This window comes from Cryptomeria japonica, chromosome 10 (assembly GCF_030272615.1).
Source record: "Cryptomeria japonica chromosome 10, Sugi_1.0, whole genome shotgun sequence".
Lineage (NCBI taxonomy): Eukaryota > Viridiplantae > Streptophyta > Pinopsida > Cupressales > Cupressaceae > Cryptomeria > Cryptomeria japonica.
Window position 1 is genome coordinate 111653711 of NC_081414.1, and position 144179 is coordinate 111797889.

A 144179-nucleotide genomic window follows, 5' to 3' on the forward strand; every position below is an offset into this window, starting at 1 on the left:
GAAAGAGAGTTTTGTACTCTTTAAGCAAGGATAAGATAGTTGAAAAGGGATATCTTGTAGTATGTGTAAAGGAGATCCTTAGAGGAGAAGAGATCTTTATACAAAAGACACCTATCCCTGAGAGGAATTGTCTTAGACAAATATAACATCTTCTAGAATAAGACAAAGAAGAGAATAAGAATGCAATACTTCCTTCTTTTGCGAGGTGAAAGTGATTCTTAATGAGGGATAACACTCTTTTTAACCCAATTGGGAGAGTGAATTCATTATGGATGTATTTTACCAAGTGCAAAAGAGGTTGTAGTCAAGGACTTACACCTCTTGTAAGAGAGAATCCTTGAACAAACAACAACAAATGCATACAAGGAATAACATCAAGTAATAAAGTTCACACCATCCACGAAATAGGAAAAAGTGGATCCTTAGATAAAATAAGGAAAGATCATTGCCTCCCAAGGATAAGGACAATGATAAGGACTTACACAATCTTCTAGGGAGAGATTTAGACATAAGAAAAATGTACTACATACTCACATGAGTTCATGCAAGCAAGACATTAGTGTATGCAAAATGCTCCTCACAAGAAGTGGGTAGGATAAGAAAGAGAATACACATCTTCTCCCATATCTAGGAAAAGAGGATTCTAAACAAAAGATGATCAATATTTCCACACTAGTACCCCAAAGGGAAATTTTAACCATAGAAAGAAGAGATGTATGAAATCACTCTTGTCCCCATAGGAACAAGAGATAACATAGAAAATTAGGCTATTATGTTGCTTCAAAAATATGATTGCACTTGAAATTGTACCATCATGAATGACAATGAGCCCCTAGTAAATGAGCTACCAATGTCACATAATGATGAGCAACATAATAGCCATTAATGTTATTTAAAGACATGATGGATTGAATGAGGTATTTGAATATGACATGCTAAATGCTCAACTATAAGTGAGATCAAAAACATGTATAAAATTGAAGAAGAAAAGTCACAAGAAATCTTAGAAGAGGGATGAGTGTAATTTATTAGAGCCTTATCCCTGGAGGAAAGGACTTTATGATGAATAGGAGATAAAGATTCATAAGTGGATTTAGAAATTTGAGGGGAGTCATAAAGAGATTTGTTCATTGCCAAGATTTCCTTATGAGGGGAATGAGAGTTGATAGAAGTAGGAGATGATTTAGTTGAAGTGAGATCATCATCACTACTAAATATAGCATTCACATTGAGAGATGGTCTTTTAGATGCTTTGGTGGGCTTAGAAAGATTATATCCAAGTCCAAATGAATATTCATGCATGTTATGTTCTAAAGGAACTTTAATTCCTTGTTCATTTGCGCCATAACCATTTCCACTATAGCCACTCTTAGTCAAAATATGAAAACCACGACCATAATGATTAGCCATTTCAGAAAGAAAAGGTAGTTTTTCATAAGACAAAGAATCAAATTCCTCAGAACTAGAGGTGTGAGGAGAAGAAGTTTGAGAAGTAGCCACAAAATTATTGCTCATAGGTTTAGGTAAGACTGATTGATCTCTAGTTTCTTCCTTCTTTTTAACTTTAAGCTCTCTAGGAGGAACCCTATACTCACATACAAAGGTGGGATTAAAATCAAGAGATCCCCAATCGTCTTCTGCGAGGACCTTCTCAGGATCAAAAGCCATTTCATGTGTAGATTCAAGTTGAGAAGAATCTTCTTCAGGAACTTCAGGCTCATCCATATAATTTTGATTATCAGAGGATGATGATTTGTCCATAGGTATCTTGTTTAAAGAGTCATCACTAGAAGAGGAAGGTTTAGAAGAACTCCCTTTGGAAGTAGATGTTTGCAAACAAGATTGAAAATTAGTATCACCTATCAAGGTATATGTCTTATTGTTATAAATAAATTTAACTTATCTATGCAATGTAGAGGGGACAGCTTGCATACTGTGAATCCAAGGTCTCCCTAATAACAAGTTGTATGTTAGATTTCCTGACATAACATGGATAGGAGTAGGCAAAGTAACAGGTCCCACTGTGATGGGTAAGGTGATAATACCTAATGAGGACTTAGCCACATTATCAAAGCCTCGAATGGGATGAGAGTCAGGCTCAATAAGGGATGTATCCACATTCATCTTATGCAATAGATTAATGCTACACACATTAAGGCCAGAGCCATTATCTACCAGTGTTCGTCTTATAGCAGTGTCATTTATGATAACCACAATAATCAAGGGATCATATTGATGTTGAATTTCACTAGTAGGCAATTCATCTTGAGTAAACACAATTTGAGCTTTAGGATTCATCACAGAGTTAACCAAAGACACTATATTACTAGATGTATTAGGTGGAGGAACATTCAAATCTTTCAAGGCATCTTGTAACATTCCATGATGAACGGAAGAAGTTTGGATCAAATCCCAAAGGGATATCTTAGCAGGGGTAGCTTTAAGTTGTTCTATGGGATCATAGTCCTTACCAAGAACTTGTGAAATGCGTGGAGCTTGAGGAAGAATAGGTTGGGAAGGAGGAAGAGAAACTGGAGTAATAGGAGGAGGATTAGGTTGCCTATTGTTTCTTGTGTTATAGGTATGAGCAATCGCATTATAACTCTCATTAGTCAGTTGCTTAGCATACTCATAAGGGCTCTTAGAAGAATAAACTCCTTGCATAGTAATAATAGGTTTCTTAGGAGTGCAAAAAGAATCATTAGCATAACCACCTTGAACCACTAAGATAGGCTTATTTAAAGGTTGAGAATTTTGAGAAGGACAAGCACCTTGGATAGTGAAGAGAGGTTTGTTAGGTGTTTCATTCACATGTATGAAATTGATTGAGGATGGTTTAGAGGAATGAAAAAAAGTGTTGGAAGAATTATTGATAGTCTTCTCTTGCACTAAAATCTCATCACGGATTAAATCAATTTTAGGAGAGAGACAAGGGGTAGCCATTGATGTTCTAGTAGGAAGAGTAATACTAGGAAAGGTCATATCATCCTCTATCATAAAAGGATCTACATGGGGAATAAACTCTCTAGGAGAAGGATCAACATTACTCTCTAAAGTCTCACTTTTGAGAGGGAGATCTTTGAAAGAGATGTTAACCATCCTGTTTTGAACTAGGGTTTCCTTATGAGTAGAACCAAGTTGAGGAGAGGGAGATGCTTTATTTTTAGAGGGAGAATAATTGAGATTCAAGGAAGGTGAGAAATTATCAAGGGAGAGAGAATAATCTACACCTTCTTCTAATGGTTCATCCCAAATAGTAAAGTGGTTGAAAGGAATGTTTTAAGTATTGTCAATTTCGAGAGAGGAGATAACATTGTTTATTAATTCCTCATCCTTAGGAGGGAGATCATCAATAGATGTGTTAAACTCATCCTCTTTCCTCAAAATATGTTCAATATGATCTTTAGGGGAGAGAGAATTAAGGAAATTTCTTATTATTTCATCTTCTTTCTCTAAGGGATGCTTATGGGTAAGACAAACTTTAGGAGAAGGGTAAGCATTTATCATTAATTCATCATTTCTAGTGGGAATTTTGTTGGAAAAGGAAATGCCATCACTAGGAAATGTAGGGATAATGTCATCTTCTTGCACAAAAGGATCCTCATGAAGGGAGTGTTTTTTAGGAGGAACATGAACATATTTCTCCAAAGATTCATGCTTAGGAAGGAGATCTTTGAAAGAAGTGTTCATAACCTCTTGTTGCACTAACATGCCCCCATTGGAAGGACCAACTTTAGGAGAAAATAAGTCAATGTCCATCAATACCTTTTCACTTAGAGAGGCATAATGTAGGAAAGGTGAAGTAAAATTAAGAAAGGTTTTTATGATATCATTCTCTTCCTCTAGGATAGCTAAATAGGAAGGACACATTTTAGGAGAATTGTCAAGATCACTCTTAAAGTCTTCATCCTTAGAGCATGGGAGAGTCTCAAAGGGATTGGTAGCAACTCTTTCAGGCACTAAAATTTTGTTACAGATGGGGGGAGGTTCTTTAGAAGAAGGAAAAATTGAAACAAGGGAAGCTAACCCATTATCACATCTATGAAATGAATGCATCATGACAACAATTTTCCTCTTTCAAATGATAACACATGCAAAATAGAAGGAAATGTTTAATTTTAACCAATGCAAGCACTTAGAATGTAGATTTAGAAAATGAAATTTATGATTCAAATGAGTTCCTAAGTCAGATTTGAAATTATTGATCCCAATTAAGCTATCCACAAGTTCAACTTTGAATTGAAAAATTAGGGTTTTAGCAAAAATTTCCTCTAAAATTTTTTTTTTTTTTTTTGAATCTTGAAAGAAATTAAAACTTGTAAATAGCATAAACACTCAAATTTGAAAACATAAATTAGAATTAGAGAAGATTGGAATTCACGTCGGGTTCACCAAAAATGTGTGGGGGAAAAAGTGATACTAAGCAAACATGCCCTAATCTCACTTTCAATCACACACTTGTGGAATACGAAAGAGACTAGAGATATCACACAATTGGCTACTTCTTTTTGTGGAAGAGAGAGCCATGGGATACCTATTAGGATTTCTATTCCCTTGTTGCAAATGAAAGATAAAATGATGCAAGTTCAATTCCTAACCCCAAAATGCAAGTATGAACTAATGACAAGATTGCAGAATTGAACTTAAACAATGGAAAGTTGTAAACACAAGGATAAGACAAGAATGTAAACGCATACCCAAAGTCAAAATCTGAGTGAAAATGTTTCAGACAGGGGCGCAGGCACCACTGTCCTGATTCTGCCCCTGAAACTGCTCTGGAAACTGCTATTTTGCACTCTGGAAAACTGTCAGAAATGCTGTCTGTCAGAAGGACCAGGGCACCCAGCGCCCTTGTCCTAGGGACTAGGGTGCCCAGCGCCCCTATCCTGGTAGGACTAGGGCACCCCACACCCCTGTCTTGATCTTTTGCTCTGAAATTTGGTGTGGAGTGTTGTCTCGGCCTGCTTTTCCCGGATTTGCAACTTGCGGCGTCGTCCGAATCCAGAAACCTGCACTTATATCTGAAAAGGGTATGGTGGGCGGCTATATAGGGTTTTGCCTTAGTCAAACCCCCGCTTCAGTGATTTCCACCTCCACGAATAGCCAAGTTGTATTGTAAAAGTAATGTGTGTGTAGACCTTGTGTGTGTGCAAGATCCTAAAATGCAAGTAAGCAAACTAGAGCAACCTAGAAAGTAAACCCTAATTGCTTGTAAATGATAATGTAAATGCTCCAAATCAAGATGTAAAGAGATCTAAAGCATGAATACAAATGATATAATGAGGCTTATGCAAAGACATGAAAACAACATGAAATCATACCCAACCCCAAGGGAGGGGTACAAGCCAATCTTCAGTCGATGATCCCTTATTGCTCTCCAATGCCTTCAAAGCCCTAAATAGATGAATGAAATTGATGGATGCTTGGTGGATGGATGATGAATGTTGTTGAAGTCTTCAAAGATCTGCTCTTTCGCTGCATATGAGGTCCTTGAAAGCCAAAATCCTGGATCCCTTCCAATGAAGAAAGAGAGCTCTTATATATGAAACCCTAGGTCTTAATTTCAACTTTTGGCCGACCTATAGATTGAGTCTCCTACCAATTTCTTGGGGTTAAGTTTTATTTTATGATTGGATCGTGCTCCTAAAATTTTGAGAAAAATGTCCGGGACCATGTGCACTCCGGGCGCCATGGTCCTCTCCGGGCGCCATGGTCCTGACAACTTTTCACCAAATTTTCAGGGCCGTCGGATATGATGATTTTAGAGAGAATCCCGAAGTTACAGGTGATTTCGAGATTTTTTGACCCCCGAAATCAAGCCCCCAAGTTCAAAATAGGACCTAATTAGGGTTTTTGATTAAATGATGTATTGGAAGAATAAAGTGAAAAGGGCACACTTTAATGAAAGGGCCCAACTTTATGATATGGGAGATGATGAAATAGAACCTTAGACCTAATTAATTTAATTAATTAAGTGCTAAAGGAGAAATGCAATGCAAAATGCAAAATGCGCCAAGGCAGGTGCTAAACTAGGTGCGAAATTGTACCACCCTAGCAAGTGTGTACAATTTACGACGCTACACATAGAAAATGGAAATTCTTGTTAGATTAGTTTAATTTATAGTTTGCATGCTCGAATTTTCTTGTGATGATTTTTTTAATGTTATTTTAGCAACTAATCTTGGTCTTTTAATGTTTGCAAGTTCGCTTGACAAAGAATTCAATCATTAAACATACACTTGCCAAAGATTATAAACTCGAACTATTGATATCTTTGTTTTACAAGTTGCCTCTAGAGATACAAACAAACATTCTATCTTCTTAATCTTTTTAGGAACACTTTAATTTATATAAGGGAAAGAACTTTGTTTTATGTGTTTTTGGGAGAAACCTAGAGTAGGAGAGTATGCTCTTGTCCATTTGTTCAATCAAAAATCTAGACCTTGAGGTTTTTTCTATTAGAGTTTGAGATCTGTTGATACCTTTAGAGGGTCTACCTCCCAAGAAGGCCCTAAGGCTTGGTGAGAGGGAATGACCCAAGTGAGTCTAGCCAAAGCCAGGAATCCAACTCACTATAATAAAATGCTTCTGGCATGAAAGTCCAAGGAGATGGAATAATCGGTGGCACTGCTTCATTTATGAGGAGTGTCTCATGTTGAGCATCTTGTAGGGCCTCATGGTCTAGATCATGCTTGTGTGACTACATGGTCTCAACATCCTATTGTATCTAAATCATGCTTGTGTGATAGTCAGATGATCCTTCCGAATGGAACCCTTACTAAAAACTATAAGATAGAGTCTACCCTATTCACCTCCAAAAGGGGGATAATCTTTGTGCAAGAGAGATAGTAACTCTCCCAAGACACTTGCCATATTGTGCCCCCATTAGCATTTGGAGTCAGCTAATATGACGTTGAGAATCCATTGCATGAGACCCAGTGGTCGTATTTTGATTAGCTATTGGGTGTGTACCTAAGTTAGCAAGCAAAGATTTTCTTCTCTAAGCCAACTTCTGTAGGGGTTAGCATGTTGTGATTAATTTATTATATATCTTGTGTGTTTTCATCCCTGAACTTGAAATTGAAATACTAAAATTAGAGAAAACAAATCAACAACTCAGTGATAAACTTTGTTTGTGTCCAAACTGGTCTCCGTCAGTCATTGAAACATCAGCCCTTATCAAAAACTGGTGGTTGTCAGTCATTGAAATTTTTTCTATCAAAATCTCATCTCTGTCCAATCCTCTATCATACGAATTCCTAATCTTGTCAGTCAAAACAATCAAAATTGCCCAGATCAATCTACAACAAGTGTAAAATTGGTCATCATCTTCCTGAGCATAAACAACCTTGATAGTGTACCCCTATCGTTGCGTTGCATGATTTTTCCAATCATCTCTCAGCCAGTTCAAACAACATCTTATCAAACCTAAGTTAACTTAGATAACGTCTTACACAGGATAGATCTGAAACCAGACTAGATCTTAATTACCTCTCAAATCACTATGTTAAACGAACAACTAGCTCCAATTTGATCGTGACTTCTGCAACACATCTAGCTCTTAGTCTCGTCGGTTGTAAATGCCTATTCAAATGAGAAGCTCTTCTAATTTTTTTTGACAAAAGTAAGAATCCCATGGCTACCTTAGCTCCAATTCCCATGGCTACATTGGCTCAAACGACTCAAGATATCAAGAAAGAAATATATGACATGAAAATCCAACAAAATAAATCAATGACTCCATTTGAGAAATAAATGCATGATATCAAGAGTGAGAAACTTCAAGGAATGTTAAAATGATTATATGATTTGACAATAAAAAGCCAACAAATAATTGACAATCAAAAGCCAAATCTCAAATAAGCTTACAAGACACCTTCACCAAGATATAAAGACATTTCCTCACAATATCCTCTAGATAGACAGTTTACACCTTTGGGGCAATCTATTGAGTCGACTTTGAAAGAACTTCTTGAGCATAATCTTATCATATTTCCTTAAATACCACACGGGGATGTGAATTTTTGAGTAAGTATTGTGCATATCATACACAAAATGAACATAAGACTTCGAAATGCATGGAATTAAAACATAAGATTCAAGATCTCATTGATAATGGTGTCATTAAAATTGAAGATCCTAATGACTCACCTAAAGAAAAAGAAGGAACTACTTCTAAGCATAATCAAAATCATGAACCTATGTCTAGCAACGCTCCATATGTGGTCTCCATCCCTTCCATGATGTCTTCATCTCCTTCAAACAATAAAACTTCTCATGTTTACTTTCAAGGGCTATCTCCTATGGAAATCCAAGTTAATGCCAATATTGATACAATTTCCTCTAAAGATTTAAAAATCCTAGATCATATGCCATCATGCACTCCAATTCCAAATGTACCCACTCCAGAGAGTCCCACTCAAAATACTTCCCCATCATGCCAAAATATGGAGACCTTCCAAGAATCCCCTATGCCTATGCAAAATCCTATCCCTTCCTTAGAAGTGGTTCCATGCTAGGAGGATAATTTGAAGAATGAAGAAACAAGTCCTATCATAAATCAAGATCAAGACACCAAAACTCCTCAATCCCATCTAATGATTGAAAAAGATTCTATTTCACTAGAATCCCATGATGATCCCATTGTACCTTTCCATTTCTTCCAAGATGATCCCCTTCCATCTAAAGAGAAAAGCATCCTTCCACATCTCATTCCTAGTCCACTTTCTAAGCAAGATCATGATGCCTCTTCCACCTTTTCAAATGGTCCTATTCAAAACCAAGAGTCAAACACCCTTGCTACTCTATCCAATGTTCCTCTTCCATGTCAAGATCAAATTTTTCCTTCATCTCCTTTTCATAATCCTCCATATTCACCTCAAGGATCCATCATGCCTACAAATCCCTCTCATGATCCTATCATTCCCTACATTCTACCTCCATCTCATAATGGACTCATGCCTTATTTCCAAATCAAAGTGTATCCTACAAGTCAAAATATTTATAAATGCAAAGGGGTAGATCTCCAAAAGAAAGAACCCCTCCATATTAAAGAAAATGCTAAAGGTCATGGCCTCAGGGATATTTCTCAAGATGTTGGTATCTCTCATAAATCCTGCATTTCTCCAGTTAAATCCAAATATATGCTTTCCCCGTCATCACTTCCATCCATTCTAGGTCCCTATATCCCTCCATCCCTTATGTGGGATCAATAATGGCACACATCTTCGAGTACCTTCCATCCATCTAAAATACCTCCATATCATTCCTATTCATTCATACATTCTTTTCCTTCTCCAAGCAATTTGGATGCCAAGCATAAAAGTCATAAGTCAAGTAATCCACCTATATTCAAGGATCAACATGTCCTATCTAATTGACATGTCAAAACAAAGAAAAATACAAAATGCTACAAAGACCAACAAAGAAATAAGCAAAGTCAAAAGTTATATGAGTTCCTAAGGAACTTGTACAAGCAATGCACTTTAAGGAACTACAAAAGCATGAAAAATAAAAAAACATGTGGATCCCTAAGCGCCTTCTTCAAGAACAATAGTCTAAATAAAAATAAAAATTGGCATCCAAAATTGTTGCTCCTCCATCCAAATCTTCGAAGTCTATTCCTCCATCACCTCCTTCATCCATTTTTGGTTTTTATGCTCCAAAATTTGTAACAGTTCCTCCATCCAAATCTCAAAATCTGAGATTCACTTCTCCTCCATATGTCCACCATCCCTCAAGGCATGTGCCAATGTTGATCTTTCCAGCATTTCCATCTATCCATACACAATTCTTCCAACATCCCATCCATTATCCAACACCTCTTTTTCACCCTTCCATCCCTCTTATCCAATCCTTTGCATAAATCCTTGCCCTAGATTCATTTCATTATCCTGCCAACATGTTTGACCATACCTTCATAGCCATGGTCTATTGCAACTCATATTCTAAGGGTACCATCCAAAGCAGAAAGACATTGGGGTCCTTCTTCCATCCCCTATCATGCCTCCATTATCTTCCAAAAAAAATTAAAAAAAAAAAATTAAAGAGAAATAAATTTGTCCTTGTGTGGAAACCACTTCATGTGGTGCCTTGGGCAAGTACCATGATGAAAACTTGGCAAACAAGTGTCATGCATAATCTATTATCCTTTTTCACTTTACCCTAGGGGCGAGTTTCATTCATGTACATCCATCTATTATCCTTCATGCTCCATTATCCCTCATTCACTCTATGTACATTCATATCCCTTTTCCACCTTTGATCATGAAAAGGTTAAGGATCCTTGCAGGCTTCATGTGTCCTATCTATTACACTTGATCTAGAACCTATAGCTCCTATCCATTGCTTTCTTGCATCATTCACTACCACCTTTGATGTTGATTATCCTATTTGTCCCCTATGTAGACCTATTCCTTGATCTTGATCAACACCATGGACAAAATGCAAATACATGTTTTCCATCCACAAACCTCTTGACATGGCCATGTCTTTGGACCATATGGCTTTGTTACACTATATCCTTGCTTCGCTGTGCTATATCCTTTCTTTACATTGCTAAAATCCTTGCTTTACATTGCTAGAATCCTTGCTTTACATTGCTATATCTAGACCTTGTGCTTGGATTAATGTTGTGAGATAGTCCTTGAAAGCATCCACCATCATTTACTTATCCATTCATGTTCTCAAAATCTCTTTTGCCTTGCTAGACACTAGGGACAAACATTAAAAAATCATAAAAATCATAAAATTTCCTGAACAAAATCCTAAAAATCATAAAAAGTCTTGAAGAAATCCTAAAAATCAGAAAAAGTCCTGAAGAAATCCTAAGAATTAGAAAAAGTCCTAAAAAAAGGAGATCTTTGCCAAGCAGTGAAAACCTAGTAGATAGGCACCTCTTGTACTCAAGCATTCCATCTATCAATGCAACGTTGGCATTTCCCGCTTTCATGCATAATCGCTTTTGCTTGTACATATATTTCAGTCACTTTTGTGACATCCTGGTTCGTTAGAACCCTCATGGCTTGAAGCTGATTAATGTCCTAGTCTTAGGTTAATCGGCATAGCACATTACATGTCCTAAGAAGTGTCAACCAAGTCATCTTTACATCAGTGAAACCCGGTTGTCCACTCCGAGTCAGTCACCTATCTCTTGACTACTGAAGAGTTTTATCATCGAGTACACAAGCAAAACAACATTACTAAAAACAATCACTAAACAGTTTGAACTATGCATGAAATTTTCTTTGAGTGCTATCTTTTATTAGTTTTCAATTATTATCCCTCTGAATAACTTGAGGAAGTCTATCTTGACTAAGAGGAGCAAGGATTGGGGGCATAATATTATCTTTGTTTTCTGCTTGTAGGAATGATTCTGATGATTTGGAAACATCTAAATTAGTTGGGTGTCTGTGATAAGAGCCTTCACATTAAGGTGAAATCGCCACACATACCTCGACTCCGCTTATTTGAATGCTATAGGGAGGTTCCCATCATTTCTTTGTCTATTTTGAGGGAATTTCTTTATCATGTAATCCAGGTTCCTACAAAATTTGTCCAAGGATATGAATGAAAAAGGGTCATTGCAAACAAGATAATTAATATTGCACATGAAAAGAAAGGAACTCTAATTTGCCTACTATGTTTGTTAACTCTCATTGATGAAACTTAAGCATTTCAAATCCAGTGACTAGGTTTAGGTTGCATCTCATTTTGCATTTCATGCTGCAACTTTATGCATTTAGAGTGATTTTGGTTATGGTAACAATGATCTTTTTATCTTCTGAATGAGAGTTTGAAGCATCATCATTTCTCAGCTAAGTGGTCTCTTTTTCATCATCGTTTCTCCGATCGAGTACTTGTGTATTGAGATGTTAGCTGCATACATGAGCATCTTATATACATCTATACATTTCATTATCAGATATTTGCATTCATAATATTGCATCAAGAAAAATAAAAAGAAACAAAAATAAACATCCATATTCCATTTGCATTCATTCATCTATACTAAAAAGATATGCATACATATAGAATAAAGCATATAGAACAACATCTCATAATCAATCAACACAAGTACAATGAAATCAAATCAAGAGCTCATAAATCAGTTGTCCTGAGTCTATTTTCGGGATCAAAATCAAAATCTGATGTCAATTCTCTCATCAAAATTTCATGATGTTGACCACTTGGTGCTTTCATCAACTGCTCATTCTCTTCTTCAATTTGCGCTCAATTTCTCATTAATAAATCCTAAATCTCAATTTAGTTCTCACATTAACTCTGATTTTAATCTTCAACATTAATATTTATGCTCAAATAACTTATCATCTCTACAAAAAAAAAAATTGCCTACAATCACTGTGCAACCCTCGCTATCTTTCAATTTCTCTCCCGAGGGGGCATACTCAAGACCTCAAAGTTGAGAATTTCTTTCAAAAATCTTCATTACAAGTCGAGCAACTAAGCTTCATCAAATCAATCGCTAGGGCATATCAGTTTTATTGCTTCATACCAAGCTGACATTGTCTTTGTCTGATTCAGTCTCTTAACGTTAATCAATTTCATTGATTTTCAAGCTAATTATTCATTTAAACTCAATCAAGGGTTCAAAGAGTATCTTCGATCACACAATCAATCTAAGCATGTGTTCAGTTTCATCACATTGAATCAAGCTAGACAATTTATCTTCACTCATCAGATCTTGATCAATCATGTTCAAGATCGATTTTATCTTCGCGCACTGAGTCTAGTTCAATCAAGTTCCAAATCGGTAAGATCTACTTCTTGATCAATCAAGTTCAAGTTCAGTATCTTCTCTCTCTATTGGTCCTAGTTCAATCAAGTTTGGGATCGTTATCACTTTAATCAACTCTGTCCACTTTCATCACTTCAAAACAAGCTAAACACCTCGCTCTTCATCTAGTTCGTGATCAATCAAGTTCAAAACTAGTATCTCCTAGACATCAACTATTCTTTGAACCAACGCACTACTTGCACATTAATTCAAATAGGGTCAAATGTAATACCCTAAAAATGGTCATCTAAACCATGAGCCCCTAATCTCGACAATGTCACCAAGGTCCTAACCAAAGTCAATGTAATAAATCTTGAGCACACAATTAATTCTTTAATCATCAAATGTCACATGGCAAAATTAATCAACCAATATTGATTAAATATTTATTTAATTAATTAAATCATTCCAAGTAAATCATTTTAAACAATTATCTTATTTATTTTAATTAAATATCTTTTGCATTATTAATTAAATAAATCAATTTGCCATTAAATCATCAGAAAAGAGGAATTAATTTGAAAAATAAATTAAAATTGCCATAAATCTTCAAAAAAGGAAACAAATCAAGAAAGAAGAACTAGAAAATATGAGCACAACTCTTCGAAAAAGGAAAAAAATAAAAAAGGAATTAATTGACCCAAAAAGAATTAAAAATTTGAGAAAAGAAATCAATTGGAGATAATCTTCAAAAATAAATTAAAAATTGATAAATAATCTCAAAGAAAGCAATTAAAACAATTAAATATTAAAACTGAATGAAATAGAGAATAAATCAGTTTTTTTAATTTTATCTTAATTTTAGTTCAATTTCCTTTAAAACTGAGAAAAGAATCCAATCACATCAATTCACCTGGATTGTGCTTCCTCTTGGAAAATCTTGACCACTCATCATCATTTGATCTCAGCCTTTGGTTTCTTTCTAAATTTTCTATAAATTTAGGCTTTCATCTCTCATTTAGAGATCCTGGAGAATATATTGTTATTATGTTGTTTTTGCTCTAGGTTCATTGAGAATTTGCATTGAGATATTGCATATTAGTTATTTCATATTGCTTAAATCATTTAGCTTAAATATTCATATATTGCTTAAATCATGTTATATTAATCTTTCATATCTAGCTTAAATCTTGCATCTATTTAGCTTATATTCATGCTCATATAGATTTAAAAATCTTTCATTTAGGTGTTATCTAGTCATTAGACAGCTTAGCAATCTAAGAGCAATCTAAACTCACATCTACTAGAAGGCAATGGGTCACTTTGTAATGGTTTATTGTTCATTGATTATTGATTTACTAACCATGCATCTAATGACTTAATTGAAGTGTTGTGTATTTCAGATATAGACACAAGTTCACGTTTCACACACACACTAACCGATAGAGACAAAATAACTAGTAAACTGTTACAGTCTTAACAATCAAGCATACCAGTAAGGAGTTATTGGTTAGGAAGGCATCCAAGAGTGACATTGTGAAGTGTGAGGCCAAGAGAGAGAGAGAGTAATCTGATAACCAACAGTGTGAGAACCAATGAAGAAGAGGAGATTGTTAACTAGCAGATATTCATTGATCAAGTGTTCCAGAACTCATTTGCAACTAGGTGCTTTCATTGAATTAAAAATTGTATTGCATTATATTTCACCGAGTTGGTGCTTGGTGTAGGGGTTGGTGCTCCTTGGGTTGGTGCCCTAAATCATTGTAATCCATTGTTTTATTGTGAGGCTGGATTGAAGCAGTAGACTCTAGCAGCATTTCTCACCGAGGTTTTTCCTATATTGGGTTTTCCTCATACATTTGGTGTTGTGGGTTATGCATTTGTGTGTTTGGTTCTTTTGATATCCACTCTTATCTTACTGGTTTGATTGTTTAGTGTTTAGGTTGTTAATCAGTGCTCAAGGCTTGGTTTAAAAAGAAAAGATTTTAGGAACCACTGATTCACCCCCCTCTTAGTGGTACATTGTATTCAACAATTGGTATTGGACCCTAGGTTCCCAGTTGATTAAATATTTATCTAGCTTTGATAGATTCTAGTCAAAAGAACACAATGGGAAGAAATGAGTTCACCTCCTCAAAAGCCCCCATGTTTTATGAATTTAACTATGCCTTATGGAGCAGAAGAATGGAGACCTATATCTCTTCTCTTGGTTTTAATATGTGGATGTCTGTCAAGAATGGGTATACTATCCTTATTGTTCCTTCCACTGATTTGGATGCTAAGAAGGAGTATGAGAATGATGAAAAGGCTAAACATGCTATCTTATGTGGGCTATCAGATAATGAGTTTGTCAAGGTCATGCACCCTGCATCCGCCAAGGAGACTTGGGATAAATTATAGAGATTGTTTAAAGGAGATGCCAAAGTCAAAGAGGCCAAGCTGCAATCACTAAGAGGTCATCTTGAAGGCATCAAGATGAAAGATGAAGAAAATATTGCAGACTACCTATTTAGAGTAGATGAAACTATGAACACCATCAGAGGACTTGGAGAAAAATGTTCTAATGAGATTATTGTCAAGAAGGTACTTTGATCTCTCACATCTAAGTATGATACTTAATTTTTTGCCATAGAGAAAGCCAAGGATCTAAAGACCTTCACAATGGATGAGCTATTTGGCTCTCTAACAACCTATAAAATGAGAACAACCGGTGAAGCATCTACAAGGAAAGAGGCAACATCCAAATCCACCAAAAAGGGCAAGGAAGAGGTTTCTCATAAATGATCTAGTGAAGACTCAAATGCAGAGGTAGCAAACTTTGTCAGAAAGCTCAAGAGAGGATCTGACAAGTATAAAGGAAAGTTACCACTCAAATGATTCAATTGTGGTAAAGTTGGACACTTTGCTACAAATATCCTTATAATGAAACCGATGGAGATGAGAAAAGAATTTTTGGTAGATCTATCAATAAAGACAAAGAAAGGAATGTCTACCAGAAAGGAAGAAGAAGCTACTAGAAGCATAATATCTTATGTACCATTGAGGATGATGCCACAAATGAAGAAAGTGAATCAGAAGATTACTGTCATGAGAATGAAAGAGATGTTAATCTCTTTATGGCTCTAGATGAACCGGTTAGTGAATATGAGGAAGAAGAAAACATTAAAGTTGAAGTGGATCTAGAAGGTGAGCTCATAAGTGCTTTTGAGGAGTTAAGTAAGAAAAGAAGAGAACTCAAGAAGGTCAAGCTTTCTGCAACAAAAGAATAAGGTCTCTTGAAGAAATCTCTAGATGAGTCAAATAAAGTTCTCTGACTTAAAACTCTAGCTGGAAGAAGCCAAGAGGATATGTGAAATTACATCTTCTAATTTGATGAAGAACGAAAAAGAGAATCAAGACCTCGAAGAAGAAATAGTGAAGCTTAGAAAGGAGCTTGAAAAGAGTAAGAATAAATTGAAAGTGAGAAGAAAATATGAGGGTAGCACAAAAGCCTTAGACAAAATATTGAGCAAACAAAAGCAATCTAAAGATACTGGTGGTTTAGGAATTGAAGAAGGACAAAGCTCAAACAACAAAGACACATCCGATAAGGAGATACAATTCACTTCTTCTAGTGAAGGCGAACAAAATAAAAAATTCATAGTAAGCAAGGATACCAGTAAGAAGACTTATGCAAAGGTTGTCAAAAATTGCCACACAAACTAGTATACACAATCAATGAACCGAAGGCCAAACTCAATGTACCAGAATGCAGATCTTAAGGGAACTGCAAGAGTTGATCCTAAAGGATTCACTAGAGTTAGTAGCATGAAAGGAAGACCCTTGGTGAGGCAGACGTTTACGGGACCAAGGCAACCTAACTGGTATGTTCCAAACTTTCATGGTTATTGTTACTAGTGTAACAAATTTGGACATAGGCTAGGTAATTGTAGATTAACAAATAAGCCCACTATGAATTATGAAAGTAGAAATCCATTTAATGCACTCTAGGATATGAATGTTGTTTGTTATCAGTGCAATGGACTTGGTCATAGGATTTTTAAATGTAGGAAGTGTAAACCAGTGTCCTACAATAGTTTTGAAGATTCATCTTTCAATGCAAATGTGAAATTCTATAACTATCAAGAGTTTTAACCTATAGAAAACCTTTGTATGAACAAGAAAATCAAGCAGAAGAGGATAGATCTTGATCAAGAACTAGTAGCCGAATCGGAGCACAAAATTATAGCTGATAAGAAGAAGGAAACTCAACTGGTTTGGGTTGAGAAAGAAATGGACAAAGAAAAATCAAAATTAATAGTACAGACTACCCTACATGCTGAAAGAAGAAATCTATGGGTTGTAGATAGTGGTTGTTCCAACCACATGACTGGTGATAAAAAGAAATTTATCAAACTTGAAGACTAGATTGGTGGCTCAATAAGGTTTGGAGATAACTCATCTATCAAGATAAAGAGAAAAGGTACTCCAAATATTGATGGGGAAATTGAAGTCACATGATGTGTATTATGTAGAAGGCTTGAAGCACAATTTGCTCAACGTGAGTTAGATAAGTGACAAAGGTTATAAATTCACTTTTGATTCTACTAGCTGCTATATAAAGAAGGAGAGTACCACTCAAGTTATAGCTGAAGGTAAGAGGACAGATGGTAATGTATACAATATTAAAGAATGTTTTAAATCCCAATGCATGTTGGGACAAGTGGATGGAAGTTGATTGTGGGATAGAAGATTGGGCCACATAAATTTTGATAATCTAGTTGCAGTATGGGAAGCAAACTAAAGTGAGCTTGAAGAAAAAAGAACACAACACCTCAAGACCACTTGAACTTGTACATACAGATCTGTGTGGTCTGACTATGTCACAAACCCTATTTATCCATAATTATTTAATTAGGAAAATAAGTTTACTTTTCACAAATGAAATGAAATTAAAATTGAAATGGAAAATTTAAGAGGAATTAGATTATAATGTGAAAGAAATTCAAATGCAAAGAAATGATTTATATTATTTTCTGTAAGTGCAATTGAATGATCGGTATTATTTTTATTATTGGGGATTGTCATTTATAATGAGCAATTGAGTGCAAGTGAATGCAAGAATAGGTGAACACTGATGAAGGTGAGAACAGGGTTCAGGTAGAGTTGTCTTAGCTCATGGACTTTGCTAGAATAGATGGAATATCTCACACACCACTTTAGTATATTCATATATATGTGCATTTGTTACATGATTTGAGTGGTGATTGAATTAAATCCAATTTGCATGAGTGATTATCAAATATTATGTCTTACCACCCAACCCTTTTTTTGTGAATTTGTATTTAATCTCTTTATTAATATAGATTAGAGGCTTATTCATCAAAAAAAAAAAATATTGATCATAGGTTTATACGTTCTTTATGTGCAGATATGTATAAATGTATGAAATATCGTACTTATGCATTTACTTTCATAATTTGATAATAGTGTAACATATATATGTATATGAGATATTAATTTAATCATATACATATATATCTATATAGTAATTATATATGTATATCCAATTATCGTGAAATTTAATTACTTGAATTATTTATATATTTATATATATACACTTATAAATATATAAACTTAATTATTTGTCATTATGTATATATATACATATACATATATTATGTATATGATATATATTACATATATTATTATGGCCGAATTTACCAAGTAACGGTTTTGTATTATTAAAGCATGTTAATTATAAGGTGGTGGATTTATTAATTTGCATGTATTTAATCAAAGCTCTTAGAATAGTGTGAGTGGGATTCAACCATCCCACATTGCCAAATTCATGCCATATTACAAGGGAGAAAATAGCCTACGAATCATGATATGCAAAGAGAGTCGAGGTAGTATTGGCTAAGTATATACTGAGATCGTCAAACTCTTAGAGTTTGAGGTAAACAAGGATTGTAGTTGCAAGCCTATGTGGTAGGACTTGATACCACATGCCATTCAATTGATTTGGAACTAATAGATCTATTTCTCAAGGTGGCATAAATAATAGTTAAGATAAGCTCAAAACTAGGATAGATTATAGCCTAAAATCAACATAAATAAGACTCTGGATTTTGTAAAAACACATAGAGCACCATAATTGCAAGACATAGTTAGCAAAACCATGCATGAATGATGTAAAGGAAGTCATTACTAGTAATTCTGACTTGGCATAGACTTGAATGCCGCAAAGAATTTAGAAAACTTTTGCAAGGGGGAGTCGATAAGAATATCGACCGTGTAACTTATACATACTAGGGTGGTAGACTTATTTTATAATAAATCCCATCGCATTGTGGGAGTCAGTGCTATAACTGAAAAACCCATGTAGCATATCAATTGGCAAAGGAGTGCAGGTCAATTGCAAACATCAACTACCCCACATAACCTTATTTATAGTAGAAGCAAGTCGATAAGTGTATTGACTCTGCAAAATACCAGCATTGTTTGTGATTACAGCGAACTTATTGAGTTTGAATAGGAGACAAATCTTGTGTTCATAGTGTTTGGATATATTACGACTCTGTCCTATAAATAACAACACCTACATGGTGCTTTCACATTACCATATAACGTGGAATGGTCAAAAAGTAACGTGGGTTACCAACCCACATAAACACACTGATATCAATATCTTTGAACAACATGTGCAGTAACAAGTTAATTTAATAAACTTTGCATGTTATGTGATAGTTGATACTAGTCAATTTGGCATAATTGGAAACTTAGAAAACTATTTGCAAGAAAAATGATAATATGTCCAACCCTCTGTTAGGTCTCGGAGACAACTTAGAGGGAGGGGAGGGTGAATCAGTTGTCTAATAAATTCAACTGAAATTAACTTAACCAAAACTTAATGCTTAATACTGGTAAGCCAAACTTTATGCCAGTACATAGTCTTAATAGTTAATTGCAGTACCGGTAAAGATTAATGCATGAAACAGAAAGACAATAACATCCACAACACATAACACAAGTATTTGTACGTGGAACCCTATAAGGGGAAAAACCATGGTGGGAAGCCTTACCCACAATCAAATGATACTACTATAGATTATATGTTTATACAATATGGATTCTACACATGCAGAAAGGCCAGCTGCCTAGAGCTCACTGCTCAATCACAAAATGAGAGTCACACTGACTACAATTGGATAGTTAAATCCAATGATAATGTACTGCATAAAATAGCATCTTCATATGCTAGATTCAGTACCGGTTTAGTTCTAATTGCCTTCACAAAATACTTCCTTCAACCTTCAAATGATGTCTAAATGTATAGCTCTGCTTATTTTCGCATATACCTTATTGCAATCCTTTTCACATTCACACACTTGTCTCACAAATGAGATCTTACATTTATACCATAACCTAAGACCAATTTGAATAGGTCAGCTCACTAAAAGATATTACAATAAAATCAATTACAAATAATTCAATATTCGATGCATGATGTTAGCTCAATGCATTTACAATAACAATAAGTCATCTCCATAATGTGTCATGCGGATCTGGAATAGATATGTCTATTGATGCTTATCTTGGACCTATTTTTTGGTAACAATAAATATGTAAACCTGAATAAATAGTTAACCAAATCACCAAAAGCAAGTGATCGAATAATGTCTTCGACACAACCAAGTAGTCTCCAAGTCATTCCAAGTGCCGGTGAACAATATAATCTATCGGTGAACCAAATACCGGTGACTGTGCATAGGTTTCTGACTTGTCGGTGAACATAACCAAAATCTCCAAGTACTGATAAGTGTTGAAAAGCGATGATAGGTGTTGAAATCAATGACAAAACCATATCAACATATCCAAAATTCCAACAATCTCCTCCTTTGGCATTGATGGCAACACATGATGGAATAAACCATCAAAGTGTCGAAACAGAAATGCCAAAAACCAAAAACCAACAATCTCCCAAAGAGATCATTAACCAAAAATAAAAAATACATAATATCTCTCCCCCTAGGAATAATCTCTCCCCAAAAGAAAAAGATAATGTGTTTTTCCATATCAATCTCTCCCCCTTTGACATTAAATGCCAAAGAAATACAAAACCAAATACAAAATACCGACTTATTATACCAACTACTCCCCCTAAGAAGTAGCTCTCCTCATCAATGCCGGAATAATATTTCTCTATTAATTCTGTTGGTTGATGACAAACATCAACTATCTAAGTCTCTATCAGTGGGGGTAGGACTCCAAGTTGCTCTCTGAGATACTCAAATGTTTCCTTAGGAAAAGGCTTTGTAAAAATATCTGCAATCTTCTCTTTAGTATTCATATAAACTAATTTCACTTCTTTTCCTTCAACATTCTCCTTTAGAAAATTGAATTTGACAGAAATGTGTTTAGTCTTAGAGTGAAATACTGGGTTCTTTGATATATCAATTGCTGCCATATTATCATAGTAGATAGTTATAGGTTCCTTGCATTTTACCTTTATGTCCTTCAACATTTGCTTGACCTATAATACCTATGTACAATTAGTTGCTCCTACAACATATTCTGATTCTATTATTGATAGACTTGTACAACTTTGTTTCATGCTCAACCATGAAATTAGTCTGCTGCCAAGCAAAAATGCTCCACCGGTGGTGCTTTTTCTATCATCCACATCTCCTACCCAATTAGCATTTGTGTATGCACATAAGTCAAAATTTTCATTTCTAGGATACCATAAACCAAGATTTGTAGTGCCTTGTAGGTACTAGAAAATCCTTTTCACTACGGATTCATGATTTTCTTTAGGATTACTCCGAAATCTTGAAACAATACATATTGCATTCATAATATCAGGTCTTGTTTGTGTCAAATATAGTAAATCTCCTATCATAGATTTGTATCTAGTCGGATTAACAGGTGTTGATTCATCTTTCAAAAATAGTTTATTAGTTGTAATCATAGGTGTGCTTACTGGTTTATAGTTTTCCATGCCAAATTTATTTAGTAATTCCTTCAAGTACATAGATTGACATAGGAATATACCTTTATCAGTCTACGAAATCTACAATCCTAAAAAGAATTCTATCTCTCCAATCATAGACATTTCAAATTCTTGTTACATTTTGTTAGTAAAATCTTTACACAAACCATCTTCTCCTCCAAAGATTATATCATCAACAAAAACTTCAATAACCAAGATATCATCATTAGTCACTTTGTAGTATAGATTGTTGTCAGCATTACCTTTAGTGTAACCAAGCTTCAAAAGATATTTGTCTAATCTAGCATACCAAGCTCTAGGAGCTTGTTTCAATCCATATAAAGCTTTCCTTAACCTACAAACCATGTCTTTGTTATTTGTCAAAGAAAATCCATCAGGTTGTTCAATATAAAATTCTTCTTGAAGAGCTCCATTCAGAAATGCACATTTAACATCCATTTGATATACTTTATTGTTCTTGTGTGCTGCAAAAGCCAATAAAAGTCTGACTGCCTCAATTCTAGCTACCGGTGCAAAGGTTTCATTGTAATCAATTCCTTCTTTCTGTGAATATCCCTTACACACTAATCTTGCTTTGTTTCTGATTACCATGCCTTCTTCATTAAGTTTATTTCTGAAAACCCATTTAGTTCCAATTACATTTTTGTCTTTAGGTCGGGGAACTAATGACCAAGTGTTATTCCTTTCAATTTGTTCCAATTCATCTTCCATAGCTTTAATCCAATATTTATCTTCACATGCCTCATTAATTGATGCAGGTTCAATTTGAGAAATAAGACATACCTCTTCATTTTCCAATCTTCCTCTAGTCATAACTCCTTGAAATTTGTTTCCAATTATTTCATCTTCAGAATGATTCAATCTTACATACCAAGGTGTTTTTACTTGTTGTTGTTCTTCAGTGATTGTTGAATCTCCAGATGATGCCGATGTCACTGGATCACCATTCTGTACCGGTGTATTTACAGTAGGTTCATTTGTGATTATCTCTATTGCCAGTTCAGAGTCTGTGTACCTTGAATTTCTTTTAAATTGTTCATCAATCTTCACATTTGCACTCTCAACAATTTTCTGTAACCTCTTGTTAAAACATCTATATGCCTTGCTCTTAGATGAATAACCAAGAAATATTCCTTCATCACTTCTAGGATCAAATTTGCCAATATACTCATCTCTTCTAATATAGCATTTACTTCCAAATATTCTGAAATATTTAAGAGTAGGAGTATTGCCAAACCATAGTTCATGTGGGGTCTTACCAGTTTCACCTCTAATGTAAACTGTTGTATTGACCGCTTCTCTCTAGTATATATGAGGTAGATTTTCTTCAAATATCATACTTCTGGTTGCATCCAAGATAGTTCTATTTTTCCTTTACACAACTCCATTTTGCTAGGGTGTCCGGGGTGCTGATAACTGTCTTTTGATCCCATTCACTTCATAGAATGTATTAAATTCCTTAGATGTGAATTCTCCTCCTTGATCTAATCTCAAACATTTGATTTTCTTGCTAGTTTCATTTTCTACCATCACCTTGAATAGTTTGAATTTCCCAAATGATTCATATTTTTCTCTAAGAAAAGTAACCCAGCACATTCTAGAAGAGTCATCAATAAAAACATAAAATACCTATCTCCTTGTATACTTCTAGTTCTTGTTGGACCACATAAATCAGTATGAATTAAATCAAGAACATTGTTAGACTTCTCTGGAATACTCTTGAAAGTTTCTCTATCTTGCTTTCCAAATTGACGTTCCTTACATACTGGATTGTGAGGTTTAACAGTCTTAGATAAATCACTTACCACCTTAGTAGTACTGATTTTCACAATGCAATCAAAATTTACATGACAAAGTCTATTATGCCATAACCAACTTTCATCAATATGTGCAATCAAACATGCTTTCTCATTGTTGTTCAAATGAAAGATATTACCTCTATTCTGATTACCAGTTGCAATTTCTAAACTAGTTTTGTTTAAGATTTTGCATTTACCATTCTTGAATTGTAATTGAAATCGTTTCTCAACTAATTGACCAACACTCAAAATATTATGCTTCAAACCTTCAACATAGTAAACATTTTCAATATTGTGCTTACCATAAAAAGATATAGTGCCTTTTCCTTTGATCAAACAAGCTTTATCATCTCCAAATCTTACTAGACCTCCATTGTAATCTTGAAAGATTAAGAATTTTCTCTTATTACCAATCATATGATGTGAACATCCTGAATCAATAATCCATTCATCCTTATCTTCAACTTTAGCTGCCAGGGCCTATTCTACTAGTTGAATAGTAGGTGTCTATTGATCTTCTGTTATAGCAACAAAAGCGCATCCATTATCTATCGGATCCTCATCAGAATCGCCACTAACTCCTTCATCAGTATAATAACAAGATTTGTCTCTATTCTTCTTAAACTTGTCTTTTTGATTGTTAGGGTTAGGCTTATATGTTCTTTTATCTTCTTCTCTTAATCTTGCATGTTTATCAGGGCATCTAGAAGCCATATGACCAATCTTATTACAGTTAAAACATTTAAAGGGTGCTTTACCTTCATACTTACTTCCAATTGGACCTTTAGGCATTTTCCTTGCAAATAGTGCTTCAAGTTCTTCATTTTCTCTCCTTCTTTCTTCAAGTTCTCTTGCATAGAAGGATTTCCAATTAGATTTATTAGATGATGATGATGATGTAGTTGATGATAATGCCTTGAAAGCTAGATCTATCTTGATAGTAGTAATAGGACCAAATTCCTCAAGCTCAAAAGCTGAAAGTTTTCCAACCAAAGTGTCTCTAGATACTGATGCATTAGGCATTGTTCTCAATTCATTTATAGGAGTATCTTTCATTTTATATGCTGGTGGCAAAGCTCTTAAAACTTTAGAAACAATATCATCTTCACTTAAGGTTCCTCCACAACATTGTATACCGAAAACAATTTTATTTACTCTTTCCATAAAAGCAGAAATTCTTTATTCTTCTTCCAATTTCAAACTTTCATACCTAACCCGAAAGCGTTCAAGTTTTGCAATTTTGACTATGGAATCTCCTTCATTCAATGTTTCCAATTTGTCCCAAATAAATTTAGCAGTAGATCTATCTGACAATCCCATCAAAAGTGCTTTTCTTGCTTTGCAATCATTTTCCTCATCTTTAGCCAAGTTAGGTGGAATAGGTTGACCTTGAGTAGGAGCAGTACAACCATTCTTTGTAACATCCCATATGTCCTTTCCAATGAAATTCAAATGTATCTCCATCCTGATCTTCCATATGCCATAGTTAGTTGCATCAAGTTTCAGACTGTCCTTCCTGAAATAGTTAAAAGACATTGGATCTCCTCAAGCTATTAAACTTTTGCAAAAAGAGGACTAGGCTCTGATAGCAATTGTTAGGTCCCGGAGACAACTAAGAGGGGGGGGGTGAATCAGTTGTCTAATAAATTCAACCAAAATTAACTTAACCAAAACTTAATGCTTAATACCTATAAACCAAACTTTATGTCGGTAGATAGTCTTAACAGTTAATTGCAGTACCGGTAAAGATTAATGCATGAAATAGAAAGGCAATAATATCCACAACACATAACACAAATATTTGTATGTGGAAACTTTGTCAGGGGAAAAACCATGGTGGGAAGCCTTACCCACAATCAAATGATACTACTATAGATAGTATGTGTATACAATATGGATTCTGCACATGCAGAAAGGCCAGCTACCTAGAGATCACTGCTCAATCACAAAATGAGAATCACATTGACTACAATTAGATAGTTAAATCCAATGATAATGTACTGCACAAAATAGCATCTTCATATGCTGGATTCAGTTTGGTTTAGTTTTGATTGCCTTCACAAAAGCCTTCCTTCAACCTTCAAATAATCTCTACATGTATAGCTCTACTTATTTTTCACATATACCTTATTGTAATCCTTTTCACTTTCACACACTTGTCTCACAAATGAGATCTTACATTTATACCATAAACTAAGACCAATTTGAATAGGTCGGCTCACTAAAAGATATTACAATAAAATCAATTACAAATAAATCAATATCTGATGCATGATGTCTGCTCAATGCATTTAAAATAATAATAAATCATCTCCATAATGTGTCATGTTGATCTGGAATAGATATGCCTACTGGTGCTTATCCTGGACCTATTTGTTGGTAACAGCAAATATGCAAACCCAAATAAATAATTAACCAAATCGCCAAAACCAAGTGATTGAATAATGTCTTTGACATAACCAAGTAGTCTCCAAGTCATTCCAAGTGCCGGTGAACAATATAATCTGTCGGTGAACCAAATACCAGTGACTGTGCATAAGTTTCTGACTTGCTGGTGAACATAACCAAAAACTCCAAGTGCTTATAAGTGTTGACAAGTGATGACAGGTGTTGACATCAATGACAAAATCATATCAACATATCCAAAATGCCAACACCCTCCAATATTAAAGAAATTAAATGACTTGAGCAATTTGGTGCCAACTGTTAGGATTCCCAAAGATACTGAGAGGGCGGGGGGGTGAATCAGTATCTAACTGGTTGTGAGATTTTCTGAACTTATTTAGTATTTTACATTCCAAAACAATGTACTAGTAAACAATAATTAATGCAATAAATATGAACAATAAAGACAACATAGAAAGTATTTCTTTTTTAATAGAAACAATAGAATGGAAGATGGTGGAGGAGGTTCGCATGTTCTAGGGCTTCACAACATGGTTCCAAGGAATGGAAGATGGTGGCAAGATGCTAGTGCATGATGGCAGGGTGTAGCACGGATCCAAAGCAAGGCTATAGGAAACGGTGGATGGTGGCAAGGTTCTAGTATCCCTCATCAAGCTTGCCAAGGACAGACAAAGGATGCCCCTCATTTCGACCAATACCCAAAATTTGACATCAATCCCTTCGCCAAAATATTCAGGGACAAACCTTTCATCAAACTAGTTTTAGACTTACCTTTAGGGAACTGATGGTTGAATTGTTTCACATGTCTACAAGACCAGTCAAATAGCTCTAACACTTTTTTCAATTGTCTTCTTGCTCAACCAACCCACTCATTTCATTTTCATCCCCACAAAGTAAAAGGAAATCTGCAGAATCATTTGAACTCCAACACCTACATCTAGGGAGCTTCTCACAACAAAGGGGTGTGTAAGGACTCCAGAGGACACCCAGGCCACTGCCTACCTTTTCAAAAATCATTCGGGTAGGAAAAAAAAATTCTTTTAACCATGGCCCATCATTTCAAAATTCATTTGGGCGGGAATTTTTTTTTTAAAATACTATAAAAAAGCTTCCACTTTCAAATGTGTTTTGATCAAAACACCAAAAGAAACAACCAATTTTTGACATCTGCAAAGCATCTCCATCCGTATCTCAATAGCTCAAGGTTTTTCTCATTGAGGGGGAAAGTGGAGCAGATCAACAAGGTGATCATGGAGACCCCCATCAAATCAGAACCAATGCACTTTGTGTGGAAAAGAAAATAGGCAAATTTTAAAGAGGTGGACTCCTCTCTTCCCATTCCAACTTGGGCTTCAGTTGAGAATGTTAGATCCTAGAGACAACTGAGAGGGGGGGGTGAATCAGTTGTCAAATAAATTTGAACCAAAAACTTATTAACCAACTTAATTCTTAGTACCGGTAAACCAGTTAAGTATGCCGATAGGCAGTGTTAACAGTAAATTGCTATACCGGTAAGGATTAATGCATGAAACATAAACATAAAGTCATCCACAACACATGACACCAATATTGTACGTGCAAAACCTATTAGGGAAAAAACCACGATGGGAAATCTTACTCACAATCAAATGATACTACTGCAGATAGTATGTGTACATAAATGGGGTCTGGACATGCAGAAAGGGCAATAGCCTAGAGCTCATTGCTCAATCACAAATGGGAGTCACACTGACTACAGTTGGCTAGTTAAATCCAATAAGAATGTACTACACAAAATAGCATCTTCTTATGTTGGATTCAGTACCGATGTAATGCTGATATGCTTCTACAAAAGCCTAACTTCACCTTCAAATGATGTCTTCATGTATGCCTCTACTTGATCTCGCATATACCTTCACTTAAATCTTTTTTGCATTCCACACTTGATCTTACAAATAAGATCTTACATTTGTACCATACCCTAAGACCAATTTTAGTAGGTCGGCTCTACAAGATATTACAATAAAAACATTTTACAAACAATATAATATCCGATGCAATAACTGATTGAACATGTCATCTTAATGCATTTACAACAATAATAAATCATCTCCATAGCATGCAATGCTGATCTGGAAAAGATAAACCTGCCGATGTAACCCTAGATAACTTGGACCTATTTGTCGGTAAAAGCAAATATGCAAATATGAATATACCAAGGATTATTTCTTCAAAATAAAGTGTCCACATGATGTCTTTGACATTGCCAAGTGTCTTCCATATCATTCCAGGTACCCGTGAACAATATATCTTGCTGATGAACCATATACTAGTAGCTATTGCATAATTTACTTGCTTGCCGGTGAATGTTGCTGGATCTCCAAAGTAGGTGTATTAGCAGGTGTTGACATCAATGACAAAACCATACCAAAATACCAACAATCTCCCCCTTTGGCATTGATGGCAACACAAGATGGAAAAACCATCAAAGTGCTAAAATAGAAATGCCAAATACAAAAACCAACAATCTCTATTTCTCCCCCTAGGAGTAACAATACCGATCTCTCAAATGTGTTTTTCAAAATCTCTCCCCTAAAATCTCTCCCAAAAAAGATAATGTGTTTTTCCATAGATATCTCTCCCCCTTTGACATCAAATGCTAAAGTCACAAAAGGTCAAGTTCATACAAAATACCAACCAATTCAATATACCAACTACTCCCCCTGAGAAGTAGCTTCCTCATCAAATACCGAAATAAAAGATTTGTCTTTTAATTCTATCGGGTGATGAAAATCATCAAATGTCTAGGTCTCTACTGGTGGAGGTATGACTCCAAGCTAATCTTTGAGATACTCAAAAGTCTCCTTAGGCAAAGGTTTTGTGAAAATATATGCAAGTTGTTCTTTAGTATTCACATAAACTAGTTTTATCTCCTTTTCTTCAACTTTTTCCCTTAGAAAATTCAGTTTAATAGAAACATGTTTTGTTTTAGAGTGTAATACCGGATTCTTAGATATATCAATTGTTGCAGTGTTATCACAGTATATAGTAATAGGTTCCTTGCATTTTACCTTTATGTCTTTCAATATTTTCTTAAGCCATAATACCTATGTACAGTTAGTTGCTGCTGCAACATATTCTAATTCTGTTGTTGATAAAGATGTACAACTCTGTTTCTTACTCAACCAAGAAACTAATCTCTTTCCAAGAAAGAATGCTCCTCCAGTGGTGCTCTTTCTATCATCTATATCTCCTACCCAATTTGCATCTGTGTATGCACATAGATCAAAATTTTCAGCTTTAAGATACCATAATCCAAGATTTGTTGTGCCTTATAAGTACCGGAAAATCCTTTTCACTGTTGATTCATGATTTTCCCTAGGATTACTTTGAAATCTAGAAACAATACATACTGCATTCATAATGTTGCAATTAACCATGCCTTTTCGCTGTTATTCAAATGAAAGATATTACCTCTAGTCTGATTACCGATTGCAATTTCCAAACCAGTTCTATTCATGATTTTGCATTTTCCATTTTTAAATTGTAACTAAAAACCCTTCTCAACTAATTGACCAACACTTAGAAGATTATGTTTTAATCCTTCAACATAGTAGACATTGTCAATATTATGTTTACCATCAAGAGATATTGAACCCTTACCTTTGATTGAACAGGATTTGTCATCTCCAAATCTTACTAAACCTCCATTGTATTCTTGAAAGTTCAAGAATTTACCTTTGTCTCCAGTCATGTGGTGTGAGCATCCTAAGTCAATAATCCATTCATCCTTTGTTTCAACTTTAGCTGTTAGGGCTTGTTCTACCGGTTGAGCAATAGGTGTCAGTTGATCTTGAAAATATTTGCAAGGTATTACTCCTTTTGAGGCTTGGGCTGGTAGAAAATTAATTGTCAGACATTTCAAAGTCTTTGGATGTCCAGCATGGGCTCACATACCTCCGCAGAAATGCAAGGCATTGGAACCTTACAGTCAGCCTTGCATATTTATTGGATATCCTAAGGGTGTTAAGGCATATAGATTGATGGATCCTAAGACACATGAGGTTTTCATTGAGAGGAGTGTTCACTTTGAGGAAAGCTCTCCTAGCTTACCCTCTCTACCTCATCCACCTTCCTCCATTATGGATAGTGATGCTAGTGATTCAAATGATGAGACTCCTTCAGCTCCGACTCACAGGGTTACACCTCTATAGGGTCCACTTGTTGTTGAGGAGCCTCATTCTCCACCTCCACCTAGACCTTGTTGGGCTCGACAGACACTTGAGTCAGTGGGTTCCTGAGTGGGATCAAGCTATGGAGGAAGAGTATAGTTCCTTGATGTGGAACAACACATGGGATTTAGTCCATCTCTCCAAGGGGAGAAAGATGGTTCTATGTAAGTGGATCTGTCAAACCAAGTTTGTAGTGGATGGTAGTGTGGATAAGTATAAGACTCAACTTGTTGCAAAAGGTTTCTCTCAGGTTGTAGGTGTTGACTATACTGAGACCTTTGCACCCGTAGCCAAGATGAACTCCATTCGCTTGACACTTTCTATTGTTGCAGCTCATGGTTGGGTTGTACATTAGATGGATGTGAAGAGTGCTTTTCTTCATGGTGATCTTGATGAGGAGATTTATATGGAGCAAGCACAGGGTTTCATCCAAGATACTTCCTTGGTTTGTAGACTAAGGAAATCTCTCTATGGCCTTAAGTAGGCCCTTAGGGCTTGGTACGTCAAGATGGATTCCTTTCTTCTCTCAGCAGGGTTCACTAGGTGTCATTCTGATCCGATTGTCTACATTTTGTGACAAGATGACTCTCACTTGATACTTGTGCTCTATGTTGATGATTTGATCATTATAGGGAGCACCACATCCATCATTAGCAAGGTCAAATCTGCTTTGCATGATAGATTTTCTATGACTGACTTGGGTCTTTTGCACTACTTTCTTGGGATAGAGATTTCACAATCACCCTCCGGGATTACACTATCACAACCCAAGTATGCTCTTGATCTACTTGTATGCTTTCATATGGTTGATTGTAAGCCTGCCCTAACTCCCTTTCTTTCAGGAGTCAAGCTTGAGCCTTAGTGTTCTTCTCCACTAGTTGATGCCACATTGTATCATCGGCTTGTGGGTAGTCTCATCTACTTGACTCATACATGCCATGATGTTTCATTTGTGGTTGGCATGGTTTCCTGCTTCATGCAGGAAGCACATGAGCTTCATTGGAAAGTTGCCAAATGTATCCTACATTACATGTAGGGTACACATCACTATGGGATTAACTATGCAGTAGGCACAGGACTTCGCTTGGTTGATTACATAGACTCTGATTGGGCTGGCAATCTTGATGATTGTAAGTCTACTTCAAGTTACAGTTTCCACCTTGGTTTAGGCCCCATTTGTTGGTAGAGCAAGAAGCAGCATGCTATTGCTCTCTCTTCGACTGAGGTTGAGTATCAAGGAGCTGTTAACGTAGTGACTGAGACCATTTGGCTTCACTAGATTCTCATAGAGTTTGGGTTCACCACTCCATGACCAACAATTCTACATTACAAGAATCAGAGTGCTATTGCAATCTCGAAGAACTCAGTCCAATACTCGTAGACCAAACACATCAAGATTCATATTCACTATATCCGAGAGTTGACTCAAGAGCAGGTCATTGATTTGCAGTATTGTCCTACAATAGAGCAGGTTGCTGACATATTCACCAAACCTTTCACCAAGAGTAAGTTCCAGCAGTTGCGAGCTCTCTTGGGGGTGTGGGATGTGTCATTAGGGGGGGTCAGCTGACTTCTCCTTCCTCTCTTATGGGGGGGACTTTTTCCTCTTTAAGGTTTTGCCCTTCTTCTTTGAGAGTCTTTTTGTACATTCATCTCTCTTTTAGGGAGGAGTTTTTTCCCACTGGGTTTTCTCCCTTTCTTCATTTGTGAGAGATTTCATTGCATAGTTTTCCTTGCATTTGCATATTGTACATGGGTACCTATCATGGCCTAGTAGTTGAGACCCATCTTGCATTGTTGACTTGAGTCTTCATTCTCCTAAGTTGCACTTAAGGGGGGGGTGTTGGTGTAAATAAATATTCATTATGGATGTTATTACATTTTACTTAAGTTAACTTAGGATAATGCATCTCTTCGTAGTTTGGATTTGAGACACTTAGGGAAGTGTGCACATAGGGATAGATCTTGTAGGAGAAAATTCCACCTTTTATGGTCTTATTTTGCTGTTACACACCACATTCAGTGGGTGATCCACCTCTATTGGAATATTATATTATCTCTCCTACCTACCCCTATTATTTTTTACCTACCCTTGTTTCTCATTGAGCCACATGTCATGATTGTGTGCTCGTACATCCATATGGCCTTGCCTATATAAGTAGGCTTATATTCATTGTATTGGGGAATCCAGTTGATCATTTGTATATTGATGAGAATATAATTTGTTCTTGTCATTCTATTGTCTCATTTTTATGCTTTTCATTGTGCCCTTGATCTTGGCAAAATCTCACAATAATAAACCATTACAAAGAGACCCATTTCCTTCTAGTAGATGCAAGTTTAGATTTCTCTCAGATTTCTAAGCTATCTAGTGACTAGACAACACTTAAATGAAGGATTTTTAAATCTATATGAGCATGAATATGAGCTAAATGGATGCAAGATTTAAGCTAGATATGCAAGATTAATCTAACGTGATTTAAGCAATCTATGAATATTTAAGCTAAATGATTTAAGCAATATGAAATAACTAATATGCAATATCTCAAAACAAATTCTCAATGAACCTAGAGCAAAAACAACATAATAACAATATATTCTCTAGTATCTTTGAATGAGAGACGAGAGCCTGAATTTATAGAAAATTCAGAAAGAAACCAAAGGCTGAGATCAAATGATGATGAGCAGTCAAGATTTTCCAAGAGGAAGCACAATCCAGGTGAATTGATGTGATTGGATGATTTTCTCAGTTTTAAAGGAAATTGAACTAAAATTAAGATAAAATCAGAAGAAAAAAATAGATTTATTCTCTATTTCATTTAATTTTAATATTTGATTGTTTTAATTGCTTTCTTTGAGATTATTTATCAATTTTTAATTTGTTTTTCAAGATTATCTCCAATTGATTTCTTTTCTCAAATTTTTAATACTTTTTTGGTCAATTTATTCCTTTTTTTATTTGTTTCCTTTTTTGAAGATTTGTGCTCATAATTTCCAATTCCTCTTTTTTGATGATTTAATGGAAAATTGATTTATTTAATTAAATATGCAAAAGATATTTAATTAAAATAAATAAGATAATTGTTTAAAATGATTTACTTGGAATGATTTAATCAATTAAAAAAATATTTAATTAATATTGGTTGATTAATTTTGCCATGTGATATTTAATGATTAAAGAATTAATTGTGTGCTCAAGATTTATTTAATTGCCATTGGTTATGACCTTGGCAACATTGTTGAGATTAGGGGCTCATGGTTTAGATGACCATTTTAGGGTATTACAGATAGACCCTCTCACCAGTGACTTTCTAACACACACTCTAACTCTTAGAGAAATAAATCTTATGCAGATAGTCTTTCTTCTTGCTAATGCTCTCTTTCCTCTCACACCTTGCATCTAGCATCAATCCATTTCAGTCTCAAGTTGACATTTATTTGTGAGGGTTCTCGCCAAAGGCTGCATTCAAATGGTATCATGTTAGGTTTTACCTTCACCAACTTGATCCGTATTAGATCTAATCTATTTTTCTTTTTTGGAATGATGATCTTCATCACACCAAACAACACCGCCACCTCCTCACTTTTCAATGTGCATTTTCTATTTTTGGATGTCTACGACATGATTTTTTGCATCTCTATTAATCACAATTAATGGGTTGGTAGTTTCCTTCATGAAATGGGTACAAAGATCAGATCATCCTGCAAGGTCAGTTCAATCACCTTGCCACCTTTTTTTCCTTGAACCACAACATTCTTCCATCCTACCATGATTTTTGGGTTCTTCATTAATGACAACCTTCTTGTTGACTATGACGTCGATGAATACTTCGATGGCCTCTACGTTTTCACTACCTAGTTTCCACTTATCATCCTTGTAGACATCCACCTTTGCTTGGTTTGCAATGTCATTTTGGCGTCATCTTTAATCTACTATGTCAATTTGACATCCTTCACCGACCAAGCCTAACTACTAGTTCAACCCACCTTACTAGTATAGCCTTACTTCACTGATGGCTGTTGAGCTCTTCTTTGTCGATGGATCAACTTGGCCATCCATCAAACATGTTGGTCCATCTACTAAGTCCATTTACTAGTAGAATTAAAGTTCTCTGTGTATATTGTTAGGTCCTGATGACAACTGAGAGGGGGGGGGTGAATCAGTTGTCAAATAAATTCAAACCAAAAACAACTTAACCAACTTAATGCTTAATATCGGTAAACTAGTTAAGTATGTCGATAGACAGTTTTAACAGTTAATTGCTATACTAGTAAAGATTAATGCATGAAACATAAACACAAAGTCATCCACAACACATGACACCAATATTTGTACATGGAAACCCTGTAAGGGGAAAAACCATGGTGGGAAACCTTACCCACAATCAGATGATACTACTGCAGATAGTAAGTGTACATAAATGGGGTTTGCACATGTAGAAAGGCCAACAACCTAGAGCTCACTGCTCAATCACAAAATGGGAGTCACACTGACTCTAGTTGGATGGTTAAATCCAATAAGAATGTACTGCACAAAATAGCATCTTCATATGTTGGATTTAGTACCGGTGTAATGCTAATATGCTTTCACAAAAACCTAGCTTCACCTTCAAATGATGTCTGCATGTATTGCACTCCTTAATCTCACATATACCTTCACACAATTCTTTTTCGCATTCCACACTTGATCTTACAAATAAGATCTTACCTTTATACCATAACCTAAGACCAATTTTAGTAGGTCAGCTCTACAAGATATTACAATAAAAACATTTTACAAATAATATAATATCCGATGCAATAACCGATTGAACATGTCATCTTAATGCATTTGCAACAATAATTAATCATTTCCATAGTGTGTCATGCTGATCTGGAAAAGATAAACCTACCGGTTTAACCCTAGGTAACCCTGGACCTATTTGCCGGTAAAAGCAAATATGCAAATATGAATATACCAATGATTAATTCATTAAGATAAGATGTCCACATGATGTCTTTGATATTATCAAGTGTCTTCCATATCATTTCAAGTGCCGGTGATGATTATATCCTTCCAGTGAACCATATACCAGTAACTGTGCAATAGTTACTTGCTTGCCGGTGAATGCTACTAGATCTCCAAAGTGCTAGTGTTTTAGTAGGTGTTGACATCAATGACAAAACCATACCAAAATACCAACATATACTGGTTCACATCCTTCAATTCTTCTTTGCTTGCTTTTTTTGCCTTGTCGGTGGTCCTGGTTCACTAGTAGATGATGCATTTCATGTGTCCCGATAACATACCTTTTTGGTTGCTTACACACATAATGTTTGACATCATCATGTCTTACTTCACCCACACCGATCACCACTACTAATTACTCACTAGTTACCATGCCATACTAGTTGACACCAATGACTACCTAATGCCAACAATGCCAACAATTATGAGGATTGGTTTTTCAGTGTTCAGTGTTGCAGTGTTCTAGTGTTTTCTCTATTGTTCTTTGGCATGATTATATCTTGAGTTGTAGATTTGGGAGAGTGTTTGGGATGTTCATGTGTATATTCAAGCCAGGTGGTTCATGATTTGGTGCTCCCCAAGTTATCTTTCTAGTCCCAATAGTTGTTGTTTGAGTGTTCCTAAGTATCAACATGTTGATTGATGAAGATTTAATTAAGTGGTGTTGGTGCAGCTATTGCGGCTGGTTATCATGTGCTTGTTGATGTTTACTAATCATGTACTATTTATTTTTCTTATCCGCAATAATATTTCACATTTTATTGAAGATTTTACTAGTTTGGTGATGGTATTCATGTTTTGCGACATTTTTGGTGGTGTAGCGTGTTGTGGTTGATCTTGGCGATATTTTTGGTGGTGTTGGATGTTTAAGGATTTGATTTGGGTCCATGCTATATCGGCAATGGCATTATACTAGTTTGTGTTGGCATTCTATACTCTTATGAGAATAGTTGGTGTTGTCATTGATGGCAACCATCTGGTAACCTTTTGGCACTCATTTGGTAGCACCAGCATAGACATCTACATACACCAATAGACACTTCACCGGTAGTAGCAACAATGCATATTGGCACCCCAACCGACAGAGAATAAAATTGTGTTTATTATTTTTTATTGTAATTATCTTTTGTAAAGCCGACATGGTATATTCTAAAAGAGTCATATATATGTATGAGATCTTATAGGTCATTTTGTGTAGAAGGTATATGAATGGAGAGAATATATAGATGATATTTTGTAAAAGGAAATATAGTTGATAGTGAAGGTTTTGGTTATATAATGAGCTTAAACCGGTACTGAGCCTGGCATAGTTGATGCTACTTTGAAGCAGTACATTGTATTGGATTTCATAATCCACTTTTGTAGTCAATGTGACTCTTATTGAGCAGTGAAGTCTACGTAGTTGGCCTTCCTGCAAGTGCAGGCCCCTCATTGTAAGTAATATTTATTCATTGACTAGAGTGAGTGAATATTGTGGGTCACAAATCCCATTGAGGTTTTTCCCACACCGGGTTTCCCCATTAAACATCTTGTTTTATGGTGTGTTTTCTATGTTGTCTTTATTATTCCTATTTACTACATTAATTCTTATTTACTGGTACACTATTTTGGGATGCAAAGTTCTTGATAAAATTAAATATTCTACTAACCGATAAGATATTGATTCACCCCCCCCCCTCTGAGTATCTTTGGGATTTTCATTAACCCTAACAATTGGTATTAGAGCCTGGTCCTCTATTTTCAAAAGCCTAACAGCTTGAGGAAGATTCTGACACTGGTACAGATGGAGAACTTAAGAAAACAATTGGAAGGAGCTCTTGTAGACTATGATGCAAAGAAGTTGATGAATATCAAACTTGAAGATGATCTAAGGACTGCACAGGAATTCATTCAAGGACTTTGGGAGAATCTTACTATAGCTCAAAATAAAAGAAAAGAACTTCATGAGAAGATGCAAAATGATAATAATGAAAAATAAACTCTTAATGAACTTGTGAACAAGTTGAGACAAGAAAACAGTAATATGAAAAATGAAATGCAAGATATGACTATGAGGTTTTGTAAAGACATTGAAGATAGAAAGAAGAATGAAGATGACTTGAATAGGAGACTTGATGATGCTGGAAATGAAAATAGAAGACTCAGTCATGAAAATGATATGTTGAAGATAGATCTGATTCACATGCAACATGATAAAACTGAACTTATGAGACAAAAGGGAATTCTGGAAAATGAGTTAGCTACTACAAATCAACACAAAGACAAATTCAAGAAAAGCTCAAAAGAATTTGATAACATGCTAAAAAGTCAGAAACCTAATGGAGATACTAATGGACTTGGATTTGAAGTTGGTGAAAGTTTTAGTATTGCAAACAATCATGATCACTGTAAACCAGTAAGACAACCTAGTGTTTATAAATTTAATGGGAAATGCTTTAACTATAACAATGTAGATTCAAAAATAGTCAAAACATCAATGCACCCACCAATTAATGTTCCAAATGCAACAAAATTGGTCATAATTCAGAAAACTGCAGAATGAATGTGAAATGTTATGTTTGTGGAAGATTTGGGCACTTATCTAATCAATGCCAAACACAAACCAGCATAGGATATGGAAAAGCTATTCAAAATAATAATGTAACTTGTTATGCTTGTAACAAAATTGGACATATTGCAAAATTTTGTAGAAGCAAGACTTCACCGACAAATAGTAAAGGAACCAGTTTGAAAGGCAAAGAAAAGGTAGATGAGGTAAAGCAAGAATTTTCAAAACAATGGATTAGGAAGACAGATCATAATATTGATGAGACTATTTATTCACCGGTAGAAAAAAGTACTACTCCACCAGCAGGAGATTCTTCATCCAACTGAGAAGCAACCCTTTGGGGGTAATGCAACAAATTGAATATCATGCAGATTACCCTCGATTGATGGTGAGAAGATAGATTTCTTCTTTACCCGCAGATGTGTTAAGTTTTCACTTAATCGACGGGCATTTAATGTGGTTGTGGAAAGAAATTTCATTATAAATCATTGGTTTTCCCTCATTTTTTATTCACCGAGCATTCGAATTAGCAGAGAACACGAAATCTGAGCAAAGGTATTCAAGGCGAAGGTGTCAAGCAATTTTTTTCAAGCATTCAGACATTATCAGGAAGCTAAAGGTATTTTTCAAATGGCTTCTTCTTCTGCTCCCAAATTTATTGCAAACCCTACTATTGTGGAAACGTAAAACATCCTAGGCATGTGTTCAAAATTATTCCCGAAGTAGATAAGGAAGATGATTCCATAGGAGCATTTTCAAAGATTCCTAAAGGTGTAGCTTATTCTAAAGACCCTAGGATTTATATTCATTGCAACATTGAAGAATTAGGTTATGAGGAATTGTTAAAAATGTTTAGAACCATAATTTGTGATGAAAATGGCACTATTAAACCCGAGAACAAGATTGTGGAGACTTTAGGTTTTATTGAGATATTGAATATCCCTAAATTTTTGGAAGAAGTAGTGAGAATTGTCCTAAGTAGGACACATGGAGAATTTCTATGGTTAGACTCTATCTGCAAATTCACCTGGCAAGCAATTAGGGCAGTAACAGGTTTACCCTCAATCGACAATAGACCAAACAAGACAAAGAAAGTCCCTAACAACAAAGTGATGACCCTAACCGGAGTAACATATGATAGTAGATCACTAAGAGTAAATGAAATCAAGGACATCAATGTGAGATTCATAAGTATGATTTTAGGTTACAAGACTACTCATGTAAATAGACTTAATTTAGTTTCTAGTCTTTGCATTAATAGTGCTTATGAAATGGTTAACAACAATACAAAAATAGATGTGTGTGAATGGATGAAGGATGAACTCATTGATAATTTGAAAAAGATTAAAGGTGATAAGAAAGGGACATTTCATTTTGGTAATCTCTTAGTATGCTTAATGTTGTGTTTCACAAAGGAGATCCCTAGTATAGGACATAAAGACTTTGGATATGACATACCCATAGGAAAACAATTACAAGAAGCTTTTACCAGCATGGGAATTGCAAAAGATAGGAATATAACTGAATATTTCATCTCTTTCCAAGCCAAAATGAAAACTAGAGAAAGACTACCGCAGAGTATAGTGGATAAATATGATAAAGAAATCTGTTTTGTAGTCAAGAAGGATGAGACATGGATAGAATCTATACTTCCTAGAACCGTATGGGTAACTGAAATGGGTTATGAGGTAGATCTCAACATTATGGAGACCTATGCAAAATCTTTGTTAGATGCACCTAGAGAACCAACAAAAGAAGTTTTTGGTAGTGCAAAAACAATTGAAAGTAATGTGAAAACAATGAAGAAAAGGAAGAAAAGAGAGAAATACATAAGAGATGCATCAAAGAAGGTAAAGGAAATCAAAGAAAATGTTATGAACATTACTGGTATATCGGCTAGTGAACTAGAAGGACTACAATTGGAAGCACACATTTCACCGGTTGGCACACCTTCCGACAGTGAGATACCAGCTGAATTTAAAAGAGTTGAAAGGAAGAGAAAACCTTCACCGATACCCTCTTCTCCACCCAAAAGGACAGGGACCTTAAGGAAGAAACAATAGGCAGTAAGTTAACCGGCTAAGAAACTGACTCCCAAGAAGAAACAGAGGTTCATGTCGTCCTTGTTTTCAATATCCCAAAGCACTCTGACCATCATATCCCATTCTTTGCATAATGAGGAGGCCTTTGCCATACTGTTCTGTAGGAAATGTAACTCGCGGTTTATCAGTGGTGATGGGATCTTTATAGATCCATTCCGCTAGGTCCTCATCTTGTGTCTCTTCCTCTTGACTCTTTCCAAGAATGAAAGGCGTCAAAGCACATGCAGGCATGTTTAGTGGTTGCTGGAGTAACTGCTGTGGTTTACCGTGCGTTCTAGGAGAAGTGGGCATTTGTCCCACACAAAAGAGCTGACTCAAGTTGTATTCTCCAGGACCTTCCTCTGCGACTTTCATCTTAAGCTTTTCTTGCTTGGGTATAGGGGTGTTTGAACTGGCAAGAGAGGCGGGACTTACATATGATGTGGAGGAAATGGCTTCTCTATTATTAGGAACGGTAATTTCCGGTTGATGGCTGATATTATGGCAAAATGCAAAGGGATTTGCATCGCCCAGGATTGTGATCTCTGCACCATTATGTGGGAACTTGATACATTGATGGTAGGTAGATGGAACGGCTTGCATGGCATGTATCCACGGTCTTCCTAATAATAGATTATATGGCAGAGGAAGGTCCAGAACCTGACAGATGATGTGCTTTACTACAGGGCCCACTCGGATTGGTAGTACCATAGCTCCTTTGGATGAATGCTCTGCATGATCATAGGCCTTGATGGTGATCTTCTTGCGAGGATCCACTGATTCTATTGCATATCCCAATGCTGTGACCAATTGTAGTGTGCAAATGTTTAGGCCTGCTCCATTATCGATCAAGACTCGCTTGATCCTGTCTTGGTTGACAAAGCCTTCAATGTGGAGTGAGGCGTTATGAGGTTGTTGGAAAGAAGAGTTGTCACTTTCGGAAAAAGTGAGACAAGGTGATGACTTTAGATTTCCAACCATGGCTTGAAATTGGTCCGTGTTCAGGTTTGCAGGGACTGACGCCTCTTGGAGTGCTTGATCCAAGATAGTTTTATGAGATGGTGACAGGCGCAATAGCTCTAAAATGGATATAAGCGCAGGGGTTTTGTCTAATTGTTCCACAAGATTGTACTGCTTTGGGATGGAGGTGGTGCCTTGTGGAGCTGCCTTTATGGTGACCTTGCCGTGACGCGTAACAACATTGCAATTTGAGGTGGGATTTTTGAAGGTGATAGTTGCAATTTGTTCACTGGCATCATATAGGTGATTTACAGTGTAGTTATACGCAGCTTGCGTATACTCAGTGGTATCAGGACCTCGTCTGGAAGTGGAAGGACCCCTTTGATCTTGCGATGGAAGTGGATTTTTGAACATCTGATGATCATTATTGGTTGTTTTTGGATCATGTCCTTCAATCTCAATTTCTCCTCGATCAATAAGATCTTGAATGAGATCTTTCAATCGGTGACAATTACTTGTCTTGTGTCCTCTTCCTTGATGGAACTCATAGTGTTCAGTATCTCTCCACCATGCTGGTTTGACTTGAGGCTCATAATTTGATAACTTAGGTAAAGTGATCAAATTCTGAGAAATGAGTTGTCGCATCACTGTTTCAATGGGTTCCCCTAAGGGAGTGTATGTGCATTTTTGTTTTTGTGGACGAGGTCTTGGTTCATCATGAGATGTGATGCGACCTTGATTAAGAGGAACATTTGTGTTATTTTGAGGTGGAGGATTTTGTCCTGCAAATCGAACCACAGGTTGTGCATTTTGGACAGTTCGAGCATCCACAACTCCATCGTTGACGATATTCTTATTCTTGTTCCAGAAGTTCGGTTTATCGCTATTGAAGCGCGGGCGAGGACCATCTTTGGGTTCATTAAAGATTTTGATGAGTCCTTTTTTGATGAGTGCCCTTTCACATTTTATACCTTTGGTGATCATATCGTTAAAAGAATTTGTGTCTTTGACATCCAAGTGAAATTCCATTTCTTCGTTTAAGTTGGAAATGAAAATTTCCACTAGTTCTCATTCAGGTAACTGAAGAGAACGTCTGCTAGACATTTGGCGCCATCGTTGCAGGAATACTGAGAATAATTCACCTGGTTTTTGTTTGGTGTTGCATAGATCAGCCATGGTGATGTCGCGTTCAATATTATAAGAGTAATGAGATAGGAACTTCTGAATGAGTTCCTCAAATGTTCTTATGCCACCTGGTAGTCGGGAAAACCATGATGTGGTTGTTCCTCCCAAGCTTTGGGGAAAAAGGTGCATTAAGTATGTGTCTTCATATGCGACTTCGAGACAAGCGGAATGAAATTCTCGGACATGATCGCGGGGATCTCCCTTTCCTCTATATTTTTTGAATTTTGGTGTTTCAAACCCGCCTGGAAAGGGTGGCATATAAAGATTCCTATCAAACGGATAGGGACAGATGTCATTAAGTGAGAATTGATTGGTCTTAACACCACTATGAAGTTGTTGGGCGAGATTCTCAACTTGTTGCCGCAACATCTCCATTTCATTAGGAGGAGGAGGTGGTGGGTTACCTCGAGGGATGTTATATCTGATGGGATCTCTACGCCTTTCCTCCTCATGGCGACTTTGTCTTTCTGATGCTTGTCTTAATTGGGCAAGATCAAAGTCTGAGGGGAGTTTGGCTCCTTCTTGAGCGAGTTTTAAGAAGTGAGCATCTGCGTTGCTCCTTAGTATTTCATCAAATAATCTGTTAAAGTGAGGGTTATGCTGAACCCTTTCGATTGTTGAAGGAGTGGGTGTACCTGGGTTTTCATCATTCCCATTTCCTCCAAGTGCTTCTTGAAATTCATTGAGGTTGTCCTCTTCTTCCTCAATTTCTATTTCTCGTTGCCTTGATCGTGATCGGGTTTGAGCCATTTTGTTTGCAAGTTTGTGTTCGAAGTTGATTGAAGATGATGATGAGTGGTGATGAAATGAAAGATTGATTGGTTGGTGATTTGTGTTGTATGGGGATCTCTAGCACTTTAAGGTAGATGTAACCGAAATTCCTTTCTTTGAATTGCTTGTTTGTTTGATAAGTTTGGATGTGATAAGGTGCAGAGAAATCTGAGATGTGTTACAGATTTAACTACCTAGCAATGAGAGGATTCACTCATGAACTAGTTTTAACCTGTGTAGATGTGTCTCTTAGGATGAGCTTATCCTAGATGTAGAAACAATCTAAAAAGTGATGTGATGTGTTTGATTTCAAGCAATATCTAAAAGAGAACTTGGGACAAGAACCTCTTAATGTTTTGAGAGTTGGGACAGATTGATGATGAAGTGATGATGTATGAGTGAGATGATGGATGAAAATGTTTTCAACTTCAATAAAAACTTTGTGTTACAAATGGGACAAACTCTATCTCTTCCCTTTCAGGCATTGGTGGCACTTCTCGAGCTGTGTTGTAGGTGATACAGATGTTTGGGAAGAAGTTGGGATTAATCTTTCCTCCTTGATTTTTGTGATAACTCAGAGCTCTATATTGCATAAAATCTCTATGATTCAATGATTCTGAATCAAACTCGTTTGTTTTACCTTGAAGGTATAGACGCATGCGATGTAGAAAGACTCTATGTGAGACAAAGATTTGTCTATTGAGATAGAAGAAGTTCCTCCTTTTGATCAAAGCCTTTGAGCTTAATGGTCTCCTTTTCAAGTTGATATTCTGATGACACTTCTTCTTTCGCAAGATGTGAAGAATGGTCATAAAATTTGTCTCTTTGTTGTTTGCACTTTGTTTTTGGTATTTTTGTTTGTTTTTGAGAAATGTTGGATGAATACTATGTTTTTGGGATTGATTTTCTGATTTTTCTTTGACAAGAAAACAAAGCAAGCACACAAACACAAGAATGTTGCCTCAAAGGCACAAATGAGTATGGGTCTAGATCAACCCAATCCTTGGACTTGTATATGACCCTTCCTTTAGATTTATTTTAAGGTGTATTTCCAAAGCCTGAAGTCGGCTCAATTTGCACTAGGTCTGTAAAACGAACACACTTCAAACACTCTTTATCCCTAAGGTCAAATGGCCAGTTGTGATAAATTTAGCCCACATCTTGATATTTCTTTGACTTTGGTACTACATACCTTATGAATCCCGCCTTGGCAGGTAAGGATGTGATATACTAAGTCTTGCACGAGCATAACAAATAGATGATCCCTATGATGGGGGAGTCACCACTTTTATCAAGCCACAAGTGACTTTTCAAAAAGCTATGTTTCTACTCAAGGAAATATGTATGGTGAGTATCTTGGGAGAAAAACCTTCTATGCTCTTGCACTAAATTATACCTCAAATATCCTCAATCAATAGAACGGGTGGGCTACTACTTAAAGGTGTTTAGTCATGTTCGATGTTTTTGGACATAAGTTCATTCTGCAGTGACTCACTTAAGAGCCTTGTAACTGGTGGTGGGGCCCATTTGTCCTTTCGGCCAGTTACATTGTAGGAACAACTATACCCAAGGCTACAGCTTTCGCTCTCACCTGATTTCTATAGCGGCTCGAAGGATTTACCGCTCAAGGTCGTTCCCAAGAGTATCGATCCCTTGGCAGGCCTCTCTTAAAAAGATAAAATTTGAGTGTTACTAACACTTTTCTCTTGCACCTAGGACCACGAGAGCCAAGGGAGAGGATAGTGTGTGTTAGAAGTAGGTCCACTCGACTGACTTTTGTGCACAAGCGTGCCAAACATGAAATTCACTTGTTCTTTTTTTAATCCGTCATGACAATATGATCTAACTATTTGGAGATGTTGCTCCAACAGTCATGGTGTTCTTTTTAACTTCAAAGCAATATGTTTTGTAATCTAGAAGTTGAAAGTCCTAGTCAACTTAATGAAAAACACGTTTGCATGAAGGAAAATTTGTTTGCAAAAAATCAAAAACAAGTGATTTGTTCTTTTTACTTGCCCAAAATTTGAAGTCTGGATTGTAAATTCTTTAGTTCGATGCAAGAAAATGGAATTGTTGATTTTAAGCACCAAATAAAATGAGGCCTAACTAGAAAACAATGAAAAACTCTTTTTTGTGTTTTTAAGTTCTTTTTAAGCACTAAATGAAATTTTTTGTGATTTTTGTTGTGTTGTTTAACCTGCACAAAGAAAAGAAATAAGTTAATAAAATCAATGCTCAAAGAGGGGGGCTTCCACAAGCCTAAATTCTGATTTTTGGGTTACAAGTCCATTTGGGCGACACTCTGTCGCAACAGCGCTATTCTGTGTTTTTGCAAAAGCGCTGATTCATACAATAGCGCTAGTCTGCGTGAGCAGAAGCGCTAATTTAAACAGTAGCGCTGAAAGAAAAGAAAATCCCGAGAAGACAAAAGCGCTAGAAGTGTGTCAATAGCGCTGAAACTGTGACAATAGCGCTGAAATGTTGTCAATAGCGCTGAAACATTTTCAATAGCGCTATTTTAGGGTTAATAGCGCTAAAAGAAATTTTGCAATAGCGCTAAAACGCGTTCAATAGCGCCGAAGCGCGACCTGTGTGGCAATTTCAACAAGCAAAATGTTAATTTCAAAAAAAATGATCAGAAGGTTGCGTGTTCGATTCACGTCGGGTTCACCAAATGATGCCCTCCTAAATGGCACAAGGTTAGTCTAAGATCGATCCACACAAAACACACAAGACGTTAGAGTTAATCAATCAAAAACTAAACACAAATGAAGGCATTCCAAGAGAGATACTAAAAACACATGCTAATGAATCTAACTAAAGAAGTAAGACAATGAGACACCTCCAACTGTCTCTTAGCATGAGATTAGCTCCTTCTCCCTTGTTCCTCTCCTCTCCAAGTTCCAAAATAGTGTAGCTCTCAGCAGCTTTTTGCACTATGGATGCTTATGGAGGATTGAGATTGTAGAATAGCTCCAAACATGAAATGAAAAGCTATTTTAATGCTAAAATGATATATTTTAACCAAAAGAAAAAATATTAGATTGTTTATGCTAAAATGCTCTCTAAAATGTCTATAGCTTAGATGCATACAAGTTTTCAGGATCTGGATTATGAAGGAATGGGCTCTATTTATAGGAAAAATGGAGCAATGGATGGCCAGGATTGAAAGGTTTAATCAAAGGTCAAGCTTGAAAGTTGGGGATCCATGTGCACAATTGGCACCAATAAAATAGTGACAAGTGTCAACACAGGATTGGGTTGAGAGAAGAGGTTGGAGGCATTAAAGGCCTGAGAAGACCTCATGGTTATCTAAAGGCTAAGGGTCAAGTCTAAGTTAGGTTTACCCACTGAATTAGGAGTTAATCCAAGGATAAACCTTTGTGCAAATGATTAAGAGATAATCATGGTCAAAGCATTAATGACCTGATGAGACCCTTGGGTTGGGTAGAGGTTGAGTCAAAACAAATGTTTTAACCATGGGGAAGGGTTTGAGTTAACCATTAATGGTTATTGGAGACTTTGGGGATTAAGTGGTTGAAAGTTGGAAGCCTTTAATGGTTTTCAAAGACTTTGGGGTTTTTGGTGGTTGAAGGTTGAAAACCTTCAATGGTTATCCAAGACTTCGGGCCATTTGAGAAGTGACTCCCTTTTGCTTAGGAATGTGACAATAATTAGGGGATGGATTAGGTTAATTAGGAAGGGGTTTAGAAAAATCTAGAAGGGGATTAGATTTTGCAAGTGGATTTGGTGGGTGAGGGAAAATAGGATTTTATTTAAAATAAAAATTCATTTATTTCAAAATGTGTGCAAGTTGCATTTGTAGGAAAATGCAAGTGGGGTGGGGATAATGATTTAAATAAATGTTTTATTTAATTTATTTAAAAGAGGAAAAGGGGGATTTAATTAAATAAATAGATTTTATTTATTTAATTGATTTGTATTTGGTTTAATGAATTAATTAAAATAAATTGAATAATTTATTTAATTAATAGAAGAATGTTTGGGGATAAATTAATTAAATATTAATTTAATTAATTGATGGCTAGTGGATTTTTAATCAAATAAATACGAAATATTCATTTAATTAAAATGGACAGATTTATGTGACTACATTTGCCCCTCTTTGAGACGGTGCAGTTTATCGCATCGTTTCAAAGAAAGAAAAATAGGTGTGAAGAAATGCCCCATAAAATGTAAATTTAATAGGTGGTATGCCCCCTCGAGAGATGGGCCGAAAATTTTTGAAAAACCGGGCGATCTCTCGAAAAAGAATGAAAATTGGCGAGGTGATAAAAAAGAAGAAGTTAGGTATACTGGGGAAAAATAGAAGAAAATGGGAGAAACATGGAGAAATAGGGGGCTCGGGAAGTTCACGGGGACCACGGCGATGAGCGGGGCGAAGTTATGGTGACGGCGGGGGGTATAAATAGGGTGAAAGGGGTGAAAACAGGATCATTTGTGACCGCGACTAGTTGAAAACTTGAGCTCTGACAGTGACATTTGGAGGAGCAAGGAGGAGCAACAATGCCGTTTCCGATCACCGAGCACCGATTTGAGCAAGTGCGACGATTCCAGCGCCCAGCCGACTATGGACCAGCGGTACGCAAATTCAAAAACTGTCTTTTCATGCATTTTTAATATGTTTTTAGCTGAGTCCAAGTCAAGTCGGAGCAAGAGCACTGGAACTAGGTTTTTAGCGCTTTTGCTCCATGAATTAGCGCTATTGTGCCGCAATAGTGCTTTTGTAAGCTAGTTTGAGTGCTTTTGTTATTAATTAGCACTTTTGTAGGCAAGTTTTAGTGCTTTTGACAAATTAGTGCTATCGTAGGGTTAATTGAGCGCTATTGGCTTGGAATAGCGCTATTGTATAGCAGTTTTAGCGCTTTTGGTTTTTAGCACTATTGTAGAGTTGTTTGAGCGCTATTGATTTTGTTGTAGCGCTATTGTGTAGAACTAGCGCTATTGTAGATAAAATAGCGCTTTTGCCTTAGGATAACGAGATGCCCCAGTTTTGGACAAAATAAAATCTCTTGATGCCTAACGATTGATGGATGGCGAGGTGAAGTGGGAGTTGTTTTGAACCATAGCAGCCCGATGAGACTTAGGTCATTTGTTAGGATAAATGCCTATTGAAGTCTAGGCGGCCATGATTGCTTACCTGTTGAGACCCGAAGATAATTGATCAAAGTATCTGATGATAGTCTAGGTTTAAACTTAAGAAAGTTTGATAACAAAACAACTGATGGTGGTTTGATGAATGTCTATGTGCAGGAGGATCTGCGCGTGTTGCAGTTACGCGAACGCCACCCCGCGACACAGGGATTGCGGGATTGATTGACGCAGATAGAGATTGATTGTATTGCGGCTACTAGCCTCTACGAGGTGATGCATATGCCCATGATTCGGATGAATCACGGCCTGATTACAACATTGGCAGAGCGATGGCACAGTGAGACGTGCATGTTCCATCTGGCCCAGGGCGAGATGACGGTGACTTTAGAGGACGTGTGGCGTATCCTTCGGATTCCGATTCGGGGGCAGCTGGTGACATATGATCGATCTTGGGGGATGGTGTCTTGCCAGAGAATATTTGATGAGGATGTATACATCGATGATGGCTTGATCGCATGGGAGGATATAGCGGCACTATATGAGCCCCTTCCAGCAGTATTGTCAGGGATCGTGGGAGGACTTCTGTGTCTAGACAGGCGGTCACATGGATTAACGGTCGGGTGGGGACAGGTTATATAGATGATGGTGACTGAGGGGACCCGATATGCCTAGGGGCCGTGCGTGTTAGCGCACGTGTATCAGGAGTTACACGAGGTAGTGTACAGAGGGCGGGGGTCTCTAGTAGTGGGCATGATGCTGCTGCATGTGTGGGCATGGGAGCACTTACCAGTGACTCGACCAGTGAGTCTGAGATTTCGAGCCGTGGACCAGCCCTATATGTTTATGTATAGTGGTGGCGGCGGGCATTAGATGATTTGGATGCAGTGATCTGGCGGCCATACTTGGAGTGTGAGCCATGGGAGGATGATGCGGAGGCACTACCGTATTGCTTCATGACCCGATTCCTCATTGGGAGGACCTCGTATCATGTAGAGAGACAGGTGCCGGGATGGGTGATGAGGCAGTTTGGATGGCAGCAGGGACTGCCTACCGGATCAGGGGAGTATGCACGAGTGATCCGAGAGCGGTATGCATGGGGTCCAATGCTACCGTATGATCAGGCACTAGCAGAGTTTCAGACACTGCAGGCGAGGCCATGGGACTTACGACCGAGGGTCGTTGATGCAGGGGTTACAGTAGAGTATACATAGTATCGGGTGGCACACTCGATCCTACGGATATCAGACCCAGCTGAGCCGATCCCAGCGTTTGAGGATGAGAGGGGACGGCAACGAGGACGGAGAGCAGGAGGTCGAGGAGGAGTAGGAGGAGGAGGAGAAGGAGGTGGTGGAGATGGAGGTGGCGGAGGAGATGGAGGTGGTGTAGGAGGTGCCGGAGGAGGAGGAGGAGGAGATGGAGGAGGAGGTGGAGGAGGTTTGGGGATGTCGAGGCAGCGGAGAGGGAGAGGTGGACTACCTCTTCAAATATCACAGGGACCTTTGATGCAGGGAGGAGTGCAGCTGAGTGGGAGGGGGATGGAGAGAGAGATCCCGATGGCTACAGGTGCAGGGGAGGGTGGTGCAGGGGAGGGACCTAGTGGAGGGGGTGATATAGGTGCGGCAGCCATGGACATGGGGGAGGGAGCTACTGGGGATCTGCGGGAGCACATGATAGGTTATTTGCAGACCCGGGTAGAGAGATTAGAGGCAGAGGTAGCAGCTAGAGATGTGCAGCTATTTGCACGTGAGTCAGAGCTGACAGTGGTGCTGCGGGAGAGAGATACTGCGGTGGAGAGATTGGCGGAGCTGTAGGAGAGAGTGCGGACTGGTGCACAGGGGCCTTCAGGAGAGGTTATGAGGGAGATACGGTGAGCACAGGCGGAGATAGAGTACTGGCGAGGGTTATATGAGCAGGTGGTACCGATTAGCCAGCGAGCTCTTAGTTATTCACAGATGCGGCAGGCCAGATCCGAGCGATCACAGAGGATGCAGAGCAGTGGGGGTGTGATGGGTCCTCTACGGCAGGAGAGATCAGGGGATGCAGGAGGGAGTGGGGGTTCGATGAGGCCTCCACGGAGAGATGGATCAGGTGGTGCAGGTATGAGTGGTGGAGTAGGTAGGGGTGGTGGTGGTACAGCATCTGGCCAGAGTGGCATTTGAGAGAGCATGTTTGCATACATGTATTGTATCATTGTCTATTTTTGGGATTGTATCTTGGATGGCTCTTTGGTAGCCGATTTTGTAGACTTCATTGTATTCTGATATATGAGATGATATATGTGAGGAGATCCCATATTTGTGATTATTATGCATGTGATTATGGATGGATGTTTATGCATGATTATGTTTGCTTGCGTAGATGGATATGTGTACATGTATGCATTTGATGAGATGTCTCTTTTATGCATGTTTTTATGATGATTTATGATGTTTGTATACTGACATATGACTGCAGGTTGAGATGTTTATGATGTATGTGAATTTTGATGTAATGTTTTATGTATGGAATGCCATGATGATATATACTTATGCTAGATTTTATGAACAGGATTTCTGATGTTTCCTATTGCAATGTAATGATGAGATGATTTATGTGATGATGTCAATGCAATGGTTTTGAATGAATGATATATATGTATAAATATGCATCTAGATGTGTTTTTAGATGAATGTAATATGGATAAACAAAATGCAAAGTACAAATGTTTATATGATGATGTCTAAATGAATGCAGATGGATAAACAAATGTAAAGTACAAGTGTTTATATGATAATGTGTTTAAAATGAATGCATACGTAAAATGGATATATGAAATGGTATGAACCAATGTTTTGTAAACAAATGGTCTTATGAATCTAAAATGCATTTAAAATATGTTTGTAAGTACAAATGATAATGGGATGATACTATAACTAATGAGTATAATAACTGCACCTTAATGTAATGATAATGAATGCAATGTGAATGAATCTTACAATGAGCATAAGAAGATACTTAGTAATGAATGAATGCATCTTTTAACTATAAAGAAATGTATGCAAAATGATAAATGGTGAAAAGATTAATAACATGATAATGGATAATTTACACTGGATGAAATGCTTAGTAAATGATTTAAAACAAACAAAGACAATTTGATCTCATGAATGAATCTAATTATTGATAATTGATGCCATGATGAAAATGATTTGAATGAAGACGAATGTCCATAATGATTTAAATTTTTAAATAATATGAATGGACGTAATGCAAGATGCACCTAAATGTGATGATGATATGATTATGAGGAATGCAAGGTTTTTAAGACTTTGCATGATGCATTGATGATGTATCAGAGTACTCGGTCGTGATTTGTATCCAAGATCAGTTTTTATTAGTCATTTTTGCATGTAAAAGCCTACATATGAATGAATGAGTGGATGGGTGATATGCAACGGAATGCAAGATATAAATAGATGAGGTGAAATGACGATCCATAGTGCTCTATTTTCATCATTGAGCTTTAAAATGTTGGAAGAGAATATAAGCATCTTGACACAATAATTCAAGATGACCTGAGTATTTCTTTCATGGATTTTAATATAGCAAGTTAATACAAACGACTTGATATAAGGGTCAAGTCGACCAGAGTATTGCTTGCGGAATAGACAAGGATTATCTCCTTTCGTGCATGACTTGGATCATCCTCCTTGATCTTAGGCTGATCAGATCCTGAGACAAGTGCATACCGTACTAAGAAATAAAACCTTTATCCAATTTGGAGGAAGAGGAACCAAAGAATGAGCGTTGTACCTACAACCAAACAGCATATATACATAAAGATTAAAGAATATGGATCCTTGGTAATGGTTCATGCCCATATGGTCGAGATATACGCTGTAGTCAGCAAGCCGTAATGATCTATGACTATATTTGGCATAAGATCACGTAGCTTAGTGAACTTCCCACGTAGACACCATTAGTACATGCCCCAGAACTTCATCGGAAATAATGCGCAAACGATACAAAATAATGCTGAAAGATCCCGATACAAATAAACAAATGAATTACTCACGAATCAACCAAGCATTTGATAGCCTAACATAATTTTCTTGTCAAAGAAAACGTCACTTTTGTCTTTGTTTTGGTAAGGAAGGATGCATCCTTGTTTTTAAAGACAGTTTCTGATTTGTTGGATGTGGATTGTGTGGTCGATTGATAAATGGTCATTGTGTGAGTACTGTGTTAATGTTGGTTTTGCATATGCTTGAATGAATATGTACAAGGTGTTGTCATGTTTTTGGGTGTTTTTCGATGGTTTTTCCGATGTTTTTGGATTTTGTGAAACATTTTTGAATGTTTTTGGATTTTGTATTGTTTTTGAATGTTTTTGATATTTTCTGGGACATTTTTTTTTTTTGAATGTTTTTGATATTTTTTATGATTGCCTGAATTAAGAGCGTAATGACACATAAGACAATGTAGAATCCACTTCCATCAATAGGTAAAAGGCATTGCCCCCAGTTTTAGACATGACTATGAAAAAGCGGGATGTAGGATGCATGTAGTACTATCATAATTGCAGAGAAATAACAAGCCATGGTTGGGATGGATGGATGTATGTGTGCATGAATGTGATCGCAATGAGCCTGAAAGATACTGGAGCCATAGCCTTTACGAGTGGCGCCTGTTTGCCAGGTTTTCACCATCGTACTTACCCAAGGTGCCACCGGAGTGGTTGTTCACCGTTTGGATGCATGATTTTTCTTTACTTTTTTTGAATGTTTTTGTATTTTCTTCAGGACATCTTCTGAATGTTTTTGGTATTTTTCTGATATGTAGGGGAGCCTGATGCTCTGTACACCTTAGGTGTAAAACCGTTTGAGGTGCATGCTATTGATTGGATCTGCGAGTGGTTCTCCATCTGATGTAGCCAATTGATATGCCCCAGACCCGAATACAGCAGTGACAACATATGGGCCCAGCCAGTTTGATTCAAACTTGCCTTGATGTTCTCTATTTGGTTGGTTGCGAGGATTTTCTTGAAGAACAAGATCACCTACCTCAAATGTACGAGATCTAACTCGGTGATTGTAACTTCTACTCATGCGCTGCTGATAGGCTTTGAGGTGATTGTATGCAGCTTGTCGCTTCTCATCTAGTAACTCCAAGTCCTGAAGACGGGATACTCTATATGCTTCATCATCGATGAGATTATGCAAGGAAACCCGTAATGATGGTATCTCGACCTCAATAGGCAAGATAGCTTCTGCACCATAGACCAATGAATAAGGAGTTGCACCTGTAGGGGTTCGAATGCTAGTTCGATATGCCCATAGTGCTGGATTCAATTAAACATGCCAATCATAGCCGGCATCATTGACTGTCTTCTTTAGGATCCTCAGTATGTTTTTATTGGATGCTTCAGCCTGACCATTGCCTTATGGGTAATAGGGAGTGGAAAAGCGGTGTTGGATATGAAATTTCTCACAAAGTTCGCGGACATCCTGATTTTTGAAAGGAAGACCGTTATCTGTGACGATGGACATGGGTACACCATACCGGCAGATGATGTAATTGAGGATGAATGAGGCGATCTGCTTGCCGGTGACTTGGGTAAGTGGAACAGCTTCGGTCCACTTGGTGAAATATTCGGTGGCGGTAATAATGAATTTATGGCCGTTGGATGAAGATGGATGAATCTTACCCACAAGGTCAAGGCCCCATTGACAGAAAGGCCATGGTGTCGTGATTGGTTGCAATTCCTGGGCTGGTGCATGTATTAGGTCACCGTGAACTTGACATTTCTTGCATTTCCTGACAAAGTAGTAGGAATCCTTTTCCATAGATGGCCAATAGTATCCAGCTCGCATGAGTTTCTTGGCTAGTGACGGACCACTTGAGTGAGTCCCGCAAATTCCTTCATGTACCTCTTCCAAAGCCTTTGTTATCTCATCTTGTTCCAGACATCGAAGGAGAGTACCATCAAGACTACGTCAGTATAGGGTCTCGGCAATAATGGTATATCGAGCAGTTTGGCGAATGAAGGTTTTACGTTGGTTATTTGATTGGTTGGGAGGAAGGGTATGATCGCGAAGATAGGTGTAGAACTCACCATACCATGGGGATTCGGAACCAACAAGGCAACATATCATTTCGGATTCGGGGATATCATAAGCGGGGATCCAAAGCTGTTCGACCAAGAACTCGTAGCGTGTTGAATTCTGTGGAAGATCTAGGAGAGATGCGATAGTAGCCATAGCGTCAGCAGCTCGATTCTGATCTCTTGGTATCTGCTCAAAAGTGATAGTAGTAAATGATGTCTTTAGAGTGTCCACCATTTGCTTGTATGGCATGAGTTTATCATCTTTGGTCTGATATTCATCAGTTGCTTGTCGAATGACCAGTTGTGAGTCGCCATAAACTTGTAGTTCTTGTAATTTCCATTGTATGGCGAGCCTCAGTCCTATGATCAAGGCCTCATACTCTGCTATGTTGTTTGTGCATGGAAATGTGAGCCTGTAAGACTTCGGGATGCTATCACCTTGAGGTGTGATAAACAAAATGCCTGCCCCCGAGCCATGCCTAGTGTATGAACCATAAAAATATAGTTTCCATGGTTGTACTTCTATGATCATGAATATCTCTTCATCTGGAAAATTGGAAATGAGAGGATGATCACCTATGAGAGGTGCATCAGCCAACTGATCTGCAATGACCTGCCCTTTTATAGCTTTACGGTCCACATACTCAATGTCAAATTCACTTAGAATCATCACCCATTTGGCCAAACGACCTGTCAATGCTGCTTTGCTAAGTAAATACTTGAGTGGATCAATCTTTGCGATGAGTTGTACCTTGTGTGTCAATAGATAGTGCCTCAGTTTAGTGGCTGCTAAGATTACTGCTAGGCAAGCTCGCTCAATAGGTGTGTAATTGAGTTCATAGCCAACTAGTGTACGAGAGATGTAGTATATAGCGCACTCTTTTCCTTCTGCATTATGTTGTGCCAGTAGTACACCCAATGCCGTACTTGTTGTCGAGATATAGAGTAACAATGGTCTACTTGGATCTGGTGGCATCAACAATGGTGGATTCATGAGATAGTCTTTAAGCGTCTGAAATGCTTGCTGGCATCTATCATCCCATTGGAAGCGTATGTTCTTGTGTAGCAGGTGTGTGAATGGGTGACACTTATCAGCCAATTGTGCAATGAATCTGTGGATGGATTGAAGTCGTCCTTGTAGTGTTCTTAGCTGACTGATATTCTTTAGAGGTGGCATGTCCATGATTGCCTTAACCTTTGCTGGATCGACCTCAATGCCTTTGCTTGAGACAATGTATCCTAGAAGCTTCCCGGAGGTCACTCCGAAGACACATTTCTTTGGGTTGAGTCGAACATGGTATTGTTCCAGTCTATCAAAGATTTTATCTAAGATGTGGAGATGTCCATCTCTAGTGAGTGATTTTGCTAGTAAGTCATCCACATAATCTTCCATCATAGTATGCATCATGTCATGGAAGATGGTGGTCATTGCTCGTTGATAGGTCGCTCCTGCATTCTTTAGACCGAAGGGCATTACATTCCAGCAATATGTGCCCCATGGACAGGTGAAGGCTGTCTTATGTTGATCTTCTGGTGCGATCTTTATTTGATTGTATCCTGAAAAGCCATCCATGAGTGAAAGCATGGCATGTCCTGCTGTCAGATCCACTATGATGTCGATATTTGGTAAGGGGAAGTCATCCTTAGGACAGGCCTTATTTAGATCTCTGAAGTCAGTACAAATGCGGATGCCCCCTTTTGGTTTGCCGACTGGCACAATGTTGGAGATCCATTCTGCATAATCAATTGGTCTAATGAAACCAACATCGAGGAGTTTCTTGAGTTCTATTTTGACTAGCACTGTAATCTGGGGATGCATCTTACGAAGCTTTTGCTTGACAGGTTTGGCTCCTTCTGCTACGGTGAGGTGATGCATGACTAAATCAGGATCAAGCCCAGGCATGTCTGCATATGACCATGCGAAGTTGATCTGACGCTGCTGGAAGAACTTGATAAACTTAGGTTGTTCCTCTGGAGTGAGAAGAGATGCCAGATGTATGATATGAGGATTTTCAGGAGTCCCCACATTGTATTCATTGGTTTCCTCGATAAGAATCGTGGATCGTTCCTGTTGTGTGCTTGCAGGGAGAATGTCAAACCCTTCATCCTCAAGTGCCTCAGAGAGGTTTTCACCGTTGGATACGCTCTTTCTTTTTACTGTTGTCGGATCAAATAGTGCCACAGTGTGGTTTTCACTAGAAGATCCATGTTTTATTGTTATATTTTTGCAACTGAAGGTTTTGGCATCCGCCCCGAAGTATGTTGCGCTATTAAGTTCAATGGTGAATCCAGCTTTGTGATCCCCGCTTGGTAGATTATCCCGTAATTCCAAAAAGTCAATGATAGCCTCATCGTTCTGGAAGAGGTCAAGACATGGGGGATTCGATTGGTTCCATTCGATGAGTTCAGGGTGGATAATGGGCATTACTTCATCGATTAGGTTAAGTTCATTAGAGGTATTAGTGAGGGTTAAGACAGTGTGGTGAAGGTCGTTGATGGTACTCTCCCTATTAGAATCAGGCGTAGGATGAGACATAGGGTCTGTGGAAGATGTTTCTAGCTCAGGTACCCAAGTGGTCTTTATCTGTGCTTCTTCATAAACAAGGATGTCTTTGCGGGGCGGAGGTGGTGATGTGTCTTCCTCATCTGAAGTGTTAAGTTGCACTGAATCGAATTCCCACTCATGTGAGTCGGTCTCTGAATCACTTTCCAGCATCCGATTGCTATACCATACTGGGATGTCTTTGGAGTTAAACACGGCAGGCGTGATTGGTTTATGTACCTTTGTGGTGATCGGTGCTGCAGGAACCGTGATGGGGTTTAAAGGATTTGTCACTGGAAGTATCGACAGTGTTGATTTAGTGACCTCTGTTGGAATGGCTGGTGCCACAGATGCTGCTGCGGGTTCCAATATAGTTGCTGCTATGAATGGTGTTGCTGATGGGATTACTGGTTCGTTTGGTGGGATGATTGGTATTGTAGATGGTTGTGGTGGGGTTGTGAGCCTCGATGGGGTAGTGGCAATATTGCTTGATGGTGCTTTGATTATGAAAGGTGTCCTCTTTGCAGTAGGTGGGCAAAACGGTTTGCTGGGTTTTCCTTTGAATCTGAGTTTAGGAAGGACTTCTTTTTCAAAGCCTAGGCCTGTAGTACTTTTGGGCTTGAATTCTGGTAGCAGAGGTTCATGTCGTCCTTGTTTGCAATATCCCAAAGCACTCTGACCATCATATCCCATTCTTTGCATAATGAGGAGGCCTTTGCCATACTGTTCTGTAGGAAATGTAACTCGTGGTTTATCAGTGGTTATGGGATCTTTATAGATCCATTCCGCTAGGTCCTCATCTTGTGTCTCTTCCTCTTGACTCTTTCCAAGAATGAAAGGCGTCAAAGCACATGCAGGCATGTTTAGTGGTTGCTGGAGTAACTGCTGTGGTTTACCGTGCGTTCTAGGAGAAGTGGGCATTTGTCCCACACAAAAGAGCTGACTCAAGTTGTATTCTCCAGGACCTTCCTCTGCGACTTTCATCTTAAGCTTTTCTTGCTTGGGTATAGGGGTGTTTGAACTGGCAAGAGAGGCGGGACTTACATATGATGTGGAGGAAATGGCTTCTCTATTATTAGGAACGGTAATTTCCGGTTGATGGCTGATATTATGGCAAAATGCAAAGGGATTTGCATCGCCCAGGATTGTGATCTCTGCACCATTATGTGGGAACTTGATACATTGATGGTAGGTAGATGGAACGGCTTGCATGGCATGTATCCACGGTCTTCCTAATAATAGATTATATGGCAGAGGAAGGTCCAGAACCTGACAGATGATGTGCTTTACTACAGGGCCCACTCGGATTGGTAGTACCATAGCTCCTTTGGATGAACGCTCTGCATGATCATAGGCCTTGATGGTGATCTTCTTGCGAGGATCCACTGATTCTATTGCATATCCCAATGCTGTGACCAATTGTAGTGTGCAAATGTTTAGGCCTGCTCCATTATCGATCAAGACTCGCTTGATCCTGTCTTGGTTGACAAAGCCTTCAATGTGGAGTGAGGCGTTATGAGGTTGTTGGAAAGAAGAGTTGTCACTTTCGGAAAAAGTGAGACAAGGTGATGACTTTAGATTTCCAACCATGGCTTGAAATTGGTCCGTGTTCAGGTTTGCAGGGACTGACGCCTCTTGGAGTGCTTGATCCAAGATAGTTTTATGAGATGGTGACAGGCGCAATAGCTCTAAAATGGATATAAGCGCAGGGGTTTTGTCTAATTGTTCCACAAGATTGTACTACTTTGGGATGGAGGTGGTGCCTTGTGGAGCTGCCTTTATGGTGACCTTGCCGTGACGCGTAACAACATTGCAATTTGAGGTGGGATTTTTGAAGGTGATAGTTGCAATTTGTTCACTGGCATCATATAGGTGATTTACAGTGTAGTTATACGCAGCTTGCGTATACTCAGTGGTATCAGGACCTCGTCTTGAAGTGGAAGGACCCCTTTGATCTTGCGATGGAAGTGGATTTTTGAACATCTGATGATCATTATTGGTTGTTTTTGGATCATGTCCTTCAATCTCAATTTCTCCTCGATCAATAAGATCTTGAATGAGATCTTTCAATCGGTGACAATTACTTGTCTTGTGTCCTCTTCCTTGATGGAACTCATAGTGTTCAGTATCTCTCCACCATGCTGGTTTGACTTGAGGCTCATAATTTGATAACTTAGGTAAAGTGATCAAATTCTGAGAAATGAGTTGTCGCATCACTGTTTCAATGGGTTCCCCTAAGGGAGTGTATGTGCATTTTTGTTTTTGTGGACGAGGTCTTGGTTCATCATGAGATGTGATGCGACCTTGATTAAGAGGAACATTTGTGTTATTTTGAGGTGGAGGATTTTGTCCTACAAATCGAACCACAGGTTGTGCATTTTGGACAGTTTGAGCATCCACAACTCCATCGTTGACGATATTCTTATTCTTGTTCCAGAAGTTCAGTTTATCGCTATTGAAGCGCAGGCGAGGACCATCTTTGGGTTCATTAAAGATTTTGATGAGTGCCCTTTCACATTTTATACCTTTGGTGATCATATCGTTAAAAGAATTTGTGTCTTTGACATCCAAGTGAAATTCCATTTCTTCGTTTAAGTTGGAAATGAAAATTTCCACTAGTTCTCATTCAGGTAACTGAAGAGAATGTCTGCTAGACATTTGGCGCCATCATTGCAGGAATACTGAGAATAATTCACCTGGTTTTTGTTTGGTGTTGCATAGATCAGCCATGGTGATGTCGCATTCAATATTATAAGAGTAATGAGATAGGAACTTCTGAATGAGTTCCTCAAATGTTCTTATGCCACCTGGTAGTCGGGAAAACCATGATGTGGTTGTTCCTCCCAAGCTTTGGGGAAAAAGGCACATTAAGTATGTGTCTTCATATGCGACTTCGAGACAAGCGGAATGAAATTCTTGGACATGATCGCGGGGATCTCCCTTTCCTCTATATTTTTCGAATTTTGGTGTTTCAAACCCGCCTGGAAAGGGTGGCATATAAAGATTCCTATCAAACCGATAGGGACAGATGTCATTAAGTGAGAATTGATTGGTCTTAACACCACTATGAAGTTGTTGGGCGAGATTCTCAACTTGTTGCCGCAACATCTCCATTTCATTAGGAGGAGGAGGTGGTGGGTTACCTCGAGGGATGTTATATCTGATGGGATCTCTACGCCTTTCCTCCTCATGGCGACTTTGTCTTTCTGATGCTTGTCTTAATTGGGCAAGATCAAAGTCTGAGGGGAGTTTGGCTCCTTCTTGAGCGAGTTTTAAGAAGTGAGCATCTGCGTTGCTCCTTAGTATTTCATCAAATAATCTGTTAAAGTGAGGGTTATGCTGAACCCTTTCGATTGTTGAAGGAGTGGGTGTACCTGGGTTTTCATCATTCCCATTTCCTCCAAGTGCTTCTTGAAATTCATTGAGGTTGTCCTCTTCTTCCTCAATTTCTATTTCTCGTTGCCTTGATCGTGATCGGGTTTGAGCCATTTTGTTTGCAAGTTTGTGTTCGAAGTTGATTGAAGATGATGATGAGTGGTGATGAAATGAAAGATTGATTGGTTGGTGATTTGTGTTGTATGGGGATCTCTAGCACTTTAAGGTAGATGTAACCGAAATTCCTTTCTTTGAATTGCTTGTTTGTTTGATAAGTTTGGATGTGATAAGGTGCAGAGAAATCTGAGATGTGTTACAGATTTAACTACCTAGCAATGAGAGGATTCACTCATGAACTAGTTTTAACCTGTGTAGATGTGTCTCTTAGGATGAGCTTATCCTAGATGTAGAAACAATCTAAAAAGTGATGTGATGTGTTTGATTTCAAGCAATATCTAAAAGAGAACTTGGGACAAGAACCTCTTAATGTTTTGAGAGTTGGGACAGATTGATGATGAAGTGATGATGTATGAGTGAGATGATGGATGAAAATGTTTTCAACTTCAATAAAAACTTTGTGTTACAAATGGGACAAACTCTATCTCTTCCCTTTCAGGCATTGGTGGCACTTCTCGAGCTGTGTTGTAGGTGATACAGATGTTTGGGAAGAAGTTGGGATTAATCTTTCCTCCTTGATTTTTGTGATAACTCAGAGCTCTATATTGCATAAAAGCTCTATGATTCAATGATTCTGAATCAAACTCGTTTGTTTTACCTTGAAGGTATAGACGCATGCGATGTAGAAAGACTCTATGTGAGACAAAGATTTGTCTATTGAGATAGAAGAAGTTCCTCCTTTTGATCAAAGCCTTTGAGCTTAATGGTCTCCTTTTCAAGTTGATATTCTGATGACACTTCTTCTTTCGCAAGATGTGAAGAATGGTCATAAAATTTGTCTCTTTGTTGTTTGCACTTTGTTTTTGGTATTTTTGTTTGTTTTTGAGAAATGTTGGATGAATACTATGTTTTTGGGATTGATTTTCTGATTTTTCTTTGACAAGAAAACAAAGCAAGCACACAAACACAAGAATGTTGCCTCAAAGGCACACATGAGTATGGGTCTAGATCAACCCAATCCTTGGACTTGTATATGACCCTTCCTTTAGATTTATTTTAAGGTGTATTTCCAAAGCCTGAAGTCGGCTCAATTTGCACTAGGTCTGTAAAACGAACACACTTCAAACACTCTTTATCCCTAAGGTCAAATGGCCAGTTGTGATAAATTTAGCCCACATCTTGATATTTCTTTGACTTTGGTACTACATACCTTATGAATCCCGCCTTGGCAGGTAAGGATGTGATATACTAAGTCTTGCACGAGCATAACAAATAGATGATCCCTATGATGGGGGAGTCACCACTTTTATCAAGCCACAAGTGACTTTTCAAAAAGCTATGTTTCTACTCAAGGAAATATGTATGGTGAGTATCTTGGGAGAAAAACCTTCTATGCTCTTGCACTAAATTATACCTCAAATATCCTCAATCAATAGAACGGGTGGGCTACTACTTAAAGGTGTTTAGTCATGTTCGATGTTTTTGGACATAAGTTCATTCTGCAGTGACTCACTTAAGAGCCTTGTAACTGGTGGTGGGGCCCATTTGTCCTTTCGGCCAGTTACATTGTAGGAACAACTATACCCAAGGCTACAGCTTTCGCTCTCACCTGATTTCTATAGCAGCTCGAAGGATTTACCGCTCAAGGTCGTTCCCAAGAGTATCGATCCCTTGGCAGGCCTCTCTTAAAAAGATAAAATTTGAGTGTTACTAACACTTTTCTCTTGCACCTAGGACCACGAGAGCCAAGGGAGAGGATAGTGTGTGTTAGAAGTAGGTCCACTCGACTGACTTTTGTGCACAAGCGTGCCAAACACGAAATTCACTTGTTCTTTTTTTAATCCGTCATGGCAATATGATCTAACTATTTGGAGATGTTGCTCCAACAGTCATGGTGTTCTTTTTAACTTCAAAGCAATATGTTTTGTAATCTAGAAGTTGAAAGTCCTGGTCAACTTAATGAAAAACACGTTTGCATGAAGGAAAATTTGTTTGCAAAAAATCAAAAACAAGTGATTTGTTCTTTTTACTTGCCCAAAATTTAAAGTCTGGATTGTAAATTCTTTAGTTTGATGCAAGAAAATGGAATTGTTGATTTTAAGCACCATATAAAATGAGGCCTAACTAGAAAACAATGAAAAACTCTTTTTTGTGTTTTTAAGTTCTTTTTAAGCACTAAATGAAATTTTTTGTGATTTTTGTTGTGTTGTTTAACCTGCACAAAGAAAAGAAATAAGTTAATAAAATCAATGCTCAAAGAGGGGGGCTTCCACAAGCCTAAATTCTGATTTTTGGGTTACAAGTCCATTTGGGCGACACTCTGTCGCAACAGCGCTATTCTGTGTTTTTGCAAAAGCGCTGATTCATACAATAGCGCTAGTCTGCGTGAGCAGAAGCGCTAATTTAAACAGTAGCGTTGAAAAAAAAGAAAATCCCGAGAAGACAAAAGCGCTAGAAGTGTGTCAATAGCGCTGAAACTGTGACAATAGCGCTGAAATGTTGTCAATAGCGCTGAAACATTTTCAATAGTGCTATTTTAGGGTCAATAGCGCTAAAACGCGTTCAATAGCGCCGAAGCGCGACCTGTGTGGCAATTTCAACAAGCAAAATGTTAATTTCAAAAAAAATGATCAGAAGGTTGCGTGTTCGATTCACGTCGGGTTCACCAAATGATGCCCTCCTAAATGGCACAAGGTTAGTCTAAGATCGATCCACACAAAACACACAAGACGTTAGAGTTAATCAATCAAAAACTAAACACAAATGAAGGCATTCCAAGAGAGATACTAAAAACACATGCTAATGAATCTAACTAAAGAAGTAAGACAATGAGACATCTCCAACTGTCTCTTAGCATGAGATTAGCTCCTTCTCCCTTGTTCCTCTCCTCTCCAAGTTCCAAAATAGTGTAGCTCTCAGCAGCTTTTTCCACTATGGATGCTTATGGAGGATTGAGATTGTAGAATAGCTCCAAACATGAAATGAAAAGCTATTTTAATGCTAAAATGATATATTTTAACCAAAAGACAAAATATTAGATTGTTTATGCTAAAATGCTCTCTAAAATGTCTATAGCTTAGATGCATACAAGTTTTCAGGATCTGGATTATGAAGGAATGGGCTCTATTTATAGGAAAAATGGAGCAATGGATGGCCAGGATTGAAAGGTTTAATCAAAGGTCAAGCTTGAAAGTTGGGGATCCATGTGCACAATTCGCACCAATAAAATAGTGACAAGTGTCAACACAGGATTGGGTTGAGAGAAGAGGTTGGAGGCATTAAAGGCCTGAGAAAACCTCATGGTTATCTAAAGGCTAAGGGTCAAGTCTAAGTTAGGTTTACCCACTGAATTAGGAGTTAATCCAAGGATAAACCTTTGTGCAAATGATTAAGAGATAATCATGGTCAAAGCATTAATGACCTGATGAGACCCTTGGGTTGGGTAGAGGTTGAGTCAAAACAAATGTTTTAACCATGGGGAAGGGTTTGAGTTAACCATTAATGGTTATTGGAGACTTTGGGGATTAAGTGGTTGAAAGTTGGAAGCCTTTAATGGTTTTCAAAGACTTTGGGGTTTTTGGTGGTTGAAGGTTGAAAACCTTCAATGGTTATCCAAGACTTCGGGCCATTTGAGAAGTGACTCCCTTTTGCTTAGGAATGTGACAATAATTAGGGGATGGATTAGGCTAATTAGGAAGGGGTTTAGAAGAATCTAGAAGGGGATTAGATTTTGCAAGTGGATTTGGTGGGTGAGGGAGAATAGGATTTTATTTAAAATAAAAATTCATTTATTTCAAAATGTGTGCAAGTTGCATTTGTAGGAAAATGCAAGTGGGGTGGGGATAATGATTTAAATAAATGTTTTATTTAATTTATTTAAAAGAGGAAAAGGGGGATTTAATTAAATAAATAGATTTTATTTATTTAATTGATTTGTATTTGGTTTAATGAATTAATTAAAATAAATTGAATAATTTATTTAATTAATAGAAGAATGTTTGGGGATAAATTAATTAAATATTAATTTAATTAATTGATGGCTAGTGGATTTTTAATCAAATAAATACGAAATATTCATTTAATTAAAATGGATAGATTTATGTGACTACACATACTAAGCAAACACTACAAATAGAGCAACCATTGGATACTAGAATGAATACTGATGGTATAGATGCTAGCACAAAGAAACCTACTGAGACAGAGATACTGACAGTGGAGCACACTGAGAAACCAGTAATCACTGAGATACCTAAACAATTAGATAAACCTTTTCTAGTTGAAATGCAAAATCAGACTGATCCACCAGAGGGTAACACCAAAAAAAATGGTTTCAAATGTTGGAAGCACAGAGGTAATTAAGGTAGTTGGTCAGACATCTAGTACTTCATCAAGTGAATTCAGGGCTACTAATGTGATAGAGGTACTCCTGGACTCTATCAAGAAGATAACTAACTGTAATGCATTGGCTTACAAAGCAACTGATGACACAATACCAATTCTTAAATTAATTGCACCAAAATGTAACACAGATCATGTAAATGATTCTTTAGGTAAATTGGACACATTGTCCAAATTCATTACTGACAATGAAATAAAAGTTGATAAGATGAATGAGGACACCTTCAAAGAGAAAGTTGAAAAGGAAAAGGATAAATTCTTTGAGGACAGAATAAAGAAGTGCACAGAACATACAAACACACTTTTACCGACACTGAATACTACAATTTTGGAATACAAAGAGTTGTACAGAGAAACATGCAAACCACATCTGTTGACACAGGACATAGAAAATGAGATAAGTAGACTACAAAAGGAAATAGATGACATAGATGATAACATAATTGGTTCATCCAAACCTATATCAGTTATTGAGCAAGAAATAGAAAGGATTAAGGCTAATGCTAGAGAATTTAAGTATAAACTTGGTCCTAAGTTGGACAACCTTATCTCTCTAAGAAATGAGATCTCTAAGGCATTACTTCAAGGAGAAAGATCACCAGAAGAGCACATGCATCACCTCACTGACACAATCCAATAGACTGAGGCAACCTTAAATGAAAGCAATAGATTCATGCAGAGTTTAAATTTGGTTTTGGCAGACATATTCCAGATTGTAACCAACTGGTTACAAACTTTGAGGTGAAATTTTTGCACTCGTTTGACAATTTTTGACAACCTTTGTCATTGATGTCAAAGGGGGAGTATTGGATAGGAAACCATGATTAATTAGAGGAGATCATCTACTCGGGGGGAGTATATCTTTTTGGTAACTTTTTGGACTTCACTTTTTGGAAATAGTTTTTGGATTTTTCTCATGAGTGTTGCCATCCATGCCAAAGGGTGAGATTGTTGGCATTCTACACTCTTATGAGAATAGTTGGTGTCGTCATTGATGGCAACCATCTGGCAACCTTCTACCACTCATCTAGTAAAGACATTGCCAAGCACTAGCACTAGCATAGACATCTACATATATCGGCAGACACTTCACCAGCAGCAGCAACAATGCATACCAGCATCCCAGCTGAAAGAGAATAAACTTTTGTTTATTGTATTTAATTGTAATTATCTTTTGTAAATCCGACATGGCATATTGTAAAATATTCATATATATGTATGAGATCTTATAGGTCATTTTTTGTAGAAAGTATATGCATGGAGAGAATATATAGATGATATTTTGTAAAAGGATATATAGTTGACAACAAAGGTTTTGGTTATAGAATGAGCTTAAACCGGTATTGAACCTGGCATATTTGATGCTACGTTGAAGCAGTACATTGTATTGGATTTTATAATCCACTTTTGTAGTCAGTGTGACTCTTATTTATTAGTGAGCTCTAGGAAGTTGGCCTTCCTACATGTGCAGGCCCCTCATTGTAAGTAATATTTATTCATTGGCTAGTGAGTGAATATTATGGGTCACAAATCCCACCAATGTTTTTCCCACACTAGGTTTCCTCATTAAACATCTTGTGTTATGGTGTGTTTTCTATGTTGTCTTTATTGTTCCTGTTTACTGCATTAATTCTTATTTATTGGTACATTGTTTTGGGATGCAAAATTCTTAATAAATTTAAATATTCTACTAACCGGTAAGATACTGATTCACCCCACCCTCTCAGTATCTTTGGGACTATCATTAATTGTAACAATTTGATGGTTGATTTATGTATCATGTGGTGTAATTTTATAATTAGGTATTAAGGCTTGAGATGACCTTGTAGTCAAGGTTGATGATTTGTATAAATGGGTGTTATATTCATGTAATTTGGGCATGATAGTAGTATCTGCATTATTAGAGACTTGTGTATGTGCGAACAAGTGAATTCATATTTCGGTGTGAAATGTAGAGCATAGATTTTTGTAGGGTAGACAAATGTGCTTAACCGAAACTGATATCAGACATTAAGAGATGTTATTCCTTCAGTTCATGTACTCCTGATTGTAGTTTAAATCTTTATAAGGCAGTGAGCCTTCTCTAGGGTTGTAGCCTATTGTACTATCATAAAATTGTGAGCCCTACAATTTTAACCATATTTGGGGTCCTCACCTTGGTGACAACATCTTCTTCTCTAACCAGGACCTACTTCTGTATTTCTACCCCCTCTCCTTTCTTCTTTTATGTCTTGTGGTTGCTTTACATCCTATCCGAGGCCCAAAATAGGGCAAGACAGGTGCGTGGCACCCTTGTTCCCCCTAGGACAAGGGCGTGGTGCCCCTATCCCCCTAGGAAAGTGGTGTGCCGCCGCTATCCCCATCTCCTAGGGTAGTCCTATTTGTGGGTTGCCTGGTCTCCTATGCACTTCTTGTCTTTGGGATTTGTTATTCTACTTTGTTGTCCTTCGGTGGTTCAAAGTTAATTCTTGAGGCATGTATAAAATGGAATTCAATACCCTCACTCAAGGACCACAAATAATAGATGGATAAAGAGCATAAAGAGAAGATACAATATTTCAAGGTCATTATTAATCATTCAAGTCTTCTTCATTCATCCATTGGAGCAATATTACAACCTTCATTTGCAAGCATGTCTATGTGCTAGGGTTTTGTCATGCTACTTGCCATTTCATACAATATTTGTGATTACATTCAAGAAGCAAAGCAATCATTATCAACAAGTTGTAGATCTACAAAGTATACATCTCCATTATTTACATTCAAGCATTTGCAATTAATTTCTTTCTAGGTTGATTCCTCAACTGGGGTTTGAATAAGGCAAACCCCTATCCACAAACCCCCCCCCCCCTTTTTTTTATGTGTGTAGGTTATAGGTGTGTAGCTGTAATTGCAGGTTTGGGCTTCATTTATGGAGTCGGAAGAACCCTTTTTGTTTCGTAGATTTTCTGGCGAAGCATGTACATTCCCACCACAATCTTGATGACTTTTCTTTGAATTTACAGGTAAGATCCACATTAGTTTAATTAACTCAGATCTGAAGTTACAGTTCGATTTCAAATTGGTAGCACCTCATTTCACTCATTTCTTCTCTCTTTTCCACATAGTCAACAAGTCAACTTTCTCATTTACAAAAGAGGGTAAATCATACTTCAACCACTTGCAATCCACTTAGTATTCAGATCCTTGTCTTTATCTTGGATTTTGATCTAGTGGATTCAATCCCTCTTTTGAATGCAAAGTTCATCCCAAGTGAAAATCATCCTAGTGGCTTCCTTTCTCTCTCCTAGGTGGGGAGTCACTAGGATCCAATTTTCTACTTTACATTTTGGTGAACCCAATGTCTTACACATTATTTCTGATTTCTCATTCTAAGATCTAATTAATTGCAATTTGAAATTCAAATTTTTATTTTCAAGTTTGATCTGTTTGCAATTTTTAGTGGTTAATTGCATAAAAACCCTAATTTTTCATTTTGAGAAAATTAAGCTTGTTAAGTGCAAAATTGTAATTACTTGTTTCAGATCTGATTTCTATTTCAAAATTGTAATTCAAATCTATCTCTTTATTCTAAAAATTCAGTGGTTAAATCATAAAACCCTAATTTTTAAGATCTTTTCATTTTTGACCTTTTACTTCAATTTTGAACAATCTAGACATCTCCAAATGAGTAATTTTTTTTGGATTCCACATTAAAATCATAATCTCTATCATCCTTGAAAATTTTGAAAAAAGGTGGTCGGACCATGTGCGTTCTTGCCACAGTCCTCGGCTTTTTTCCCAAAATTTTGGGAGACGGAATTGACTATGTTTTTCTGCTTAGATCAAGAAAATCAGTGTACTTTATTAATTTTAACATTCTTTAAGGTCGGACACAAAATCAAAATTCATCAAATTCACATCTTCAAATTAATTTTCATAGAAAGGTCCTAATTTCATATCTACTTTTCCAACAAATTCAGATTTCATGTAAGAGACTTTTAATGGCAATTATTAAATTGGATTTACTTGCTCTTTCACATGTGATTACATTAATTTTTGCATATATTCATCATGTGTCAGATAAGAGTTTCTTCCATTTCTTGTTTCTTCTCTTTCTTTATAGCACTTGGTCATATTGTGTTGTTAGGTTTTCCAAATTATTTTATTTTCAATTTGATCTCAAAGCTTCCATGTATCATTTATGTTGCATTATGGTGATGTTGTTAACATAATACATTTCCTATGGTAATCATCTTAAATATTTTATAGATCCTAACCCTTGTACCTCTCCTAGGGTATCTTATGTGAAAGAAATAAGATCTAAAGCTTTACCCAATGATCTTTCTACAAGAGAACAAGCATTGGAAAGTAATATGGATCCATCTTCCTCTTTTACACATACCCTTGAGCAAGGGGGGCAATATGAAAACATCAACATTCTTACATCTTTAGATCCTCCTTATTCTCCTTAGACCTATCTTCAACATCAAAGTCTATGTAGAGAGGATGATGTCATACATTTTATTCATGACCTTTCTCCTCACATAGAAATCAGTAAAAATGGGCTTTTAGATGAAGATGTACTTCCCTGATGTAGAGAGGATGATGTCATGCATTTTTTTGAATGTATAGATGTTTTTATTTTTCCTAATGTTCTCAAAAATTTTGTCCGATCATAATATGTTATTTATTATATTATAATTATTTAATAATTTAAGAAATTTTTAACATAGATTATTTAGTATCAGTAGTTTCTTTAATATATTGTAATTTTTTAAATTGTAATATATTTTAACATGTATTACTGATTTAAATTTATTTATAATTATTTAAAATCAGTAATTTATTTAATATATTGTTATATATTAAATTTAATATTATTAAATAAGTTACATTATATTACAATAATTTATCTTAAAATATTAAATCAGTAATTTAATCTTTTAAGATAAATTATTACAATAATATTACTATAATATGCTGTAATTTATTTTATATTATTGTTTATATCCGTGTACAATAATATTAAATTCATACAAATACATTAAATTTAATTATATAGTATTTCTGTATTTATATTTAGTATTTACTTATCCATTTCAAATCAACTTAATTCTCTCTCCCCCACACAAGGTAAAGAGATTCTCATTCCACATGATACTCCTCGTTCATCTAAAAATCCCTTTTTGCCTCCTTACACATCATATTTCAAAGAAATTCATGATCTTGTTCCTCCATCTAGTCAATTGCAAAATTCTTATAGTCGTGGCTTTTATATAATTATAAAACAAGGTTTTAAAGGATGAGGAATTGGCAAATTTGAGCATGGAGTTCATTTCCCTATAAATCTTCCTACATAAACTTCTACAAGAGGCCTAGGAAGTGGTACCCCTCTTTCTATGGACGAATTCCTTAGACTTCAAAACTTTAAAGATTACCTTCAAAAACAAAAAAATCAAGAGAGACCGCAAGAATGCTTCTTCTTCAAAGCATCTTTTTTGTTCATTTCATCAAACCCATGACCATAATGCTGATGATTGCCCTGATTTTCAAAAATCTATTCAAGATGGCAAAGATATTGGCAAAATTAGAATTGTGGATAATGAAACTCCTTCTAACAAACCCTCTTCTTCATGGGATGATGATATTTACCATCTTGATAGATTAGCTACAAGAATCTATTGGAGGTTTAAATATGACAAGAACATTTCCTTTCCTCCTCAAAATAAAAACAAAAATCTTAAGCAAGTGAAAGGTATTGAATATTGAATGTTTCATGATTTATATTCACATTCTATTGGAAAATGTTACGCATTTAATAAATTTGTTCAACTACAATATGATATTGCACACATTTGTCTCACAGAAGATCTAGTTGTCTTTCTTGGTAAAAACAACATACCTTAGCACTTCTTTTTCCTTCATGTTGCTCTTCACCCTATGGCATAATTAGCCCATTTAATGGGGGCTCTTTATCACTAGTGGTGGTATTATTTCACTTTAACATACTTTGGGGCAACAACATGAAGTCCTTTTTCTCTTCTTTCTATTCACTTATCTCTATCTTTGTGCATTGTTCACTATTAGATCTCTTTTCTTGCATAGGGTTATTCTTATGTGAGCATATAATTGTTCTTTGATTTTCCTCTTTTCTTAGAGAGGTGCATCTTCAATGAGTACTACACTTCTTCTCTTTCCTTCATTCTCTTAGAAATCTTACCTCTTCTATGGTTTTGATTATTTGCCTGTATGATATGCGCCTTAGCAAGGAATGATCTCTTGAGAGGTATGTATCCTTTCTTTGAGAGGATTTTGTTCCACTAGGATGACATATAACTTGAAACTAATCACCATTAGAATATGTGTAATATTTATCCTTGTTATCCTCACTTGGGGAGAAAGGATTTTCACTCCTTTCCCTTATATCATTATTTCCTTTAGGGGCTGCATTTTTCATATGTGATTATCATTTCTTACAATGATATGCTTTTATGATTAATCCCCCTCAGGGAATATATGATGTTTTTTCTCTCTTATTTTTGAAGATGACCACTTCTTGAGATGTGTATTTTACATTTACTAGTGTCTTTTCTTGCATGTGTTCATGTAAGTTCATTGAACATTTGCTTATGTTTAATCTCTCTCTAGTAGATTGTGTAAGCTCTTCTCATTGTCCCGTTAGCTTGGGTGGAAATGATCCTTCTCTCTCTCTCTCTCTAGGGATCCACTTTTTCCTACTAAGTGGATGGTGTGAGTTCTATTACTTGGTATCTTTCCTCATGTAGATTTGTTGGTTATTGACTTAAGGATTCTCTCTTATACAAGAAGTGTTAATCCTTGACTATGACCTCTTTTACACTTGGTTATGTACATCTATGATAAATCCAAGCATCCCTCTGGGGGCTAAATGTGATTCATCCCTCATCAAGAATCCCTTTCACCTAGAAATAGGAGGAAGGATTGTATTCTTGATCTTTCCTTTTCTTGTTCTAGAAGATCTTATATTTGTCTAAGACAACTCCTCTTGGGGGTAGATGTATTTTGAACAAAGATCTTTTCTCCTCCAAGGATCACCTTTACACTTACAACAAGTTAGCTCTTGTCAACTATCTTATCCTTGCTTGAAGAGTATTCCCTCTCTTGCTTGGATTTATGACATTGTTGCATATCAAATATCTTCTTTGTGACTAAGGTAGGTATCCTTGATCTACTTTCCTTAAGATATCAACATTAGACTATGTTAACATCTTCAGGTGGGGCACCCACACTGCTCCTTTGTACTATACTTCTCTCATGCATTAAATAGTGGGACATTCTCGAAACCAGAGGGAAACATCTTAGAGAAAGATGTCATCACTTTCTGTATAGTGGAAAATTCTTGGAACCAGAGGGAAACTTCTTAGACAAAGATGTCATCACTTTTTATATAGTGGGTCATTCTTGGAACTAGAGCATGGTCTGTTAGAGTGAGATGTCTTCACTTTTTCTTGTCTTGTATAGTGAGACATTCCTAGAACTAGGGGGAAACCTCTTAGACCAATATGTAATTACTTTTCTCTTGTATAGTGGGTCATTCTTGGAACTAGAGAATGGTCTCTTAGAGTGAGATGATACAAGTTTTCTCTTATATAGGGTGATTATTCTTCGAACCAGACCATGCTCTCTTAGAGCGAGATATCACAACTTTCTTGACATTTGTACTATACATTCTTGCTGTAGGAGCACCCTTCCAAGATCTTCCTCCTACTTTTTTTTGTTGGTGTTATGCTTCTTTTGAAGCCATTGTATATAAAATAAAGAGCCATGTGGTCATTGGTCCTAGTTAGGGTCATAGTTGAGGTCTTAGGGTCATAAGTCAAAAATTGAGATTTTCTTGGAAATAGGGGTTATGTGTGAATTTAAGGTGATTAGGGGTCCCTCATAGCATGGTGGAGACCTTAGGTTGGCCCAATGTGGGTCTAGGAGTCAAGAAAAGTAACATTGGGAAAGTTGCTCAAAAGTTGCAAAAGTTGCATGGCAACTTTTAAAAGTTGCCAAGCAACTTTTCCACCATGAGGCCAAAATTCTTAGTTTTGGCATGGACAACCCTAATATGGGCACATAGACCAATGAGAGGGTATTATAAGTATTTCCAAACCCTAAGTTAATGGGTTGGATGTCAGATATTGTATGACCCAAGCAAACTGACCTACTGAGACTACAATTTTGTTGCCACTCGGCACAAAAGGAGAAAAGGAAGATTGTTAATGGATTGATTTACATGCAAAAATGTGTGGAGTGTCTTCTATGGTGTAAAGAATTTCATTTTGAGCAATTAGATTAGGTTTTGGTTTGTAAGTTTGGTGTGCTTGTAAATATTTTGTAAGTTGTCTTCTCACTGTCTAGTTTTGGATTGGTTTGAACAGATGGAATCTTGACTCCATTCCCCATTGTGGAACCACCATGAAACCATGGGGAATGAGAGTGAAGACCTTGTACCATAGTTCAATGCAATTAGGGCCCTTGAAAATGCAAGGAGGCCACACAAAGACCCACTCCTAGGCGAGACAGGATAGTGCCCGACTAGGAAGGGTCAAGTTGCAGAGGCCTTGAAGAGAAAGGTTGGTTAGAGGAGAGTTCACCCTTGGGAGGAGGTGTAGAGGAGTGTGTGAAGCACCAATGGTGTAAAGGAGGAGCCTCTACCAATATAGACAAGGTAGCTAAAACACAAAACATTCACTATGACCCAGGCAGACCATAAAACCCTCACAAAACCCTTAAAAAACCCAAAATTCACCCAAGGCACTATACGGCCACTTGGAGGCCCAAAAATAGAGAAATCCTTGAGCCCTTTCCGAATGAATGGTAGTCCATTTTGGGAGTTTGGATAGTTTTTGCATTGTTTATGAGAGGGAGTCCTAAAGGACCTGTTAGGAGGCCTAATTGGTCAAAATCCTTGTAGCCCAATTTTGTAGGCAAAAACACAAAATAGTGAAATCAGTAAGGGGTTGGAGTCTTGAAACCTCTTGGGGCCACATGAATGGGTGGAAAAACCATGAAATAGGCCTGACCTAACCTTGCTAAGACCTAGGAAGTAGTAGGACAAGCGAAGCTCTTATTAGCCATAGTAAGGGGTTCTGAGTCTCATGAGTAGGTGAGACCTTAGGAGCAGCATTGCAACTCATTGGTGGGTGGATTGGGAAAGGTCAGGGGATTCCTCAAGCAAGGGAATTCCTAGAGACCCTAGGGTGTGAAGAGAACACCAGGTGATCCAAGGGAAGGATCCAAGAGCATAGACTAGGCTAGTCTATCCCTAACACCATCCCATCAAATTGGTATCAGAGCAAGTTAAAGATTTGTTGGACTGTGTATGTCTCTATATACTAGTGAATTAGTAGGGGAGAGTAGAATGGTCACTAATGTAGAGCTGGATAGAGAGGTAGAAGAACAAAAGGAGAAGAATAGACTCCTTGAAGAAGCTATGAGCAAGATAAGGGATAAGTTGCAAGAAGTGGTGGATCAGAGGACACAAGGACCTTGGGGTGAAGACACCAAGGATAAAGGAAAGAAAACCATTGACATAGATGACATTATACCTAAACCAGATCCCTTGTTTAATGAAGAACCATTTGTAAAGGCTAGCAAGGCTTTGAACACCAAAGCTTTTGAAGGATTGCCACATTTTAGTGGAAGGATGGACATTGACACTGTCATGGAATGGATTGAGGGCATGGAAAACCACTTTGAGTGTGAGGGAGTGGCAGAGGCTCAAAAGGTTAAGGTTGCCAAATCAAGATTAAGGGGAGCAACTTTAACATGGTGGAAGTACCTGCAAGAAGAGAGAGTTAGCATGGGGAAGCTACCTATTGCCAATTGGAAGGCCATGGTGAGAAAGATCAAAGAGAACTACTTACCAGAGGATTATGAAGTCCAACTTCATAAGAAGAGACAGGGTTTGAAGAAAAAAGACCTTGATGTGACCTCCTACATCAAATAATTTCAAAAACTTTGTCTTAGATCCAAAGTCCAAGAAGATGAATCTATTAAGGTGGCTAGGTATCTAAGCGGCCTAAAGTGGAACATTCAAGAGGAGATAAGCCTATGGACTCCTACTACTATTCAAAAATGTCATCATCTTGCTATCAAGGTGGAAGAGAGGAACAAAAGGAAAGGAGACTCCAATAACAAGGGTAAAGGTAGAGGTACAGAGCAAATGAATCACCGAGGTGGTTACCAAAGCAAGTCAAATGAGTAGAGGAACCAAGGAGAAGCCAAGTTGACTTAACATGGTAGTGAAACCAATCTAAGAGGGGGCCATTCTAGTGGAAGAGGTGCACAAGGTGGTCCAAGTAGGGGTAGAGGTACCGACAAAGGTAACTCCTACTTTGCAACTATGAAGTGTTACAACTATGGACAATTGGGACACTCGACATATAGATGCCCTGACAAGCCTACCTCATCAAACAGTGGGAAGAGGGTTGCTTATGCTCATGAAGACTCTTCAAGCAGCAAGACACCATATGTGGACTAGATTGAATTAGAAATTGGTGAGAATTTGATGTTCAATAGGATTTTAATCAGACAGCCGGTTAAGGAGGAACCCAAACATAGGAGAGCATTGTTTAGGGTGAGATGCAAAGTTCTTGGTAAAGTGTGCAAGGTGATAGTTGATTCAGGCTCAACCGACAACATCATATCAAAAGAGGTAGTTAGGAAGTTGAAACTCACAAGAATACCCCACACTAGCCCTTACAAGGTGACTTGGTTGAACAAAGGACAGAGTGTGCTAGTCAATGAACAGACTTGGGTAGAGTTTTCTATTGGAGGATAAAAGGATAAGATCCTTTGTGATGTGTTGCCTATGGATGCTTCTCATCTGCTACTAGGAAGACCCTGGAAATTTGATAGGAAGGTGATCTATGATGGAGAGGAGAACTCCATATCATTTAAGAAGGATAGCAAGACCTTTAAGATTCAGTCCTTGATAGAGGATGAAGAGGGAACTTCAAGAACACCTAGTGTCTTATTGGCTACTGGTAAAGAGTTCTTAAACTTGCTACATGAGGAGGAGATAGTGAAGTGTGCCATCTCTGTGAAACCAAAGGAGGAGGAAGACAAGTTGCAGGCAGAAGTACCCAAGGAGGTGAAGCAAATGTTGCAAGAGTATAAGGACATAGTGAGTGATGGAGCAGCTGCAACACTCCCACCAAGAAGGTCTATAAGTCATCAAATAGACTTTGTTCCTAGAGCATCCCTACCTAACAAAGCTGCATATAAGCTCACACCTGATCAAAACAAGGAGGTAGCAAGGCAAGTGCAGGAGTTATTGGAACAAAGGTTGATTAAGAAGAGCATTAGCCCATGTGTAGTCCCAGTAGTCCTAGCATCAAAGAAGGGAGGCAAGTGGAGACTTTGTACTGTTTCAAGGGCAATCAATAGGATCACCATAAGGTATAGGTTTCCTATTCCTAGAATAGAGGATTTGATGGACTGTTTAGGAGGTGCTATGTATTTCACTAAATTGGACCTTAAAAGTGGTTATCACCAGATTAGAATCAAGGAGGGTGATGAGTGGAAGACTGCTTTCAAGACCACAGAGGGATTGTATGAATGGCTTGTGATTCCATTTGGACTCACCAATGGCCCACGCACCTTCATGAGGTTGATGAATGAGATGTTGAAAGAATTCACAGGCAGGTTTATGGTGGTGTACCTAGATGACATTCTCATCTATAGTAGAACTAAAAAGGAGCACCTTGAGTATTTGAGGTTAGTCTTAGAGAGGTTGCATGAGGAGAAGTTATCCATCAACCTAGAGAAGTGTGACTTCTTGAAGCAAGAGACAGTCTACTTAGGATTTATGGTGTCTAAAGGAACCTTGAAGATGGATCCAAGCAAAGTGGAGGCAATCTTAAATTGGCCTGCACCTAGAATAGGGACTGAAGTTAGGAGTTTCCATGGATTAGCTCAATTCTATAGGAAGTTTGTGAGGAACTTCAGTGGCATATGTGCACTAGTCCTTGACACCATAAAAGGAGGCCTTAAAACTAAGTTTAAATGTACTGAGCAGGCTAACAAAGCATTTCAATTATTGAAGCAAGAAGTAGCCACAAAACCTATCCTTCTCCTACCTACCTTTGATAAACTATTCACATTGGAGTGTGATGCAAGTGGAATTGCAATAGGTGGTGTATTGAGTCAAGAGGGAAGACTTGTGGCATTTTTTAGTGAGAAGCTTAATGAAGCAAAGAAGAAGTACTCAGCCTATGACCTAGAGTTGTATGCATTAGTGCAGTCTCTAAAGAAATGGAGGCATTACCTACTTCCAAAGTAATTACAGACAACCAAGCATTGAGTTACATTAACACTCAAGAGAAGCTTAGCAATAGGCATTTGAAATGGATGGAATACCTCCAATCCTTCACCTTCACCATCAAGCATAAGAAGGGGCAACTCAACAAGGTGGCAAATGCATTAAGTAGGAAGTTGTTGATAGTTCAAGAACTACAGTTGCAGAGCATAGGAATAGATGGTTTCAAGGACCTCTATGAAGAAGATGAATACTTCTCATCAGCTTAGAAGGTTTGCAAGGAGTTTGAGAACCATTTCCATGGTGAGTATGCAGATTACACTCTCCAAAACAGTCTCTTGTTCAAAGCTAATCAGTTGTGTGTACCAAGAGGATCCATGAGGGAAAACCTCATCCAAGAGAAACACAATGGTAGTTTAAGTGGACACTTTGGAGTCAACAAAACCTTGGATTTAGTACATAGGTACTACTATTGGCCAATGTTGCCAAGAGATGTGAAAAGATATGTATAACAATGTGGTGTGTGCCAAAGAGAAAAAGGAGGATCAAGCAATGTTGGTCTCTATCAACCATTGTCAGTCCCTAATAGACCTTGGGAATGCATAAGAATGGACTTTGTAGTAGGACTTCCCAATACAAAGATAGGTATGGACAACATCTATGTGTTAGTAGATAGATTTTCCAAGATGAGTCATTTCATTCCATGTAGGACTACACATGATGCTAGCTATGTTGCACATTTTTTCTTTAAGGAGATTGTTAGGATTCATGGACTCCCTTTAAGCATTATTTCAGATAGGGACAGCAAGTTCATGGGACATTTTTGGCAAACATTATGGAGGAGACTTGGAACTAATCTCTCATTTAGCTCAGCCTACCATCCACAAACAGATGGTCAAACTGAAGTTATCAATTGGGTGTTAGGCAACTCATTGAGGTATTTAACTAAGGAATATGGGTAGACATGGGACCTAATCATTCCTCAAGCAGAGTATGCATATAATGATAGTGTGAATAGGACCACTAGTAGAAGTCCTTTTGAGGTTGTCTATGGTAGACATCCAAGGGGAGTATGTGAGTTGAGAGACCTTGGTACCTTGGAAATGAAGAGTGGGCAAGAAGAGGACTTCACCCAAACCATCAAGGAATTCCAAGAGCAAGTCAAGAAGGCCATCTTTGAATCCACTCAAAAACTGAAGGTCAAAATGGATGAGAGAAGGAGAGAGGTTTAGTTCAAGGTGGGTGACATTGTGATGGTCCATTTGAGCAAAGCTAGGATGCAAATTGGTAAGCCTACCAAATTGCAAATGAAGAGGGTAGGACCTTGTATAATTCTGTCAAAGTATGGGGAGAATGCTTACAATGTTGACCTACCTTTAGATTTGGCTATATCATCAGTCTTTAATGTAGCGACCTGATCATGTACAAGGGTGAAATAGCAGGGCAAAAGGAGAACCAAGCCAAGGTGCTGCAGGACCTAGATGTTAATGTCTTACCATAGGTGAAGAAGCCTATAACAAAGGAGATATTGGAATCCAGAGTAAACAAGTCCACCAGACACTAGGTCTACATGGAACACTTGGTGAAGTGGCCAGATCAACCTGAGTCTGAAGCTACCTGGGTTGAAGAGAGCAGGTTCAAGACACTTGGCATAGACTCGGCTCTCATCTCTTCTTCTATTTCCTAGTTGTGTGCAGAGGGGGAGTATGGTGTAGGAGCACCCTTCCAAGCTCTTCCTCCTCCTTTTTTTTTCTGGTGTTATGCTTCTTTTGAAGCCATTGTATATAAAATAAAGAGCCATGTGCTCATTGGTCCTAGTTAGGGTCCTAGTTGGGGTCTTAGGGTCATGAGTCAAAATTTGAGATTTTCTTGGAAATAGGGGCTATGTGTGCATTTGAGGTATTTAGGGGTCCCTCATAGCATGGTGGAGTCCTTAGGTTGGCCCAATGTGGGTCTAGGAGTCAAGAAAAGCAACATTGGGAAAGTTGCTCAAACGTTGCAAAAGTTGCATGACAACTTTTAAAAGTTGTCAAGCAACTTTTCCACCAATAGGCCAAAATTCTTAGTTTTGCCATGGAAAACCCTAATATGGGCACATAGATCGAGGAGATGGTATTATAAGTATTTCCAAACCTTAAGTTAATGGGTTGGATGTTAGACATTGTACAGCCCAAGCAAACTGACTGACTGAGACTGTAATTTTGTTGCCAGTCGGCACAAAAGGAGAAAAGGAAGATTGTTAATGGATTGATTTACATGCAAAAATGTGTGGAGTGTCTTCTATGGTGTAAAGAGTTTCATTTTGAGCAATTAGATTAGGTTTTGGTTTGTAAGTTTGGTGTTCTTGTAAATATTTTGTAAGTTGTCTTCTCACTGTCCAGTTTTGGATTGGTTTGAACAGATGGAATCTTGACTCCATTCCCCATTGTGGAACCACCATGAAACCATGGGGAATGAGAGTGAAAACCTTGTACCATATTTTAATGCAAGTAGGGCCCTTGAAAATGCAAGGAGTCCACACAAAGACCCACTCCTAGGTGAGACTGGACAGTGCCCGACTAGGAACGGTCAAGTTGTAGAGGTCTTGAAGAGCAAGGTTGGTCAGAGGAGAGTGCACCCTTTGGAGGAGGTGTAGAGGAGTGTGTGAAGCACCACTGGTGTAAAGGAGGAGCCTCTACCAATCCAAACAAGGTGGCTAAAACACAAAACATTCACTGTGACTCAGGTAGACCATAAAACCCTCACAAAACCCTTAAAAACCCCAAAATTCGCCCAAGGCACTGTACAGCCACTTGGAGGCCCAAAACTAGAGAAATCCTTGAGCCCTTTCCAAATGAATGGTAGTCCATTTTGGGAGTTTGGATAGTTTGTGCATCGTTTGTGAGAGGGAGCCCTAAAGGACTGGTTAGGAGGCCTAATTGGTCAAAATCCTTGTAGCCCTATTTTGTAGGCAAAAACACAAAATAGTGAAATCGGTAAGGGGTTGGAGTCTTGAAACCTCTTGGGGGCACATGAATGGGTGGAAAAACCATGAAATAGGCCTGACCTAACCTTGCTAAGACCTAGGAAGCAGTAGGACAAGCCAAGCCCTTATTAGCCATAGTAAGGGGTTTCGAGTCTCATGAGTAGGTGAGACCTTAGGAGCAGCATTGGAACTCATTGGTGGGTGGATTGGGCAAGGTCAGGGGATTCCTCAAGAAAGGGAAGTCTTAGAGACCCTAGGGTGTGAAGAGAACACCAGGTGATCCAACGGAAGGATCCAAGAGCATAGACTAGGCTAGTCTATCCCTAACACCATCCCATCAATTCTATATAGGTTGTAGCGTACTTGGGCATAGAGTCCTATGAGATGCTTCAAACCTCACTTGCACACATGCATGAGTTTGAGTGGAACTAATGGAGTTTTCACTCTCTCTCTTTACATGGATCACCTAGGAAAGCTCTAGGGGCGATATTTTCCATATTCTTATCTCCATGTATCACCTATTTTTTAGGGGTGATATGTCCATGGTTTCTTTCTTCTTCACTTTTCTTCTCATGGATCACCAAAGTGTGTATTCATGTTCTCTCTCTTCTTCCTCTCATGAAATCACAGTTTTACTATTGATAGTTCATGGATGATGTCAGATTTTCTCTATCATGTGGTCGCTTGTGTTTATGTGATGGCATTGGTCTTTGTGTCATGATTAGTTGTTGAGATATTTGAGCTCAATATCACTTTGGTTAATTAGTTTGTCATCTTGTATCTTGTTCTTGTCACGTGTCCCTTTGTGCTTTGTCTTTGTTTTGTGTGTCTTGTGCCTTTTTGTTTTGTGTAATCTTGCATATGTCAATATGAGTTAAGACCCTAATATTGGGGGATTTTTTCTCCTCGATATTAGTGATGTCTTATACTCCTTGCAGTTTTGCTCTGCATCTCTTACCTTCATCTCTCTTTTATTCTACTTTACCAGCAGTAGTAGTGTAAGCCATACTCCCACTAAAGTCGGGGCTAAATGTACTGTCATAAAATTGTGACCTTTGCAATTTTAACCACATTTGGGGTTGTCACCTTGGTGAAACCATATCGTTCCCTAACCAGGACCTACTTCTGCATTTCTACCCCTTCTCCTTTCCTCTTTTATGTCTTGTGGTTGCTCTGTATCTTGTTTGGGGCCCAAAATAAGGCAGGACAAGGGCGTGGCACCCTTGTGCACCCTAGGACAAGGGTGTAGTGCCCTTGTCCCCCTAGGATTGGTGCAGGTGCACCCAAGCAAGCTATCAAGACCATGAAGAGTTATGAATCAAGACAAGTGAATTGGAGTGTTTTGAAGCCAATAATGTCAATTTGTAATGATCAATATGATTTTAAAGTTAAATGTCTTGAAGGTCTTAATAAGGGCTTTAGGACCAAAATTATGTAAGGGAGGCCAATAGTGCCTAAATAGGATTTGGATGGTTAGATAAGTTTGTTTGGATTCTAGAAGTAATAAAACATTAATTTTGATAGGTTAGACTTTAAATTATTCAATAAATTGTAAGTTAGAAATTCAAATTTTTGAATTCTAATGGTTAGTTGTTTTTAGGTGGGAAAATGGATTTTAGAGTCTAAACAAGTCTATAATGATAAATAATTGATTGATTTCGGTTTGGGGAGTTGGGGGAAGGTATTATAAAATATTTTAATTCCATTTTGGTGTGGTTGGATGCTACAGTACGGATGTTGTATGGATTTAACAGAAAAAGTGGAAAAAACCTTCATTTTCTTGCAATTTCTTGTGTTTTGTTGCTTGAAAGTGATTGATCTTTCATGGTATAAGCCTTGGGAAATCATTGAGCATTGTAATAAGTGTTTTTGAATGCTTTTGTAGAGGTTTTTGATCAGATTTTTCCATTTATTGCTGACTGTAGTTAAATTTCTGGGTTGTGTCATTGGCATTGAAGGCCCAAAATGCAATTTGGAGCCCTTCTATGGATGTAAGGTCCTGTTTCTCATAGATGAGGCTCTATCTAACATGTACCATATGAAACTAACAAGTTCCATGCAGGAAAGTTAACAAAAATTGGGTGTACACCATTGGAAAGTGCAGGTTGAGAAGGGGAAAGTGGTGACTAACTTGTAGCAGCAGAAGATCTACCCAAAGGAGGCATACTTTTTATGAAATACAGTCAAATATAAGGTTGTATACATGCTATATGGCCTTTGGTTGAGGTCTAGAAGTGAAGGGAAGTGTCTAAACAAAAAGGCCCTTGATTTTGGAGCAAGATGGAGAGGGGTTTGGTGTTTGCACATAAAACAAGATCATAGAACCTAAAAAATTGGATTTTCCTTGGTTTGGAGTCATAAAAAACTACTGTTGAAAGTTGTAGGGTTTGAAGATAAGTACTTCATATACTTGCTTTGTAAAAGTGGGGTTCTTGCATAGGAAAAATAGTCTCAGTCTTAGGACAGCAGAGGCATGGTCCAAAACAACCCTATCTGATTTTGATATATGTTGTAATACTCCAAAATGGGTGTTTGAAAATATAATTTTTTTGGTGAGTTCTTTGGGAAAATCTAGAGAAAACTAATTTTTTCAGTCTCAAGTGGCCTAGTAAGGGCTAGTAGCCTAATTGAGGCTTAGAAGGGTTTGAGTGTCTATTGGTGGGCTGGAACTTTGTAACCTATTGATTATTGTTGAAATAGGTGTGAATAGGTGTTTGAAACCATTTGGAACCATTGTAGGGTGTTGGAGTGAGAAAAGCCTTTCTTTATCCATTAAGAAGCCTTTGAAACACTAGGTGAATTCAAGAAGTTGGAAGCATTGAAACAAACACATTGGCTTAGATCAATTTGACCCCTGAACCCTTTGCATCAAGGATAGTGGCATGTCACCCCTCTCCCCATCTCCTAGGGTGGTCTGTTGGAATTATGTGAACTAGTATGAGGACATGATGATATTGTATGTTGTCATTGATGTCAATATGCTGAAGAGGAGAGAACCGGTATAACTCTGTGAACTAGTATATGTGCTAAAGTGATGCGGTGTGTTTGTTTAAGGTGAACTGACATGTGGTTATGGGAACCGGCACATGGAAGCTTTGTATGACTACTGGTTGGTAGTCTCAACTTCAGAGTTTCTTGTTGAAGTGCTTCAAGCTTGTGTGACTCAACCGGTGACCTTGTGTGATGAGTTAGCATTGTAACAAAGAACAGATCATGGTGCCATGTCAGCCTTATGTGTGTGAAGGAACTTGCATGAAGGATATTGTTCCTATCTACCACAGGAATGTGCGAAGTCTGTAAATAGTGATAATGCATGATGGGTTATCAGCCACCATGAAATCGGTGGAAAATGAATGATGGAGAATGTCTTGAGATTGGATCAAGACTGTTGCATTTAATGCAATGTGCTCAATGGTCAAGATTGAACCATTTGAATGCCTTAACCTAATAGGTTTAGGGTTTAGGGTTTAGGGTTTATGCTACCAACCTATCTATTTTCCTATAAGGTTGATGTTGTGTTTCTTTGTGAGGTTGTTAGCAAAAGTTGTGTGTGTGTATCCAAGAGAAGAGATACGTGATTCTTGCCATACCAGAAAAGAGAAGTGATACCTGCAGAGTGTAAGTGCAGAAGGTGAAGAGGAGCTAAAGTGGATCTGCATTGGCAATAAGTTCTATTACCAGATCATTGTAATACTTGTTGATCTCTAACCACTTCAACAGTTGGAAAATCCCTTAATAGGGTAGCTTTAATCGGCTTGCTATAAATCCTTTAACAGGGTGACTCAAAACCATTGAGTTCTTGAAATCCTCTAACAAGGTAACCTTTAATAGGGTTTAACTCTTAATCGGGTATTCTAGCCATCCCTTAACCAGGTGATCACTAACAGGATCGGTTCCTAACAGAACCTATTGTATCAGTCTTTAACCAGACAAGGCTCCTAACAGAGCGGACTTCTAAAGAGTTCAAAAATAGCTTGTGGGTATTCATCCCCACCATGGTTTTTCCCAATTGGGTTTCCACATGAAAAATCTGTGTGTCATGTGTGGTGATATTCTTGCGATGGTTTGAGTGATTTGTGTCTGAAGGAAACTCATGTTGATCTAGTTGTTTATATATCTTTTGATGATAGATTACATGTTCATGCACTAGGGTGAAATGGAAATGAAGTATTAGATTGTTTGAAAAGATAAGTGTCAACCAATTTATGCTTGTCTCAGTTATTCTAGGTTTTGCTAGTTGAACTCTGTTTAAGACCGGTGTTGATGTTTGTTTGTCAAAGAATAGTGTCTGTTGACAAACTGGTTTAAGATTGTGTTTTTGTCTATACTAATTCACCCCCCCTCTCAGTACTAGTTTGGTACTATCTGTTCATCATTGAGTTATCAATTGGTATCAGAGCGTTCTCTAGGTCCTCTATGTTATAAGCTTAACCGCTTGAGGTAAAGAACCCATTCTAATGATGAAGAGGGGAGGTCCAAAGTTCAACAGAGAAAATTACAGTATATGGAAAGACAGAATGAAGATATACATCAGAAGCATGGGTGCTCAACACTGGAGCTATGTTGAGAATGCCTATGTTGCCCCTACCAGTACTCTCACTGATGACCAAAAGAGAGAGATGCAGGAGAATGGGCAAGTTATGGAAGCCCTAATCAATAGTTTATCTGACATTGAGTTTATTGATGTCCAAGATAAGGTAAATCCCAAAGAGGTATGGGATACTCTTGAAAATATCTATGGCAGTGATGAGCATGTAAAACAAGCTAAGGAAGAAAGCCTTAGAGGGATGTTTGAAGACATGCAGATGGTTGAAGGTGAGACCATTAAATAGTATGGAATAAGAATCAAAACTGTTGTTGGAGATATCAAGAGTGCATGTGGTAAAATAGAAGATTCCACTATGGTAAGCAAAGTCCTCAGATCCTTATTACCGATATATGCAATAAGAGTTGTTGCTATTCAGGAGTTGAGATCAATAGACAAGACTAAGGTATCCCTAAACTCCATCATTTCAAAGTTGATAGCCTATGAGCTAAATAATTTTGATGGGAGTGTTCAAAAGACTGAATCAGCCTTTAAAGCTTCTGCTGTACCATCCAGAAAAGGAAAAGAAGCTAGCACTAGTGGTGAATCAAGATAGAGAAGAGAAATGGATGATGAGGAGATTCTGATGGCATTTGAAGGTTTTCTTGCCAAGAAACTTCCTAAAGGAACTGAAAAATATAGAGGTAATCTCCCTTTGAAATGATTTTCTTGTAACTAGATAGGACATATTGTTGTAAACTATCCTAATGGCGACAATAGGGACAAACTGAAAAGGTTAAAGAAATTCAAAGGAGGAAACTGGAGAAACTGTTTTGTGGCAGTTGATGAAGGTGTCACAGATGAGGAATCAAAGGATGAAGAAAATGAAGATATTATGTTTGTTGCTATCAAGTAAGATGTGTCAAACAAGAAGGCTCTTGTCTCCCACTTTGATAATTCCAATGAGTGGATTATTGACAGTGGTTGTTCTCACCATATGACTGGTGACTGGAGCAAGTTTCTATCCTTGGGAGAGTATGATGGTGGTGTGGTTCACTTTGGTAATGATGCACCATGTATGATCAAAGGCAGAGGGTCCATCTCTCTGAATGGAAAGAGTAGTGCTGACAATGTGTATTGGGTTGATGGTCTCAGACATAACCTTCTGAGTGTTGCCCAGGTGAATGACAGTGGTCTCACTCTAGAATTCAAGAATGGTGAATTGGTGGCCACCATCATGCAGACAAAAGGTAACTTATTTCAGCTGAATGCAAATATAAGTACATGTCTTATGGCTAAATTTGATGATAGCTAGATATGGCATAGGAGACTCTACCATGTAAACTTTTATAAAATTGTGAAGGCCAGTAAGATCAAGGTAGTTAGAGGGTTTCTGGTGCTAAGCAAACCGAAAAACACCTTGTGCAGAGAGTGTCAATTGGGGAAAATGTCTTCCTCAACCTTTAAAGGTAAACCTTTCACTACTGACAATTTTCTTGATCTTGTGCATACTAATTTGTGTGGTCCTATGAAAACTAGGAGTGTGCAGGGTGATAGGTACTTCATGATTCTCACTGATGACGACTCAAGAATGATGTGGGTCACATTCTTGAAAGATAAGTCTGAAGCTTTTGTAAAGTTCAAAGCTTTTAGAGCATTAGTGGAGAAGGAAAGTGGTAAAAGGATCAAGTGCTTGAGAACTAATCAAGGAGGGGAATTCACTTTCGACGAATTCAACAAGTACTGTGAAGAACATGGCATCAAGAGGCAACTATCTTCCCCTCGGACTCCATAGCAGAATGGCCTAGCAGAGAGGAATAACCAGACTATGGTTGAAGTAGCTAGAACTATGTTGATTCAAGGAAAAGTTGCTCACACCTTTTGGAGAGAAGCGGTGAGCACTGCAGTCTACACAATGAACCAGGTACTCATCAAGAAAGGTAAGGATAAAACTCCTTATGTGTATTGGACTGGTAAGACACTTGTGGTAAGACTGGAGTGTTTCGTAGAAAATGTTACATCAAGAGAGAACAATAGAGCAAATTTGATGTGAAATGTGATGAGGGAATATTCCTAGGACATTCCACCAAGAGCAAAGCTCTCAAGTGTTTCAATAATAGGACTTAGAGAATTATGGAAAGCAGCAATGTAAGAGTTGATGAAACCTCTGAGAAAATTGAGGAAACTGGTAGTGAGCAAGCAGTAAATGAACCGGTTGTAACCTTCTGGGAACCAGTCGTCAGTCAATTGAGTACCAGTAACAGTGTTCCAATACCGGTAGATGTAGATGTTGATACTGATGAAGATGAGGATGAAGAAGAAAAGCAAGAGGAATCTATCAAGACCATTCCTCGATATGTCAAGCTCAATCATGATCCTAAGTAGATCATAGGAGATAAGGATGCAGGAATCCTTACAAGAAGAAAGGTCAGAGAAAAATCATGTATGATCTCTAAATTTGAGCCTAAATCATTCAAAGAGGCACATAAAGATGAAGATTGGATCAAGGTAATGGAAGAGGAACTTGACCAGATAGAGAAAAATGGTACATGGTCTTTGGTACCCAGACCAGAGCATAAAAATGTCATTGGCACCAAATGGGTTTTTAGAAATAAGTTGAATGAAGATGGCTCAGTGATTAGAAACAAAGCTAGACTAGTGTGTAAAGGATATGCCCAAGAAGAAGGAGAAGACTAGGGAGAAACCTTTGATCCTGTAGCCAGATTGGAAGGAGTTCGTATGTTTCTTGTGTATGTAGCTTTTAAAGGATTCAAAGTATATCAAATGGATGTAAAATCTGCATTCCTAAATGGTGTAGTTGAAGAGGAAGTGTATATAGAGCAACCAGATGGGTTTACCCTATCTGAAGATAGTGACATGGTGTGTAGGCTACATAAAGCCTTATATGGTCTAAAGCAGGCACCTAGAGCATGGTATGAATGCCTGTATTCCCATCTTGTGAAGATTGGATTTGAGAGAACAAGAGAAGATAGCAATATTTACTTGAAGTCTAAAGGAGATCAGATCTTGATCTGTGAGGTATTTGTTGATGACATTATCTTTGGTGGAGATGACAAGATGAGTCATGAGTTTGTAGATGAGATGAAGAAAGAGTTTGAGATGTCACTCATAGGGGAGATTAAGTTCTTCATTGGACTATAGATCTAACATCTGAAAGATGGAATCTTTATCACTCAATCCAAGTATGTCAAAGAGGTGTTGAAGACCTTTGGCATGGAAGATAGAAAACTGGTTGGTGCATCGATGGTGACTAGTTGTAAACTATCCAAAGAGGGTGACTTAGCATTGGTTGATCAGAAGGAATATCGATCAATGATTGGTAAGTTGCATTATGTAGTGCATAACATACCAGATATTGCACATGCAATTGGCATTACTGCAAGGTTCCAAAAAAGTCCAAGAGAATCCCACTTGGTTGCAGTCAAATGGATTCTTAGGTATCTAAAGGGAACTATTGATTATGGATTGTGGTTTCTATACAACAAGGATTTCAATTTGAATGTATTCACAGATGCTAAATGGGTAGGTAATGTGGACGATCGAAAGAGCACAACTAGTGGTGCATTCTTTCTTGGTGGTAGACTAGTCTCATGGATGAGTAAGAAGCAAAGTTGTATCTCTCAGTCTACAGTAGAAGTAGAGTATGTTCCAGCTTTCATGAACTGCACTAAGACATTCTGGATGAAGCATGTATTAAATGGCTTCAAAGTTCCTGTATCTGAACTGGTAAGTATATTTTGTGACAATGCTAGTGCAATTAACATCTCCAAGAATCCGGTTTTACATTCTAGAACCAAGCACTTTGAGCTTAAGTATCATTTCTTGAGGGAAAAGGTTTAGAACAAAGAGATTGCACTAGAACATGTTTCCAGTAAGGAGCAGTTAGCAGACATATTCACCTCTCCCAAAGGCTACATTTATGTACTTAAGAGGTGAATTAGGGGTGCTACCCCTTCAGGAGGTAAACTAAAAGTATATGCTCCACATCAGTCAAGTATTACTGTCAAATTTTTCTTCAGGATTGATGTGTTGAAGGTTGCTACTCCTCAGGGGGAGCAACATAATGGAACATGGAAGCTTGTGCCTCCAATTTGACATTGTTGTCAAAGGGGGAGAAAAAGTGAAGCGAAGAAGATATCTGCAAAAATTGGGGGAGAAGATGTGAAGCGGAGAGATATCTTTGTATATTGTCATCAATGCCAAAGGGGGAGATTGTTGGCATTATGTGAACTAGTATGAGGACATGATGACATTGTATGTTGTCATTGATGTCAACATGTTGAAGAGGAGAGAACTGGTATATGTGAGAATCGGTATAACTCTATGAACTGGTATATGTGCCAAAGTGATGCAATGTGTTTGTTTAAGGTGAACTGCCATGTGGTTATGGGAACTGGCACATGGAAGCTTTCTATGACTACCAGTTGGTAGTATCAACTTTAGGGTTTCTAGTTGAAGTGCTTCAAGCCTGTGTGACTCAACTGGTGACCTTGTGTGATGAGTTAGCATTGTAATGAAGAACAGATCGTGTTGCCACATCAGCCTTGTGCGCATGAAGGATCTTGCATGAAGGAGATTGTTCCTATCTACCTCAGGAATGTGTGAGGTCTGTAAACAGTGATAAAGCGTGATGGGTTATCAGTCGCCATGAAATTGGTGGAAAACAAATGATGGAGAACGTCTTGAGATTGGATCAAGACTATTGCATTTAATGTAATGTGCTCAATGGTCAGGATTGAACCATTTGAAGTCCTTAACCTAACGGGTTTAGAGTTTAGGGTTTATGCTACCGACCTATCTATTTTCCTATAAGGTTGATGTTGTGTTTCTTTCTGAGGTTGTTGGCAAAAGTTGTGTGTGTGTATAAGAGAAGAGATACGTGATTCTTGCCAAACCAGAAAAGAGAAGTGATACCTGTAGAGTGTAAGTCCAGAAGGTGAAGAGGAGCTAAAGTGGATCTACATTGGCATTAAGTGCTATTACCAGATCATTGTAATACTTGTTGATCTCTAACCACTTCAACAATTAGGAAATCCCTTAACAAGGTAGCTTTAACCGGCTTGCTGTAAATCCTTTAACAGGGTGACTCAAAACCATTGAGTTCTTGAAATCCTCTAACAAGGTAACCTTTAATAGGGTTTAACTCTTAACCCAGTATTTTAGCCATCCCTTAACTGGGTGATCCCTAACAGGATCGGTTCCTAACAACCTATTGTATCAGTCTTTAACCAGACAAGGCTCCTAGTAGAGTAGACTTCTAAAGAGTTCAAAAACAACTTGTGGGTATTCATCCCCACCGTGGTTTTTCCCAATTGGGTTTCTCCGTGAAAAATCTGTGTGTCATGTGTGGTGATATTCTTGTGATGGTTTGAGTGATTTGTGTCTGAAGGTAAATCATGTTGATCTAGCCGTTTATATATATTTTGATGATAGATTACCTGTTAATGCACTAGGGTGAAATGGAAATGAAGTATTAGATTGTTTGAAAAGATAAGTGTCAACCAGTTTATGCTTGTCTCATTTATTCTGGGTTTTGTCGATTGCACTCTGTTTAAGACCGGTGTTGTTGTTTGTCTGTCAAAGCACAGTGTCTACTAACAAACTGGTTTAAGATTTTGTTTTTGTCTGTACTAATTCACCCCCCCCCCTTCTCAGTACCAATTTGGTACTATTCATTCATCATTGAGTTATCATGGTCCTCTTTGTGGGTTTCCTAGTCTCCTATTCACTTCTTATCTTCGAGGTTCATTATTCTACTTCGTCAGCCTTCGGTGGTTGAAAGTTAATCCTTGAGGCATGTATAAAAGGGAATTCAATACCCTCATTCAAGGACCATGAATGATATATGGATAGAGAGCATAAAGAGAGGATACAAGATTTCAAGGTCATTATCAAGCATTCAAGAATTCAAGTCTTCTTCACTCATCCATTGGAGCAATATTACAACATTCATTTTCAAGCATGTGTCTGTGTTAGGGTTTTGTCATGTTACATGCCATCTTATACAATATTTATGATTACATTCAAGAAGTAAAGCAATCATCATCAACAAGTTGCAGATCTACAAGGTATACATCTCCATTATTTACATTCAAGCATTTGCAATTAATTTCTTTCTAGGTTGATTCCTCAACTGAGGTTTGACTAAGGCAAACCCCTATCCACAACCCCCCTTTCTTCTCTTTTTTGTGTGTAAGTTGCAGGTGCACAACTATAATTGCAGGTTTGGGCTACATTTGTAGAGATGAAAGAACACTTTTCATTTCACATATTTTGTGGCAGACCATGTACATTCCCACCATGATCTCGATGACCTTTCTCCTAATTTGCAAGGCAGATCCACATCAATTTAATTTCTCAGATCTGAAGTTATAGGGCAATCCCAAACTGGTAGCACCTCATTTTACTCATTTCTTCTCTCTTTTCAACAAGTCAACTTTCTCATTTATAAAATAGGGTAAACACACTAATACATTTGGCGTAAAATTCCAATGGAGGTTTCCGATGGAGAAGGTATATTGTGATCAAATTTCATTATTTTTTGAAAAAATGCCTAATTTCATCGGAATTCCAACGACAATGCAACATTTGGTTTTGACGGAGAAGGAATTGGCAATGACATTTTGGTTTTTTTCAAAAAAGTGCCCACGTTCTTCAAAATTCCAATGACTGCATGCATTACTTCAAAAAGACAAAAAAGGACCAAGTCATTTCATAAATCCCACATCTTCTTCCCATCGACCTCTGCCATTACTTCGTCCCACCTCTACCATTACAAAATCCTGCCTCTACAAAGAACCAGTCGTGGAATGAAGTGGTGTTGCAGGAGCAGCTATACTAGGATACCAGGCGATGGGAAACTTTCCAATTTCATGGTAATAATTTTGTTATGTTTTGTTAGGAATTTTCAAGTCTGGGCATTATTTAATGTAATAAGGGCATGTTTTGATAACAAGGGAGAAAAATCTAGTGGGGTTCCTTAAGAGCCTCCCTCCCTTCAACTGAACTATCAAGAACCTAACTTCCTCAACCGGGGGTGAACTACCTCCATCCTTTGGATTGGCTTCAATCCCTCTTCCCTGCGATGGATTCCCTGGGATGGAGAGTAACAACTGTGGTTCGATCTTCCGACTAGAAAAAAATTAGATGGAATAGATCTTCTTCCACCATAGAATAGTAGGGGCATACAATAGTAGGGGCTTGGGCATAACCCCTCTCCATTTATCATTGTTCTCGCAGACATGACTATAGAAGCGACCAACATCCATTTACCTAATAAATCATCGATCAATTGATCATTTTTCTCGCAGACATGACTAGTGAAGTGACTGAAATCAGTGACCCTAACCTACACTGCACATTGAATGAAGATTATCCTGGAATCTAAAGTAGTGAAGGTGAGCCTCCATCTGGAACGGGGAACCCCTGCAAGGAGAGGTGTTAGTTGTTCCTCACTGCTTCCCTTCGTCTGGCAAAGGCAACAAAGAAAGCAGCCTCAGTGATAGATCCATCTCGTGATCCTGTGGGTAACTACTACTATAGTTGTCCTTCACTGCTCTATGCTCTGATATCTGCTAATACTCCAATTAAGGTGAATATGTACAAATTGAGGTGATATCTCTACTACAGAACCATGAGAGCACTGTGTAGTTATCGAGCACTATTTTTTGTCGCTGTTTTGGAAGGGAGCATATGTGTACCGTTAGGAAGGTGGTATAAAATGGTGAAAGATGATAAGATAGGGAGGTAAGTGATGAAGGATTTAATGGTGAAAGAGTAAGTTAGGATATGTTAGGGGTTTGGAAGGTAGGAAAGTGAATGGGGACCTCAAATCTTAGAAGCCATGAGGATCCACTTTTAGTAGAGGAGCATATACTTGCATCTTGGGAGCTTATTAGGAGTTCGCCTTGAATTTGGGAAATACACATAGAGGAGATAGAATATTGATGAATACACATTACCTAGCCTCATCATGCATAGATACACGAGGTATAGACTATAGAAAACACATATCATGAGCCAAAGGATCATATTCGAGAGTTGCTTAATCTCCAATCCTCTACATTTTTAAGATCCACAAATGGGGTCGAGGTTAAGTCTTGGTTACTCAGCTTGGACTTATGCTTTGGGTTGCATCTATATGTGAGCAACTTAAAGGCATAATTTTCAATGCAATTTTTGAGAGGACTTGATTCCACCTTGTGATACTGGGAGGATAAAATGCACCAACTGACATTGGAAACCCTCTCTAGATACCATTTTGGAGTGCTTCAAAATGTGTTCTATTCCAAAATGTTTTTGACAGAGATGCATAGATGAGTTTCACAATTTACATAATAAGGTTTCATAGTGGCTCAACATGAGAGTTAGTTTTTGGAGTTCTTGTAGTTTGTATATTACATTCAAGACAAGTTACTTGTCAATTATTTCATTAGGGGTGGAAAGCCCAAAATTTCAGTTTTCCTACACATGGCCAATCCAAATATCTTTAGGGTTGCTATGGCAAAGTCTCTTATGGAAAAGGAGGTACATGGGAGGACACAAGAGGCATGAGAGAATTTTGTAACCAGCTATGGCAAAGTCTCTCATTTTAGGTATGAGAGACTATAGGGCTATCAAGCTAGGCCTTCTATGACTCAACAACCTTTTAGGGGAGAATATAGTGTTTTTAGTAATTAGGATCTTCTAATTATGGTGGGGCCTAGCCAACATAGGGTTATATGAGAGGCACATGTTATGTATATGTTAGTATCAGATAGAGAGTGCCTAGAAGGTTTTAGAGTAGGTGGACACCATCCTTGGATGTCAAAGTAGATAGTTGATATGTGGGTCTTTACCCTCCCAACCACACAACATATACCACCATGGGTCTTTACTCTCCCAAACACACAAGGGTCAAAGGAAGATTCACTATTGCAACACTCACTTTTTGTGACAGTCTCAAGCACTTAGGACGGTCACTCCTTTCGTGGCCATTATTCTTCACACAACACTCTCTAACATTAATTATGATGATAGTGTACCTCCTTAAACCTTCCACCAACACCTAACTCAATACCAAACTCTTTCCCAATCTCACTAATGGACTAATTAACTCAACTCACTATGAAATTGTGACTATCAATGCAAGGTTTATGACAGTAGTAATTAGGATCTTTTAATTATTGTGGGGCCTAGCCAACATAGGGTTATATGAGACATGGGTAAGTTCAATAGTGATTTCTCCTTCAATTCTTGATGAATGCTTCATTGCCTATTCACTTGGAATTGAATTGATTTTATAATTAAGAAATGAACTATTTGGTCAAATGCCTCAAAGAAATGTGGTCTAATGAAATGCTATGATTGCAGGATATGCACAAACAATGTTTGTTAAAATGGATTTACAAAATTCCAATGAAATCTGATTGGTGGGTATAAAGTCAGACCCTACAATGGCTAGTAGCCTTTACCCTCTACAACCTTTTCTAGCATTCTTCCAGTCTATGTGAAAATGAGAGCTTGATAGCATTCTTTCACTTTTAGCTAGCTAAATTTTTCAAGAATTTTATCTCTAGATTTAATATTTCTTTTCTTGCATGAATCTATTAATTTTGAGATAATAGATCTTGCCTTCATGATTTGATCCTAGTTTATCCCTTTAACCCTGATTAATTTATTTAGAGTGTTTATTTCTATTTTAATCCTTTCTTTTACAATTAAATATTATTAAAAAATTGTATTATTGTTCCAAATTTTGTGGATATTTAGGAGACACAAATAAAATATAAATGTAATCATTCCATATTTTTGTATGAGATATTGGAATGAGACTAATAGGAAGAGTAGTAAACATGAGTCACAATGAGCACTTTAGAGTAAATCTAAACATTATAAGAAACAATAGCTTGGAAAAATAGAAGTGTAACTTATTTTCCAATATGCAAGACTATAACTTTGGAAAGAATTTTGAAAGAGGATTGAAAAGATCCCTTGAGCTAACATGGTCTCACTTGTCCAAAATTATGAGGAAGGATTCATTAATGAAATGGTCATTAATAAGATCGAGAGAATAATAATTAGGAAGAGATAGATTTCACATGCTACTAGGTGACTAGATTGGAGAGAAACTAGAGTCAAATCATTTAGCTTGACCATGACACAGAGTCTTAGAATAGATGCCAACCTTGGTGAATGGAATGAAAATCCCAAACAATTAATGAATGGTGAGAGAATTAGAGGCATCTATAAATTTTGTTTTGAATAAAATAAAGAAAAATTGGGACTAAAACCAAGGGAAATGCACATGGAAAGGATAAAGGGTTATTTATATGAATACTCATCCCACTCCATGCCTTCTTAGATATGAATAATATTTTAAAGGGAATTATGGATTTTAATGAATCCTATTTTCTTTGGTTTAATAATAAATTGAAATAAATGATAGATATGCAATGCAAAAACCTTGGTTATGATTTTGAGTGATTTGGGACTACAAAATTTTTACTAGACCACGCATCTTGGTACTTCTTACTTTTAGAAGCTCACTCCTCTAATGTTTGATAAGATAGATATGAATGATTGACCTTAAACTACATGCTTTTAAAGATGAAGGTGCATTCAAGGTTTAGATGATCTTCCATGACCAAGTCAAAGGAAAGTGATATAAACCTATTTTAAAAATTATATTATCATTACACTCAAGCCATTTGGAAAATATAAAAAAATATATCCAATCTCTTAACTATTTTTCTCAAACCTAGCATTTTGTTTGCCCATGTGAGTGCTCCATTCCTAGAACTAATAAAAAAAGAGTGTATTCATGTAGATAAATGAATTAAAATCAATTTGTGATAGTAAACATTCACATAGCATGTATAATTAATTTATTTATGATGGACTTTTAAATGTAATAAATTATCTCCTATAGTTATCTCCTAAAGGTGGGGCAATTAGGTCCATATATGATGAAAATCAAAATAAATAGTCTGAAGATAATATTAGTTACCTAAAGGATATTCCACTTGATTACTTGGTATATCATAACTATTTTGACAAATTTTGAAACCATTAGAGGTACCTTTTGCTTCTGTAGATGAGGCATTAATTCATGTTGAAGTTGTGATAGCTTATTTGCCTCTTTATAGACAATAAATTATCCATGTACGCATTATCATATATACTTGTAACCTCAATCCCAAACCACCTATTTCACTCTTCTTCCTTTGTGTACCTCTTTTATTCTTCCATTACCTCTTTGCTTACCTAAATTCAATCCAAAACATAGTGTATATAGCATCAAAAAAATTCCATATTTGATTAATATTATCCACAACATATCAAAAAGACAAATGCCACACTTACTATGTCATCAACCAAAAATAATTTACTTACATATTCAAAGAGTTCAATAATGGAGAAACATCCATGTGGTGCTCTACACATGTTCTTGAAGGTTCAATAAATACTTATCCTCTATTGGTCCAAACTTTAAATCACTTTCCATGCATGAAAATAATTGCAACCATACACAATTTCCCACCCAATCGATTCTCTCAAACTAGTTTACTATCTTAACATAGGGTCAAGGAAAAGCAGGCCAAAATAGGAATCCAAGTGTCTTAAAAGCCTTCAAGACCATAGTGGTGAGGATTGAATTTCTTTATTTAGTGGTATCTTTCTCTAGATTAATTAGTTGGAGATTCTATTAGGACCTTTTCCTAATTAAAAATATATATAAAGATTACATCCCTAAATATTGCATTCAAAATAGAATAAATTTCTGCAATATTGAGACTAAATTCATAATAGATTTATAGTGATGAATAAAGAAATATTTAAGATTCTAAAAAATTTGATGTTTTCTTTCTCCCAACCATCATTGGATATTGGGTGATCTTTGAGACATTATGTCAAATAGTTCATGTGCCTTATCTAAGCTTACACATTTTGTGTGCATGTGTACCTGGGCAGTTGAACTACAACATCTATACTCACTAATCACATTTGGTTGGAAGTTTCTAAATCCATTTCAAACACATTTTTTGCATATCCTACAATCATAGAATTCCATTAGATCATGTTTCTTTGATGTGTCTCACCAAACAATTCATGCGCTTTCATGTCTATACTTCCACATTTTCCAAACATGTCAAACAAAGCATTTTCAACCATAAGCATCTAATATTAATTTCCCTTACCTTCTGCTTTGATGGAAGCCTATACTCTATTCTAAAGCTCACATTTTGGCACAGGTAGAGATTACGTTGGCAAATAAAACTAATCGAAATGGAAATCTACTTGTTGTATTGACTGCATTGTGAGGACGCTTATGTATTTCATCAATAGCATAAAACAAGAAAAGACATGAGAATATCTCCTCATGGAGGTATTCTATGACAGCTGCAAGGTAGATGAGAGTTTCTTATGCCATTTTCTTTGTTCTATGCAGTCAAACTTGAGAACACTGTTTGAATTCAAATGCTAATGGTGATTGTCTTTTAAACAAAAATGAACGGGAAGGGATGTCAAGGGAAGGAATGGGCCCACAACACACCTAAGCAGTCAAAGCTTAGTGTGTGTTTTTTAAGGCTGCCCCCTTAAGACATCATAATTTATTGGCTCTTCACTCCTAAGACCTTCAAAGGTCTTTAATGGCTTCATTGAGTCCTTTGGTCTTCCAAATGCACCTGCACCAACTTGAATTCTCCTTCAATGCTTGATTGCCTATTCACTTGGAATTGAATTGATTTTGTAATTAAGAGATCACTTGAATTGTAGGTACACCCCTTCAAACGACAGGGTAGGATTCCTTTTATACCTAATATATTTCTTGAAAGCATTTTATCCTGATGGCTTTAAATTAAAGTACTTTCTCTTCTATCTGGTATTGGTGGAGCAGAGGTTGCATTTCATCATCCTAGGATACATATTTCCGCAGATACAACACAAGTTAAATATATCCCAAGTCGATGCAAAGCAACCTCAGCTCCAAAGATCAGCAGAATATAGAGAAAGAACTTTAATTTAATGCCATCGAGATAAAAGTATTTAATCAAGATAGATAAATGGTATGCAACTGGATCTATTTGGAATGCATTACCCAAACACTGCAATCGATCAGTCACCTTTGAAAAAAAAGTGGTATGATGAAATATTTAGGCATAAAATAGATTAAATGCACTCCATACTACTATTGCACAATATTTTGGTCGATGATATTTTTAAAATAGTAAAGGAAGGTGTATGGAACAACCAAATTCTTATAATTATAAACAATGAATATTTTAAGATCCTTTTATGATGTGTAAGTTGAGAATATTTTATGAAAGGTCCCTAAATGAATACTCTTTAAACTGATTTTAATATACCTTGAAGTGTGCAATATGGAAGGTTTGTATTCTTAATCTCCTACCCATTTCTTAATTTAAAAGATGATATATTTATTAAATATCTTTATTAACTTGATTTCTCCTTCAATTCTTGATGAATGCTTGATTGCCTATTCACTTGGAATTGAATTGATTTTATAATTAAGAGATCACTTGAATTGTAGGTAAACCCCTTCAAATGATAGGGTAGGCTTCCTTTTATACCTAATATATGTCTTGAAAGAATTTTATCCTGATGGCTTTAAATTAAAGTAATTTCTCTTCTATATGGTATTGGTGGAGCAGAGGTTGCATTGCATCATCCTAGGATACATATTTCCACAAATACAACACAAGTTAAATGTATCCCAGGTCAATGCAAAGCAACCTCTACTCCAGAGATCACCAAAAAATAGAGAAAGAACTTTAATTTAATGCCATCAGAATAAAAGGCTTTCAAGATAGATAAAATTTGAGTTTGATTGTCATCATTTACTTTGCCAAATTCTTCACACGTAACTCCTAAATCAATTTCCTACTCAGAAGAATTTTATTAAGTCTCAAATATAGGGAAACAAAAGGCTTCAAATAGAAGACTTGTACATGCAACTAAATCCATTGACTAATCAGAAGAACAAAATTAAGAAACGGTTTGATCATCTGAGAGATGTTTTAGACTTGCAACTCACCAGCTACTTAGTTTTTGTGGGTAAGATTTTTTGTTTTGTTTTGGTTATCGTTGTGGTGTTTATAGGGAGACATTTACAAATTTATATCTATTTTCACTATTTAATGGTTTATGGGTTTGTAATGGTAATTTAATGTTCGTTCATATTTTTGTATATATTCTTTATAATAGCCTATTATATTGTTTTTTTCTATTATGGATAATGGTGTGGGTCAGATGGCTTTGCCGTCAGTGCATGAAAGCATTGAATGAGTTCTACTTTTAAAAATTACATGAAACATTTTTAATTTATTTGATGAAGTGTTATTTGCAAAAAATGATTATCAATGATGTTTCCTTTCTCCAAGAATTGTCTAGGAACTTTCCGTCAGATAATATGTAACATCGAATGACTAAATCTTTTCATTACAAATGCTTATTTTATTTAATTATTATCTGAGTGTGAATTAAAATTTATATCTGTACGGAAGCAGAACATACAAGCTAAAGAGTCATGTGCAAGCAAATTTCCTAAAAGAAAGCAAGCAGCCATTATCTTGAATGACATGGAAACAAGCTCATCAGCTGCCTAGAAGAGAGCAATTGGAGAATGGTAGAGGAAAGTGTTTAAGGGTGATAAATAGATAGAGAGTATGCAATACAAAAAAACAATGTTTAGAGTGTCTGATGTGACGTCTCTAATTTATGTCCGGAGGGACTAACTAGTTTTGGAGTTCCTGCGAAACCTATTGGGCCACGCTTGGAGGAAATCAATGTGTTCATGCAAGGAGCACCTTTTTTCTATTATGAGAATGATGCTTTTGCACCGAGGGATGTTTGGAAGTCAATATCCAAAAAATTCTATAGTGTGGAACCAGAGTTGACGGACTCGAAGTAATTTTCAGCTTTTAGAAGACCAAGAGGTTATGTACACAATCTCCCAATAGAAGGGCAATTTCAAGCATTACCTCTCCCCCCATGACTATTCAAGAAGCACTTCCTTAGACAAAGGAATATTGGCCTCCATAGGATCAAAGAAAAAATTGAAGCATAGATTCTAGATGATGTGGTGGTGTCCTTCATGAAGAACTCTACACTATAATTGAAAATTCATGACGGAAATTGCAAGATAGTGAAGAGAAATACAATCTTGAAAAGTGGGAAGAATGAATCTTGGTTTGGGTGGGGCCAAGTCAGGTGGCTCCTCTAGAGGTTGATGAGATAGAAATCATATTAGGATTTGAAAAAAGATCACACTCGTGGAACTTCGTGTGCAAGTGATCGATTGTGGTGTTTGGGTAATGCATTCCAAATGGGTAATGTCTTGATTAAAGACTTTCATCCTGATGGCATGCAACTGTATCTGTTTGGAATGCATTACCCAAACACCACAATCGATCACTTGCACATGAAGTTCCATGAGTGTGATCTTTTTAAATCCTAATATGATTTCTATCTCGTCAACCTCTAGAGGAGCCACCTGACTTGGCCCCACCCAAACCAAGATCCATTCTTCCCACTTTTCAAGATTGTATTTCTCTTCACTATCTTGCAGTTTCCCTCGTGAATTTTCAATTATAGTGCAGAGTTCTTCACGAAGGACACCACCACATCGTCTAGAGTCTATGCTTCAATGTTTTTCTTTGATCCCATGGAGGCCAATAGTCCTTTTTTTGATGAAGTGCTTCCTAAATAGTCATGGGGAGGAGAGGTAATGCTTGAAATCAAGCTTCTATTGGGAGATTATGTACATAACCTCTTGGTCTTCTGAAAGCTGACAATTACTTCGAGTCCGCCAACTTTGGTTCCACACTATAGAAATTTTTGGATATTGACTTCCAAATATCCTTCGGTGCAAAACCATCATTCTCATAATAGAAAAAAGGTGCTTCTTGCATGAACACATTGATTTCCTCCAAAGCGTGGCCCAATAGGTTTCACAGGAACTCCAAAACCAGTTAGTCCCTCCGAAAATAAATTATGATGTCACATCAGACACTCCATACATTGTTTGTTTGTATTGCATACTCTCTATCTATTTATCACCCTTAAACACTTTCCACTGCCATTCTCCAATTGCTCTCTTCTAGGCAGCTGATGAGCTTGTTTCCATGTCATTCAAGATAATGCCTACTTGCTTTCTTTTAGGAAATTTGCTTACACATGACTCTAAAGCTTGTATGTTCTACTTCTGTACAGATATAAATTTTAATTCACGCTCAGATAATAATTAAATAAAATAAGCATTTGTAAAGAAAATATTTAGTCATTCGATGTTACATATTATCTAACAGAAAGATCCTAGATAATTCTTAGAGAAAGGAAAGATCATTGATAATCATTTTTTGCAAATAAGACTGAATCAAATAAACAATAAATTTTTAATGCAATTTTTAAAAATAGAACTCGTTCAATGCTTTCATTCACTAACAGCAAAGCTGTTTGACCCACATCATCTCTCACTGTTGGAATTCTGACGAGAACTAGTGAAACGTCCAACAAGGATGCTGTATATCCGACATCACTTCCATGTCGAACGGTCGTCAAGGAGAAATCATACCATCCATCAGAAATCCCACGGAAATCTACTGATATTTGTGGTGAGGGGTACAAATATAGCCGTTGTCATATGATTTCATTACATCGTTGGACAACCGACGCAAATGGCATCGTAGAGAAGCCTGATGAAGAGTTTTCGATGGTAAAGTTGGTCAAAATTTTGACGTTTGATCGTCACAAATCTAACAATTAGCTGTCAAAAATTAGGCCCAAATGTACTAGTGACAATACTTCAACCACTTGCAATCCACTTAGTATTCAAATCCTTGTCTTTCTCTTGGATTTTGATCTAGTGGGTTCAATCCCTCTTTTGAATGTAAAGTTCTTCCCAAGTGAAAATCATCCTAGTGGCTTCCTTTGTCTCTCCTAGGTGGGGAGTCACTAGGATCCAATTTTCCACTTTGCACCTATAGGGGTATCTTCTTATTTTTAGCAGTGAGCTCTGGGCAGTGTGCCTAAATGCATGTGCATTCCCCATTGTAATATTTTCACATACTAATACAAAGTATCATCTTATTGTGGGTAGGATCCCACTGTGATTTTTCCCTTAACTAGGTTTTCCACGTTAAAATATTGGTGTTTGTGTGTTTCTATTATTGTGTTTTTGTTTTTCATTGTTGCAGTTGATCAGATTTGCATTTGTGCTTAACTAGTGAAAACCAATTCAACCCCCCCTCTCAGTTTTCCTTCATTGTTGTTGCCAACACCCTCCAACAGTGAGCCTTATTTGGGTAGTGAGCCCTCTAGCATTGAGCCATACAGTGAACACTTTTGCAATATTTTATAACTGGTTATAAGATATTGAGACGTAAACCTCTTTGTGTTTTTTCCCTTACGAGTTTCCACATAAAAATCCTAGTGTCAAGTGTTATGTGTTTCTTTAATAGTTTTCTTTCATTTACTACATATAATAATGTTATGTGGGTGGTTGTTTAAGGATTTTAATTCATTTAAAGGTATACTAATTAACCCCCTACACCCCTCTTAGTATCCCAAATGTTCAACATAAAGAACTCTTTGCAACGACAAAAAATGATCGAAGAGGATAAATAACACCATGAACAACTCCATTAATAAAATTAGTAACTTTAGCTAAGGCAGAGATAGAGGGCTTGACACAATGGCTACATTACTACCAACCAAAAGAAACGCTAGCTCCAAAACATCAAGATGAATAAACATAATGAGGGTATAACACACCCAAAGAAGAGAAATTGTCACAACAATAAAACACACAAGCATAGAATAAACCCCACACCAAATATCAACATGAGGTAGATGTGGAGTTGTAAATATAGTGGGCACATAATTTCCAACTCCAAAAATAACCTCATTTTCTTCGCTTTTCTAAAGATTGGATGTTCTTTAATAATAACCTCATTTTTTTATTTTTTCAAATAGTTTTTAAATATTAGAATCCTCCACTAACTCTAATAAATTCTTTGTATGGACTAGTTCTTCTAGGAAATCTTTTGATAATTTTAGAGACCTTAAGACCATGAATAATAGTGAATACCAATATAGAAGTGTAGAACAATTCTCCTCCTTTTATGAATCTATCTAATGAGTGATTTTATATTACAACATATCTTTTGATATGTTGGATTTCACTATATTAGATAGATGATGTTAAAAGAATGAGATATATAAATAATTAATTATCAAAATCACATAAGAAATATGACTTTTAGGAGGGAAATGATAGTCATTTAGACATGTTATAATGGATGCATTGATGTATTTCCTTACACGAATCAAGAAAATTAGTCTAAACATTCACACTATCTAATGGGATGGATTGTTGTTAAGGGAATATTATTCTTGAATACTAAATCCCTTAATAGTTAAAGGTAAATTGTAATGATAAAATAAGACAATTATATATCATTCTCTTGATGGATAAGATGCCAAATTAGCATTGATTATATATGGTTGAACATTTTTTTTGTAATATCCTTTTCAACATTATTAATATGTCATGCTCAATGTATATGTAATAATTATAATTTAGATATGAATCCTATTATTTCCATTCTGTTCATGGAGTAGTAATAAATAAATGTTATTTCTCTGGAGAACTTTTAATTTAATCATTTCATTTATAAAAGAGAAATCAGTTTAGTTTAGAATTAACTTCCATGTTAGACATCATAAGATATATAATTTGCTTGTTAAGATATAAATTTGATGATAAACATTACTTATTGAAAATTTAATTTATGATAAGTATCATTTAATAATAATCCTTCAAATGCTAAAACATCTCACATTAAAAATATATTTATCACGAATTAACTATGATCAAACAATGGTTTCCAATTTTATATAATGTAATCATCTTACAATTGAATATAATTATATAACCTTCAAATTTAAATCATAAACATTATTATTTAATATTAATATTAAATAAACATATTATTTGCAATATTTATTTTATTATAAAATTAAAAATAATAAAAAATATATATATACATTGAACCCCCATATATCATCTATATTCGGATAGATTATTAAGCTGTACGTAGCAACACAGCCTACAAATGTTTCTATACAATTTCTAGTATGAACAGTTCTTTTATTTCTTTGAATCTATTGCTTTGTCATCATAAATATTTTGCAGTCATCACCAACTACATGTAGTGGAGTGGTAAATGATGAATGCTTATTGCCATGTGAAAGGTAGTCATTCCTATTCGAAAAACACGAATTATAGTCTTCTCTTTATGAAGAAGAATAAAGTCGTCTATGTTTCTTTTTAACGAGTGTTAATAAATATAAATATTTTATAAATATCTTAAAACAATATATATTTTCACATCTAAAGATAAATCTTTTATAGTAAAGAGTTTATAAATTTTTTTTTAATGATATATAAGTATTTAAGTTTATTATAAAATATTTGTGAAAAAAGATTGATAATTGTTTTTTTTTAATAGATAAAGGGTCTTTGTCCAAATATTATTATTTAATTGTAAGAGGTTTACAACAAGCCTCGTTCAAGAGAGCATATTAGTAGAAAAGAATTGGGAAGAAAACCTTCAGTTGTACCTCAAATAAGATTAAAAGCTGATCCTAATTACATTAAGATGGCATATTGCGGATCCCAAAAACAAATGATTGAATGTTCCCCACCATATGAATTGACCCTGAAACAATATTTCAATCTGCTACAAAGGTACAAGATTCTATCAAAGTTTTCAATTGTCTCTAAATCATCTAAACACCTTCTAATCAATAAAATATCTAATACTTGTCCTTGATTTATATCAAGTATACAAACATCTTGAATTCATAGATTAGTGTAACGTTAGCATGATCCAAATCCAAAATTTCTATCTTTTCCAGTTAATATTTCCTCAATCAATGAAACAATAGACTGCATTGTAAATTGAAAATAAATGTATATAGAATTTGCACAGTTTGCAAATTTATAGGATTGCTCAAAATCTCTTGCCAAACTTTACCAAATATAACAAGATATGAAATTCTTGTACAAATAAATAAATTGATTTCACATGAATCAATTTTTGTTTCCTTATTTTGATTCTGTAGAAAGCTACAATCTTCAAATGCTTCACATAAAAGGAATCTTTGTTAGCAACACATAGAAAAAAGAATGGAAAGAATGGCAATCTGAATATAATTTATATTCACATAAAAAAACTATACATTCAAAATAAAATAAACAAGCAGATATAAAGAGGAGCCAAAAACAATTGTAAACTGTTATACAAAACTGCCGGAACAGAAAAACCTAATAAATAAACTAATAAAAAATTAATCTAAATAAAACCAAACTCATGATGAGATATTAACACTTACAGTCACAATGATGTCATGAATTCAAAGATTGTTTAACCTATGCATCTAACTTCTGCAGATGCATTTTCTAAACATTAATCTTGAATTGACCATGGATATTTGACCATGAAGAGACAAATTCTGCAGATGGTTTCTGATTTCCAATCCCAAAAATTGGTCGATTCAACTCAAAACCGCTGCACATTTCCACCGTATCATATTTACTGCAACTTTATATACAATGAATGAACCCCAACTAATTCATTGCATTTTGCTTATCATATAAAACAAATAATCATAATCATAGACGGCTAAAAACGCGTTTCAAACTCGTAATCTCCGTAATCTTCGGCATTCAACTTCAACTTCATTGCCCTTACGATGACGTTCAAATGAAGAAATCTTCATTGAATCGTCATGACCACTTCTATATATTATTAACATTACATCACATTGCCAAGTTTCCATCTTAATGCGTGGCATAATCTAAGCCTAACTCCGTATATCCCAACTAGCAGATCTTAATTTTTGGTATCTTCAAGTCAATGCTGGTCTTTACATTTACTGTTGAAAAAACATCGAGTGATTCTTTATTTATCTGTTCTCTGCTTCTCTATTACACAAAATTTCTTTGTCTCTCTCTCTTGTATTTAGCTTTGAGGTTCCCATGGACAAGATTCTTGAAGCCAGGAAATACTCCTCTCATGGGGTCTCAGATGAGATGCACCAGGAGGTAATCACATCAATTATGTTTATTCTGAGATTGATTTTGTTAAAGTTTGTTTGTAATGATTTGGGTTTTGTTTGTTGTTAAAGATTGTTTATAATGATTTGAGAGACCTGGGTGTGGCTTGTTTCCAAAATTTTTTAACTAATGTTTGAGAGTTGTGCAGATTGTGGGTGAATTAAGACGTCTTGGCGATGAGAATCAGAAGCTCACAGCGATGATCAAGCGTATGTATAGCGACTATAATAGATTGCTCATGAATCAACAGGTAGATAATTTAATTGGAAGTAACTCTATCCGGTAGAATTTTCTTCAAGCAGGTTTCTAATCATTAGTTTTGCTTTTGTTTTATAGGAAGATTGTTGCAATGAATCTCTGAAATCAGAAGCAAAGAATCTGAAATTAGGGTTAGATATAGCAGAGGTAACAAATGATGAAGAACTCAACCAGGAGAGTATGGATTGTAGCACTGCACTTTCTGAAAGCTCGCAAGAGAAGCATTCTAAATCCTCCACGGACAGTCACTGGCTTTCCTCCAAGAAGAGGAAACTGAACCCTGAGTTGGAGCAAAGCGCAAATGGTGAAGGGAATTCGTGCATAGATGAGGATTTAGCGAGTGAAAAACCTCATGCACTGAGCAGGAGACCCGGCCTTCCAGAAGTACAACAGCGAAAGAAAATCTTGTATGTCCAGTCAAGATCAGACACATCCACGGTAAGAATCCCTTTGTGTTTTTTGTCCTAGGATTCAGGAAAAGCATATTTACACCGAAGAGAAAACCAAGATCAAAACGTACTCTTTAAAATGCCATAACCTAGTTATATTTTAGAGATTCTGGATTTCATTGTCTGTTTTAGGGATTACATTTTATAATCTATCATCTAGATGTTGAACACAATTATAGATCATAGATCATATTATGTGATCCAAAATATTAATGTACAAATTAACATTCAATCATTCTAGAAATAGTATGCTTAAAGAACAATAAATTAAAGCGTAAATAAATTTATGTTGTTGTTGTTGGATTTTATTGTGTGTTAATTTTTGCATCAATCTTTTTAATCATTCTTAATGATCCATCATCAGAATGTTGAACTTTGAAAAAAAAAATCAAGCTTAAAAACAATAACAATGATAGATTGTGAAAACCTGAATTCATTAAATATTTTCAGGTTAACGATGGCTGCCAATGGCGCAAATACGGGCAGAAAATGACAAGGAACAACTCATGGCCGAGAGCTTATTACAGATGTGCGGTTTCCTCTTGTCCAGTTAGAAAAAAAGTACAGAGATGCAGTGAAAATCCAAGCATTTTGAGCACGACTTATGAAGGAGAGCATAACCATTTGCTCAGTCCACTTGCTATGGCTGCCATGAACTCTGCTTCTGGCCATCTCTACCCTCCGCATAATACCCTAGGTTTAAGTGGGAGCAAAGAGTTGCCCTTTCCGGCTTCAATTGCTACCATCTCATCAACTGGTTCTTGTCCATCCATCACTCTCGACTTCACCGATGATCGTATCCCTCAACCTAACCCTAACCCTAATCTTGGATTACACTCACCAGACCCACAATCACAAACGGGAAGAATCATCCAGTCCAAAAGTCCTTCATATGGCAGCAATATGAATTGCAGTCAATTAGGGTTGGATCCAGTGGCATTGATTAAGGCAGATCCCAATTTTAATGCAGCGTTGGCTGCGGCTATAGCTGCTTCACTTATCAAATTGGGTGCACCATGTTAAGGTATGAACAGGGTGTGGAAAGACTTCATTCTGTTTGATATTCAATATCATATTAGGCACAAAAAGTTATCCCACTGCATGTACAGTCATGTACTACAATTTGTATTAAAATGTTTTTCTTATTTATAGACAAGAGACATCACTTACGAAAGTAAAACACCAGTATGGGATTGTAGTCTTCTGAAATGCAATCCATTATTCATGGAGGAGACTTTGACTTTGTTGGTTTATGTAATTTTGTGACATAGAATTGTAGTAATAACCTGCGAGTGACTCTTATTCAATTTAAAGGTTTGAAGAAAATGAAGCCCTGAATGCTGCAAATCAGGAGTTGGGCATGAAATTCAAGTGAGTGTTTTGGGAACTGTGAAATCAAATATTTATGTATAAAAGCATCTAAATCATAATGAACAATTCCTAATAACACCGTGTTTCAGCTTGATTTCCACCGTAATTTCACAACAATGGTGAATGAAAATCAAATACCCGATACCCAGTCAAAGATAGCAGTCACTATTTTGAATATTTAAGATTATATGTTATTGAAAGCCCATGGCATTTAGTCAATAATGCTTTTACAAGACGTGTTTTACTTCCTGATTACAGCTCAGAGTATGATCTGAACCGTAAATGATAATTTTTTATTTTTTCTAGTGGAGAATGCATTTATATCTGATGTGACCCACTAAAGAAAATCCTTACCCACACCAATATATTTACAAAACAAATATTTGATCCTCTTTAAAACACTCTACGGAATACAAAGCTACTTAATCTTGCTGAAATCTCCATGTCCTTGTATTGTTTCTGCTATGGCCTCTTCAAATAAAAAAATTGCTCTAAGTTTGCTTTAAAGGAGATCTGGTGGAAGAGGCTTCCTCTTTCGAAGATGGCTTTATTATATATGGAATTTACTATGCGTCAGTCTCTTATACATGATAACTCCTTCAGTCTGATATAACTTTAGGCGAATTCTACGAGGTAACGAGGAATGGATTCCTGAATTTTTTTCCTTGTTGTATAACGATTTTTTTATTGTACGCTCGTTGGGACAGATTAGTAGTGACGCCATTAAGATAATCCATGAAGTAGGAGACAAACGCCCTGTAGAAAATGAATATCTTTCGCTTAAAATATGAAAATAAAATATTGTATTGAAATATAGAAAAAATATAGCAATTTCTTGGTAATAAGAGAAATGGGATTGTAATTCTTTTTGGTGAAGTAAAATATGGAAACAAAAATTGTTTTTCTAAATGAACTTTTTTTTTTTATTAGATGTTTTATTTGAAATAAAACATACAAGAAAAGTTTGTAGATTCTTCAATGTATATTCTATGTGGCAGTAATGAGGAAAATGTGGTTCATCTATTTTTTCAATGTCATTTTTTGTTTTTAAATTCGGAGGCATTTGTGGCAGTGTTGAAGCTAGTCTACTATTCAAATTTCTTGCAAGCTTAGAATATCCTTCTTCATCATCTTCTTTCCATGGGGTTCTCTAAGATTTGGCTCTAGTTTTATTCTTTTCTAAATTTGGTTACAGCAAAGTCATAGAATCTCTTAAGTCCGCCAGCATCTTCTTAAACTAGTTTGGATAAAGATTTTCGATGTGCTCAATGAAAATATTGCTGCTAACTGTTATTTTCAAGGGTTCAGTCTTCTTCTACCGTTCACTTTTTAAGCCATTTCAAGCTTTCAAACATTAAGTGTGGCTTTTTTTTTAAGAAGGTGAATAGATGTGGTAAGTGGTGATCTTCTTATTCTATTTTTTTTTAAAATCAATATTAATGACTCTTTTTATGGTAAACTTGGTGTTGTTAGAATTGGAGTTATTGATTGTGATGGTGATGGTTATGTAATGGGAATCCGTTTTAATACTTTGATACATGTCTAACATATATTGGTGACTCTTTAGAAAGCTAGTTTTTGATTAAGGAAAAACAAGTTTTTAAGAGACCAAAAACCCTTTACAAGACAGGTTTTAGAAGGACCTGTAACCCAAACCGAAAGATAAACTTGAAAATCCACTCAAAGAAACAGAACACAATAGAGACTCGGCACAGCCAATCAAAAGAAGGGGAACAACAAATACCCCCATCAAACACCAACAGGCTGCAAAAAACCAGCAGCCCTAACCCAACTAGGAAGGATCAAGAATTTGTCCTACCCTTGTGGGATCGAAAGGTCATATCAAAAGAGGACTGGGACAATTTCAATTTTTTACTTTTAATAGTAATCCATCCCTCCTCAACCCTGGCAGCAGCATTTTGCCAAGAGGATGGATCCAGAATAGAGGACCTCCCAACATAAGGATGAACAGAGCAAGCATCCAGAGAGGCAGGAACAGCAGAGGTAGGGACAACAAAAGATCCAGCAGCAATCTGGGACATGGGTGGGTCATCCATTGAAGAAGAAGATCCAGCATTTTTCAAACGATCAGTCGAGGTGCAAGCATCCACACATTCCTGAGAAATAGAGGCAGCAACCAGAGGCACATCAGCCCGAGGAACCTGTGCCACCACCTGGGAGAAGCTTTTCTTTTTAACAAAATAGTGTTCAGAGGATGCACCCTTCCACCAAGTAACAGATCTTTTTTTCATTTTATTTGTTTCACACCGTGCAACAACATGTCCATCCTGGAAGCACTTTCGACATCTAAAGGGGATACCTTCAAAGTCGAGCAGTTGGACCCAAGATCCCAAGGAAGATTTAATCTCTAACTCAGCTGGAAGCCCTTTAGAGACATCAATGTTAACCAAAATCTGAGCATAAGTAGAGTGATAAATCTGGAAAGAATCCTTATCAATCATTAAGAATTTGCCTAAAGCATCCCCCACTTCCTCTAGTAGAGAGTCCATCCATAGATGAAGAGGAAGGTTAGGGAGCCTAACCCAAATAGGAATCTAGTTAGTTAGGCTAGAAGAAGGTTATTTGTGAATTATATTCTTTGATCTTGATTTCTCTTTCAAAAAAGCAAGTTCACAAGAGTCTTTATGAAAGATTTCTTCTTTAGTGAAATAGATACTCCATCTCTCTTTGAGTTTTGAGACTATCTATCTTGTTCAAATTCTTCTAAGGAAATGGAATATTTTTGTAGTTTTCCTTGCCAAAATGGACTTTTTACGAAAATTATATTTGACATGTCTTTGAATTATGATTGTTACTTACTAATAGATCCTCCTAGGTTTTGTAACTTATTCATAATGATAAAATTACAAAAGAATAGGGAGTTTCATTTTTTAATGTGCAAGGTTAATTATTTATTGTGTTCTAAATTATGTTTTCTTTATAATAGTGGAAAATCTTTTTTTTCTCTTTTTTTGATTTAGTTATGGCCCTTGTCATTTCACTATGTGGATGTAATATATATTCTAAAATTGTACATAATAACTAATTAATTTGGGAGTCATTATTAGTTGTATACCTTATAATCTAGGATAAGATTGCTTCTATCCTTTATTTCCTAGATTATAGGATTTTTTTAAAAATCAATATCTCTTCATAGTCTATATTTTCTTTTCTAAGATTCTTTCCTATACTTAATAGATTTTTTCTCAAGGGTATCTTTTTTACACAATATTTTCATTTTAGGGGATAAACTTTCTTATGTAGACATTATTTTATCATTCATCATGCATGTATATCCATGCCACTATTCTTGTTGTTAGTTTCTATCCTAGGCACTATATGTGTAATCTTCCTAAATTTATTAATTTAATTCAATCTCAAATCATTCCTAGTCCAATGACACTACTACCATTTCTATCAAATAAGTCAAGTTTTGGCATATAGTATATAGTTCATTAGTTTTGGCTAAAAAAATTGTTTACATTCAAGAAGAAATTTCTCTTTTTTTAATGTCTATCTTGAGGAAAATTTATCTATAGATAGAGGTCTATTCCTATTGTAGGAAACTTTCATGAAGGAAACATCCATCTTTACATGTTGATTTTTTCATATCAATATCTCTACTAAGTGATATTTTCTTTTCTAATATTATTTCCTATACTTTAGTAGATTTTCTATACAGGGTATCTTTTTTACACAGTATTTTTATTTTAGGGAATAAGATTTCTTATGTAGACATTATTTTATCATTCATCACGCATGTATATCCATGCCACTATTCTTGTTGTTAGTTTCTATCCTAGGCACTATATGTAATCTTCCTAAGTTTATTAATTTAATTCAATCTCAAATCATTCTAGATTTATTTATTTATTGCATACATTCTCTAATTTTAAATTTGTAGTGGATGGGATTTTCAAGTTTTATAGTCCAATGACATTGCTCCCATTTCTATCAAATAAGTCAAGTTTTGGCATATAGTATATAGTTCATTAGTTTTTGCTAAAAAAATTGTTTACATTCAAGAAGAAATTTCTCTTTTTTTAATGTCTATTCTTGAGGAAAATTTATCTATAGATAGAGGTCTATTCCTATTGTCTTCATGAAGGAAACATCCATCTTTACATGTTGATTTTTTAAAATGCTTTGTGTTTATTTTTTCTCATTGATTTTGCATGTCTTCCATTTTTCCTATTTTGATTTTCTTAGCTATTTTTAATTTTAAAAAAAATAATCCATTACTAAATTTTAATTTTTACAAATCAAGTAAAAATTTTAGGTATTATAATCAATGCACCTTAATAAACTTCCTTTAAACAAATCTTAATGAATAATAAAATATAAAAATATCAATATTTGACTTCTTAGCTCTACATTGTTCCTCCAACGATTAGCCAAGAGGTGATATACACTTTTGCATTTTTAGCATTATCCCAAATAGAGGGTATCTTAATTGTTATCCACTTCAAAGAACATGTATACAAAACAAAATAAAATTATCTAAATGACCAATTTTTATGTATAATCCATAGCTATGGTTCATGGCTACCACTTACCCCTCCTGAATCATTTGAGGCATCACAAACCAACAAGTTATTTGTTCTTTCTTTTTACTTCTCTAGGTAACTATGTTGTTGAGGGGGTTTATTCTCTATTACATAAATGTTTAATCTATTCTATTTATAACTACTATTTGGAGTATACCTATTTTTTAGCCCTACCCTGCCATGCAATTTCCCAATTGACCAAGATCAAAACCCTCCACCGCCATGTAAGTCCAAAAGAAGAATTTACTTCAACCTAGATGAAGAGTCATCCTCCTCACATCTTATTTCCTTGTGCAAATCCTTTCTCTTATCTCCCATGAAAAAAAATCCTAATCTTGGTGGTGATACGCAACCCCCATTATTGACATTGTCCCAAAAGTTACCCCAAACAAGGGGAAGCAACCTTTGACAAACTCTACAATTGTTTGTCCTAAATTTGTTAGTGGAAAAGGAAAAGTGGTTTGTCATTCCTCAAATAAAAACCATGTTGTTTTCCCTTCAACTTCTATTGACATATCAAACACTGAATTAGCTAAAAATACTACAACTAATTCCTCTATGAAGTGTATGTATGATTCGCTTCCTAAATTAACTGTAGCTGAAAATATTGTGGAGGCCATTTAGGAAACCCCCATCACATGATAATTGAAGATAAAATGGAAGACTTTACTTTTAATGGTATACATTATAAGAGTAGTGATGAGACCCAAGATGAACCTTTGACTATGATCTCAAAAGACTCACTCTCTTGTTCCTCCTCGATAAAAATTAAACTCGAGGAAGCTTTGGAAGTGATAAAAAAACTAAAGGATTATGAAGGTGAAGAATATCAAGATCTTGAAAAAGGCTCGAGTGAACCACACAATTGGTTGGTGATGATTGGAGAGATAGAGGATCTTAATGTCAAGGTAGAGAGCCTAGAAACAACACAAAAATTCCTGGGCTATGAAATAAATTGGGAATGAATCAAATGTCTGGAGGGTGGCATCAACAACCTAATAAAAATCAATAGAGGTGTGATGCAAAAGTGTGTGATAGTGATTGTGACTATGGAAAATAAAACTAAGAAGTAAAAGTAAAAAAAATCTCTTACAAAGAAGCAAGATGGGTGTACTAAGTGAAGACTGAGTAATAACTTACCCACTAGGGAGGAGGAGCTTAATGAAATGATGGATAGTCGGGGATATATCTCATAATGACCCTTGTTGTTTTATTATTTTTATCTCTCTTCTTAAATGTTTTTAGTATGATGTTTCAGAACTTATATGTTCAAACTTATGTTTTGTAAAATATTATAAATTTTTTGATATTCTTGGTGGGCTTCATCTCCAAGCCCTAGTTCTAATTTTTGATGGATGGTTTTTAATTTATATTTTTAATGGGTGGGGTCGCTTTCCTACTTAACTTAATCAAAAAATTCTATGTATAAAGATTAGCTACCCATATAATCAAATCAATCTAGTTGATTAATGTAGACTATGTACCAACTACGATTTCAAGCATTTGAGAGTATCTTGTGTTGTACATAGCTTGTCATTAATGTCAAGGAAGCTTGAGGAACATTTTAAATAATGATTGATATCAAGGAAAAATACAAGGGATTTTCTTTAACAAATTCTATTCAATAGGTCCAGATCCTTGGGACCGGAGTGCCTAATGTCCTTGTCTTGGACGAAGGTGCCCAACGCCCTGGTCCTTTGCATTTTCTAGTAGATTCTAGTAGTTTGGCTTCTCAGGACTCCCATTTGCAGATTCCAGACTTTCATCTCAACACAGTAATAGGGACGACAATGCCCAACGTCCTGGTCTAGCTCAATCAAGCCTAGATTTTAGTGACTCATGCACATTAGAATTCCATTCTCATATCTATAGTTTGCATGTCAATTTCATTTCTATATCAATCTATTATTGCAGTTAACATAGTTTCTTTCGTAAATTCTACTAACTTGGTTTGTTTTTATTCTACATTTGACTTGTTTTTTCTTTCATAGTAGAAAAGGAATAGAAACCCTAAGAGTATTCCTTAACTCTCTTTCACAAGAGTTAGTCAATAGTCAAAGTGAATCACTTCCTTAGATGCTTTTGTATTCCAATGTATGAATGAGAGTGCGATTAGGCCCTAGTTTACCCGATCCCATTTTCATACACCATAGTATCCTTGATCTTCTCCCTCTTTATTAAATATCTCCTCTCTTTATAGAGGTAGATATCTTTAAGAAAATAACTCTTCCTCCCCCTTTGATAGTCATTAACCCTTCATAAGGATCCCTTTCTACTATTGGGAATTGACACTCATTCAGTTTCTTATTTTGTCATTGATGGCAACATTGGCAACATATTTTGGTTCATCGGCATTCAGCAAACACTTCACTGACATCAAGGATTTCAAGGTAACTGACAAACTAGGTACCGGTATGGGAAGCTGACATCACTTGGAGATCTGGCAAAGCATTTTATAATTCTTATGTATTTGTAATGAGATGACATGTATTATCATTTTGTATGTAAGATGACATATGACATAAATTTTTGTAAGGGTATATAAGTCAGTCTATTAGGTCATTTAAGTGATAACATTTGTGATAAGATTTGACATGCAAAGTTTATGTATGTGACATCGTTTGTTTGGAAAAGCAATATTCTATAATGATTTGTAGATGATTTCTAAGTTACTCATAAGGTGTATGTTATTTCAGCAAAGGTTTAGGGTTTAAGAACTAGAACAGTCAGAGCATTAACCAGAAATCAATCAGGCATAGCAGATGTATTATATGAGTTTTGTTTTGTTGTTTTGTATTAGAAAGTGATTGTAGTTAGTGAGACTCTTTGTGATGAGCCATGTGCTCTAGGCAGTGTGCTCTCTTGCATGTGCAAACCCATATTATATGTAATATCTCTTAATATGGCCAGTGAACTAATATTGTGGGTCACAAATCCCACCATGGTTTTTCCTCATTGAGGTTTTCCACGTATAAACTCTCTATGTTATGGTGTTCATTTATGTGATTACATTATTTGTTTCAGTTACATGTATTCATGTTTACCGGTTGATGAATGAATTCTTTGATAAGGCTAAAATATTATATTCTAGTAGAAGATTGATTCACCCCCCCCCTCTTAGTGTTCTTGGATTCCAACAATTGGTATCAGAGGATTGTGCCTCGAAGGAAGCCTAACAACTTGAGGGAGATCCTGAATCTAGAATCCATGGAGATGTGTTTAAGGTAGTAGCTTGAAGTTTCTCTTGAATATTTTGAAGCTGAAAAGGTTAAGAAAATAAAGCTAGAAGTTGAACTTAGATCTACAAAATAATTCAGTATCACTCTACAAGAAAAGCTATCTAATGCTCAAGCCAAAAGGAAAGAACTGTGGGAACAATTGCAAGATCAAGATGGTGAAGAAAATGACACTTTGAAGAACCTATGGCAGAAGATGAGTCAAGGAAATAAAGTTATGAAGAATGAAACACAAGCCCTAACTATAAGGATGGAAAAGGAAATTAAAGACAAAGAAAAAGGAACAAGACCTTGCTAGATCACTTAAGGACAAATCTGAAGAATGCATTAGGTTGGATCATGAAAATGATGTGTTGAGAATAAAATTAGTGTAATTCCAAAACAATGAACAAGAACTTGAGAGACAGATGACAACCCTAAGAGATGATTTGACTATTACAAATGAGTATAAGGACAAATTCAAGGCTAGTTCAACACAACTTAATGAATTATTAGAGAGCCAAAGACAGAATATAGACTCCAAAGGACTTGGAATTGAACAAGGTTAGAGCTCTGGTACTACAAATGAAGATCAAACATTCGGTGTGCATAATGATCAAAACAATCGGAGCCAAAGTAAATCAGTAAGACAACTCAATGATGACAAATTTAATGGTAGATGATTTGTTTGTAATAAATTTGGTCATATGTAGAAGTAGAGAAAATTAAAATTATAACTCTATCCCCAATCAATGTTCCAAATGCAATAAGTATGGTCATAAGACAAAAGATTGTAGAATGAATGTAAAATGTCATGCATGTGAAAAGTTTGGACACATGGCTAATCAGTGTAGGCCAAGCAATTATTCTAGTTATAGCAAAATAATTCAAATGAGAAATGTTGCATGCTATGCATGCAACAAGATTGGACACATAGCCAAATTTTGTAGAAGCAAAAATCCACCGGTTAGCAATGATGGATCAACTGATAAAGGAAAGAAAAAGATCAATGAGATCCAGCATGATCATACCAAGAGATGGGTTAGGAAGTCAGATGATCAATCAGGAGGTGAAACTGCTCTGGTTACTCAACCGGTAGAGCAGAATATTCCTGCACTAACAGGAAGCTCGTCTAGCAACTAAGGCAGATGCCTTAGGGGTAGGAAAATTTCATGAAAATAATGCATATTCCATGGGAAAGAGATCTGGAAGGAATTTTTAGATATCTGAGAAGTTTATCCAGCATGTTGAATCGAGATTCGGTATTTCTCACCAGAAGGCATTTTTGTCGATGGCAAATTTGGATTTTTTGAAGGATAAAAGGAAGAATTCACTTCAGTATTTTCACATTGCATTCAGAGTGATATAGAGTGACTCAAAGGAAATTAAGAGCGATCAGAAGCAACCATCGGTGATTTCAACTGCATTCAAAGGAGATATCTAGGGTTTGTCACCGATGATTATTTCTAGGTATTTTTTGCAATTCAGTCATTCAAAATGGAGGTTGGTTCCTCTTCTATCCCTACTTTCATTTCAAATCCCACTGTAGTAGAGGTTAAGGACCATCTGAGACCAATATTCAAGAGATGCCCACATATTGTAACTCTAGATGATTCGGTCAGTGATTTTTTGAGGGTTCCTGAAGGCATTATTTATGTTGAGGATGTTAGAGCTTACATCCACTACAATCTAGAGGATTTGGGAATAGTTGAGATCAAATCAATGTACATATCTAAACTATTGAATGACTCTGGAATCATCAAGCTCGAATTCGAACATATTGCAAACCTAGGGTTAACCAAAATCTTGGATATTCCTAGGTTTGAGGATGAAATAATCTGGTACATGCTGAGTAGGGTTCATGGTGAATTTATTTGGTTGGATAGACCCCATAAGATCACTAAGGAAGCAATCAGGGCCATCATTGGCTTACCTGAGATAGGTCAGAAACTAGAGAAGAAGATATCAAATGATCAAATCAATAAGCTCATAGGTGCAACCTCTGATAATCAGTCAATGAGAGTTAGTACCATTACTGACAAAGATGTCAAATTCGTCAACATGATTATAGGTTACAAGGTAACCCAATCTAACTGACTTAACACTGTTTCTAGCTCTTGTATTTTTACCGCATATCAAATGTTGAATAAGGATGAAAAGTATGATTTGTGTGAATGGATGAAAGAGGAGCTAATTATGAACTTAGGAAAGATCAAGGGAGAAAAGAAAGGATTTTTCTGGTATGGAATTCTGTTAGTGTGCCTAATTGTTTTCTTCTTGAATGAGGTACCAGGTTTGGGAAAAAGGCAATGGATCTTCGATATACCAATAGGTAGGTAGATTAAGTGTTCTATCACTGGTTTGGGGAATCTAAGAGATGATAAAGTTTGGGAATACTTCAAATCATTTCAAAAAGTTATGAAGTCAACGAAAATAATTCCAAAGCACATAGTTGAGAAATACTCAGCTGAAATTTGTTTCATGGTGAAAAAGGATGAAACTCTTACGGAAGTTGTGATACCCGGAAGATATGGATTGAGAAAATGGGTTATGAGGTAGATACAAGAATTTTGGATGCATGTGCTAGGATTCTTATAGATGCACCGACAGATGAATCTGAAAAAGCATTTGGTACTGCAAATAAAAAGGAACTTGAAGTTAATACTGAATTTAATCAGAAGAAGAGAGAGAGGGAGCAGAGAAAAGTAAGTCAATTTGTTGAAAAGGTATCAAAAGATATTTAGAGTATAATTGATGCCTCATCAGCCAAATAAGTCAAGAAGAGGAAACAACTTGAAGCTCTTATTGCACCAATTACTTCAGATACTGAGACCGAGGATGAAATTTCTCTATCTTTCAAGAGGGTGCAGAGAAAGAAGGTAGAAGATCCAAAGGACAAAGCTGAGAAGACAAGGAAGTAGTCGGCATAGAAGGTAACCATTAAGATACCGGCTAGTCAGCCAGGTGAAAGGAAGCCTACTCAGAAGAAAAGGCCAGTGAAAGTAACTCTTGCATCATCCGGCAAGAAGAAGAAGAAGGAACACATAGATGAAGCTATTGAAATTGGTAATGTAACTATTATTCCACCTATGTCTTGTGCTGAGTTAATAAATGAGATAACAAAGCACGGTATGTTAAAGAACGTTAAACATTATTATGAAGATTTGGATGATAATGAGAAAAAATAAATTGAGGAAGTTGTTTTTTTATACTTGGACATATATAAGAAGACTTTATTGGAGATTGCAAAGCAAATACTGACACAATTATATAATAATCTAAATGCTAGAAGATTATCTACTATGGAGGAAGACCAACACATAAATATTCAAGTATTATTAACTAATTGTGGTTCAATTACCCTAGAGGAGATGGATAGGTGTCTTGAAACTACTAATAGAACAATTTTCAGAAGCAAGCACATGATAGTTAGCCTTATGGCAGCTAGAGTCAAAGAAATAATTAGTGAAACCAATGAGGCATGGGTTAAATTATTTATTGACAACCCTGATTTATTTACATCACCGAAAGCTAATCCTAAGTCTAACACTTCAGATATCCTGGTTGATGGCAAAGGAAAAGGTGTAGTGGATAGCCCATCCACAATTTTGAAAGATTCCAAGGAATTAAATGCAGAATCTCTAGCATAAGCAAATGTATAGGATAAAGAGGAGATACAAGTAGAAAAAGATAGTATGCATAATGAACAGGTTATAGATGTTGAGGATAATAGTCCTCTGGATCAGAATGAATAGGCTATGAATACAACAAATGTGGAACCGATAGTAACAGATGTTGCACCAAGTGGCAAAGCCACCAGTGCAAAAGAAGATGATATTGGAGAAAATAAACCGGAGGAGAAAGATAAAGAGAAAAATTAGGAAGGAGAGAAGGAAGAGGAAGTTCAAACTCAGATGAGTGTTTTTGCACAATCATCAAAGAAAAAAGGAGAGGAATTTGGCAGAGAAGCGGTAGCCAAGACTACATTGTTGGCAATTACCACTGCAAATGTTGAGTAGAAGAGCATAACAGAGATGAGTTCAATTGAACTCATGATGATTGCAACTCAGAAAATGATCAAGGAAGGGACTGAAGAAAAGCAAATAATTGATCATTCCATTCCAATTTTGCACCAGTTAGTCCCAAAATGCCAAATTGATAAGGGATCAAGCCCATCTGGCAAGCTCAAAACATTGACTGAGCATATTTCAAAGGAATTTCAATCACTGTAGCAGATCTCTAGAATTGGTATGCTCTTAACCAGTTTGCTTAGGCCAAGAGGGCCACTTTTGATGATTTGATTGAATAGGATAAGGTACAGATAGCAGATAGACTAAAAATGATAGATGATGCTTTGAGTCAATGTACAAATATTTATTGGGTATGCTACAATTAAAGTTTACTCATAGCAGGTATCGACAAAAACATTAAATATGTTCAAAATACAATTGCAGGCATTGTAAATAACTTTGATGGAGTAAATTCTTTAACCACATCTGTAGATGATAAAATTTTGTTATTAGAAGTCCAAATTTAAGCTCTTGAAAGAGACAGGGATAAAATAATATGGAGAGCTAAGGAACTCAAAGGGTTAGTGAGTCACCGGTTGAACACATTGTATGTAAATAATGAGTGTATAGATATGATAGGAAAGCCCAAACCGACAGAACTCAAGGAGCAAGAATCTCATGCATATGCCCTAAATGGACTTGTGTCAATTTTAGGGACATTCAAATCTAGTTGGGACACATACTTGGAGTTTTTGAAGAGTACTTACCAGGAGATCTTCAAGCTCATTCAACTACAATAAGTATTTTGGGAGACATTCCCCTATACAAAATTTTATTGATTTATTCATTCTTTATCCCAGTTTTTGGTATTGATGCCAAAGGGGGAGTGATGTATGTGAAAAATAGAAGGAGAAATATGTATGGATTAGATTTCAAATGGCATATATATCTCAGGGAGAGTAGTATCACATTCTAGGATAGGCGGGACAGATAGAAACCATTTTTCACATGAGTGTTGCCATCAATGCCAAAGGGGGATATTGTTGGGAATTGACACTCATTCGGTTTCTTATTTTGTCATTGATGGAAACATATTTTGGTTCACTAGCATCCAGTAGACACTTCACCGGCATCAAGGATTTCAAGGTAACCGACAAACTAGGTACCTGTATGGGAAGTCGACATCACTTGGAGATCCAACAAAGGTAGGTATCTAGCAAAGAATTTTATAATTCATATGTATTTGTAATGAGCCGACATGTATTATCATTTTGTATGTAAGATGACATATGGCATAAATATATGTAAGGGTATATAAGTCATTCTATTAGGTCATGAGTTCTGTTTTGTTGTTTTATATTAGAAAGTGATTGTAGTCATGAGACTCTTTGTGATGAGCAATGTGCTCTAGGCAGTGTGCCCTCCTACATGTGTAGGCACCTATTATATGTAATATCTCTTCATATGGCCAGTGAACTGATATTGTGGATCACAAATCCCACCGTGGTTTTCCCTCATTGAGGTTTTCCACGTATAAACTCTCTCTATTATGGTGTTCATTTATGTGATTGCATTATTTGTTTCAGTTACATGTATTTATGCTTATCAGTTGATGAATGAATGCTTTGATAAGGTTAAAATCTTATATTCTGGTAGAACACTAATTCACCCCTCCCTCTCAGTGTTCTTGGATTCCAACATATACTTGATAAAAGGTATCACTTTTACTACTTTCTCTTCCTTGCTTAAAGAGTTGTATACTCCTCTTAGCTTTGAGCACCTACTTTTTTATGAAAGATGTCTTCTTGGAGGTGAAGTTGTTTATCCTTGATGTCGATCTCTATATTTCTTAAGATATCAACATGGATGTTAAAATTTAAAGAGGGGGATATAAGTCCTTGTTGTTATTACAACACCCATCTTGTAGTTTCATATTAAATTTCTTCTTTGTGCACATTATAACACCCATTTTGTAGTGTCATATCTTGGTGCTCACTACAACACCCATTTTGCAGTTACTTTTTTAGATCAATTTAAAAGAGAAGACTTTATTTTGTAATCTTTGTGTTTGGTGCATCCTATAAGACCCATGTTGTAGTTACTTATTCAAATTATCTAAAAAATAGGGAATTTTCTTTGTAATATTCCTCAATATAGATCACCTCGCATAATACAACTTGCTAGCCAGTAGAATCCATAATAAAAGTGTGAATCGCCCAATATAACACATCTTGTCGGCCAATGGAATTCATGTCTTGCTTCTCTCCCAAATTCATTAATGTTCTCTTTATTTCTATAATTCCATTTTTGCTCTTACAATAACATTCTAAAAATGCTATTATGGTTGACACATTTTTGACATCAAGGTATCTTCAACTAGTTGACTTGGAACTTTATTTATTACTAACATTTTTTTCTTTGTGTATATTTTAACATTTTGATAAGATGTTATGATGTGGGGCTTAATCATCCCTCAATCTTAGTATCATCATATAACTAGATTGTCTTTCTCTAAGATGTTCTATTTTTTCATTTGTACTTTACCATAAATATGTGTGTAGATCTATACTCCCACAAAATTGGCACTTAAATGTAGTCTCATAAATTGTAACCCCTTATGATTTCACATTCGTCTTTGGGACCTTTCTTTAGTGTGCCTTCTACTATGCCATTTCAAGCTTATTTTCAATTCTAACTATTTTATGGCTCTTTATTCTCTAGTTAAAGGTCATCAATTAAAATTTAAATTCTAGATCCTATATTAGGGCCCTATTATCTTGTTGCCATATGATTTGAGGCCTATTTTGTTAGGATAACACAACTTAGCTACACTATACAATTTTTTTGGCTGAAATTTTGGGTGAGGAACATGTTGATCTTAACATCACCAAATATGATCTCAAAATTTAAATATTACCATTGTAGGTTAGCCAAAATGCAAAAATACCTTGAGGACCTTATATTAGACATCATCCTAATTCATTTGGTCATATCTTATATATCTACAAGTTTTTTTCAAGAACTCAATTCCTCATTAAAGAGAAAATATAATTAAAGGAGCACCAAGCTATAGCAATTTGTCTTCAAGTCTACATGTTCATGATGGATTTTATTTTAATTTATCATGCTATTGCATCAACACTTAGAGGAATTACCTAAAGAGCATTACATCATCTATCAAAGGTATAATAATTTTAATTCAACATTTCTCTCAAATCTAGCTTCTTCCCCACAAAGGGTAAGCTCTCATTTTATCATTTTTATAGTTGATGTTAACACATGCCTAAGGTTTCACTTAGGCAAACCCCTAAATAACCCAACTCCATTTAACTCTACTACTATGCTTTTGTAGGATTAGGATTAGGCCCAAGTTAAATTCTAAGGATACGAGAGCATTTTGTAGACTAAGACAAATCTATTAAACAAAATTTACTAGACAATAGACTTAGGAAATTAGCACTACTAACATCTAGTAGTATGGTGCTTAGCACTAGTGTTTTTTAGGACTATGGCACTTAGCGCAAGTGTCCTCCTAGTTTGACCTAAAATTTGGAGGTAAGAAATTTTGAAGGTTTTTGAGCCTAAATCTAACACATGGGTATGTACTTGGTCATGGTCGGCTAAACAAGCCCTTAAGTGGCAATGAGAATCAAAAAAAAAAAAAGTTAGGCAACTTGACGTTTAAAATTTGAATAAGTTAGCAACATTATTTAAAAAATATGTAAGAATAGAATACGTAGAAAATTGAATGTAGTTTTTAAGCTACTAGTTGTTTTCTAAAAAAAATCTATTTGAAAAAAAATAAAACTTTCAATGCAATAGTACTTAAATTTCATGATAAAGATAAGAAACAAGTGTTTGTCTGACCAACCTAAACATAATCAAATCAAAATATTTTTTTATAATATTTTAGATATAAGTAGAAGACTCATGTCTAGATGTGACACATATTTTTTTATATTTTTTTCAAAAATAAATAATTATTTATGATTTTTTTAGAACATCTTTTTTAAAATACAAAAACTCATATGTCTAACCACCATAACTTGGTAAAAAATTTATGAAATTCATTTTTTTTAATCATATAGTATACGAAGCCTAGAATGTTATGCATGCTTCAAATTCAAAAAATATGATACTATTTGGAAGTTATAGATATTTCTCAATCAACATATCAATAACGACTTTAGTCAGAATATCGCTACTTTTTGGCTCCTCGTGATCTTGCACATACCCACATATTTCCACCCAAACACCTGTCAAGGCTATCATTCCTAGCTCTAGTTTCTAGCCATTTTTATCCTTAATTTTAGGCATAGGTTCCTCTCTACACCTCATTTCTAGTTTTGTACTTCTTAGTTGATTTCTACTTCTACATTTGTTGTTTATGCTGATATTGATGAATTTCCTAGCATTCTACCTAGTTCCTGCATTTTAAATCTCTAATGACATCCAACAATCAATCAAATAAAAAAGAGAATAATCAATCCACATGTGCCCAACTCTTCCAAGGGGCATAAATTCAACCTAATTTTTTGTTCTCTAGTGAATTATGGGATTGGAAATGATTCCCATTTTGCATGTTTAGACTACTAAACACCATTTCCCTAAATTATAGTCTAAACTAATGTAAGTTCAATATTTTTTTGAGGCCAAATTTGGGTAGTAGATCCAAGCAACTATTCTCAGCATGGTTTTTCCATTCTAGGTTTCCACATAAATCTAGTGTTCACTTGTGTGCATTTATTCATTTCTTGTATTTTTAATGATTTTTTTTCTATGTTTTTATAAATATGGTAATTTAAAGTAAAAAAAATTCAATATTTTTTCACCACCCTCCATTATTTGTGTGTCTGTCAATTGTTATTGGAGCTAATATGAAATACATGGAAACACAAGAAAATTTTTATTCAAATAAAGAACCACTTTTTGATGGATGCAACTATATTTTCATGAATGAAAGGATGGATTACCATTTGATGGTATGAGGGTTTTATATTTGGCAATATGTAGTAAATGGCCACTTAATTCTAGAAGAACTAAGAATGGTATTTTATGTGGTTTATCTAATTCTAATTCTATCAAGATAATGCAATCAAAGATTACAAAGAAGATTTGGGACAAGCTACATAACATCTATAAATGTGATTACTGTTACAAGCTAGGGTTGCAGGTGCACCAAAAGATCAACTTGTCAATGCCCAATAAAACCACTAGACTTATAGAATCCACAAGAGGTTGTTAAACCATACCGCGAATCCCCACGAGGGATGCTGGACCATTGCTAACAATCCCCCTCCCAACATCACTCACCGTGACATGCATGATTTGAACCTGTGACCAAGCTCTGATACCACTTGGTACAAGCTAGGGTTGCCATTGCACCAAAAGATTGTCCTGTCAATGCCCGATACAACCACTAGACTTATAGAATCCACAAGAGGATTTTAAACCATGTCGTGAATCTCCACGAGGGACACTGGCCCACTGCCAACAAATACAAGGTCAAGAAAGAAAAAATTTAGACCAACCAAGGACATTTTGAGAGTTTGAAGATGAAGGAAGAATAGAATATTGTCACATAAATTCTCCAAGTTGATGAAATTGTCAATACCATCAAAAGGCTTGGTGAAGAAGTGAAAGAAGTAATGATTGTGAAGAGGGTACTTGGATCTCTTTCCCCAAGGTTTAATCCATTTATAGAAAGAGGAAGTGATGAAAAACTTTCTTGTAAATAATGGATGTTGAATATATCTAAATTCATTATGAAAACAGAGGAAAACTCATGCATGCATTATCCTATTCTAGTAGCTATAGGCTTGGATCATATAACATCATCTAGAATACAAACCACCTAGCCTAAGGAATATGTGGTGTCTTCCCCTAAATATGTAGCATTTTTCGTCAAACATGTAGCCTCACCAAAGAAAATATACACCTTATTGTCCCACGTATATTACTCTATCAAAGAAGCCTATAAAAACTATTTTCCCTTCATTCTCTTACCTTATAAAAAATGAAATAAAAGGTCACTCCTTCCAGTAGGACTACTTAAAAATATACCCTAACTAGAACATAGGTTAGCATTAAACACCTCCATGTTAGCATCTAATTTGGTACTTCTTAAAATATACATATATTGTTAGATAGAGACACTATTTATTAATAACAAAATTTTAAAGCCATTTATCCAAAGGGAAGGTGAAAATTTTAATTCTTCTTTTAGATTTGGCTTTTATCAAGACAAAGAATCCACATACCCTTTTGTTTCTATAGCACTAAATTTTTAAGATGAATCAATTCCTATATTAGTAGGAAAAATTGAAATGTTTTAAGATACTTTAGAAAAAAATGAATATTTGGAAACTTGTATCCCAAAAATATTGCCCCACTTCTTAGAACTAGATTTCATTCACAAGGTCAAGGTTGTCATCAAGTGAGTGGAATTAGTTTATTAATAGAACAATGGAGGGTTTAAGGTCAACTCTATGAGAGTAGATTTTATCTCCTGTATTTTATGCTCAACTTAGACTTAAAGGCGAGTTGGCTTGGGTGATGGGTTTTCTCCCCATCGATCTTGTGTTTGACTCCCTCCGAGATTAAAGATGAGGGACTACTTGACGTGAAGATTGGGAATACCCTGGGTATCGTGTGTGTATATATATATATATATAAAATATGCTCTAGTCATTGTTTCATGTATAATTTGAGAGTTTTATTTATGTGTGATGATTATTTACCTTAAATTAGCATATGGTTACTTTGTTTCCCATATAATTGCGAACATCGGCAGTGATATTCTTTTGATATAATTTGCATAGCAATAAATGCTCTCCCAAATTCAAGCTAGTATGCACATTTTCATAAGTCTAATTTTGACACAAAATAAAAAAGGATCTCAAGTTTGATCATAATCTTTATCTAGATTAAGATCAACTTCCTTTATTTATAGCATATTACTGTTGGCATGATTAGCAAAACTTTCAGGTCCTTACATTAAACTGCCATTATTTATCTTATACTAATATTGGCATAATTAGCAAACCTTTGAGGCGCTATTCAAAGCAAGTTATCCAACTAATAGCAAGTGGTAGCTTTGGACATTTTGACAAAAGCAGTTCTGGTGCTGCTTGCACGGCCATCTCTGAGAGGCAACTGCTTCTTCCAACAGTAATCAGTGCCATCGAGAGTGGCAGAGATAACTGCTGTGCAAAAGCAATCGTCCAAGCATGCCTGTGTACAAGCAGCTTGACTGACAGAAGTCATGGTTTCATAATCATTTCCCTACCAATCTATGTTCCCTTCATTTATCATGTTCACACCACTTGTAATGCACTTCTTAGTCTGCTGTGATGGTCTTTGAAAGCATCCCTTTGATGGGTTTCTCTTGTCAACAAAGTCGAATCCAGCAGGACATCTGCAATGGGAAGAACCATCCACTACTTGACATATTCCATTCAGACCACACTCCCCATACCCTGCACACCCACTTCCTTGCACGCCCACCATGTAGCCCACACAAATTACAAAAAGGAAGAAAACAGTTGTACTAGCCATTTCCACACAAATATGATGCCAATTGCCTAGCGAGTGTTTACATTAACCAAGTCTAAAAGGCCTCTTATATAGAAAGATCTCATGGTTTGTGGTCAATATATGGACTCAGTCTGCTTACTTTTGTAAACAACTGGTTGCTTTACAGCTGCCTTGCCCATAGTAATATGATATATAATTTGATCAATTCTAACAACCTTTGTTTATCGATAGAAGTTTATCATGGACTACAGCGAAGGCCTCCTAGTGAATTACGCAGTAATCAGTGATATGATTCCTTCGTCAATGGGACCCTCAAACATGATCTCAGGGTTTTACTTGATATTGCATGTTCTTGTGTGCCGTAAACCATGTCTGCATGTGTTTTTGTTAAAGTTGTGCGGCAAGTGGGCAGCTAAAAGACGGCATACTTTTTCTTTGTCTCAGATCTATGAGCTGGCAGCCATGACCATGCAGATTTTATTGCGTAACTTCTGATGTCTGCATTGAAAATGATTACATCTCCACGTTGTTTCTGACAGAGCATAAATATACAATATGCGTAGTTCTGAGCGTACCATCCGATCGTTTTGGTCATTTGCATTATCTGACAAAGAGAGGTTCTAGTCATCTGATAGCTTTCCTCCTTCCCTTATCTTTTGCATAATTCATTCTATACAGCTGATCTCATAACCTTTTCAAATATTGCGGCTAGCCCGTAACATTTTTTAAAATTGCAGTTATTATAGTCAACATCTATTCAGGCAGGGGTCTTATGGAGGGCTTTAAGCTATATTTTTAAGGAAGAGGCAGTCTCAAGAAAAAAAATAAAAATTTGACTACTGAATTAATTAGAATCTTTTCTTAAAAAATAGAGCCCCTACTTTTTACAATTGAAAATCTAAGCTGGTGAAAATGGGTTGGGGCTAGAAATTGCCCCACCAGCTTAGGAATGTATTATGTCATTTGTCAATTACATAAATTTTAGAAAAAGAACTAAATTTGTTTACTACCAATTTACTTAAATTGAGGAGTTTAAACTTAAGTTAATTTCCACTACAAAGTTCATGACATCCTTAAATTTAGAAGCTGAAATTGCTACAAAACAAAATTCAGAGACCGTCAGCTTTAAAATATTCCTAAAAAAGCTCGACAGCTTCAGCTCTATTTTTTAGGAAGCCTCCTCCATGGGACCCTCACAGATATTAAGATGCTATTTTAATTAAATCTATTAATTAATTGAAAAAAAAAGCATTTAATTCTGATTTTTAATTAAATAACAAATAAAATCAAAATATTCTTAGGATGTCTGTATAAACAATACGGATAACATGGTGGCTGTCATTTGTCATTATTTCTTTTGAAATTCATCTACTTTGGAGCTTCATCTGAGCTCTTCCTTTTTCCTCAACTTAAAATCAATGAAATTCGTTGTTCAGCAGTTTCACCCTGTACAAACCCAGTTCTAGTATCTGGCACTTAAGGGTGGTCTGGATACCCAATTCGAAACTGCAAAGAAACATTTATTCTGAGGGTCTTATAAACTTGGTTTCCTTCAACTTTAATGCATTTCTTGCTCTCATCCTGACATATTTTCTATGATAACTTTGATTCTAAATATAATCCTTTTTCCCTCACAAATATCCTTTAAGCATCTGCAACGAGAAACGTGAGTAACTTCTAAAGCCACACCTCCTAATTTCTTCGTACAATCCATTTGACTGAGAATTTAACAGTGTGAAAAGTTGAGGTTTCTTCCTTCCAGAAGGAAGATGCACCGTTCCTTGTAGAAGATCCATGCAAGTTGAGATATTTTTACAGCATTTTCCATGCAAGTTGAGATTTTTTTTTTAAGTTTTTTTTTTTTGTCTTTTAAGCTTCAGTCAATGTCGGCAGCAAGTGGGCCAAACGCTGAACAGAACCACCCAAAAGACGGAATAATTTCTCTCTGTCTCAAATCTCTGAGTAGGCAGCCATAAATATTCAAATTTTATTACAATGAGGTCAAAAAAAACAGCGGCTTCCTGCTTATGGTTGTACTTTGACAAGCAAATGGAAAAAAAGAGATAGAGGGCTTTAGTGGAGAATAACAATTCTAGATATACATACCAAACTTCTGATGTCTTCATTGAAAATGATTACGTTGTCCTCGTTGTATGTGGCCATAAACATTCGTTATCCATTCTTCTGAACAGCTCCAGACCTTGTTTGAATTCTCTGATCATTTTCCCCCTTCCCTATCTTTTTGCATAATGCATTCTACACCCGTTCTTATAAGCTTTGCAGTCATGATCTCACTTGATTCCTTTACCCTTATACTTGAATTAGATCTTCAAATAGCTGCTCTCCTTTGTAAGACTTGCCACAGTCACTTCTCCATCCTTAAATAGCCATTTCTTTTATTTTTACATCTTGAATACCTTGAATATAAATATTGAAATGCTTTTATTCTTAATTTATTGATATATTGACTAAGTATCATATTATTTATCTTTCCTGGGTAGATTTGTATTTATTATAAATCCGTAGATGATAAGAGACTAGAGTGAATTATCTATAATTTAAGTTAAACTTGGATGTCATCTTATCCTCTTTTCACCTTGGATTTATATTCTTGTAAATTATGTTTTTTCTTAGATCACTCGTTATAGGAGGGCTCTAGAAAACAAATTGACTATTTTGTTGCATTCAAAAGAGTAATATTAGCTAAGTTAGGGTCTAATTTTATCTTTTACAAACAATATACATGTCAATGAAAATTTGTGAAAAATAACTAGCATCAATACATACAACGAACATCAAAACATATTAATCAATTATCATTTCATTAAAAATAAATAAAAAATGAAACAATAGGGAATAATCTTTGAGTTTAAAGTAGTTATGATTGTTGAATTTGAAATGCTAAATTTAGGACAAATACAATACATTCTTGTTATAGAAATATGACCAAAAAAAAGAAAAAATATTAATGTCTTAGAAAACAATGCTTCAAATATCTTACAATTTGTTTTAGATTAAGTGATTCAAACCTTTTACAATACCCATTAAAGTTGTAATTAGCTTTTCTAACATAGATGTACCAAATCTAATGGACCCCTCTTTATATAGATATTTGACTAGAAGTCTGATCTACTTAACTACTAGTTTACCAAATATCACATAAGAAATGATCTTTGTATCTAGGTTCATGTCAAAATCTAAGTAGACATGTCTCAGTACAACTAAGAGGATTTCCAAATATGTTAAAGGTACTTTCCATTATGGTCTTGTTGGCAACAAGACAACAAACTGAGAAGGGGAGGGGGGTGTGGGGGGGGGGGGGTGGTGAATCAATTTGCTGACAAACTTTACACAACTCAAACACAAATTTAGATATGATAATTAAGAATGAAAGAATAAATCAACACCACATTAATAATACACATAACACCAAGCTTTTTGACATGGAAAATCTGGTTAAGGGAAAAACCACGGTGGGAACCTAGGCACAATGAGATGATATCCTGTTACACACTACTTAGAGCTCACTGCTCAAATCACATAACAAGAAGGGTTACAATGCTTGGGAAGACTCACTGTGTTACAAAAAAATTGAATTACATCCAAAAGATCATGAACTAATAGAATAACATCTCCTCATGTCTGGTTACAATTCCAATTAAGCACACAATCTGATATGCTCTGCCACACTTCATCACACTTATGAAAGATCAAAAAATGTACTCGTACACTAATCTGATCACACACATTCAGATACACTCATAGATACCATGTAGATACATCTCTCACATGATTATTACATATATTTATACAAATCATCAACCTATATTTCAAGGTCAGCTCAACACTCAACACAAATGACAAAGCTATAACCACACATGCTACAATATAACATGAGAACCAAAATAATGTTGGTTAATACATAGTATGAACCTAAATCACCACCTTGAACATGAAACACCTCCAAGAATTAAGCCTTGAACATACACAACATGCTACAATCATTTAGTCGGCCAAGAACATCACATAAGACAAACATACCAGCAAAATCATCCATAACAAGAACAAGGATCAATGTAGACCATCAATACAGATAGAAAATGATCTAGAAACATCCACAAGCATCTTGAATTACCACAACAACATCACCACTTACTATAATCTCTATTATCATTATACCCAACCTCAAGAACACTCACTGAACTGGCTGTCAAAATAAAAGATTCACTTTTAGACCTCCAAATCATGAACCTTCTGAATTGAGGACACATATGAACATCCCAACCACTCTGCCAAATCCACAAACCAAGATATTGCAATGTGGAGCAATGCGTGGAAAAATATAGAACACTGATCAACATTGAATAACTAAGAAACCAACCACAATACCAAACCACATAACTCGATTAAATCATCATGCAAAACACTAAAACTTTATCTAAATCAACTAGAGATACTTATCTCAAAACCCTTTAATCTGCAACAAGTCATCTACAACACACTAGCCAAACCAACTCATTTAAATTGACTACAACACATGAAACACATAGAGGAATATGTTTTGATTAATTAAAAACAGGTTTTTGAAAGTAACCCAGAACCTTGTTACAAAGAAGGAGAAAGATAAAGCATAAAAGAGGTAGAAAACAACAGTGCCTGATAACCCACACATAGAACAGTTCCCAGCTAAAACAAAAAGGGAACACAAGACAAAGGAAGCAACACTAGACAGCCAAAGGAAAGCACAAGGATAGCTTAATGTTTCTCATAAGTTCTTCAGCATGAACCATCATCTGCTTCATATTGATCACAAAATTTTTCATTTCTTCCAGCTCTTTTTCCTTGATATCAACCTATTTCTGAGTGTTGGCCCTTATTCTTTTTTTGTGACCCTTCTTCTCCATCTAATCCTTATCACCCTCCTTGCCTTATCACACAAAGGAATATGTTGACATCAATGACATTACATCATTCCGGCAAAGTTCTCAACTATATCCAATAATCTTCCCATTTGGCATTGATGGCAACATATGGATGTGAAAAATAGTCAATGCAAAGAATGAATTAAACAACCAACAATAACCTCATAACTCTCAACAATGTCCCCTTGAGATCTAGCACATGATATGGCATTTTTTCACATGATTCTCTCCCCCTTTGACATCAATGCAAAAGGCACATATGAAAATAATGATTCTCTCCCCCTTTTGGCAAACTTTGAAATATGAACATCTGAACCACAACACTAAATACTTTCACTCAGTAGAAGCCACCACTCATCAATCTGGATCACAAGATATCTCTATGAAATCCACTAAACTGATGCAAATCCACGCATCTTAGTTCTCATCGGGAGGGGCAATCACCCCTAGCTTCTCTCTCTAAGATACTCAAAAGTATCTTTAGACAAAGGCTTTGTGAAGATATCTACAATTTGGTCCTTTTTAGATACATACTCCAATGTGACTTCCTTCTCATTCACTTTTTCTCTCAAGAAATGAAACTTGATTATTATATGCTTAGTCTTAGAATGCAACACCAGATTCTTAGAAATTTTGATAGAACTTGAATTATCATAGCATATAGGAGTAGGTTCATCAAAAACAGCTTTGATGTCCTTCAACATCTACTTCATCCATACCACCTGAGTACAATTTCTAGTAGTAGCAATGTATTCAACTTCTGTAGCAAACAAAGAAATTGCATTTTGCTTCTTACTCATCCATGAAACCAATCTCTTACCCAAGAAAAATGCACCACCACTACTATTTTTTTTCTGTCATCAACATAACTTGCATAATCAACATCAATAAAAGAACTCAAAGTAAAGTCATCATCTTTAGGATACCACAAACCAAAATAAACCGTCCCTTTCAAATATCTAAAAATTCTTTTCATAGCAACAACATGAGATTCCTTAAGATCAGCTTGAAATCTAGCAACAAGACACATAACATTCATAATATCTAGCTATTCTGAGTCAAATATAACAATCCACCAATCATAGATCTGTATCTAGTCTGATTTTCTTTTGAAGAATCATCATCCTTTGTCAACTTACATCAAGTTATCATAGGTGTACCAAATGGATTTGAATCATCTAAACCAAACTTTTTCAACAATTCCTTCACATACTTATATTGATATATAAAAATACCTTTATCCAATTGAGTGATTTGCAATCCCAAAAACAATTTCATCTCACCAATCATAGACATTTCAAACTCATTTTGCATGTCATCAGCAAACTTTTTGCACAAACCACCATTCCCTCCAAAAATAATGTCATCAACAAATACCTCAACAATCAAAATGTTATCATGATCAATCTTGAAGTACAAATTACTATCAATAGTACCTCTATTGAATTAAAGCTTCATCAAATACTTATCCAATCTAGCATACCAGGCTCTTGGGGCTTGTTTCAATCCATATAGTGCTTTCTTCAATCTGCAAACCATATCTTTCTAATCTGTCAACTGAAATCCATCTGGTTGCTCAATATAAAATTCCTCTTCCAACTCTCCATTAAGAAAGGCTGACTTGACATCCATTAGATACACTTTGAAATCTTTGTAAGCAGCACAAGCAACAAATAATCTAACAACTTCAATTCTATCTACTGGAGAAAAAGTCTCCTCAAAATCAATTCCTTCCATTTAAGAATAAACCTTACAAACAAGTCTTTCTTTATTTCTAACAAATTCACCTTTTTCATCCAATTTATTCTGAAACACCCATTTGGTTCCAATTAATTTTTTATCCTTAGGTTTGGAAACAAGAATCCATGTATTATTCTTTTCAATCTGGTTCAATTCTCCTTCCATTTCTTTAACACAATTTTCATCTTTGCATGCTTCACTAACATCCTTAGTTTCAATCTTAGAAATCAAGCAATATTCTTCAACAATTCTCCTCCTAGTCATCACACCTTTATTCTTATCACCTATGATCTACTTTTCTAAATGATTCAACCTTACATACCTAGGCGTTTTAGGATTTTCCTGATTTTCAGACTCTTGAGATCTTTCTTTTGCACTAGCTCTTGTACCTTCTCCTTCATTCTCAGACTCTTTTAGAATAATCAAGGTTTGATTTTGGGTCTGCACTTACTTTCCTTTACCTAAACTAACAATCTAATCATCCGAATCATATCTAGAGCATCTGGGATGATAATCATTACCTTTGAATCAACTTTCACATTAGCACTTCAACTATCTTCCTCAATCTTTATTATAACACTAGTAGGCCTTGCTCTTAGTGAAATAACAAAAAAAAATTCTTCATCACATCTAGCATCAAACTTCCATAGATCTTCATCTTTTCTGATATAGCATTTACTTCCAAAATTATGAAATATCTAACTGTAGGAACATGACCTAACCACAACTCATAAGGAGTCTTACCGGTATCACCTTTGATATGCACCTGATTGAAAGTGTATACCACTGTACTCACATCTTCACTTCAATAGATATGTGGAATATTTTCTTCAATCATCATTGTTCTAGTAGCTTCTTGAATTGTTCTTATTTTTCTCTCCACAACACCACTTTGCTAAGGGTTCTACCAAAAAGATAACTTTCTCTTCACCCCATGCTCTTTACAAAAAGTATTGAACTCATTGGAAGTGAACTCACTACCTCTGCCAGATCTCAAACACTTCAGCTTTAGTCTAGTATGAGTTTCAACCATAGCTTTAAAAATATTGAACTTTACCAGGGCTTCAAACTTCTTCCTCAAGAAAGTAGCCCACGTCATTCTTGAATAGTCATCAATCAACAACATGAAGTACCTATCACCTTAAGCTTCTCACTCTATAAGGAGCACACAAATCAGTATGTACAAGATCCAATATTCCATTAGAACTATAGTATTTTCTTTTTAAAGTAACTCTTATCTGCTTCCCCAATTGGCATTCCTTACATACAGGATTAGCAGGCTTTACCAGCTTAGGAATATCTCTCACTACTTGAGTAGAACTTATCTTAACCATGCAATCAAAATTTACATGGCACATCCTTCTATGCCACAACCAACTTTCATCAATTTGAACAATCAAACAACTTTTACCACCAGCATTCAAGTGAAAGATATTACCTTTAGTCTTTGTACCTAATGCAGTCTCAATTCCGGAACCACTCAAGATCTTACATTTCCCATTCTTGAATTGCAAATCATATTTGTTGTCAACCATCTATCCAACACAAAAAATATCATGCTTTATACCTTCTACATACAAGACATCATCATCGTTATACTTACCATCAAGAGAAATGGAACTTCTGTTAGGATTCACACAAATACTGAGAGGGGGGGGTGAATTAGTATCTAACTGGTAAATAGAAAGTAATGCAATAAACAGAGATAACAACAACCACATGAAAAACACACCATAACATAGTAGTTTAATGAGGAAACCCAGTGTGGTAAAAACCTTGGTGGGATTTGTGACCCACAATATTCACTTACTGGCCAATAAGAGAATATTACTACTACAAGAGGGGCCTACACATGCAGGAAGGCCAAGTGCTTAGAGCTCACTGCTCAATTACAAAATGGGAAGTCTCACTGACTTACAAAATGGATTATATAAATCCAATGTCTTTTACTGCTTCAAAATAGCGTCTACTATGCCAGATCCAGTACCGGTTTATAGCTCTGCTTCATACATAAACACTTAACCTATAATTCGCATAATAGGTCTGCCTTATTTCACCTATATATTTTCTTCCTATCCATTTTCAAATGTTCTACGATGATCTCTTATATATATGAGTCATTTTACAACTTGCCAAGTCAACTTACAATGATTTTACAATAATAAACAAAATATATTACAAACAAAATTCCTATCGGCTTCTGTGCCAGTATGCTTCCTTTTACTATTGGTGGTCTCTATGCCGGTGTAGAGTCTATCTTTTCCGGTGTCAATAAATTGTCTTGCTGGTGTCATAGGATTGTAAGGTTGCCATCAATGACAAAACCTTCAATCACCTACAATGTCTCATTGGAGTGTGCATTTGCCAACAATCTCCCCCTTTGGCATTGATGGCAACACTCATGAGAAAAATCCAAAAACTGTCATCCAAAAAGAATCTGTCAGTATTGTCTTACCAAAAATGTGTACCAAAAGAATTTGTACTCCCCTTGAGTTGATGAGTCATTTTACTGATTATTTTTCTCATTCCACTACTCCCCCTTTGGCATCAATGACAAAGGTTGTCAAAGTGTCAATGAGTGTGGTTACCTGCTTCATCCTTGTAACCGGTTGGTTACAATCTGAAAAAGATCTGCCAAAACTAGATTCAAGCTCTTAATGAACTTGTTCCTATCTTTTATTGCGGCCTTTGTCCTCTGAACTGTACCAGTGAGGTGTTGAATTTGCTCTGCCAGTGTTTTCTATCCTTGAACCAAGGCATCAAATATTTCTTTCCTTAAGGAGGTGAGATAGTCCAATTTTGGACTAAGTCTCCATATAACATCTTTAGCCTTTCCTTTTACTCTTTCTTTGTCTCTTTCCAACTTTAGTAGTTCTTCCTCAAAACCTGTTATTTTCTTCTCAAAAACTGATAATGAATCAGATGAATTAATGAAATTGTTAGCTAGTTGATTTATTTCTTCCTGTATCTTGCTAATTTTCTTGTTTATATCAACTGTCAAAAATTTAGTTTTACATGTATCCTTGTACAAAGTTTTGAATTCCTTCAATGTGCTACATAGTTCTGGTAGAAGTGTGTCAAATTTCCTTGTACACTTCTTTATTTCTTCCTCAAAGAATTTGTGTTCTTCTTTCTCTAATCTCTCCTTGAATGCTTCCTCTTTTATTTGTTCAACTGTCGCAGTGTTTTCAGTAATATACTTAGACAAAGTGTCAAGTTGACTCAAAGAATCCTTATTATCTACATTACATTTTGGTGCTATCATTTTCAAAATTGGAATGGTGTCATCTATTACCTTGTAAGCTTGTGAGCTACAATTTTTTATCTTCTTTATGGAATCCAAAAGAACTTCTGTAACATTAGTTGGTTTGAATTCTATACTTGAAGAGCCAACACTCTGTATTCCGCCGATGGGAACAATATCCTTGCTTGTGGTGACCTCTAGTAGGTTAGTTTGTGTTTCCATTTCTTTAAGAAAAGGTTTATCTTTCTCAGCTGTTACTGGTGGCACTGACTCTGTGTGAACCTGTTGTGGTGATAGAGCCTATTTCTCTACTTGTTGCTCTGTTTTATTATCTGCCAGTTTACCTTTTGTACCATCAGTTACCGATTGCTCATTAGCCATATTTGTCTTCTTAGTTGTATCCTTATCTACCACAATATTGACCTTTTGAGTATCAATGTCCACTATGTATAATACCTCAGAGTTAAGATTTGTGTCCTCTTGTGGTATATCCATGCTCTCACTATCCAGTTGATTATTAGTAGTCACTACCGGTGGAGTATTCAGAGGTAGTGGGGATAAGTTATCTTTTATTTTTATGTTAGGTGGTCCACCAACCTTGCATTTTCCCTTATCCTTATCCTTCTGATATACTTTGATGGGTTTAGGGTTTCTATATTCTTCCTACTTATCCTTCTCTACAAGGAATATGTCCCATGCATTAGTAGTTTCCTCTGCTACCTCATTTACTCTACCAACCATAAGTGCTATATGCCAATGTGCAGTTGAAAATACTAACCAGTTAGCCTCAGAGATTAGATCCTCTATCTCTTTTGGTGAGTTGACTAGATAAACAACAAGTAGTTTTTCAATTTTCATTTTCTCATCAAGCTCTACGACAACTTGCCTTCTATCTTCAAGTCTTTTAAATAGTTCTGTTGGTAATTCATCTACAACTTGCATTAGAAATTTCTTGTAAATGTCCAAGTGTAGAATTACATTGTTTTCAACTTTCTCCTTGTCATCAACTGATAATGAATCATATAGTTTATTGATGTTTTTCAGCTATCCATCCTCTGTTATTTCATCTAGTAGTTTGTTAATTGGAGCAATGTTTTGTTGAGTCTTCTTCTTGGGTGTTAACTTTTTCTTCTTTGGAGTTATCTTCTTAGCTAGGGGCCTTACTGCCTGTTGTTTCTGTCTGGTTCTTCTAGGAGAAGGTGTAGATACTGGTGAAGGTTTTCTTTTCCTCACAACTCTTTTAAATGCAGCTGGCATGTCACTTTCCGAAGAAGTTGCTACTGGTGAAAGGTGAGTTTCTGCCTGTAGTGTTTCTAACTCATCTTCAGTGATACTAGTTTGTTTAAGTACATCTTCTTTGATAGCCTTTGCTTGCCTAGATCTTCTTCTTACTATTGCTTCTACCTTCTTTACCCTTATCTTTGATTGGATTTGGTTTTCAATAGTCTCAGCACTGCCAAATACCTCTTCTTTAGGTTCTATGAGTGCTTCCAGGAGGGTTTTTGCATATGTTTCAATTATGTGGTCATCAGTTTCATAACCCATTTAAGTAACCCAAATGGTTCTTGGGACAACTGCCTCCATCCAAATTTCATCCTTCTTAATAACAAAGCATATTTCATCCTTATACTTATTTACAATTGCTTGTGAAAGTCTGACTCTAGTATTCATCCGGACCTTCAATGCCTGAAAGTACTCATTTATATTCTTTTCTCTATTTTCACCCATGTTATTTAGTATATCAAACAATTGTTTGCCTACCAATATATCAAAACCAATATTCTTATTACCGATACCAGGCACCTATTTTGTTATGTGCAGCATTAAACAGACAAGTAGGTTTCCAAATATAAATGTCTCATTTTTGTCTTTCTTAATTTTTCCAAGATTATCAATAAGCTCATCTTTCAACCATTCACACACATCTATTTTTGCATTATCCTTGATCATATCATAGGCACTCATTATGCATAGGCCAGAGACCGAGTTTAACCTATTTGCATGTGTGATTTTGTATCCTAAAATCATGCTAGTGAATCTAACATTGATGTCAGTTACATCATTTACTCTTAAAGATCTCTTGTCAGATGTTGCACCTATTAGGTTCATCACCAGGTCATTTGAGACCTTCTTTGTCTTATGAGGTCTGTTACTAGTGGAGGGTAACCTTGTCACAACCTTTACTGCCTCTTTTGTGATTTTGTGAACTGAGTCTAACCAGAAGAATTCACCATGAACCCTACTTAAAACTATCCTTATAACATCCTTAAGAAAATCCGGAATACTAAGAATTTCAATCAATCCTAGGGTTTCAACTATTTTGTGTTCAGGTTTCACATTACCGGAATCATCACAAATTACAGTTTTATACATGCTCTTGATTTCCTCATCACCTAATTCTTCTATGTGACAATGAATGTACATTCTAGGGTCTTCTGCAAAAACTACTCCTTTGTGGATTTGAGAAAATGCACCAACATTATCATCCTTCTTAGCAATTTTGGGAACTAACTGAAATACAAGTCTAGGGCATTTAATCACTTCGACTATAGTAGGGTTTGCTATGAATTTAGGAACAGATGAAGAAGCCATGATTATAAATAGCTTTATCTTCCTTAGGAAAGATTGCTTGCTGAATTGCTTTGCTTCTTTGCTCGAAATGTCTTTGCTCAAGAATTTTCATGCTCTTTGATTGTTTAAATGCTCAATGAAATGAAATTGGAGCCAAAACACTTGATTTATAATGTTATTTTTTCCAACCACTACATTTAATGCTTGTCGGTTAAGTAATGACTTAACTTATCTACCAATATAGAAGTAATTTCAACTTCTCACCATCAACCGAGGGAATAATAGCATGTTTCATATTTGATTGCTAAACCCTCAAGGAAATTTTCTTCAGTTAGATGAAGAGTCTCCTGCCGGTGGAGTGTTACTTTGTTCTACCAGTGGAGGAGTGTTCCTATCACCATTTAGATTTGATTTCCTGATCCATTGTTTTGAGAATTCCTGCTTTACTTCTTCGACCTTTTCTTTACCTTTCAAACTAGGACCTTTGTTATTTACCGATGAGGACTTGCTTCTACAAAATTTTGCAATATGTCCAATCTTGTTATAGGCATAACAAGTCACATTATTTTTCTGAATAGCTTTTCCATATCCTATGCCAGTTTGTGTTCTGGATTGATTAGATAAGTGTCCAAATCTTCCACAAACATAACAGCTCACATTCATTCTGCAGTTTTCAGAATTATGACCAACTTTGTTGCATTTTGAACATTGGCCGGTGGGTGTATTGGTATTCTGATAATTTCTAAATCTACATTGATTTGCTCTATGACCATACTTGTTATAATTAAAGCATTTTCCATTAAATTTATAAGTAGTAGGTTGTCTTACCGGTTTGCCATGATCCTGTGTGTATGCAGTACCAGAGCTTTCACCAGCTTCAAAGCCAAGACCATTAGTGTCACCATTAGGTTTCTGATTCTTCAACAAGTCATCAAGTTCCTCTGAGCTTTTCTTGAATTTTTCTTTATGTTGATTTGCAGCAGCCAATTCCCCTTCCAAGATACCTTTTTGTCTCATGAGTTCATTTGAGTCATTCTGTGCATGCATCAGATCTGTCTTCAACATATCATTTTCATAGCTAAGTCTTGTGTTTTCATCTGCAGCTTCATTCAGTCTTCTAGTCAAGTCTTCTTCATTCTTTTTTCTATCTTCAATTTCTTTACAAAATCTCATAGTCATATCCTGCATCTCATTCTTTGTTATCATATTTTCTTGTTTATTTTATAATCATCAAGAAATTAGGGTTTCATTTTTATTTAATATTTAGGTTAATTTATATAGAACTTGTATATTTTAGAAAATATATATTTCCATACATATGTGTTTGAATAAAGAAGAATATGTAGTTTTAAACATGAATGCATGAATTGACTATGATGTATTGGTTCATTTAAAACATTCTTATTTTTATCAATGTTAAATAAACATTCAAATATAATGTATAGGAAAACTTGTAGAGTTATTCATTTTATTAGGTATATATGTTTTAATAATCACATGGGCATATTTTAAAAGGATGTTTAAATTCTAATTGTTTTTGGGGTCCAATCTTATGGGGAATTTTAATGAATTTGGTAAGTTAATTTTGGGTTTTTCATAAGCTAATTTGGAATTTAATGGAAAATGTAATGAATTTTTCTACAACGTTATAGTTACCATATTTGGGTAAATATATTTTAAAAGTTTAATCGAATTGGATTTAAAGTAAGAGGTAATGTGATTAGTGAATACAAAATATTAAATAGTTGATGTTTGGAAAAAGTGATATATAACAACTTGATTTAAATTATGTAATTACATTTGAGAGATCTAAATGGTTTTATTTTTATAATTAAACAGAATGATTCAATGTAGTAAAATAATTAATTTAAGAGGATATTGTAATGGTGCAATATAATTTCTCTATAATAAAATTAAGGGACTAAGTCTTGTGAACCTTGTTAACCCAAGAGGATAGTTTTATCTCATAATTTAATTATCATAATGATGTTTGGCACCTTAATTGTATTGGCTCAATTAGGTAATATTAATGCAATGAAATAGTAATAGTGTTGATGTTTAGTAAATAATGGATATTATCGAATCAAGTAATTACATTAATGTCTTCTTAGTAGAAGTTGATCTAATTATTATTAAGAAACGTAACTAAAAAGAAAGGGACATTTGAGTGAATTGATTAGTACCTTTATAAAGTTAATTTGACCTCTTGATTATTAGAGTTATCGTAATTGTTACGTAAGTAATATTTTGACTTTATCATCTAGGAGTTTTATCGAAACTTTAGGTTTCTATTTAAACTTTAATTCACTGTTCTCTTTAGAAACCCATTTTCCTTTTAATGTTAATTAAGGTTTCATTTTGGAACAATTTGTTAAGTTGTCACAACTATCTAAGAAAGGGTTGTATGTAATTAAGTGTCAAAAAATATTTTTTTTTGTCTGTGTTTAGCCCAAAGTTTGGGCATGACATTTTGGTAGATCAAAGCCCTAAGTTCATACACTGGTGAACATGGGCTACATTCATAACTTAGTTGAAACCAAACTATGGCTTGAAGTATAACACCTAGGTGAAAACTTGCGAAATAACAAAGTAAATCATAAGTGAAAATTCTTGTAAATCAATAGATCAACTTATATCAATTCAAGGGGTTCCAAGGGTCACTAAAAGCCCTAAAATTCGAACCTATTATTCATAAGGTTTATGGCACAATAAAACCCCAAGGGCTACAAAATTTTCAATTATTATTTATATGAAGTATTCTCGATATTTAATAAATGAAATTTAGATCATCAGTACTTATAAGGTTACCATTCAATTGGAACCTAAAATGCAATAATTTCCCTAATCAAATCAAGTATGAGGAGTTAACTCTACAATAAAATACCTCTGATGGTAACTAAAAGAATGCCATCTATCGAGATATGTTCTTGACATGGCAAGTCAAGAAATATAGTTAGACCTTAGATGAAGGCACCATAAACAAGATAAATAAGATCGAGACAGTTCAAGTTAAGTTTTAAGCTATGAGAAGTTATGATGGTTTAAAATGATCAAGGCTGCCAATGGAGACAACAATGAAGGAGAGTTAAGAGGTACTCTTGCGAATAGTAGAAAGAAGCATTAACCTATCCTAAAGACTAGGTACCTTAAGAATGTGGTCATGATAGATTTCTTATTAAGAGCATTTGTTAGACAATTTTTTTAGCAATGCAGTGAAGCTAGAGTTGGATAACCCTGAAGATAAGAACTAAAATGATGAATGGCAATCCCCTTGATCAGAAAACCCTAGTGATAATATAGGTGAGTTAAATAAGGAGAAAGGAGGCATGAACTTCTCAGGTTAAAACACGTATTTACAATAAATCCTAAGTTCATTTGTGGTTATATAATTAGGGAAACAAGCAAGTAAAGCCTCAACTAATTCCTTTATGGAAAGATAATCTTGGGGAAAGTAAATAGTGGAAGAGAGAGTAGAACTGATTTGGGAATTGTACAAAAAATCCCCATTGAAGTGCAAGCACTATAAAAGTATTAGGATCTTATAATCTAGAAATAAGTAACTAATACTCGTTCAAAAAAAAAAACTAAGGAGGAAAGTGCAACCCAATCATGGTTAGTCACTAGGTACAAGGCAGTATGTAACATAATCTAACTACTAGGCACAATCGAAGAAGTTTTGCAAATTATGGCACTCAAATGTAAAAGTATGCGAAAACATTAAGTATGGATGAAGCAACATACGGATGGAAATGGCTTATGGAAAGATAGTATAACAATAATATAATACCAAAGTTTTAATGAAAAATCAGTTGGAAGTATATAATCTTTTATGGAAACATTGACAAGGAGCCGTATTGGGTGGCTAGCTAAGGGAGAACTCAAAAATCATGGAAGTCATAAGATGTTGGTAACTATTGGACACCTTTAAGTTATACCGTAATTAGGTAACAAGATATTAGGATGGTAAGAAGGGTTATTTAGATTGAAGAGATCGAAGGTCGTGATATGCTGGAATTGGCTAGTAAGTAAATATAAATAAGTAATATGGAACGAGATAACTTCCCTTTTTACCAATATTATTTAAAAGGATGGGTGTTGGTCACTCCTCAAGTGTGCACCCCCTTGATATCATAAGTTGTATAAGGGAAGTAGGAGGGAATAAGTCAACTCTCCGTGATGTTTGAAATATGTGATGAAATATGTGGGAAGAAATTAGTTGTCAAGCGTTATTGATTTTACTTGACAATTAGTCCACCCTAAATGGCTTTTAACCTTAAGTGTTAGTAATTTGGCAACAAGCTCCTACCTAATGAAGGCAAGTGAATGTTAGAGGTGAAAATATAAGGAGCTAGCTTAAGGTGCTAAGAAAAAAAATGATGTCCCTAGAAAAATTAGATGATTACATTATACAAATCCTAAGTGGTTCTAAGTAAACAAGTGTCAATTTTGTATTGGACTATCAACCGTGTGTGTAAGACATGAAAGTGTCGATGCTTGAGTTACCACATAACATTGAACCAAGGTTTAGTATATTAAGATAAGTAATGGAAGACCAAGAAGAATGGACGGAGAATGGTAGAGTTAGTACAATCACCTGTTAGATATAAATTATGGATGTTAGTAACCCTAAATAGATAACGGATTATGTCAAAAAATGTGGCTTGCGATAGCAATCATGTGAAGGTTAAAAAGGAACATGATCTATTAAACGATTGCAAACAGATGTCATAAATAATAAAGGAATATAGATAATCTAAGAATCTCAAGAGTCTAATAATCACTTCCTAACACGCTCAGGACGTGTGATCTTGGGTGATGTGTTACGGTTACTCCCTATAGCATGGCTAGAATGGTCATCTTGTTTCGAGTTTGATTCGACATTATTTTTTATTTTCTTTGAAGAGCATTTTGTGACCTAGGGGCTAGTACTTTCTATTTATTTTTTTTATGATGAAAGGACCACTAAATTTATGTTTCTTTATTTGAGCTATGGCACTTGCCATGTTTCTAGTTTTAATAGCCTTCAATTGCCAACATTTTTCTTCTTTTTATTGGGCTTGGTAGAAGTAACTTGT

At 36.2% G+C, this 144179-nt stretch overlaps 1 protein-coding gene across 1 annotated transcript; it reads left to right on the forward strand.

Moving 5' to 3' along the window:
- Positions 1 to 104994: 104994 nt before the first annotated feature.
- On the forward strand, positions 104995 to 107377 carry LOC131072590 (probable WRKY transcription factor 47). The gene is made up of 4 exons (XM_058008789.2): positions 104995 to 105229; positions 105390 to 105491; positions 105578 to 105937; positions 106399 to 107377. The coding sequence occupies exons 1-4, from the start codon at positions 105164 to 105166 to the stop codon at positions 106969 to 106971; spliced, it is 1101 nt and encodes a 366-aa protein (XP_057864772.1). The 5' UTR covers positions 104995 to 105163; the 3' UTR covers positions 106972 to 107377.
- The last annotated feature ends 36802 nt before the right edge of the window (positions 107378 to 144179 follow it).

Excerpts from the sequence above, each read along its gene's own strand:
- LOC131072590 (XM_058008789.2), top strand. The coding sequence starts at position 105,164 with ATGGACAAGATTCTTGAAGCCAGGAAATACTCCTCTCATGGGGTCTCA. Across the intron at positions 105,230-105,389 it reads CAGATGAGATGCACCAGGAG|ATTGTGGGTGAATTAAGACG; the intron begins GTAATCACATCA and ends AGAGTTGTGCAG. Across the intron at positions 105,492-105,577 it reads GATTGCTCATGAATCAACAG|GAAGATTGTTGCAATGAATC; the intron begins GTAGATAATTTA and ends TTTGTTTTATAG.